Source organism: Eretmochelys imbricata, chromosome 20 (assembly GCF_965152235.1).
Source record: "Eretmochelys imbricata isolate rEreImb1 chromosome 20, rEreImb1.hap1, whole genome shotgun sequence".
NCBI lineage: Eukaryota > Metazoa > Chordata > Testudines > Cheloniidae > Eretmochelys > Eretmochelys imbricata.
The window spans coordinates 3,965,262-4,068,400 of record NC_135591.1 but is presented as its reverse complement, the minus strand read 5'-3'; the positions used below and the strand labels follow the sequence as shown (position 1 = coordinate 4,068,400).

Sequence of the window (103,139 nt, the reverse complement as noted above, 5' to 3'; positions counted from 1 at the left end):
GTTTGCGGCCAAATCCATCACCTCTCTCCTGTCCGCCACGAAGACCCCTTAATCACCTGCAGAGGTGGGGGGATCCCCTGGCAGCAGCAGCAGCTAATGAGAGATGCCGTGAAGAAATGCACAAACCTCGTTTGCCTGGGGAGAGCGAAGCCTTTTGCCTTCCCGAAGCCTGCTCCTGAAATCGATGGCAAAACTCCAGGGGAGCAGGACCAGCCCTTTAAACAGCCATGCGCCCCCGGGATGGCCTTGGATCCATCTCATCATTAGCAGCTCGACTAGCCCTTCCTGCGATGAGAGCAGGGATCCAGAACCACTTTACAGGCCTAGAACTCTCCCGTCGCCACCACCGGCAGCTCGTCAAGCTGCTGTTCTGATGGGCGCTGTCGTGAAGGCAGCTGCTGTTCTGATGGGCGCTGTCTGCCCAGTGAACACGCCGCCCCTCTCCCCCGACCCAGGAGAGCCGCTGGCCCAGACGGGTCAGGCAGTGGGGAACCGCCGTGGGGAAATGGAGGACAAATTCAGCAGGGCTGCAAACAGATCAGAGGCCGGGGATGTGTGCGGCTTGTGATGTCAAGGACTGGGTTGGGAGGGCCGTTCCTGTTCAAACAGAGGGTCCCCTCTGTTTCCAGGGGGCCTGACTGAAATGTCCTGACGGGGCCTGCTTTCCAGAGGGAGGGGGCTCAGAACATTCTAAGAACCAGGCCCCTTTGAGGTTTGCCCCCCACCCCCACCGAAACCAGAGGCTTCCCAAATCACTTCTTCTGTCTGGGCTCCAACGCCTTCTCTCTTTCCCCGCCTTGGGGTGCCAAGCTGCTGTGCTGTGTGTGATTTCCCTGGCAGCGCCTCTGATTCTGCAGGCAACAGAAAGACCCCTGCAAAGCGTGAAGCTGCTGGGGATTTATGGCCGAATCTTCATGGCTCCCAGTCACTGGTGGCTGGTGAATGGGGAGGTCGTGGCTTGGCTTAGCAGGCCGCGAACTGACACCGTTTTCTCACTGCCAGCGGCGTCTTCACTGGCCATTTTAGGCCTTGTAATTCCCCCTGGCAATAGCAGATGTGCAGTGTAGCCGGGGTGCGGGCGTTAATATCGTCGCCCCTCTGCCAAGCGGGAGCCGATTTTGAGGCCTCCCCCTGGGAGGAGAAGTGAGTGCCGTGGACTCTGGGTCTTTTCTTAGTGTCACTTGTAAGCACTGAACTAGTTAAAACTGAAGGCAGAGAGCAAACTCGCCCGCGGCCTGCAGCCGCTGCCCCCGGACGAACGCGCATCACAAAACGAACAACAATGCAGCGTTGCTTCAAAGACTGAACTCCGCTTTCAGGCGACGCAAACGGCTGCAGCAGCTCCATTGGGCGTCTCCTGCTCTAAGAGCGTCCACAGGGCCGGACCTGAGTCCTGGCAGAGTCAGGAGCCCAGAGGATCAGAGTCCGAGATGGGCCAGAGGGCAGCCGGAGAGGCGGGTGGCAGGAGGCAGGCCGGGTCGGATACCAGGAGATCAGAGATTGTAATGCCATAACAAAGCCCGCCCAAATCCACCGTCAATAACGCTCTTCAAACCATGCCCCGAACGGCAAAGCGCACGTAATGAGAACCAGGGTGGGTGAGAGGGGCCACCAGGTGGCGCTCTAAGGCGCCAGATTTGCAAAAGTTCTCAGCCCCCAGCAGCTCCCATAAGGTGGGAGAGGGAGGTGGTGATGGGGGGAGAACGCCATTGTTCCCAGTGGGGAAGGGGATCCTCCACTGCTCTGGGAGGGAGCTGCTGGGTGCCAAATGCTTTTGAAAAGCCGTCTGCTTCCGTTCGATGCCCAGACGGGAGCTGAGTAATACTGAAAACCCAGGCCCGCTTAGCAAGCTGCTGTGTTGATTGAAACGTCATCTCGTCAAGAGGAAGCCAGCGGAGGTAGGAGGCTGGCACTTCCTACCTCTCTGTGGTGTACTCTGACGACGGCCTGCACCTTTCCCCGGCCAGGGCTTGTGCAACTGACAAAAAAAACCCATGGGGGAAAGGGCCGAGGGGGGCTTTCCCGGAACGTGGATTTCTGGGAAGGGAGAGACACGCATTCAGCATTTCCTGCCCTACACTTGAGAGCGCTGTGTTCCCCTGTGTTCACCAACATCCAACCAACTCATGAGGATACGATCATATCCACCGCCTGTAAGCATGGCGGGCAGACAGCCTTCCTCCCATTCACTGGGACCGGCCCCGCATTGCTGATGGGGACGGCACATTGACACTCGACGTCCCAGTGCTGTTCAAAACACAAATGCTGCAAAGACACTCACTGCTCTGGAGACGCTCGCTGCTTCCTATAAAGGGAGGTGAAATGCAAGCTCAGCCCAGAGCTAGATCTAGAACCCTGGCGTCCAGACTCCCGGATCCCCACCAAAGTCAGGGCCCCTTTCCCCTTACGGCTCTGAATAAAACCTTCTGAACACGGAAGTCTGCAGACAGCCTGAGATGACAGCCCAGAGAGAGGTGTAAAGGGTTGTTGTTCACCTCAGTGGGTGTTTACTCTGAAACCTAACAATGACAGTAATTTTAGCAGAAACATCCAGCTCACATGATTCTCCCATAATGCTCCCCCTCCACCCCATACTAAAAACTCCAGCCCTGGATCCCTTACAACAGGGCCAGATGCACCCTGACAGCCAAGCCACTGGCTCTAACCACTAGACCCCACTTCTGCCTTGAGAATTTAAGATGCAAGGATCACCGTGGATAAACATCTCAGGATAAGCGTCCAGTGTGATGCCGTGGCAGAAACGGCTAATGCTGGATAAATGGGAGTGTGACGCAGTAGGGAGGGGGGAGTGTTGACCTGGGAATGTGGCAGGGGACTTTCATTGGGGATGGGATACCTGAGAGCCTGTAACCTGAGCCAGGAGGTAACACCTCTGCCCGGGAATCTGGACAAAGGCTGCAGGAGAGAGCCTGCTGGGGGGTGGGTGTTTGTTTCAGTTTGGTGCTGGGTGGTGGAACGCAGGGAACCTTAGGGCTGGGGTCTAAGCTCCCTGCCCCCACAGAAGGACTTGACTGAGGGGTCCTGGTTGTACCGATAAGCTCTGTTTTAGACTGTGTTCCTATTGTCCAATAAACCTTCCACTTTACTGGCTGGCTGAGAGTCATGGTGAATCCCAGGAAGAGGGGTGCAGGGCCCGGACTCCCCCAAACTCTGTGACATGGGGATAGATAGGTAGATAGAGGGGGTGCATGGGGAGAGAGAGAGAGAGAGAGGTCGGGGAGGGGGTGTATGGGGATAGATACATAGGTGGGGCGATATGTTAGATTAGATTAGATGATATGGATCTGAGTGGATGAGATATATGTGTATGGCTGGGGATGTACAATGTTTGTGCACACAGGCGGATGCATGTGTGTGTGTGTGCATTGATGGGTGTGTACGGGAGACCATGGGTGGGTGCAGGGTTACATTAGGATGCCTGTGTACATGTGGGGGGGTTAGGGATCGCTAGCTAGGCGGGTGTGGGTGAATGTGGGGGCGTGGATGACTGTATGTATTTGTGCATGGATGGCTGGATACCTGTGCGCAAGGACAGGTGGGTGTGGGCAGGCATGCATGTGCACGCGGAGGGAATGCATGCAGGGTGCATGGAAGGCATGCTTGTGTGGGTGCATGGCACGTGCATGCGTGGAGGGCACGTTTGGGTGGATGGATGTGCACGCAGGTGCGTGTTCACGGGCCGTGGAGGCGCCCGGACGGCTTGTATGTCGGGATGAACGGGGCTTGGGGTGCATGCATGGGCGGGGGGGCGCGTGCACCTGTGTGCACGGTAAGGCATGTGCACGGACGGGTGTGAGGGTGCGAGTGGCACGTTTGGATGGATGCATGTGGGGTCGGTGGGTGCATGCACATGGGTGTGTGCGAGGGGGGGGGGCGTGCAGGGATAGGCGTGTTCGGCTGGGTGTGTCCTGGCGTAGCCGATGGGACAGCTGTTGATCTGGGTGCCGCCGAGATGAATGAAATAATTACACGTTGCGGGCAGCCAATGTTCCAAACACCTGGCAACGAAGCAGCCCGACAAGCTGCTCCACCCGCTGTGGGAGTTCCCTGCCCTGCCTGGGAACCTGCGGGGTGTTTCGCAGGCCCCGGTCCTGCTGTCGGCGGGCCCTCGCCGAGCGACACCCTGTGCGTGCTGTCAGAATCAGCTCGGGCGGCAGAGGCTGCTGGTTTGGGTGACGCGCCACTCAGGAAGTGCCGCTGAGACAGAGCTAGACAGAGCCACAGACCCAGCCGGATGGGCCGGGGCCCCTTTCATTTTTAAGGAGGATCTGGGTAGTTTTGGTCGCAGGGCGGGGGCTGAGCCATGGGCAGAAGACCCAGACGTAGCCCTGCCAGGAGTTAGCAGCCGGGGCGAGGGGCCAGGGACCATGAACGTGCAGAAGCAGTTGATGTCTGCAGCCATCCGCGCAGAGGCAAAGAGGCACGAGGGGGTCAAACTGCATCTGAACAAAGTTTTCCGCCTGGTGGAACATGTGAGCGACCAGCCGCTGAAGAACAACATCAAGGCCTCGCTGAGCATCGTCCGAGGTAAGCCGCAGGGGCGTGGCTGGGCTGGGCTCCTCTGCCCCACAGAGGGGCCTGGCGCGCGGGTGACCACGGGAGACTCTGCTCTCCAGGGCAACGGCACGCGGCGGCTGGATTGCTGAGTCTGGGGAGGAGCCGGCGGGAAGCCGTCGAGAGGGCTCATCCCGGCCCGGTGCTGAAATGCACCACGCCAGGTGGCTCGCAGAGAGCGGGGGTGCGGGGGATGGCGCGCAGCGTGCCCCTTGTTGCTCTTCCCCCCGATGTCCCTCGGCCACTGTCACGCCACTGCCGGGCTCCTGCGTTCTCAGGGCAAGTCCCGCCAGCTCCCCTGAGGAGGTGGCATCTCAGCTTGGGTGGCAGGGGACGGAGGGGGGGTCCGGGCAGGCGAGGGCTGTGCAGGGGGGAAATCGGAGCAGGCCCAGCCAGTGGCTGGGAGGTGTCTGGTCCCCTGGACGGGCGTTAGGCTGGCACTGGAGGAGACAGTGAGTGATTCGCTCTGTGCCGTGTAAGGTCCACGCTGTCGGGACCAGGCTGGCCCTGGCAGGGGCACACTGGGTTTGCCTCCTCACTTCCGCGGCTCTGGCTGTTGTGCAAAGAGGGAGGCGATCCCGCAAACGGCCGGGGAGGTGGGCGGGGAGGGGAGAGAGCCCCGTGGTGGCGTAGAGACTTGTCAGTTAGGCTGCTTTCCTGTGGGTTTCTGGAGCCTCCTGCGATCGGTGGGGGAGGGCAGCCGGGGTAGGCATCCGTCACGCAGGTCCCCTCTGCCCCAAATAACCTGCACCAGGCTGGTGTCCCAGGCACGCGGGGCCGTCTCTCGAAGGGGACGGTGAGGGACGAGTGAGGTTCTCATGCTCCTTCCTGTGGATGCCGGAGGGCTGGCCAGGGCAGGGCTCCCTCCAGAGGGGACTCTGGCACCCTGCCCCCCACGGCAGCAGGCATCAAACCCCAGTCCCTTCTGGCAATGCTCTAGGATACTGGGCTGGCAGCGGCAGCAGCTAGGCCCCGGATCTCCCCCTGTGGCAAGAATTGCGCTAGGCCCTGGGGCTGGCGTTGGGAGCGTGTCCAGGGCCAGGAGCCTGCTGCCCCCCTGTTCTCGGTGGGTAAAGTGCAGCAGCCCCGGGGCACTGCCCGCCAGCGGAACGGGGGAGGAAGAGAGGGAACGCCAGCCATCCCAGGGACATCCCACTCCCTGCGTCCCGGAGCCACCAAGCGAACGGCGCGTCCCTTCCCGATGCCACCTGGGAATCCCCGGCGGGCGACACTGGTCGTCTGACCCTCAGCAGCTTGCCAGCTCTCTCCTAGGCAGCCGCCGCAGCAGCTGGCTGACACACTCAGCCCCTTCCCAGGGCGTCAGCTCTGTCCCACTTGGCCATCCAGGGACGTTCCTTTCCCGTCGGAAACAGCTGGTCCTCACAGCTGGAAAGTTCCCTCCGCCCGGGCCTCTGCACCGAGCCGCAGGGAGTGGCTCCTCCCCTCGGCACACGCGTGTGCACACCCCCGTGCTTGTGTGCGGTCACACCTGCACACGCTCACACCCGCGTGCCTGCGCACCCCCCTGCTCGTGTGCGGTCACACCTGCACACGCTCACACCCGCGTGCCTGCGCACCCCCCCTGCTTGTGTGCGGTCACACCTGCACACGCTCACACCCGCGTGCCTGCGCACCCCCCCTGCTTGTGTGCGGTCACACCTGCACACGCTCACACCCGCGTGCCTGCGCACCCCCCTGCTCGTGTGCGGTCACACCCGCACACGCTCACACCCGCGTGCCTGCGCACCCCCCCTGCTTGTGTGCGGTCACACCTGCACACGCTCGCACCCGCGTGCCTGCGCACCCCCCTGCTTGTGTGCGGTCACACCTGCACACGCTCACACCCGCGTGCCTGCGCACCCCCCTGCTCGTGTGCGGTCACACCTGCACACGCTCACACCCGCGTGCCTGCGCACCCCCCTGCTCGTGTGCGGTCACACCCGCACACGCTCACACCCGCGTGCCTGCGCACCCCCCCTGCTTGTGTGCGGTCACACCCGCACACGCTCGCACCCGCGTGCCTGCGCACCCCCCTGTTTGTGTGCGGTCACACCCGCACACGCTCGCACCCGTGTGCCTGCGCACCCCCCTGCTCGTGTGAGGTCACACCCGCACACGCTCACACCCGCGTGCCTGCGCACCCCCCTGCTCGTGTGCGGTCACACCCGCACACGCTCACACCCGCGTGCCTGCGCACCCCCCTGCTCGTGTGCGGTCACACCTGCACACGCTCACACCCGCGTGCTTGCACACCCCCCTGCTTGTGTGCGGTCACACCTGCACACGCTCACACCCGCGTGCCTGCGCACCCCCCCTGCTTGTGTGCGGTCACACCTGCACACGCTCACACCCGCGTGCCTGCGCACCCCCCCTGCTTGTGTGCGGTCACACCTGCACACGCTCACACCCGCGTGCCTGCGCACCCCCCTGCTCGTGTGCGGTCACACCCGCACACGCTCACACCCGCGTGCCTGCGCACCCCCCCTGCTTGTGTGCGGTCACACCTGCACACGCTCGCACCCGCGTGCCTGCGCACCCCCCTGCTTGTGTGCGGTCACACCTGCACGCGCTCACACCCGCGTGCCTGCACACCTCCCTGCTCGTGTGCGGTCACACCTGCACACGCTCACACCCGCGTGCCTGCACACCCCCCTGTTTGTGTGCGGTCACACCCGCACACGCTCACACCCGCGTGCCTGCACACCCCCCTGCTTGTGTGCGGTCACACCCGCACACGCTCACACCCGCGTGCCTGCGCACCCCCCTGCTTGTGTGCGGTCACACCTGCACACGCTCACACCCGCGTGCCTGCGCACCTCCCTGCTCGTGTGCGGTCACACCTGCACACGCTCACACCCGCGTGCCTGCGCACCCCCCTGCTCGTGTGCGGTCACACCTGCACACGCTCACACCCACGTGCCTGCGCACCCCCCTGTTTGTGTGCGGTCACACCCGCGTGCCTGCACACCCCTGCTTGTGTGCGGTCACACCTGCACACGCTCACACCCGCGTGCCTGCACACCCCCCTGCTCGTGTGCGGTCACACCTGCACACGCTCGCACCCGCGTGCCTGAGCACCCCCCTGCTCGTGTGCGGTCACACCTGCACACGCTCACACCCGCGTGCCTGCGCACCCCCCTGCTTGTGTGCGGTCACACCTGCACACGCTCACACCCGCGTGCCTGCGCACCCCCCTGCTCGTGTGCGGTCACACCTGCACACGCTCACACCCGCGTGCTTGCACACCCCCCTGCTTGTGTGCGGTCACACCTGCACACGCTCACACCCGCGTGCCTGCGCACCCCCCTGCTCGTGTGCGGTCACACCCGCACACGCTCGCACCCGCGTGCCTGTGCCCCCCCCTGCTTGTGTGCGGTCACACCTGCACACGCTCACACCCGCGTGCCTGCGCACCCCCCTGCTCGTGTGCGGTCACACCTGCACACGCTCGCACCCGCGTGCCTGCTCACCCCCCTGCTTGTGTGCGGTCACACCCGCACACGCTCACACCCGCGTGCCTGCGCACCCCCCTGCTTGTGTGCGGTCACACCCGCACACGCTCACACCCGCGTGCCTGCGCACCCCCCTGCTCGTGTGCGGTCACACCTGCACACGCTCACACCCGCGTGCCTGCGCACCCCCCTGCTCGTGTGCGGTCACACCCGCACACGCTCACACCCGCGTGCCTGCACACCCCTGCTCGTGTGCGGTCACACCCGCACACGCTCACACCCGCGTGCCTGCACACCCCTGCTCGTGTGCGGTCACACCTTAGCACAGGCCGGCACACGCGCCTACTGGTGTGCACACAACACACACCTTTGCACGCTCCCACCCCCACGCACGCACACGCTCCTACTGGTGTGCAGCCACCCGGGGGTTAACGCAGACAGGCCCACGACACTTGGCACACGCTGGTGTTCAACCACACCTGCGTTCACACACACACGCACACACACACACACACAAAGCTGCCCCCTCGGATTAAACACCCACACGCATCCACACATATTTGCATGCGGCCACCCACGTATCAACAGGCCCGCCTGTGTGCACACACATATGCATGCCGGCTTGCACACCCGTGTGTACACGCGCCCCTCCCCCCCACCCCCCCCCCGCCCCCAGCCATGCCAGGGGCTGGCCACTCTGGGGATCGGAAGCCCAGCCTCCATGTGGCCAGCTGCCCTCCCGCCCCACTAGCCGGGCTGCCCTGCCTGCACCTTGCTGCCCCATTGAGCCATTAGCCGGTGGTGACAGCCCCGCTCTCCAAGCAGCAGGGAGGTTCCTGTGGTTACAGGCCCCTGTGCACCTTCCGGCTGGAGTTTGCCTCCACGTGTCCTGGGGCACCTGCTCCCCGCTTGTATGGGACTGGGAGGGGGAGCTGAGGCTGTAGCAGAGGGGGCTGCCCCATGCCGGGGGTGGGGAGAGCTGCCTCATGTATCAGGGGAGCCGCACCATGCTGGGGCGGGGGGGGGGGGAGGCTGGGCTGATGCTGTAGCAGAGGGAGTGCACCATGCTGCGGGGGAGGGGAGCTGCACCATGTTGGGGGGCAGGGGCTAGGCGGAGGGGTGCGCCATGCTGGGGGCGAGGGAAGTTTCACTGTGCTGGAGGGTGGAGTTGCACCGGGTGGCGGGGAGGGGAGCTGCACCAGGTAGGGGGCGTGACTGGGCTGATTCTGTAGCAAAAGGGGGTGCACCATTCTGGGGGGAGGGGAGCTGCACTGGGCTGGGGGGAGGGGCATTGGACCGTGCTAGTGGGGAGGGGAGGTGCACTGGGCTGGGGGGAGGGGCATTGGACCGTCCTGGTGGGGAGGGGAGCTGCACTGGGCTGGGGGGAGGGGCACTGGACCGTGCTGGTGGGGAGGGGCATTGGACCGTGCTGGGGGGGGAGCTGCACTGGGCTGGGGGGAGGGGCATTGGACCGTGCTGGTGGGGAGGGGAGCTGCACTGGGCTGGGGGGAGGGGCATTGGACCGTGCTGGTGGGGAGGGGAGCTGCACTGGGCTGTGGGGAGGGGCACTGGACCGTGCTGGTGGGGAGGGGAGCTGCACTGGGCTGGGGGGAGGGGCATTGGACCGTGCTGGTGGGGAGGGGCATTGGACCATGCTGGGGGGGAGGGGAGCTGCACTGGGCTGGGGGGAGGGGCATTGGACCGTGCTGGTGGGGAGGGGAGCTGCACTGGGCTGGGGGGAGGGGCATTGGACCGTGCTGGTGGGGAGGGGAGCTGCACTGGGCTGCGGGGGGGAGCTGGGCTGTTGCTGATCCCGTGGCCACGTCCCGGCTGGGCGGGATGGTGCCCGGGCTGGGGGCAAGTGCCGGGGACAACAGATGGGGCCCGTCCCAGCTGGGCATCTGAGAATGACGGAGCCCAGCGCTCGCCTTGGCTGTCGGGGCCCGAGCCCCCCACGGGCACCAGGCGCCCGGGCACCATCGCTCCCGGCCTCGTGCGGAGGGGCAGTCCGGGCTCACCGGCAGCGGCCGCCCGGGGCTCAGGACGGGGTGGCCCCACGCCAGGCCCTTTCCGGCCCCGGCACTGGTGTTCAGCGCTGCGGTTCCCCTGTGCAACGGGGCACCTGACTCCTGTGGTTGGTGACACCGCCTCGCTCGCCGCCTCCGCCCGCTGGGGGACCTGGACGGGGCTGCCTCTCGCCGGTGCCAGGTTCGATGCCAGCGCCCGGCTCTTCGGGTGGCTTCTGTGTGCCGGGCTCTGGCGCAGAGGTGGATCCCGGGTGCCAGAGCGGGGGCCGTGGCGAGGAAGGAGACGTGGGCGTTGGTGCCGTGTGGCACACGCAGCGTGGGGCCTTTACAGGGACCAAGGGGAGGGGGCGTTTGTGAAGGGCTGGGACCCACCCCTGTCCACGACCGGTCGCATCAGGGGCATCTGTGTGCCTGGGGCTGGCTGGGGTCGGGGGAAGGGGGCTATGGGATGAGCAGGGCCAGGCTGGGGGCCAGTGGTGTCCTGGTTGTGGGGTGAGCAGGGGGCTAGCTATGGGGTGCGGGGGGAAGTGGAGCAATATAGGGGCTGGGCCTCATCTCCCTGCCCTACGTCCTGCTGCTCCAGCGGGGTTATGGGCCGGGATGCTGGGGCTGGGCCATGGGGGCTGGGAGAGGGCCGGGCGGGAAAGCGGGGGAGGTCTCCCCCTTCGTGGTTCAGGGGTCGTTTGCTCCAGTTCGTTCCCTGCAGCGGGGTCGCCTCACCTGGGACGAGATCTCTGTCCCGCCCCGGTGCCAGGCCAGTGCCTGGGGTGGGGAGGAGGGAGAAGCCCCCAGAAGCGCAGATCTGTCCAAGGCTGCCCCCGCTGGATCCTTCACCCCCTGGCCCCCGCCACCGGTTCCGACCCTCCCCCAGGAGGCAGGGGCCCTGTCGCCCAAACCTTGCAGTGCGCGGTGCCCCTTGCCACTGGCATCTCGAAGGCACCGCCCCCGGCTGGTGGCTGACACACAGGCTGGCATTTCCACCCGAGCCAAGAGCTCGCCGGGCCGCTCTCGCCAGGTGGCATCTGGGGCCTGGGTGCGGTGCCAGCCGAGCCCCCGTCGGCTTTGCCCGTCCTGCCTGGGCACCGCCCGCTGCTCTTGTGCCTCCCCGCCCCCTCGACCTGGCCTCTCCCGCCCCCCCCCGTTCCTTTCGACGGTGGCTGCCGGATCCCACATAGCAACCCGCTATGTTGCTGTCATGACAACGGGGAGGCGGTCCGGTTGCCACGGGGCAGCTGGGCACCTCTGGAAAGGCAGGTGGCTGTGCCCTGGGCACAGGGTATCGAGCCGGGGAGCGCGTCGCACGCCGAACACTTCGCTCTCGGCGCTGCCCTGGTTGCCCTCGGGCGCTGGCGGCGGTGCTGACTCAGGCCAGCTGTGGGCAGGGGGTGAATTCCAGCAGCCGGGCGCCACCCTAGCAGGTAACTAAGGGAGAGAGACAACACGGCTTCTTTGGTTTCCCTCCCCGCAGCCTGCCAGGTCCGGGAGGTTTCCCAGGCATTACAGCCGGGAAATGCCATGCGCTCAGCCCTTGGCTTTCTCTGCTGAGCCAGCAGCTCCGGCCCCGCCGTCTAGCCGCCCCGATCCTGTGCGGGGGGGAGGCGGAGTGGGGAGAGATTAGACACCTAAGCCCCACTGGGACGTGCCACTCACCACCCTGGCTGGGCAGGGAGGCCCGTGATGGGGACACAGTCCGGATGCCCACGGTTTGCGGGCAGGGGCTGCGGAGGGGAGCGTGTGCCCGAGGCCGCCCCCTCGAGGTGACGCGGGATGGGGGTGCGGAGAGGAACCGGCCTCCGTTGGGGCTCCGAGCGCAAGCGAGCAGCAGGCTCCTCTGGGGGTATCTTCCTGTCGCAGTCACGTGCGCTGGGCTGGCCAGATGGAGCAGCAGTACCGGCTGCCTGGCTGCGTCCCGGGCCCCGCTGTGTGGGCTGCAGCGATTCGTCTTCTGCTTCCCTGAGACGTGCCAAACGGGGAAGCAAAGCCCCCGCGCCAGCCAGCAGCGAGAAAAACCTGCAGCAAGGGCTATTAGCCAAGCTGGTCAGGGATGCAACCCTGGGCGTCCCCAGTCTCTGACGGCCAGGAGCTGGGACTGGATGACAGGGGATGGATCACTACGTTGTCCTGTTCTCTCCGAAGCACCCGGCGTTGGTCACTGTCAGCAGCCAGATACGGGGCTAGATGGACCATCGCACTGACCCTGGATGGCTGTTCTTATGCTGGTTCCATGGAGCAGCCAGAACCTGGGGGGCGGGTGTCGGGACCAGCAGGCGACCTCTCAATGATCCATCCTGTCTCTTTGGCATTCACCGTCGGGCCCATCTATGACGGAGATCCCTCCAGCTGTGTATTACCCTAGGGCCTAGTGAGAACAGATACAGCCCCTGCCTCAAGGAGCGTGTAGCTTACACAGACGACGAGTAGGAGGGGCAGTGACTTGACCAAGGGCACCCAGGGAGTCAGTGGCAGGGCTGGGATTAGACCCCCAGGGCTCATGAGTGCCACTGGGCCGCGCTGAGTCCTCGCTCCCACTCCCTTTACCCAGAGGCCTGCCTGACCTCGAGGGCTCCCCTTCCACTCTCCTCTGTGGCTGAGTCCTCGTAACCCCAACAAGTCTGGGCCCAGATTCCTGGGGGACTCGACCCCCAACCTTGTAGTGGTCACTCAGGGCAGGGGCTACGGAGTCCCCACGCCGGGGGGTTCTCGCCGCTCTGGACGCTTCACTGACCCACTGATCATCACACACAGTTCAAAGCAAATACAATTTATTAAACAGCAATCGATTTAAAAAATAAGGGAAAAACAGGAAAGGTGAAAGGAAAACGCGTCACCCCGCTCTGTGGCATGGGGACGTCACACCCAGCATCTCTGGAACATCAGGGCAGTTCAGTCTGATCCTCACACGTCCCAGCCCCTGCCCAGGCCCAGCTGTGCTGCAGGGATGCTGCGGGCCAGATACCTGCCCTGGCGGTGGCCACACGCCCTCAGGCTCTAGGTGGCAGAACCCTTCTTCCCAGCGTCGCCCCTGTCGGGGTTACGATCCCCCTGGCCTGCAGAGCCTCTTGGCTGGGGCATCTCTCTGCGCTGGGCCCACTGCCCAGGGTCCCCCTCGCTCTCCCCAGCTCACCGCACCCAGCTCCGGACTGCTCCAGCCCCAGCTCCAGCTCCACTCTGCCCCAGCACGGCTACTGCTGGGCTGCTTCTCCGGCCCCCCTGGCTCTGGGGCTACAGCTCGGCTCCCAGCACAGGTCTGCTCCCTGGGCTGCTTCTCTGGCCCCTCTGGCTGGCCCGGCTCTGCTCCCAGCTTAGCTCGGGCCCCTGCTGTCTCCTTAGCTTGGCCCCACCCTGTCTGATCCAGGCAACTCCGGCTCATATGAAGGAGGGGACCCCCCCGCCCCAGCCCCCTGACTCCCTCATTACCCTGCCCGCTCTGTCAATCAGGCTGACCTGGAGCGTTGACCTCTCCCCATTGCCCCTGGGGACAATCTCAGGGGCCTGATTTCCCATCGTTCCTTCCCCTTTCTTTTGGGACTGGGAGCTAGCCAACCGAAACCCCCCCACTGAGTGTTAGTAAGGGGACAACAGTCCCCTGACATCGAGATGGGCCCGAACCCCCTTGCCCGGACCCTAAACGTAACCACCTGGCCAGGCGGGTCCAGAGGCAGCCGACGGCAGGGAGAGGTCTGAGCTCCAGACCGGTCCATCCCCCAGACTCTCTTCCGCCCCCATCCTGCCGACCGTGGGACCGCGCCTTCCGAAAGCCTGGCATGCGCTGGGTGACATCACAGCTGGCTGCCGCGACAACGGCTGTGATGTCACAAGCAGCGGGGCATCTGACATCATGCGGGGAACTCGGCCGTCGCTGAGCCGGCCAAGCCCTTCGTGGCAAGTTCTGCCCACCCCCCTCCCCCCGCCTCCTTTCCTGCCCCTCTCCCTGCACGCCCCGCCGACGTGTCCCAGATCTCCGGCCCACGCCATGGCCCCTGGCTGGGCTGAACTTTCAGGAGGGGCAGCAAGGCCGCAGCCCAAAGGATCCTGCCGGGGGTCTGGATGGGACCGTGCCGCCGTGTGCATTGCTCAGAGCACCCCGGCCACAGCGTGTCCTGGGAGGGGCTGGGGGTGCCAAGGCCCCGCTGCGTAAGCAGAACCTGGCTGGGGCCCTCCCGGGCGAGATCTGGGGGGACCTAGCATCCCTCAGCTAGGTCCCAGCCCGCCCCAGCAGGAGGCATCTCAGCAGACTGGCTCCTGCAGCCGGCAGCCCTTTGGGGGACTTGACCCCAGGCTCGGGGCGGGCTCTCAGGCTGGAGGCAGCTGGCCCGCTGGTGCCTCTGGTGCCCGCGGTTTCGGGGAGGCTGCGCAGGGCTCTTGGGAACCAACCCCCGAAGGGGAGCCGCATGCCAGGCACACGGAGCCTGTCTCCCGCGGTGGGGCTCTTGCCAAGTGCCCGCTGTGCCGGGCCCAGGCCCGCCCCTCTCTGCTGAGCCAAGCCCCAGGGACGGGCACCCTGGTGAGCCCCGGCCGGCCCCGCCAGCTGCTCCGCCCATGGCCGGGTCCCCTGTAGCTCGGCCATGGGCTGGAGCGGGGAGAGGGCGCTCCTTGCCTCTGGCGCTGGGGTGCTCCGACAGATGCCCGGTGCCACGTGGAGGGGGGCATCTCTATGGGCAGCCCGGCCCCGGGATGCCCGAGTCACGGTCCCGGCTGCCCTGGGGCATGCTGGAGACAGGGGGTGAACTCGCCCCCACCCCCCAGCGCAGGCTGCGGTTTGGGGGGGGGTACAGGGGGAACGAGCGGGGATTCAGCAGCAGCACAGGCCGTGGGTGGATCTCCATGGTGATGCACGCAGCTCTGTCACGAGCTGGGGTGGGGGGGCTGCTCCTGGCTCCCCAGAGTCTCCGGGGGCGGGGGGCACCCTGCGCTTTACCACACATGGCCGGCTGCTGCTGCAAGGCAGGGCACTGGCCCAGCCCCCACCCCCAAAGGCAGAGCCTGGGCTGTAGCATGCTGGCACAGTGGGGCCACAGTGAGCAGCTTTGGGGGGGGCATACCCCAGTTTGCATGGCGGGGGGGGGGGCACCGTGCATTTCAGCTGCAGTGCTAAGTGGAAAGGAGCTGCCCCCTGCAGCCACAGGGGAGGGGTCCGCGACCCACTTTCCCCCCGATTTGGGAAGGGTCGGGAGGGATCGGGGGGAGGAAGGGCAATCGTGGGGGGGGGAATCATACCCAATTCTACCCCAGGACGTGGATGCAGCAGGGAAGGGCGGGAGTTCAGAGTGGGGGTAGTCGCCACCCCTCAAGCCAGGACTTAGTGCAGTGTGGGGGTTGTGGAATCAGGGTGGGGGGTCATGCCCCACTCTTCCCCAGACCTTGGATGCAGTGGGGAGGGGGTGGGGTTTGGCGGGATCTGGGGGCACCATGCCCCATTCTCCCCCAACACTTGGGGTGCAGCGGGGAGGAGGGGGCCCCCTCCTCTCTGGGGACGAGCGCAGCGGGGAGCGGATGGACCCGGGAGAGTCCCCTTTGCTGCAAACACCCTGCCGGGAAGCCAACATCTTATCTCTGCTTCCCCTGGTTAACTGCGGCCCTGCCTCCCCGAAAGCCGCCTACGGACGAGTTTATTATAGCCCTGCCGGGGCATAGGGGGACTACTACTGCTGCCTGGCTGGGTTTGCGGAGTACAAGGCATGGGGGGCTGGGGGCTGGCAAACCGAATGGGGGGCAGGTGGGTGGGTGGGGCTAGCGGTGGGGGTGTTGGTGGGGGAGCAGTGGGGGTGTGGAGGCTGGGGGGGCTGAAGGAGGAAGTGGGGTGTTGGCGGGGCTGGTGGGGGAGCACTGGGGGTGTGGAGGCTGGGGGGGCTGAAGGAGGAAGTGGGGTGTTGGCGGGGCTGGTGGGGGTGGCAGTGGGACAGTGGATGAAGCCGCCCCCCGACTTTGCCGTCTGTTCACTCCCCACGACCCATTGGGGTGGAGAATCCCGGGTGATCTCACGCCAGCGCGAGCTGAGCTTGTGCCCACCCGGCACCACCCCGGGGCGGGCGCTGGGCTCCCATAGTCACAGCTGGGTGAACCCCGTGAGAGCCGGCACCGCACGCCGCTGGCTGAGATCAGAGGCTCCGGGCTCCCCCCCCAGAAACCCCCCGCAGGGTCCTGCCTGCTGCCTTAGCAGCTGGGAAGGGGCTTCGGGCCCAGCCCTGCCCAGACAGCAGCTGTGGGGGAACGACTGACCCAGCTCCTGCCACCCATCAGCCCCTGCACGCCCGTTCTGGAGCCTCCGCTGTGCTCGGCTCCATGGTCAAGTTGAGTCACCATTGCCAGGCAGGCCGGGGCTGCGTCAGGGACGGCTGGGAAGAGGCGGGCATGGGGGAAGGGGACCCCCACAGGGCCCGCTATCCTCCAACCCCTCCCCTGCATGCCCGGCACCCCTGGCTGGCAACGGGCAGACCCCTGCGCAGTCGTAACAGCTCCTCGCCAGTGTTTGCGGCTCAGGCAGGAGATGCCAGGCGGCTGCCGGTGCCAGGCTGGCACCGCTCCCTGGGGGCCCCTGGCTGCTCCCGGCACTGGGTGTGAGAGGCAGAGATGTGGTCCCAGGTCCCGGGAAGTGGCTCACACCGTGGCAGTCACCGCATGAACCCGTTGCGGGCGTGACTGGGGCTTTGTGCTATAATTCAGTAAATGGGGTCGTGTCTAGCGTGTATCGGGGAGAGCTGCGGCATGAGCCCAGCCCGGCGGGAGTGGGAGGTGGGCAAATTTGTTCCCCATGCTGCTCTGCTGATGCCCCTCAATCCCGACCCACAGCCCCTGCCTGTCCCAGGCATGGCTCCCCGATCCCCCCCCAGCTCTGCCAATGCCCCTCAATCCCGACCCACATCCCCTGGCTGTCCCAGGCATAGCTTCCTGCCCCCAGCTCTACCAATGCCCCCCAATCCCAACCCAGCTGTCTCAGGCATGGCTCTCTGATCCCCCCCCAGTTCTGCCAATGCCCCTCAATCCCGACCCACAGCCCCCAGCTGTCCCAGGCATGGCTCCCTGCCCGCCCCCAGCTCTGCCAATGCCCCTCAATCCCGATCCACAGCCCCCGGCTGTCCCAGGCATGGCTTCCTCCCCCCCACCCCAGCTCTACCAATGCCCCCCAATCCCAACCCACAGCCTCCGGCTGTCCCAGCCCTGAGCTCCGCACCTCCAGCCAGGAGCACCCCCCCTCTACAGCTATCGCTGGCCTAGGCCTGTCTACGGTGAATTGCCGGGCTGCAGCTCTGCCGAGGCCCCACTTTCTCCATGTGGTGGGTTTAAAGAACAAGCAGCTCCCGGCGCTGTCCGCGGCTGGGCTCTCTCTCTGCCAAGGGCCCGCTCCGGGCTGGCAGTTTGGTGAGTCGACTCCAGTGGATCCGCTGAGACTCATTCAGATCCTGGGGCGACTCTTGCCCAGAGCTGTTCCCAGACCCGGGTGTGTTGTCGGGTGCGGGGCTGGGCTCTCCCGCCGGCCTGCTGGCACCAGAACCATGGCCCTTTAAGGGGAGCCGGTGTCCTGCAGGGTTTCGCGGGGTTGCGATGCCTCCCCGATCCATTGTGTTCGCTCCCTGCAAGGCCTGCTGTGCCAGCCGGGCACGGGAGGCTGCTGCTATAAATAGCTCCCCAAGGAGGAACAAACTGGCTCGTTAGGAGCAGGGATCAGAGCAGGGTCAAAGGCAGAGCTGGGCCCTTCCCTGTGACAGGGACCCGGGTCGTTCTTGTCTCCCGGGTTAAAGAGAGGGAACCACCGTGTGGAGGGACCCCAGGGCTGGGCGGGCAGGGGGCTGTGGGTCAGGAGTAAGGGGCACCGGCAGAGCTGGGGGGGAGCCCAGGGCTGGGCTGGCAGGGGGCTGTGGGTCGGGAGCGAGGGGCACCGGCAGAGCTGGGGGGGAGCCCAGGGCTGGGCTGGCAGGGGGCTGTGGGTCAGGAGTGAGGGGCACTGGCAGAGCTGGGGGAGGGGGCCCAGCTGCTCATGGGACAGGCACCCACAGCTCCGCGGCTGGCCCTGACTGGAGCCTTGTCAGCCGCCTTAGTGGAGGGGGCAGGGGGGGCATGTTTTGTGGGGCTGAGCTTCTCGGGCCCCAGCCTGGGTGGGGTGGAAGAATGCTGCTGGGGGAATGGGGGCAGCTCGCTGTGCACCTCCCGGGGCTGGGCCTGCTCTGGAGTTTCACAGCGGCCGCAGCTCACGGGGCCGGGATGCCATCCCCGTCCCCCCGGGCTGAATTCACAGGCAGTGTTTTGCAAAGGGGAAATAAACCCTTCTCTGCCCCGCAGCAAACGGCACTGAGTTCGAGGATCAGCCGCTCTCTGCAGGAAAGGAACCGCGCCTGGGGTGGAGGCAGCTCCCCACCATGCTGGCAAATTCAGCCCTGGCCCGAGGGACCCGGATCCCCCGGAGCAGCTGGCTCCGGGCCTCTCCTGGGGGGGGGGGTCAAGGGGTGGGCGAACCGAGGGAGATGTGCCACTGTCACGTGATGTGCTTCTGATCCACCTGGGCCTGTGAGAGCCCCCCCCGCCGAGCTGGCTGTTCCCGGCTAGAGCCCGGGCATCTGCCAAGATGGCGGTCATGGCCCTGGGCAGCCAGCAGCCATATTGCCCAGCCTGCAGGACCAGGGGGGGCTGGGTTAGTGACACACCCATGCTCCCCGGCTCGACCCTCGGCACTAGGGTTGCCAACCTTCCCGGTGTCGCCGGGAGTCTCCCGGAATCAGGCCCTATCTCCTGGAGGCTACTGAAGCCAAACCGGGAGATTTGATGTCGCTAAAAGTCTGGCAGCGCAGCGGGGCTAAGGCAGGCTCCCTGCCTGCCCTGGCCCTGCGCCGCTCCCAGAAATGGCTGCCATGTCCCTGCGGCCCCTGGAGAGGGGGCCAGGCGACTCTGCACGCTACCTCCGCCTCCCGCGCTGACTCCAGCCAATGGGAGCTGTGGGTGTGGCACTTGTAGGCGTGGTCTGTGCACGGACCCCCCTGACCCCCCAGGGGCCTCACGGACGTGCTGGCTGCTTCTGGGATTGGCGCGGGGCCAGGGGATTTAGCCCCGCTGTGCCGTCACCTGGAAGCCGCGTGCGGTAAGCGCCTTCAGGCCGGAGCCTGCATCCCGCACCCTCTCCTGCACCCCGAGCCCCCTGCCCCAGTCCGGTGAAAGTGAATGACGGTGCGGGAGAGCGAGCGACAGAAGGAGTGGGGATGGAGTGAACAGGGGTGGGGCCTTGGAGAAAGGGCAGGGCATGGGGCGTGGCCTCGGGGCAGGGGGCGGGGCAAAGGTGTTTGGTTTTGTGTGATTAGACAGTTGGGAACCCTACTCAGCACAGGGGCGAGTGCTCCCCCCGGCTCACGGCAAGGCACAGGGGAGCCGGTTTCCCGCAATGGCGCCCCGAGGAGGGCGGGGGCCTAAGGGGGGTTTAAGCGCTAACGTGGCAGAGAGGTACCACGCAGGGCGGCTCGGAGAGGCTGCTGCTGAGAATAACTCCGGCTTGGAGTGGGGAGCGGCTGTTTGCGTCTGGAGCAGAGCAGAGCGGGGGGCGGGGCGGGGATAGAGATTTAGATTTCCTGAAATAACCTGGGGGTTACTCAGCCCGAAAGGCCAGCGGAGAGTGTCCCAGGGCGTCTGCTGGGGACCTCATCGTGGTGCTTCCCACAGCGACCGATTGTGATGTCACAGACAGGACCTCAGACGGGGTGGGAGGGGCAGGTGGGATGGGGCTTTAGGCCCTCTTGGCACGCCCCATGTTTCAGTGGCAATTACAGCCACCCCGAGGCTGCTCTGCGTTACCCGCTGCTCCCCGCGGGCTCCAGAAGGCGCGCGGCGCCCTCTGGGGAGGGCAGAAGGGGGGCGCAGGGTCTCCCAGGAAAAGCTGCGTGTGGAGGGGGCTGTGCAGGGTCAGAGCTCAGGGGGCTGGCAACAGAGCTCGTGTCCTAGGGGTCCTCTGCTTGATCCTGCCTGGGCCACTGCCCTGATCAGCTGTTTGCCCCTTAACATCTCCCCAGGGAAAGCGGGGGGGGAGACCCCCTCTGAGAACTCACCCTGCCCCCCCAGCAGGAGCCCTGTTCTCACAGGAGGGGATGGGGGGCACCCTTCATTTCAGCTCCATGCATTTTTTCCAGTCCACTTCCAGCAGTGGCCCCATGCCCTGAGCTCCCACTGGCCTGTTGCCCCTGACCGGGAGGGGCGTGGGGGGGCACGGCACCCTGTGTCTCCAGCTGATGCCAACTGTCCCGCCTGCGAGAGCGCAGCAGAGAGGGTCGGGCCGGGGTCCTTCTGCAGCCCATCTGGCCTGGTGGAGGAAATGCCATGAGGGGGCCTGGCAGGGCAAAGGAAGGAGGCTGGGGCAGGTGGAGGGGGTAGACAGAGCATACCCCCGTACCCTGCCAGACCGGGTGCCAGGCAGGGGCCACGCTGCGGTCTGGAGGGAGCTGACAGCAGGGGTGTGAGTGGCAATGCTGCAGTTAAAGCAACGAATGCAGGGAGTGACTCTTTGGCTTGTGTTTGTACAGCGCCTAGCGCCAGGCGGGCCGGCTCCACGCCCAACACCATGGCCCCGCGGCGGGTGCCGATCGACGCCAGGATCCGCCCCCTCCCCGGGGCAGAAAGCTGGGCCAAGCGCAAGCGAAGGTCTAGAGAGAGGGACGTTGGGTCGTCCAGCATTTCAGGCCCTGGCTTTGTGGGGCGGGGGGGGCAGTGTGGCTACCGGGACCCATCTGGGTGCAGCCAATGGAGGCTGCGTCCCCGATCCAGCCTTTCTACGCCGCCTGGTTTTGCCTTTGCCTCCTGCTCCCCCCTCTCTCCGCCGCACCCACTCGCTCGTTTCTCGGCCCCCCCCACCCCGAGATGTCTTTCCTGAGGGGCTTTTTAACCGTTCCCCTGAACGCTGATTTCCCCCCACTTAGCTTAATTACGCCTGCTGGTTTTGCTGCATTTTCAGGGCTTCCGTTGCCATAACAACCAAATGTGGATTTTTTGGATACATATATTTCTTTTAAATCTCGGAAATTTTTGTTGTCAGCTCTTCTGACTCAGAGCGGCAGCCGGATTGGATCGGATCCTTTTACAGATCTATTCCTGTCGGCTCCGGAGGGGGGGGAGGGAGGAAGCATCCAGAATCAAGCAGCAGTGGATGGGGGTTGTTATTTTCTAGCGAAAACTGGGCTTGTCGCTAAGAATCGGGGTCTGTGGTCGGCAGCTTTCTCTCCAGCCGTCTGGTCTCTCCCTCCTGATCCGGCTGGGCAATGGAGCCACGGATTACACTCTGCGGCGGGGACCGAGCTCGCGGTTGGTCTGTGCTGGCAGAATCGGGGTGGCTCTTCGCCGGCCCATTTGTCTCATCCACCTGCTAGGCCTTGGCTTTTGGGCCCCGCTCCTGCTTAACCCAGGGCTACTCACGGAGTGGGAGAGGAAGCCCGTAGGAACACAGAGATTGCCAGAGTGGGTTGGACCCACAGTCCCTCTAGTCCGATGTCCAGCACTAGATGCATCAGAGGAAGAGGATGTCAGCATGGGTGGGATAAACTCCCCTCCCCCAGCATTAGATCTCCCCCGATCTCTAATCGTTAGAGTGGCTTAAAGCATGACACCTGAGGATTAATATCCCTTCCAAACAGTAAGTCAGAGAGGAAGGACGGTCCAGTGGTTAGGGCACCAGGGCTAGGACTTGGGAGACGGGCACTTAGCCTCTCTGTGCCTCAGTTCCCCCTTTGGCGAACTGCGGGTAATGAATATCCCTACCTCACAGGGGGAGTTGTGAGGAGAAATACAGGAAAGATGGATGATTTAGTTGGTGTTGGTCCTGCTTTGAGCAGGGGGTTGGACTAGATGACCTCCTGAGGTCCCTTCCAACCCTGATAGTCCATGATTCCATGGTGCAACGCTTTGCAATCCTTGTGCCACAAGGCAAGGAGAATGGAAGCGCCTGATCTCCCTTCTCTGGACTACTCGATATTTTATAGGTTTCTATCATACCCCCGCTTATGCCTCTCCCAAGGGAAACAACCCTGATCTTTTCAATCTCTCTCCACGGGAGAGTTTTTCCAGGCCCTGGACACAAGCTTCGTGCTTGGGACAACCCTAAATCTCTGACTGCCGGAAGCCAGGAGGGGAAGATGGGTGGATTTCTCAGTACGTGCAAAATAATGAAGATGGCCTCCCGAATCTTTAAAGATACAAACAGGGGTAACAGTCTCTCATTTCCTTCCTGACCTGCAGGAGATAGCATTTGTTAAGCGCAATGGATTCTATTGTTTGGCGGGGGTGTGCGTGGGAGCTCGCTCTGCGTGAAGATCATACGGGAAGGGAGCTGGGGTTTTGTATTTAGCTGTGATCGTGCCAAGGCCTGAGGTTCCTTATCTCTTGTGGCAGCGAGTTCCCCAGGTCCAGCTCCTCAGACAGCTCTGTTTCTCACTTGGACTCCTCCCCCCGCTGTTGGCTGACAGTTTCAGCATCCAGATGATATGGGAGCATGGTCATAATTAAAAATAATAATTAACTTGTCGCCAGTAGCTCTCCAAGCGCTGTGCAAAGGAAGCCAGGATCCACAGACCCATTTGGCAGATGGGGAAACTGAGGCATGAGGCATGAAAATGACTTGCCCAAAGTCATCCAGCAGGCCAGTGGCAGAGCCCAGATCTCTTCAGTCCTGGTCTGGATCTCTGGCCACTAGCCAGACTTCACAGTCACGAGGGGGCTCAGCTGGCTCAGTGGAGAGCTAGTGCTTAGATCCAGGCACTGGGGTGGCATGTTGCCAGCGAGCCATGTTCTGACCCAGCTAGGTCACACAGTGAGGTGCGCTGGGCACACAGGGAAAGGGGCCACTGTGGCCAGGACTGTGTCCAACGGGGCTTGGGGCGGGGGGGGGGGGGGGCAGTCTTCCAGCCAGCCGGAGGTCGGCGTGGGTGCCTCTGCTCCTGCAGGACCCCAGGGCGGGAGAGTGAGTTGGCAGGTGGCAGCATTGGTCCAGGGGGATACCAGGGGGTCTGTGAGCTCCCGCTTCCTACTGACCAGTCTGGGCTCAGCGGCTCTGATCCCTGGGGTGTGCGGCAGCTGACACTGGGGGCCGAGAAGGTGCGAGTGGGGTGTCGCCCTCAGCCCCTGCTGTCTCACCTGCCCTCCCGGTGGTTCCCTTTGGCCATGCTGCAATGGGAATCAGGCCATGTGACGAAGTGGGACTGTTCTTAATGTTTTCTCTGAATATTGTAGGGGTGCCTCAGTTTCCCCTAGGTATTTCTTAAGTCTCTAGGTAAGTGAGAATCATAGCCCTAGTAAGAACAGTTCCACTTCGTCACAGGCCACACGTGTGCCTAAGCAGCTGGCTGCTTTTGAGGCCTCTAACTAAGAATTTAAGGGGGCTGATTTTTAGCACTGCCCCCCACCCCCCACAAGATTTGCAGATATTGCCTTTGAGTTCCCTGCCTCGGTTTCTCTATCGGTACATTGGGATGACCATACTGGCCCGCTGTGCCTTTATGAAACACCCTCTGAGCCTTGCCTGGGGCTGTGGCCATTGCAGTGAACCCTGGGCTAATCACCTCCCTGCTCTGTGCCTCGGTTTCCCCATCTGTAACACAGGGCTAACGATCGCTGGGTGGTGTTATTCTGTGACTGCAGAATGCGTTGTTATTACCGGGAATACAAAAGGCTTCATTCAGTCCCTGGATCCACTAATAACAGGGCATCAGCGATTGCTAGGCCCTGCACGGGTGCTTCCCCCAGTGACTGGGGCGCGGGGGGAACACTGGTACCGCTCATGTAAGGGCAGGGCAGGGTTAGATCTACTCCCACCCCACCCCTTCAAGGATTGACAGTCACAGGGGGGTGACTCGGAGTGGGGGCGAGGCTGCCCATTGGCAGGAGACAGTGCTGGAAAGGAAGCAGGGTGGGGGGGGAGGTGGCTCATGGAGCATGCGGGGTCTGAATGTGAATCATTTGTAACAGCCCCCGTCAGTGGGGATATTCAGGAGCAATTAGCATTAATTAGCCCCTGTCACCGGCAGCCTCGGTGGAGAAGGCTGGGTGGGCCGTGGGGACTGAAAAGCGTGCGTGGGTGTGTGTGGGGGGGTGCTTTTACCTCCTCCTGTTCTGTGCCTGTGCTCAGAATAGAGAGAGCCCCCCCCTCCTGTGCTGTCAATCACCCCCCACCCCTTAGGCCGCTGAACCGTGGGGAGAGGTTTCCTCTCATTTAAAAATTGCTTAAGTTCCAATTCCTCTGCCCGCCCCCCCAGTCCCGTGGGATCCCAGGCAGGGCTGGCTGGTTCAAGGCCCTATTCCAGCTGATTTGGCGAAGGGATTCGAACCCGCCGCTCCCCCCATCTGGCTGCACAGTCAGAATCTGTCCTGCCCCAGCGGGTCCATTGGGTACAAAGCATTGAATGGCCGCCAGGCCTGAGGCGGGAGACCCAGCCGTACATCCCTGAGCTGGACTGGAAGCCAGATCTCTTGCTGCACATCAGGCAGAGCAGGGGTTTGAACCCGGGTCTCCCTGCTGAAGGCCTCGGCTCCCGGGGGAGGGTTTCGGGTTTCCAAACTTCCTGCCCAGCTCTGAGCTCAGGGTGGGGGGAGTTGCGGAGCTCACTGCTGGGGCATCTGGGGCCGGGGTGGGTAGGCCCTACTCGAGTGGCGTGCCGGAGACGAGGGCCGCGCAGGTGGATGGAGAGAGGGAGGCGTGTTTGGGGACAGACAGATCAGTGAGCACTTTAGAGACTTAAAACACGTCGGTTGTAAGAATTCTTTTGGTTCTGTTTGCACAGCACCTGGCACCATGGGAGCCATTACCGTAATACAGCTAATAGTGTACAGCACCTGGCACCATGGGAGCCATTACCGTAATACAGCTAATAGTGTACAGCACCTGGCACAATAGGATCCATTACCATAATACAGCTAATAGTGTACAGCACCTGGCACAACAGGATCCATTACCATAATACAGCTAATAGTGTACAGCGCCTGGCACCATGGGAGCCATTACCGTAATACAGCTAATAGTGTACAGCGCCTGGCCCCATGGGAGCCATTACCGTAATACAGCTAATAATGTACAGCGCCTGGCACCATGGGAGCCACTACCATAATACAGCTAATAGTGTACAGCACCTGGCACAACAGGATCCATTACCATAATACAGCTAATAGTGTACAGCGCCTGGCACAACAGGATCCATTACCATAATACAGCTAATAGTGTACAGCGCCCGGCACCATGGCAGCCACTACTGTAATACACCTAATAGTGTGCAGCGCCTGGCACCATGGGAGCCACTACCGTAATACACCTAATAGTGTGCAACGCCTGGCCCCATGGGAGCCACTACCATTATACAACTAGTAGTGCACAGCGCCTGGCAGAATGGGGTCCTGGTCTGTGACTGGGGCTCCTGGGAGCTACCGTAATACACCTAATAAATAATGTACAGCCCCTAGCACAGTGGGGTCCTGGTCCATTGGTTACCGTAACGCAAATAAACATTAGTAATAAGAAGAGCAGGCTAACAGGTAGCTGGGTGGGAGGTGCTGGTGGGCTGGACAGACAGAGCCCGAGATGGGTAGGCAGAGGGGTGGGTGGCTGTTCAGCAGGCAGGCTTCCGATCTGCTAGGGCCGCTCCCCTGGGTGCTACGTCCTGCCCCACAGATTTCCCTTCAGCCCCCCCCGCCCCTCCGCCCCGCTCCCCCAGACGCGGTGCCCCCCTCCAGCTGCTCCTCTGAGCTTGGCCCAGCGCTGTCACCCTACTGGGTCACCCCCCTCCCCGGGGGTGCCCTCTTTGCCAGGCTATCACATAGGCGCCCCCACTGTCTCCTCGGGGCGGGCGGGGAAGGGGGCCAGGGATTCCCGAGCCGGGGAATCCAGCCCAGGTTTTCCCCGCGCCTCTGCAGCCGGCAGCCTCACGCCTCGGCTGTTGGATTTTCCAAGGTGCCAACTCTCAGATGCTCCTTCGCTTCCCCCGGGTCCCCATCGGCGGCTGGCGGCTCCCTCGGCGGGGGTGGGGGCTCGAGCCTCCGGACCGACGACCCGCGAGGGCGCGGCCGCCCCGCTCCGCCCGGGGGGCCCCCTCCGCTGGCCCCGCGGTTCTGCGGACACCCCCCCGCCCCCGCGCCCGCCCCCACCCCCGCACCCCGCCCCGCGCCGCCTTCTGCAAGCAGCGGGGGACGCGGCATTGGCTCCGACAGCGCGCCCCGAAAGCGCTCCCGCAGGGGGAGGCGGGGGCTGGGTCCTGGCTTCGGCGCCTGGCCGGCGACATGGCCGATTCCTGACGGGGGGCACCTGCCGCTGCGCGCCGGAGGAGGAGGACGCATGGGGGGGCCCCGGAGCAGCGCCAGAGCCAGGAGCCCCCCGCGGGGTCGGCCGCTCCGAGGCTGCCCGGGCGCCGCTCGGCGGGGGCTGCTCTGAGCCCCGCTGCGCCCCGAGGCGGGCCGGGCCGCGAGTGGCTGCGGCCGGAGGGGGATGCCCGGACTTGCGCGTCTCTCCTGCGCTCGCCGCCTCCCAGCTCGCCGGGCCGCGCGGAGCGGCCGGGCCCGGGAATCGACGCCCCGCTAGGGGCTCTCGGCGCAGCCGGCCCGGTGGCCGCGAAGGCGAGGAGCGCCGGGCGCAGATGCGCTCCCCCGGGCACCCATGAGCAGAGGGGCCAGCCTGCAGCGGAGAACCACCTACCTCATCTCCCTGACCCTGGTCAAGCTCGAGTCCGTGCAGCCGCCGGAGGAGCAGGCCAAGGCGGGGGCGGGAGATGGAGCCCCCCAGCCCGGCTCCAGCCCGGCCGCCCCCGGCCTCTCCGGGGTGACGGCGCGCCGGGAGGGCGAGGGGCCCCGGGCGGAGGAAAGCGCCAAGAGCAAGCGGCAGGAGCGGAGCTTCCACCGGCAGGATGCGCTTTGGATCAGCACCAGCAGCTCCGGCCCCGGGGACTATTTCCTGCAGCTGTCGCCCAGCAGCCCCCGGACCCCGGTTCCCTCGCCCTCCCCTTCCCCGGAGAGCGCTGGCCGGCTGCTTGCCCTCTTGGCCGGCCCGGGGCTGCCCTCGCCCACCGCCCCGGGCCCGGGTGCCCCGGCTGAAGACCCCAGAGCTCCGGATCCCAAAGCGGAGGCTCCTCTGACCCTGACGCCACCGGCGGTGCCCCCCAAGCCGGGCACCAGTCTGCACCCATCAGCCCCAGCTGTGCCCCCCAAGCCGGGCACCAGTCTGCACCCAGCAGCCCCAGCTGTGCCCCCCAAGCCGGGTACCGCTCTGCACGCAACAACCCCAGCTGTGCCCCCCAAGCCGGACACTGCACTGCTCCCAGCGGTGCCCCCTAAGCCGGACACTGCACTGCTCCCAGCGGTGCCCTCTAAGCCGGACACTGCACTGCACCCAGCTGTGCCCCCCAAGCCGGACACTGCACTGCTCCCAGCTGTGCCCTCTAGGCCGGACACTGCACTGCACCCAGCTGTGCCCCCTAAACCGGACGCTGCACTGCATCCAGCTGTGCCCCCTAAGCCAGACACTGCACTGCACCCAGCTGTGCCCCCTAAGCCGGACACTGCACTGCACCCAGCTGTGCCCCCTAAGCTGGACACTGCACTGTACCCAGCTCTGCCCCCTAAGCCGGATGCTGCACTGCACCCAGCTCTGCCCCCTAAGCCGGATGCTGCACTGCTCCCAGCTGCCCCGGTTGTTCCCCCAAAGCCAGAAGCCATTGTGGCCCCAGAGACTCTGGGGGTGAATGAGACCCTGGAGGTGCCAGGCGAGAGGAGCCAGACCTCCCGGGAAGATCTGCCAGCCCTCACCACCAGCTGCTCCTCCAGTGCGGTGGCTCCAGACCGGAGGCTGCTGCTGAGCCATGCCAGCTGGGGCTGCCCCGAAGTGCGGGCGCCCGGAGCACCCGAGGGCAGCGGTGGCGGGCGAGCCGGGGGCTCCTCGTTCTCCTCCCACCTGGGCCCTGGCGCCTCCTCGCCTCACCCAGCGGCCGGGAGCCGGCGCCTCCGGCTGGTCAGCAACAAGCCTTTCAAAACTGTGACCACCAGCGGTGTCAAGATGGGCTCCGAGCCCAAGGCCAGCAAAAGTGCCCACAAGGGGGGCCCAGGCAACCGGCTGTCGTGGCCGGAGAGTGAGGCCAAGGGCCGCATGAAAGGGGCCCCTAAGGGCGGCGGGGAGGCGGCCCCCCGGGCCACCGCCAGGGTGAAGCTGTCCCCGCGCAAAGGCAAGAGCAAGACCCTGGACAACAGCGACCTGCTCCTGGACTCTGAGGGCCCGGCGGCCTCGGGCTTCTGCCCCTCGGAGGCCGGCGTGGGGCTGAAGCGGGGCCGCGAGGGCGGCCGGGCCTCCACCCGGGACCGCAAGATGCTCAAGTTCATCAGCGGCATCTTCACAAAGAGCCCGGCCTCCACCCCCACCCACCCCGGGCCCGGGTTGGGCCTGGGCAGCCGGGAACTGCTGAGCCCCGAGCGAGCTAAGGAGTCCTCGCCCAGTAAGTATGGCTGCAGGCCTGGGGAGGGGGCAGTGGAGGGGAGGGGGTACGGTGAGGAGTTTGGGGGGGATGCCTTGAAAGCCGAGGAGCGGGGAGTGGATCGGGGGGCTGAATTATTTCTGCAGTTGTGGGAGTGGTTGGGATGGGGGTAGGTTTGGAAGCCAGGACTCCTGAGTTCTATTCTGAGCTCTGGGAGAGGAGGTGGGGGGGTCTAGTGGTTAGAGCAGGTGGGGCTGGGAAGCCAGGGTTCTGTCACATTTCCCTAATGAGCGCAGGTGAGTCACATCCCTCCATTGTGCCTCAGTTTCCTTTTTGGTAAAATGGGGGTGACAGTCCCCACTTGGGGAGGTGCCACTGATGAGGGTTCGGCACTCGGAGATCCATGGCGAAGGAGGTTCTTGATGGGCAAAGTAAAACCACAGCTCCGCCGAGAATGACGCAGACCCGTCCCTTAGGCAACGGGGAAGGGGGGCTACCGGAAAATCTGTGTTATGGAACTTTGCGTGTCCAGTCCCAAATGTGAGCCTGGGCACGGACCCCCAGAAGCTCCGCTCTGGGGTGTGATGGAGCCCGGAGCCTTCACTCTGTGTGTGTCAGTCATGGAGATAGGGGGTTCTGGTTAAGGATGCACCCCCTTAGAAAGCCTGGTCCTCCCACAGTTTCTCCAGGGGAATCTGCCTAGAAGAGGAGGACGCTTTGACCGGTATCATGCAGGCGGGTTTCTGAGACCGTGGAAATCCAAGAGCCACCACATTAGGTGTCTCAGGGGGTCACCAAGCGGGGATGTGAACTCAGAAACTGCCGCTTACGGGGGCCTTTGGTGTCAAGGCACTGCTGCTAAAGGATTAATAAAGGCCAATGGGGGGCGAGTCTTGCAGCTGCGAGACCAGGGCCCCGCTGTGCAGGGCGCTGCACAAACACATGCCAACGAGCTGGTCCCTACATGGTTAGCATGAGCAGCGCGGGTTAGGGGTGGTGAGACACCCAGCAGGGCGGATTCTAGGTGGGCCTTTGACCCGGTGGACTCTACGACAATGGATTAGCCATTTATTGAAACATCTGCTCGGCATTTATTAACCCTTGATTAATGCAACTGTCCCAGACAGTGGGACCTGCTGCTTTTTGACGAATATGTGACCCCCCCCCAGGGTTTTAGCCTGTGGCTGTGTTGTCCCCCCGGAGACTCTGGTGCAAGGATTTCGGGGTATGGAACGGCTTCCGTATGAGGAGAAATGAATAGAACTGGGACTTTTCAGCTTGGAAAAGAGGTGACTAAGGGGGGATGTGATAGAGGTCTGTAAAATCATGACTGGTGTGGAGAAAGTGAAGAAGGAAGTGTTATTTACTCCCTCTCATAACACGAGAACAAGGGGCCACCAAATGAAATAAATAGGCAACAGGTTTACAACAAACACAAGAAAGTATTTTTTCACGCAACGCACTGTCAACCTCTGGAACGCCTTGCCAGAGGGTGTTGCGAAGGCCAAGACTATCACGGAGTTCAAAAGGGAGCTAGATAAATTCATGGAGGATTGGTCCATCAATGGCTATGAGCCAGGATGGGCAGGGATGGTGTCCCTAGCCTCTGTTTGCCAGCAGCTGGGATTGGGTGACAGGGCATGGATCACTTGATGATAACCTGTCTGTCCATTCCCTTTGGGGCACCTGCCATTGGCCACTGTCAGAGGACAGGATACTGGGCTTGATGGACCTTTGGTCTGACCCAGTATGGCCGTTCTTATGATTTTGCGGCTTTGATTGCTCGGAGATGCTTCTCAAAACCAGGAGCGTTCTCCCCCCATCCTCCACCCCCCCCCCACCCCCGTCCGTGTTTGCCACTGAAAATTTCCACGGTGAAGTGGCGAGGGATCACCTAGGAAACGCTCCGTTGGCAGGGAGGTGGGTACCGAGCATCCGTTCCCCTTGCCGAGCGTCTCCCGTGGGAAAGGGACGCAGAATCAGCTCCCAGGAGCAAGGTGGGAATTGCAAGGGCTGGAAGGGGCAGCCTGGATTGACCCTCTGAACGTCTGTGATGGGAGCCAAGCGGGGTCCTAGCCCGGCCTGTATGACATGGGATACGGCCGGAGGCAGAGGGCAGGGAAAGGACTTTCCAGCGGCGAGGCGGGGCTGCGCTTGTAATGATCCTTTTTGCAACATGAAGGATGAATCCGGCCGGGAAGCTGATTGGCGGGTGCGTTTTAGCAACCGGGAATCGCGGGCCGCTCTGCCGGGTGAGCCCAAGGCCACTCCTGCCGCATCAGGGTTAGCGTGCTACAGAGCCGCAGGGCCTTGGGGTAGCACAAAGGGTTAACCAGCACGCAACCGTTTCTCTGTCGTGGAGGTGCAAAGGGTTAATATACACACACACACCCCCACACACACACACCCTGTTGTGGAGGAGCAAAGGGTTAATACACACACACACACACACACCCTGTTGTGGAGGAGCAAAGGGTTAATACACACACCCCCACACACACACCCCCTCCCCTGTTGTGGAGGTGCAAAGGGTTAATACACACACACACACACACACACCCCCTGTTGTGCAGGAGCAAAGGGTTAATACACACACCCCCACACACACACCCCCTCCCCTGTTGTGGAGGTGCAAAGGGTTAATACACACACACACACACACACACAACCGTCCCCTGTTGTGGAGGAACAAAGGGTTAATACACACACACCCACACCCTGTTGTGGAGGAGCAAAGGGTTAATACACACACACACACACACACACACACCCCGTTCCCCTGTTGTGGAGGAGCAAAGGGTTAATACACACACACCCACACCCTGTTGTGGAGGAGCAAAGGGTTAATACACACACACACACACCCACACACACCCCCTTCCCCTGTTGTGGAGGAACAAAAGGTTAATACACACACCCACACACACACCCTTCCCCTGTTGTGGAGGAGCAAAGGCTGAATACACACACCCCCCCTTCCCCTGTTGTGCAGGTGCAAAGGTTTAATACACACACGTGCACACACACACACACACACACACACACACTCATCCTCCAGGCAACAACCCAGCTGGCCGCAGGTAGCTCCAGCAGCTCAGGGATGCGGCATGTCCGCGTGGGCCTCCTTGCCAGACTTTAATTCCACAACCCAGCCCTACATCCGTAAAGGAGAAGCCCCAGCGCAGGGCAGCACTGGTCCAGAGCTTGTCTTGTACTTAGTTCCTTTCCTCTGATGATGCAGCCCCCCCGGCTCCTGGATCTCTGACCGCTAGGCCCCACTCCTCTCCCAGAACTGGGGACAGAACCCAGGCGTCCTGATTCCCTGTCCCTTGGACAGCCTGCCTGAAACACTGAAAAAAACCCTATAAAACAGCTTTATAAAACGTGTATTTGCAAATTTTGTTTTTCAAATATTTCAGGAGCCTTTATCTGTGGGGTAGAGAGATGGGCTTGGCTGGGAAGAACCGCAGCGTGGAAGAGGAACAGAAAAGCCTGTTTTCCAGGACAGCAAGCTGGGATATAGAAAGGGGGAGGAAAAGCTAAACAGAGATGTCATTTCATTAAAATATTCCCTATGTCTGTGGTTCTGGTGGGATAAAGGAGGCCCCTTGTCAGACTCAGAGGCCAGGGTGATGGGCATGGGCTGGCATATGGACCGAATAGAATGATTTTCTATTATTATGAGCTTCTGAAGTGGAGCCCTTACTCCAGATTAAAGCCACTGTCGAGGGTTCACACGGGGAGTTATGCCGGCAGAGTTGGAGCAGCCCATGGCTCCTTGTAGACAAGCCCTGAGTCTTTCTGGCTCAGATCCCGATAGGTCGGAGAACTCCATGCCTTAGAAACACGTGAGAGATCTAGAACAGATCCCCAGTCTCTGGTGTGTAACAGACAGGAGCTCAGGTAGGAAATGACCGAGCTGCTGGTGCCCGGGAGAAGGAATTGCATGAACGGACGCTGGCAGGAGCGGGTCCCAGACATCTCCATTTTCCCTCCGGCTGCAATGGCTGAATCAGCCCGACTCTGCTGGAGCCAGATCCCTCCTCTGGGGAGCTGTCTTGAAGACTTGTTCATCCTCTGGAATTGCAAAGCCGTTCCCGGAGGATTGTACCCACCCCCCGCCCCTGCCCTGGCAGTGAGCTGGAAAAGCCCAGCGGCCTGGGGCTGCCCAGAGCGGGGAATGCCCTCCCCTCCGAGGACTGGAGGGGCTGTGGTTCTCAGCCAAATGCCAAGTGCCATGTCAAGGCTCATGCATCCCGCCTCCGCCCCGCCGTCGAGCAGGCCGGGAGGTGAGCCAGGTTGGGACGTGGGCCTGATCTAGCCCTGCCGGAGAGCATGTTCTCCGCCACGGATCAGGGGTGTGTGTGTGTGGGGGGGGGGTCACCGAAGGCAGCATCAGGCACAGCGGTAGGTAGCTGCAAAGCTGTCTTGGCTGGCAGCCAGGCTCTGAGCAAATGTGAGATGCTCATGTAATGCTGGTTTCTGCGAACACGCACCCCTGGCTGTAACGGGGGTTCTGCACCTTCTCACTCCCTTTGTTCCCCGTTTTCCTGGATCCCCCAACGTGGCCCCCTCCCTCGCTGCGTTCTCTGGGCGATTAGCAGAAGTGGGAGGTGGGCACGGGGCCAGCGGAGCCGTCTCACAATTTGCTGAGCTCCTCGCGTGCAAACACAGTAGTCTCAGACCAGGGTTCGAGTCCCGGGAGGGCAGCCGGACTGCTCCCTGGAGAGCATCCCGAGGGAGCAGGGAAATACCTAACACTGAAATGGGCAGAAGCCGAGATAGCTTCTTCCTCCTCCCAAGGTGACACTGTGGAGTGGCGGCCGCCATCTGGGAGGTGGGTTGGGAATTTTCCAACGGAATGTCTTTCCAGCGGAAAATACCTTTATAGATTCCCAGATTCCAAGGCCTCCTGGATGCCACAGGCCATGGCCTATCCCTAGAAGAATTCCTAGAGCCAATATTATACTTGGTTCCTGTCCACCGATAATGCAGCCCCCCTACCTCTGGATCTCTGACCACTAGGCCCCACTCTCCTCCCAGAGCTGGGGACAGAACCCAGGCGTCCTGACTCCCTGTCCCTTGGACAGTCTTCCCGAAACACTGAAAAAAACCTCCACAAAACAGTTTTATAAAAAGCATATTTGTAAATTTGCAAAGACATCCCGCCTTGGTTTTAAAATCGCCGCTCACGGCAAATCCACCAGGAGCGAGCCCTGGTGAATTGTTCCAACAGCTATTTGCCCTCCCTCTTCGAAAGGGATGGGGTCCCTCCCACCTGAGTTTGGCTCCTGACAGCTTCCGAGCAGAACGGTCGGTGATGAAACGTTGCACAGAAACGTGTCGATTTCCTTGGCGGGGGAGGAAAGGGCAAACCTGCCGTTTGACGAGATCGGAACATTTTGTTTCGACGTTTTTCGGATGGGCGGGTTGGAATTTTCCCTTCCAAATGGCTCGGTGCTGTGGAGAGATTTCTTTTGCCTTGTAAACATTTGAGCAGGAAGCTTTCCCGTGATGATGTCGAAATGAAACATTTTGATTCGAGTGGGATGTTTTGCTCGGCCCAAAACACAGGGTTTGGGGGGTTGGTGTTTTGGGATTGTCTTACAGAAGGAATTTCTGAATGGTTTTGCTTTCCCGGAGTGGAATTTCCCCCCCCCCAAAGCCGTGGAATTTAATTCAACCCCCTGGCTATTTCTCCGTGACCCCTGGGCTGGCGTCCCAAGGCGGCTTAGTGCCCACCTCTCTGGAGTGTCGAAGACAGCTGTTTGCAGCAACAGGAGCTGTGGATGGCTGTAGCCCCCTCAGCCCTCGCAGTTGTGGGGACCCCCTTAGCGGGGAGCCGTCGCTGGGTAAGGAGCTGGGTTGTCAGACCAGAGACCAGGCTCCTTGGTTGGATGGGGTTAAATTGGGGAAGCTTTGGTGGAAGCCGGGAGAGCCATGGCCGGCCTCAATCCAGCATCTCTGACAGCTGCCTTGCCCGAGCGCCAGCCGAAGCAGGGGAACCTGCTGCTGAGCCGCATCTCTAACGTGTGAAGCGCCCCGGGGGCATTTTCCATGGGCGTCGCGGGCTCTCGAGGAGGTTGGGCTTGAGGAGGAAGCCGCTTGGCAGCTCACGGGAGCTGAGCCAAGCTCTTGGCATGAAATCTGACACCAGACAGAACCGAGCACCCTTTGTGGGTGGCGCACCTCAACTGCAGGGGGAACCAGGGGCAGCGTGCCCCAATGGCAGGGGAGGGCCCAGGGTGGCACACCACTATTGCAGGGGGAACCTGGGCAACGTGCCCTGATTGCAGGGGTGGGGGGGAGGACACAAGTTGTGACATGCCCCGATTTTCAGGGGGCACCTGGGGTTGGACCCTCCCCCATTTGCAGGGGGTGGGATCTGGTCCACTGACCTCAGTGGGGTGATGTCAGTTTACACCAGCCGGGATCTGGCCCGTAGAAGCCAGGTCTGGGAAGTACCATGTAGTTTCCATTGACGCCCTCTCCTGGGGCCCGCACTGGATTGCCCCTGCAGGGCGTTCCCCGGGGCTTTGGCCTGGCTTGGGTCGCTGCCCCTTCCCTGGCCTTTACCTCCCAGCCGGAGATGGCTTGCTGCTAGGAAACTTCACCTGAAATTCAGTTTCCCCTCTCGCTGGCTGCCCCTCAGTATCTGTCCGTGATGCCCAGCAGGGCTGGAGCAGCCTTGGGGCGGGGGGCAGTTGAGGGGCGGGCGCGGGCAGCAGCTGAGCAGGGCGGGTGGAGGGGCAGGACTAGGGGTGGGAACTCTGCTAGGGGAGTAAAGTTCCCAGGCAGTGAAATGACCCATGATTAACCTTGATCTCCCCGGCCGTGCGTTCTGCGTCGGCCTCTTCTGTGGGGCCGCAGGGACAGGCGGTGGGATGGGGGAGCCAAGGGAGGTGAAGGGAAGCACCTTGATGTTCCCGAGCCCGATGGTTTGGTCTCAGATCCGTTGCTCTGTGTGGTTATTCTGCGGTAACGCCAAGCAGCCTCAAGTGAGCTCAGGGCCTTGTTGCGCCAGGCACTGCACATATCTAGTGAGAGATAGTCCATGTCCCAGAGAGATCACAGTTTAAATAGACAAAGGGTGGGAGGGGAAACTGAGGTGCTCAGCGGTGATGGGACTTAGAACTGCCCCAGCCTCTGCAGTGAAATAACAGCAAGGCCTGGGTTCTGGTCCTGGGCATGTCCTCCCCACACACCCCTTGCCTCAGTTTCCCCTCCCACCCCTTTGTGGCTGCTTTGCTTGTCGTGAGCAGCAGGCCAGACCTCCCCCAGTGGCAGGGATGCCTGCTCCTGTTCCCAGAGCTGTCATGGGCGTCCTCGGGCTCCGTTTCGATTTGTTCCTTCACAATTTGGGTTTTGAGTCTAATTTGACGTGATGCTGGTTGTTTTTTTTCCCCCGTCAGAAAGTATAATGGCTTGTGAAAGGCTCCATGCCTGGCTAGGGGGTGCTTCTGTCCTACCCGCTGCGCCAGGGCATGCTGGCACCCCGCTGGTGACACAGTGTGGGGGGGGAGGTGAAGCAGGAAGGGTGTGGAGAAAGCAGGGTGGGCCATGATCTGGGTGTGAGTCAGTGAGGACCCAAGGACGGGGGATAGAGGACCCAAGGATGCTGGAGGACGATGGCTTTCCTTAGCGCTCCAAAGATCCAGCCACGTGATGAGAACGAGGAGGCGGGGGGGTAGATGCCACGGTGAAGGGCAGCATGGAAGTGTGGCACAAGCAGGCCGGACGAGGAAGAGGAGTGGGCCCTGCAGCTCATCTGCAGCCAAGCGAGGGCCCAGAGAGGCCATGAAAGCAGGGCAGGAGTTTCGATCTGCTTTGGCCTGTGCCGGGGTCCCCATGGTCCGTCACGCTCGGGCCCTTGCCAGCTGCTCACCCGCCGTCTCACCACTAGCCAGGAATCTGGCTCAGCCCCTGCGAGGGGCGTCCATGCAGCAGGCTTGGCTTGAGTTGGCAGGGTCTGGTCTCCGAGACCCCCCCTGATGGGAACCTTGATGCTGGAGCCAGTCAGATAAACTCAGGGGCTGGGGAGAGGGAGTGGATTTGTGCCCCTTGGGGAGGGGCGTTGCTTCCTTGGTTAGGTTCACAGTCACTCTGGTAACGAGGCCGTAATTAGCGACGCCAGCCTTGGGTACTGATGCAGTCATTCCCGCCCACCCCCCGACCTGGGGCCTTGCTGTGGGCTCAGATAACCCACGTGCCTCCTGATGAGAGAGACAGTCCCAGCCCTAAAACGCTCCCAGTCTGAATAGAGAAGGTGTGGGAGGGGAAACTGAGGCATGGGGCGGGGAAGCAGGGGGCTCTGGGTCAGAATAGAGGGTCATGAGCCCAGATGTGTATATGTGGGCAGCCCAGGGCTGGGATAGCAGGGGGCTGGGGGTTGGGATTGAGGGGTACCAGCGGAGCTGGGGGTGTGGGGAGCCCAGGGCCTGGCTGCAGAACAGGAGTGATGCCCCTTGGCAGAGGGGGGGTGGGAAGCTTGCATGTCACCTGCCTATGCCAGCCCTGCTCTCAGCCTTCCCGCTCCTGAGACCTTTCTGCAGAGGCCCTGAGCCGCCCGGGTCCTGTGCTGACTGTGCTGCTACCTGGTGCATTACGGTAGCACCTAGAGGCCCCAAACCAAGATTCGGGGCCCCATTGATCAAGGCTGCACAGACATAGGGCGAGAGGCAGCCCCTCCCCTGCAGAGCTCACAATCTAAATAGATGAAGGGCGGGAGGGGAAACTGAGGCACGGAGCCAGGAAGGGACTTGCCCCAGGTCACCCAGGAAGGGCAAACTGGGACTTACAGAACCCAGGAGTCCTGAGGCCTTGCTGCTTTTCCAGGTGCCTTTCTCCACAGCGTTTATCGGAGTCCAAGCACCAGGTTACGGGGCGTCTCCTTTCCAGATGAGTTCCTGGCGCCTGGGGCCGGGAGACAATGCTGGGAAACTGCCTCCAACCTCAGTGGGCAATCGGGCGTGTTTGTGGTCTCGCCGCTTGGCAGATCCCGGCGTCTTCATGAGCTGCCTGACGGGTGATTCAGCGTGGGAAGCCCATTATTATTTCTCATCTCTGAAACGAGCCATCATCACCTGGCTTTGTGTCTCGGAAGTGCCTTTCTCCACCCAGACACAGGCAGCTTCTGGGGCCAGTTCACAAACACCCCCCCACCCCCCTGAGCTGGATGTTGAAACCTCACCCCCTCAATCCCATTGAGAAGTTGGGGGGCCGGGGAGCCAGACTTTTACCCCATTTGCTCCTATGGAGCAGGGCTTTAGCCCACAAGCTGGCCCACTGAAATCAGTGAGGCTCCCAAATGCTGATCTCTCTGGGCACAGGGATCAGAGTCCAGCTCCGCCCTGCACCCCTGCCTCGCATTTAGCGTGCGTAGTACGGTAGCACCCGAAGGTCCCACCCGAGAGCAGGGCCCCGCTCGTGACAGTCCGAGCCCTGAAGGGCTCACAGTCTGAATAGACAAGGCGTGAGAGGGGAAACTGAGACAGAGAACCGACTTGCCGCAGGTCACCCAGCAGGGGCGTGGCAGGGCCAGGAACGGACCCAGCCACTTGCTGTTGTGTTAGGTTGCAGGTTGTGAGGTTTCACTGCCAAAAACCCAAGACACCTCGTTTCTGCTGTGGCCCAAGGCTCCTCTCGTCCCTGGCGTGGCACCGATGCCCCCAGCTGGTGGGGAGGTGGGGGGGGCGAGCTGAGCACCCTCCAAACTCAGCTCAGGTGTGGGGCCGAGTCTTGGCCTGGCTGAGCTAACAGGACTCTTCCCTCTCCAGCCCCATCTGCAGGGAGGCTGGTCCCTGAGCCCCGATCGGACCAACTCATTAGCAATCACGGAGAACTCTTGGTGTTTATTAAACACCTTCCTATCAGCCCTCTGGCCATCCTGGGCGGCGCGGTCCCTGAATTCCTGGCCAAGGGGGTTATTGTCGGTAGCTTTCCGCAGTCCATTCTCCATTGCAGCAGCCTCCGTGGGGCGGACTGCAAGGGGCTGTAGAGGCAGTACAGGCTAGTGGCTAGAGCAGCAGACTGGGAGTCGGGGGCTCTGTCCCTCGTGAGAGCTGGGATGAGGCAATTGGGCTCACCTGTGAAGCAGGACCAGCAGCGTTAGCCCTTTGGCCTGAGCCGTGCAGCCAATTGCTGGGCCTGGCCGATGCTCCGAATCAGGACAGAGTCCCCTGTCCCTGAACGCAGCGGGACAAACCACAGCAAGCCGTTTCCTTGCTCAGAAATCTCCAGGTCTGCTCTCCAGCAGGCTCTGTGCCCAAGGAGAGCTGTCTCTCTGCGACTTGCTCACAACTCCTGCTCCTGGCTTCCTTTACCTCCTTGCCCCACGGAGACCCCTCAGCCCACACGGCTCTGCTATGACCTGCCCCGGGGCTACTGCCTTGGCTGGAATTGCTCCTTCTCATGGCCACCCGTCAGCTTTAATGGCTTTGGATCTGAGGTGACTCAGCTGAGGGCAGCTTCTAAGCACCTCCCAGCACCACGGTGATAAACAGGGAGCACCTGGGCTGGAAGGAACCAAGGCCTTGTTTAGGGCTAAAGAAGGCCACCCTCCCTTCCCGTGATGAGCAAATGCAGGAAAAGTCCAGGGCAGCTCAGCTGGGCTTTTTGGTGAAAACGCCTGAGCATGGAAGTGCTCCTCTAGCGTTATTTAGATGTGTTACGGTAACAGCTAGTGGAGGGGGGGAGCATTGTGCTAGGTGCTGTACAAACACAGACTGAGAGATATTCCCTGATCCCAAGAGCTCATGGCTTAGATGGCTAAGTGTGGGAGGGGAAACTGAGGCACGGGGCAGGTTTTTTTTTCACTTTACAAAAGAGCTAAATATCATTACCCCCATTAGTACAGGCAGGTAAACTGAGGCACAGAGCAGCGTCGTGACCTGCCCAAAGGCAGTGGAAAGGCTGGGAACAGAACCCAAGTGTCCTTAGTCCCCGGGGAGAGCCTCTACCCACTAGACCTCACTGCCCCTTGGTTCCCTGCAGCGCCGGGTTAATAAGATGTACAGTGCCCCTTCCAGCCCAAACGGGTCGTATCAGTAGCCGCCCGCCCGGCCCCGGGGAGCTGTTCCTGAGGCTGAGGAACGAGAGGGAATCAGAAGCACAGAAGCATGAGGCGGGCGACCCGGCTGGGTGAACAAGGGGGCAGAGCAGAGCCAGGTCTTGGTCTCCGGAAGGCTTTCTGCGGCACAACCTACCTGCTGGCAGAGGGGGACACTGGCCTGTCCTGAAGGCAGGGAGCCAGGGGGTTCGTGCCATGTCCCGGCAGGCACACAGCATGCGGCAACAGGGACCTGGCCATCCCTGCCTGGCAGATCCAGCATATAGACATGAACGCCCAGGCATCCCTGCGCCGGTCCCTTTGATGCCCTGCGTCGGCTCCCCCTCCACGCAGCGGGGGTGCTAATCAGGGACGGCATCCCCGCGGCACGCCGGTTCTGTAACAGCCAGGCTTGCCTTTGATCTCCGCTGACTGGCATTTCAAACGCCGCAGCCTGGGAGAAGCGACCGGCAGGAGGCCTAGACAGACAGAGCGCGCGGCGGGGAAGGGATTGCGGAGGGGGATTAAAAAGGTGTTTTGTCTGGGCACCGTGGCACCGAGGGAGCTGTTGGCTTCCATCAGCCACAGAGCCACACACACATCGCATGGCGGTGCCCCTCCTCCTCCCGGCGCAGGGGAGCTCAGCTCCAGCATTTGGGGTGTAATGGGGCGCTGGCTGCCTGCCCGTGGGGGCACAGCGGGGAGACACACAACAGGTCTGGGGCTGTCAGGTGCTCATTCCCTTGTTTCGCCCGCCTCAGCACCGTGCGTCTGCTGGAACGAGGGCTCTGGGAGGAGCTAGGTAGGGCTGGGATTTTGGAAATCTCTGGGTGTTGGAGCCAAGGGGTGTCAGCGGGTGCCCGACCTGCTTTTGGAGAATCTCAGCCTCGGTGGGAACATGTTCTAGCTCACCCACCAGATATGGGCTGGACGTAGGAATCCCAGGGGAAGAGCCTCTGGCAGGTCAGCCTAGATGCCCACACTGGTTCCTTCTGGTCTCAACTCAATGCCAGCCTGGCCACCTTGGAGGGCCAAAGCCCAGATCCTCATTAGGCACCTCAATACCTTGTTAGGATCTGGGCCCAAGCCCCCACTATGGGACACCCCGGGCAGCGCCAGTGTAAGTTACCCAAACCGCCCACCGCCGATATCCCTCAGCCCTGGGGAACCCTCTCCGGGCTCCAGAGGGGAGCTCTCTCTGTGCTCCCTGCTGAAGCAGCCGACAAGCCCAATGCCCAGCGTGGCGATGGGTTTTGTGAGGTGGGCACTGTACCACAGCCAACAGTCATTATCTCTCTGAACTGTGGTTGTGCCAGCAGACCCTAGTCGGGGATTGGGGCCGTTACCCTGGGTGCAGTATGGTTCTTTCCCCAAAGAGACAGCAGGCAGGCCCGACAGAAGGAGAGAGCCCAAGCTGGTACCGTTGGCACGGATCATCCTCCAGCCATGGCGGCGTCTCCCCAGCCCTGCCCGTGGCTGGTGGTTCCGTGCCCTTGTGCCAAGCCCCTGCCCTCCATCCCAAGGGGCGTAGATTGCGAGTGGCTAGGACGGCCTTCTTTCCCGGCTATCCCAGAGCAATAGAGATGAAGGCCTAGATCCTCAATGGTATGTAAGTGCCTAACTCCCATTGGTTTCAGTGGGAGTTAGGTGCCTAAATTCCATGGCCGTATCTCAGGCTTTAGCATCCTCCGGAGAGCAAGAGCCCTGCTTTGCCCTCAGCCTCGGCTCCCGCCTGTGACCACTGCTCTGAATCCCTCCTTAGGACTGTCACAGGGTGAGCTGGCCCTTTAAGGGGAGGCGGGCTCAGCCACACCTGGGCCAGGTGTCGCCTGATCCCTGCAGGCCCTCTGGCCCTAAAGGGACTGACCTGAGCCCCTCCCCTCACTTGGGAAGGGGAATAAATCCCTGCTCCCCTTAAAGGGCCAGCTCGCCCTGTGATGAGGACCTGGAGCTGGGGGCGGGGGCTTTCAAAGCCAGCTGGCTAATTCCTTTCCCGCTAATCAGATTTGTCTTGCAGCCCTGGCAGCCGGGGCTGGGGCAGTCAGCTCTCACGTTCCAGGGCCTACGCTGATCTCTCGGCCCCGGGGGTCAGGAAGGAATCCCAGCCCCCGCCCCACGTGCAGCAGTGCCCCGCTGGCCAGGTGCATGCTGGGCTTTTCTTCCCACCACGCAGCAGATATTGGCGGCTGCTGGGAGCAAGATGCCGAACCTGCCGGGCCAATCGCGGCGGCTGAGTTTGCCCCAGTCGCGGGAGCTGATTTGCTGCTTGAGCGGTTCCGCACCAATCAGGCTGGGGGAGGGGTGATGTCATAGCCGGGAAGGGTTGTTACTAGTGCCGAGGCAGGATTTGCCCAGCAATACGGTGGCTGAGCATTGCACCAATAGCTTACGAAAGGCCTGCCGGGTCGGGGAGGGGGGGGCGGGAGGGGGGGTCAGCAGCCCCGTTGCTCCCTGTCGCGGATAAAGGTGCACACGCATCTTTGCACGACTTTGAAGTGCTGCACGGACACTTTGCACGCGCGCTGCCCAGCCTGGTACGTGCACGCCCGGCTTCCAGGGCGGGGCCCCGATCGAGCATCCTTCAGGGCAAAGGGAGACCGAATCCACCAAGCAGCGATTTGCCCCGACCGGGTGCAAGGCCCCGGGCAAAGGAGAATTCGGTCCCGTCTGGCTGCCACGGGTCCAGGTGGTGGCATGCCGCTGAGCCAAAGGGCATCAGGGAAAGTCCTGGCTGGTGGGACCCATCCGGCTGTGACGTAGTTCTCCAGCACTTCATCTGGGGCCAGGCTTTCAAAAGAGCTCAGGTCCTTTCGAGGCACCTGAATAGCCCGGGGTGACCCCCCCCTCCCACGGCTGGATTATCAGAAGAGCCCAGCGAACTGCATAAAGGGGGAGCTGTGCTCTAGTGCAAATGTTGGGTGCTTCTCTCTGGGGGGGCTGTCGAGACAAGGGAGCAAGCAGATGGTGGCTGAAGTGGTGCAAAAGGAAGCGGGGGGTTTGTAGCTCTCCAACCCCAAGTGATGTACAACCCCGGGATCAACCCCAGGCAGCCTGCCCTGCACTGGTTTCCTCCGACCCCCGGCAAAGCTGCATGGCAGAAACCTCGAAGGACATTCACTGTGCTGTTGCCCATGGTCCTGCTCTAATTGGTGCTGGGATTCTCCTTCATTAACACTAAGGGTGGGGGGCGGGTTGTGTCAGGGGAAAGCTCAGTGACACTTGTCAGGCGCCCAGCCAAGCGCGACCGATCCAGTGGCTGCCTGCAGGTGCCAGACTGTGGCTTCTCCCAGCCCGCTTGATGCTGTCACCCAAGGGCCATGTGCCAGGGAGGAGGGGGAGGGGAGCTGCCTGCCCTCACTCCACCTCCCCCCCCCACCTGCAAGCTTGGCATTGTGTTTGCCATCTGGGCACGGCCGGGGGGGCAGCGTCTGAGGCTCAGTCCCGAGCTCCCTGCTCCGCCGCAGGCGGTCCCTGCTGCTGCCCCGGCCCAGTCCTTATCGCAGGCCGCAATCCCTCACATGTGACTGTGTCCCCAGCAGGGGGCAGCGTCTCCCGTGAGGCCTGGGCAAGGGGGCAGGGTGCAGAGCTGGTGACACGTGCCCGTAGGGAGCAGCGTGGGTCTGAGTGGGGGGCATCAGGAGCTACCCAAGAGCACGATTTCTTTGAGGATTGGCCTGGCCGCTTCCCAGGATCCAGGCTCCCCGTCCAGCCCCTAACTGAGAGGTCGGGGCATCTGCCTCGTTCAGGGCTGGTGGTTCCTGAATACTCGGAGCCCAGGGGTTCCCCGCCTCTGCTCTGAACCCCAGTAGCTTCCCAGCTTCGGGGCAGGCCACGAGCAATCCAGATTTTGCATCCTCGCCAGCGTGGGGCATCCAAGGAGGCCCACGCTGGTTGTGTCTGCTCAGTTTTGGGCTAGAGTCCCGTCATCGGTGTGTTCGGGGGACCATGGCAAGCGACCTCCTTTGGTGACTGTTCGAGCTGCACTTACATAACAACCCGAGATGATGGCACCAGTCCGGGGCAGAGAGAGCCAAGCCTGTCGCTGTGACTCACGGCACCAGGCAATCACCGAGTCAAGGCAGCCGCGGGGGGAGAGGAGGGCGGATGGCAGAGACAGCCTCGCTGGATTCTTCGGCTAACCCAGACCTTTGCCCCTGCTTTCTGGTGTCTCCCTGATACGATGGATGGGGGGCAGTTTACTGGTCTCCTGCCCGCCCTCCCCATCTGTCCCTGTGTCCCTGCAGCACTGGGATAGTCAGAGGTTTCTAAGGAAGTTAGGCACACAACTGGCTTTCACTGGGGCTTGGGCTGCTCTTCCTCCTGAGTGCCTTTGAAAAAGTCCTCCCTGGAGAAGAGGGCCGGCCCAGTGGTGAGGGCGCTTCGGAGAGCCGGATTTGATGCCCTTTGCTCTACCACCTCGGGCAAGTCACTTAGCTATTCTGTGCCTCAGTTTCCCCATCTTAAAAACAGGGATAACACTCCCCATACCTCACGGGGGGGGGGGGGAATGGGACGGGATGGAGGGTTTGAAGAGCGTGAGGTGTTCAGATAAGGTGGTGCTGGGAACCATATGGGAACCCGACAAGATAGCCACGGACGTGCCTGACCAGGAGGTTAGGAGGGTCGGGTAGCATCCTCCATCAGGGGCCAGGGCATGAGTGAGAGACGCCCCTAGGTGGGGGTGGCGGGGCTCTCAGCTGGTTGGAGTGGGGTGGCACCAGCTGGAAGCCGTCCAACGTGGGGCCAGCGGCCAGCGTGGCTGCACCCACGGGAATCTGGCTGTCAGGCAACACCCTCAGCTCCAGGAATCCAGAGCCAGCGGGCCTGTAGCCTTGGCCCTTGTCTCTCCGGGTCGCTCGGCAACGCGCTGGGCACTGTTGCTTAGCAACAGTTCCATGGTAACAGAGAGACGGAGCGAGTTCCGCCGTGCGGTGCCGTGGAGCCCGGCTGGGCGCAGCCCGTGGCAGGGCCTGTCCCACCGGCGGCCGCCTGGGCCCAGAGTCGCCCCAGAGTCACCTGCCCTGGAGCCCAGACCCTGGGCCGGGGCAAACCGGCAGAGAAAGGACATTAACACCCCCCCCTGCCCCCCAGCTGTCTGCTTCGCAGGCAAGACCCCGTCACTGGGAGTCAAATCCAGCCAGACACAGCACCGGGTGGATGCCGCCCTCGCTTTCCACAGGGGCGGCATCCATGCTGGTCTATATGGGGAGGGGTGCCGTATATATGGGGCTAGTATATATAGTGAAACTGGGTCCTGGATCCATGCTGGGCTATACGGGGCAGTGGGGTATATATGGGGCTGGTATCTGTCGTGTTTGTGATGCACAGCAGAGTGTATATGGGGCAGTATGTACAGTGTAGCCCAGGACCACGTCCACGCTGTTGCGTCCGGAGCCGGGGGGGTCGGTGGGGTGGTGCCGTGGTGGCAGATCCCGGGGCCGTGGGGACCCCCCATGTAAATGTCGCGATGGAGTTTTGCTCCGGTCGCTTTCCCGCGCCGCTCTCCAGCCGCTGATCCGTGCCTCTGTCATCCAGGGCTCAATAACCCAGTGTCTCCCCGAGCGGCCAGGCCTGTGTGTAAATAGCCTCTCTGTGCCGCGGCTCTGCGTCCGGGCGCCCCGTGGCTCCATTCAGCTTCCAATGTAAAGACCCAGGCTCCAGGCCCTGCCGTCCCCAGGCTGGCACAGCCCTCTCCCCTGCCTCCGTTCCCCCCTCCCCAGCGGTGGGGGGTAATACTGACCGCAGCACGGGGGAACTGCTCCCGAAGCAGAGCGGCGTGCCCCGTTGGCCAGGGCAGCACTGGATGACGGCAGCTGGGTACGCACCGAGGGGGCCTGATCCGGACCCCCGGCGCCTGCCTCAAGGCCCCTTTGCACCAGTCTGGCTGGTGTAAAGACGCCAGAGTGCAGTGTTGGGCCCAAGGTTAGAGGCAGGGGAGGATCGGGCCCCGGGTGCCAACAACGCTCAGATCCTCGATGTAAATGCCCCTGCTCCCGTCCCTGTCTCTCTCCGTGTCACTCCAGCCCCGAGTGAACCCGAAGCCCCGTCCTGGCCTGCTCGGGGAGGCGCTGCTGTTCAGGTCGGCAGGGTGGTCTTGAGTGGCTGCTCATGCATCCGTCCCTGGCCCCCCCTTCCCCCCCCCGCCCCCGCAGACCTGGCACCCACCAGCTGCCCAAGGCGCCGTGAAACATCAAGCGGAGCCAGCCTCCCCCAGGCGCAGCGCAATGCATCAGCAGCAGGGGAAGCGGGGCCCGTCGGTCTGTCAGCGGCACAGAGCCAACCGCGAGCCACGGCCTGCGTCCGCGGCCCAGCCGGCCGGGGAGCGGGACTGGGCGGGAAGGAGCCAGCGGTTCCGTCTCGGGGCAGCTCTGCGGGAAACGGGGCTCAGGCCACAGTAATAAGCATTAATGGAACGATCAGCCCGGCAGAGCAAGGGCATTCGGGAGCCGTGCAGCATGGAAAGGGTTAAACACCCCCACCCCCACCCCCCCCATTCCTCCACTCCTCCATCTATCTATCCCCATACACCCCATCTGTCTCTCTCTCAGACGTGCCCATCACTCCGGGCTCAAGGCCTTTGCACTAGGAATGCACGATGCCCGCCTGGCTCCGTGGAAGAACTGGCACCTGGCTGGGACCCACGCACTCGCCCAGGCCTGCCGTTGGCTCATGCCAGCCCTTTGTGCTCCCACCATCACCTCCTCTTCCGTCCCCTTGCAACGCTCGCTCCCTCAGGCCCCGTCCTTCTCCTCCGGGGTGGCGTTGCCCCCGCGCGGCTCCTGCCAGGGCCGGTTGGCAGCTGCCCGCCCTACCGCAAGGGCGCACAGAGCTGCCTTTTGTTCTGGTGCGCGTGGCTGGGAGACTGGCCCTGATGACCGTCGCCTCTCTGCCCGGGGGACCCGGTGCCATGGCGGGATCCGAGCCCTCTGCCCCAAACTCCCTGGTGGTTCAGAGCCGGGTCCGTCCCTTCATCACAGCGGGCTGGGGCTCTGTAGCCGGGGGGAGCGGGAGCCAGCACTGAGCTGCCTGGCCCACCGGGCATCTCCGTGGGTCTCATGCCCCCTTTCTTTCTCTCCTCAGAGGCCATAGCAAACAGCCAGGAATGGACCCTCAGCCGCTCCATCCCGGAGCTCAGACTGGTAGGTGTCTCGTTGCCCCCCCCAGCCACCGAGCGGCAGGACGTACGGAAACATGGGATTTATGGCAGTGAGACCTGACCCCGAGGCCTGGGTCCCCCCCACACCACCGTTCTGCTGGTGCCCCTCAATCCCGACCCCCAGCCCTGGCTCCCTCCCCCCCCCGCCCACTGGGTGCCCCTCAATCACGACCCACAGCCCTGGCTCCCTCCCCGCCCCGCCCACCGGGTGCCCCTCAATCCCGACCCCCAGCCCTGGCTCCCTCCCCCACATCTGTCCACCATTCTGTCAGTGCCCCTCAATCCCATCCCCCAGCGCTGGCTTCCTCCCCCCCCGCCCACTGGGTGCCCCTCAGTCCTGACCTGCAGCCCTGACCTGCAGTCCCCCCCACAGCTCTGCTGGTGCCCCTCAATCACAACCTGCAGCCCCCTGCTAGCCCAGCCCTTTGCTCCCCCTCCCAGCTCTGCGGTGCCCCTTGATCCTGACCCGCAGCCCCCAGTCCTGGGCTCCCCCCCAGCTCTGCGGTGCCCCTCGATCCCGACCCGCAGCCCCCAGTCCTGGGTTCCCCCCCAGCTCTGCCGGTGCCCCTCAATCCCGACCCGCAGCCTCCAGTCCTGGGCTCCTCCCCTCAGCTCTGCCGGTGCCCCTCAATCCCTACCCATAGCCCCCAGTCTTGGGATCCTGCCCCCCCAGCTCTGCTGGTGTCCCTCAGTCCCCACCCGCAGCCCCCTGCTAGCCCATTTCACCGTTAATGCCTCATGGCACCGAGCCTGGCAGCTCACATTTGGCCTTGGTTCAGGTGCCCGAGCTCAGAGGCCCCGTGACTTGTGCTGTGGGTTGCGCCCGGGTGGGCTGTGGAGTCGGATGCCGCCCCAGACCTGCTCCAGGACACGTGGCGCTCCCAGCCCAGCCACAGGGGGCAGCAGAGAGCCCTGGGCCCCCCCCCCAATGGGGGCTGGGGGAGGGATTGGGGGTGCATGGGGCCCCCGGACACAGGGGAGCTCCTTCCCCCTAGGGGGGCGGGCTGGGCACTGGCTCAACACCTTGGCCAGTGACCCCTGGGGACTGTGCTTGGGGGGGAGTGGGCGTGACTGGAGTGGGAGGGCCGGGGGGGGACGGGGGGCACTGTCTAGCACACGACCGAGCATGGCCTGCCATGACCTCTGCCCTTTGGCCTCCCAGGGCGTCCTGGGCAGCATGAAGAGCGGGAAGTCGGCCCTCGTCCATCGCTTCCTCACCGGCTCCTACCTGGGCCTGGAGCCAGCCGAGAGTGAGTACCAGGGCGGAGAGGGGGGCCCACCCTGGTCTGGCCCTGCCTCGGGCTGCTCCGCTCCTTTAGGGCCCTGCAGAGACCATCAGGGGCATGTCGGGGGCGGTAAATCCAACTCTTCCCTCGGGCCTGGGCATCCAGCCAGCAGAGCGGAGAACGTGCCGGTTCCGTGGCCAGGTCCTGGCGGTTCCGTGGCCAGATCTTGGTGCTTCCATGGCCAAACTGTGCCGGTTCCATGGCCAGGTCCTGGCGGTTCCGTGGCCAGATCTTGGTGCTTCCATGGCCAAACTGTGCCGGTTCCGTGGCCAGGCCCTGGCGGTTCCATGTCCAAACTGTGCCGGTTCCATGGCCAGATCCTGCCAGTTCCATGGCCAGATTGTGCTGGTTCCGTGGCCAGGTCCTGCCACTATGACCAGACCGTGCCCATTCCAGAGTCTGAATGTGCCCGTCAGCCTAATTTTTGCCATACCTGGATTTTCTCCTAACTGGGCATGTCCCAGCTGGGCACCCTGACCTCTCCCCTCCTCCCCCGCTAGCCCCAGGTGAGAGGGCCCCATCAGGTACATTGTGGGAAGCACCCAGCCTTGGCTCTGTCCCACCTGGGCCCCCCTGGCTGGCTCGGTGGATCCCCATCTCCCACCCCTCCGTTCTCCCAATGGGAAGCTGCTGCCAGCCCCCCAGGCCCGGGGGTGGGGTGGGGGCAGGGCACTGGGCCAGCTGCTGGCACTGAGGGAGCTGCAGACAATGGCCCCGATTGAATCCCGGACAGCTGACAGGCTGGGCACGAAGAGCTGGTGGCAGCTTCCCCCCGGCCATTGCCCAGAGCCCGAATGGGCCCAGATTAGACACAGAGGCTAAGTCACCAGGGCCAGCAACTGGGCAGTTGCAGCCATGAGCCCCCGACTTGTCCACACACGGGGCCTGGGTCCAGGAGGCTTCAGCCTCCAATGTCCTCTTTGCTTCCGTAGTCCACAGGCCCAACCCTGCTGGGGGGTGCATGGCACTGGCAGCTCTGCCGGCGCCCCTCACTCCCGACCCACAGCCCCCTGCTACCCAGCCCTGGGCTCCCCCCAGCTCTGCCGGTGCCCCTCACTCCCGACCCGCAGCCCCCTGCTAGGACTTCTGAGCAGAGGCCAGTGACTTGAGCTTTGTGTCACCTCGGGGGCTGATTTTGTGACCCAAACAAACGCCTCCCCCGAGCACTGGGATGAGGCTGCCTGTGCTCGGGAGGGAGCTAAGCCTGGTGTCACGAAGTCCCCGGGCGATGCTCTGGGACTGCTCCCTACGAAGCCAGTCAGGACTCTGGGGAAGTCTCCTCTCTGGGAGCAGCCTGTCTGCAGGACGCACAGCTCACCCGGCTCCACCTTCCTGGGGCTGACCCCAGAGCCTCCAGCCTCCCCTGCCCCTCCCTGTGCTTCCGACAGCGAGTCTGCCCAGGCGGACTCCGCAGTCAGACGTGACTCTCAGCCAGCCAATAAAACATAAGGTTTATTAGACGACAGGAACATGGTCTAACACAGAGCTTGTAGGTGCAGAGAACGGGACCCCTCAGCTGGGTCCATCTTCGGGGGCAGTGAGCCAGACAACCCGTCTGCCCTTCACTCCATGTCCCCAGCCAGCCCCAAACTGAAACTCTCTCCAGCCCCCCTCCTCTGGGCTTTGTCCCTTTCCCGGGCCAGGAGGTCACCGGATTCCTTTGTTCTCCAACCCTTTAGCTCTCACCTTGCAGGGGGGAAGGGCCAGGCCATCAGTTGCCAGGAAACAGGGTGTCGGCCATTCTCTATGTCCAGACCCCTGCACACACCTGCCCTATAGGGCTCTGCAATGATCATACCCCCTTACCCCACTCCCTAGATACTTAAGAACTGCATAGGGGAAACTGAGGCACCCCCACACTATTCGGAAGAAACATTAAGAACGGTCCCACTTCATCACACCTGGTGCGGGCAGGCAGGGGCCGTCGGGCACAGGGGCCGTGCTCAGCGCCTGCTCTCTCCCCCTCTCTCTGGATCCAGGCGGACAGTTCAAGAAGGAACTGGTGGTGGACGGGCAGAGTCACCTGTTACTGATCCGAGAGGAAGGGGGTGCCCCGGACGCCAAGGTAACCACTGGGGGAGGACCGGGGGGGGGATCAGCCACAGCCGGGGGGGGTGGGGTAACGCAGGGCACTGGATGCTCCCGCGGCTGATCCCTGGCTCCCGGTGTCTCCACTCCCGAGACGCCCCCGCGGGTCTGGCATCAAGGCGAGGGCGGGGGGGTTCCCTGGTTCTGTGTTGGGGATCCCTGCCCCCGGCACAGAGAGCCAACCCCCCTTCCCGCTCTCTCTCCCCCCCACACACACAGTTTGCCAGCTGGGTGGATGCCGTGGTCTTTGTGTTCAGCCTGGAGAACGAAGCCAGCTTCCAGGAGGTCTCGCAGTACTACAGCCTCCTGACTGGCTACCGCAGCCCCTCGGAGGTGGCCGTGGCCCTGGTGGGCACACAGGGTGAGTGGGGTGTGGGCAGGGCTGGGGACCCGGGGAGGGGCAGGGAAGGGGACATGCCCAGAGTGGGTGCTTGCTGCAGGCCATCACGAGGTAGGTGGTGGATATCTGAGCCAATCCCAGGGGCTGCAATGAGGAAGGGGGCTCAGCAGGGGGCGCTGCGCTGCAGGGAGCGGGGCGGCGGTCACTAGGGGGCTCTGTACAGAGGGAGCAGGGTGGGGGTCACTAGGGGGCGCTGCGCTGCGGGGAGCAGGGTGGGGGTCACTAGGGGGCTCTGTACACAGGGAGCAGGGCAGGGGGTCACTAGGGGGCGCTGTGCTGTGGGGAGCAGGGTGGGGGTCACTAGGGGGCTCTGTACACAGGGAGCGGGGCGGGGGTCACTAGGGGGCCCTGCACTGTGGGGAGCGGGGCGGGGGGTCACTAGGGGGCCCTGCGCTGCGGGGAGAGGGGCGGGGGTCACTAGGGGGCTCTGTACACAGGGAGCGGGGCGGGGGGTCACTAGGGGGCCCTGCGCTGCGGGGAGCGGGGCGGGGTCACTAGGGGGCCCTGCGCTGCGGGGAGAGGGGCGGGGATCACTAGGGGGCTCTGTACACACGGAGCAGGGCAGGGGGTCACTAGGGGGCGCTGTACACAGGGAGCGGGGCGGGGGGTCACTAGGGGACGCTGTGCTGTGGGGAGCAGGGTGGGGGTCACTAGGGGGCTCTGTACACAGGGAGCGGGGCGGGGTCACTAGGGGGCTCTGTACACAGGGAGCAGGGCGGGGGTCACTAGGGGGCTCTGTACACAGGGAGCGGGGCGGGGGTCACTAGAGGGCGCTGTGCTGTGGGGAGCAGGGTGGGGGTCACTAGGGGGCTCTGTACACAGGGAGCGGGGCGGGGTCACTAGGGGGCTCTGTACACACGGAGCAGGGCAGGGGGTCACTAGGGGGCGCTGTGCTGTGGGGAGCAGGGGCGGGGTCACTAGGGGGCTCTGTACACAGGGAGCGGGGTGGGGGTCACTAGGGGGCGCTGTGCTGTGGGGAGCAGGGGCGGGGTCACTAGGGGGCTCTGTACACAGGGAGCGGGGCGGGGTCACTAGGGGGCGCTGTGCTGTGGGGAGCAGGGTGGGGGTCACTAGGGGGCTCTGTACACAGGGAGCGGGGTGGGGGTCACTAGGGGGCCCTGTGCTGCGGGGAGCGGGGCGGGGTCACTAGGGGGCTCTGTACACACGGAGCAGGGCAGGGGGTCACTAGGGGGCGCTGTGCTGTGGGGAGCAGGGTGGGGGTCACTAGGGGGCTCTGTACACAGGGAGCGGGGCGGGGGTCACTAGGGGGCCCTGCGCTGCGGGGAGAGGGGCGGGGGTCACTAGGGGGCTCTGTACACAGGGAGCGGGGTGGGGGTCACTAGGGGGCCCTGCGCTGCGGGGAGCGGGGCGGGGTCACTAGGGGGCCCTGCGCTGCGGGGAGAGGGGCGGGGGTCACTAGGGGGCTCTGTACACACGGAGCAGGGCAGGGGGTCACTAGGGGGCGCTGTGCTGTGGGGAGCAGGGTGGGGGTCACTAGGGGGCTCTGTACACAGGGAGCGGGGCGGGGGTCACTAGGGGGCCCTGCGCTGCGGGGAGCGGGGCGGGGTCACTAGGGGGCCCTGCGCTGCGGGGAGCGGGGCGGGGTCACTAGGGGGCTCTGTACACACGGAGCAGGGCAGGGGGTCACTAGGGGGCGCTGTGCTGTGGGGAGCAGGGTGGGGGTCACTAGGGGGCCCTGCGCTGCGGGGAGCGGGGCGGGGTCACTAGGGGGCTCTGTACACACGGAGCAGGGCAGGGGGTCACTAGGGGGCCCTGCGCTGCGGGGAGCGGGGCGGGGTCACTAGGGGGCCCTGCGCTGCGGGGAGCGGGGCGGGGGTCACTAGGGGGCCCTGCGCTGCGGGGAGCGGGGCGGGGTCACTAGGGGGCTCTGTACACACGGAGCAGGGCGGGGGTCACTAGGGGGCCCTGCGCTGCGGGGAGCGGGGCGGGGGGTCACTAGGGGGCCCTGCGCTGTGGGGAGCGGGGCGGGGGGTCACTAGGGGGCCCTGCGCTGTGGGGAGCGGGGCGGGGTCACTAGGGGGCTCTGTACACACGGAGCAGGGCAGGGGGTCACTAGGGGGCGCTGTGCTGTGGGGAGCAGGGTGGGGGTCACTAGGGGGCTCTGTACACAGGGAGCGGGGTGGGGGTCACTAGGGGGCCCTGCGCTGCGGGGAGCGGGGCGGGGTCACTAGGGGGCCCTGCGCTGCGGGGAGAGGGGCGGGGGTCACTAGGGGGCCCTGTGCTGCGGGGAGCGGGGCGGGGTCACTAGGGGGCCCTGCGCTGCGGGGAGCGGGGCGGGGTCACTAGGGGGCGCTGTGCTGTGGGGAGCAGGGTGGGGGTCACTAGGGGGCTCTGTACACACGGAGCAGGGCAGGGGGTCACTAGGGGGCGCTGTGCTGTGGGGAGCGGGGCGGGGGTCACTAGGGGGCTCTGTACACAGGGAGCGGGGTGGGGGTCACTAGGGGGCCCTGCGCTGCGGGGAGCGGGGCGGGGTCACTAGGGGGCTCTGTACACAGGGAGCAGGGCAGGGGGTCACTAGGGGGCCCTGCGCTGCGGGGAGCGGGGCGGGGTCACTAGGGGGCTCTGTACACAGGGAGCGGGGCGGGGGTCACTAGGGGGCCCTGCGCTGCGGGGAGCGGGGCGGGGTCACTAGGGGGCCCTGCGCTGCGGGGAGAGGGGCGGGGGTCACTAGGGGGCTCTGTACACACGGAGCAGGGCAGGGGGTCACTAGGGGGCGCTGTGCTGTGGGGAGCGGGGCGGGGTCACTAGGGGGCTCTGTACACAGGGAGCGGGGTGGGGGTCACTAGGGGGCGCTGTGCTGTGGGGAGCAGGGTGGGGGTCACTAGGGGGCCCTGCACTGCGGGGAGCGGGGCGGGGTCACTAGGGGGCCCTGCGCTGCGGGGAGAGGGGCGGGGGTCACTAGGGGGCTCTGTACACACGGAGCAGGGCAGGGGGTCACTAGGGGGCACTGTGCTGTGGGGAGCAGGGTGGGGGTCACTAGGGGGCTCTGTACACAGGGAGCGGGGCGGGGGTCACTAGGGGGCCCTGCACTGCGGGGAGCGGGGCGGGGGGTCACTAGGGGGCCCTGCGCTGCGGGGAGAGGGGCGGGGGTCACTAGGGGGCTCTGTACACAGGGAGCGGGGCGGGGGTCACTAGGGGGCCCTGCGCTGCGGGGAGCGGGGCGGGGTCACTAGGGGGCCCTGCGCTGCGGGGAGAGGGGCGGGGGTCACTAGGGGGCTCTGTACACACGGAGCAGGGCAGGGGGTCACTAGGGGGCACTGTGCTGTGGGGAGCAGGGTGGGGGTCACTAGGGGGCTCTGTACACAGGGAGCGGGGCGGGGGTCACTAGGGGGCCCTGCACTGCGGGGAGCGGGGCGGGGGGTCACTAGGGGGCCCTGCGCTGTGGGGAGCGGGGCGGGGTCACTAGGGGGCTCTGTACACACGGAGCAGGGCAGGGGGTCACTAGGGGGCGCTGTGCTGTGGGGAGCAGGGTGGGGGTCACTAGGGGGCTCTGTACACAGGGAGCGGGGCGGGGGTCACTAGGGGGCCCTGCGCTGCGGGGAGCGGGGCGGGGGGTCACTAGGGGGCTCTGTACACACGGAGCAGGGCAGGGGGTCACTAGGGGGCGCTGTGCTGTGGGGAGCAGGGTGGGGGTCACTAGGGGGCTCTGTACACAGGGAGCGGGGCGGGGGTCACTAGGGGGCCCTGCGCTGCGGGGAGCGGGGCGGGGGGTCACTAGGGGGCCCTGCGCTGCGGGGAGAGGGGCGGGGGTCACTAGGGGGCTCTGTACACAGGGAGCGGGGCGGGGGGTCACTAGGGGGCCCTGCGCTGCGGGGAGAGGGGCGGGGGTCACTAGGGGGCTCTGTACACAAGGAGCGGGGCGGGGGTCACTAGGGGGCCCTGCGCTGCGGGGAGCGGGGCGGGGTCACTAGGGGGCTCTGTACACAGGGAGCGGGGCGGGGGGTCACTAGGGGGCGCTGTGCTGCGGGGAGCGGGGCGGAGTCACTAGGGGGCTCTGTACACACGGAGCAGGGCAGGGGGTCACTAGGGGGCGCTGTGCTGTGGGGAGCAGGGTGGGGGTCACTAGGGGGCTCTGTACACAGGGAGCGGGGCGGGGGTCACTAGGGGGCCCTGCGCTGCGGGGAGCGGGGCGGGGTCACTAGGGGGCTCTGTACACACGGAGCAGGGCAGGGGGTCACTAGGGGGCGCTGTGCTGTGGGGAGCAGGGTGGGGGTCACTAGGGGGCTCTGTACACACGGAGCAGGGCAGGGGGTCACTAGGGGGCCCTGCGCTGCGGGGAGCAGGGTGGGGGTCACTAGGGGGCTCTGTACACACGGAGCAGGGCAGGGGGTCACTAGGGGGCGCTGTGCTGTGGGGAGCGGGGCGGGGGTCACTAGGGGGCTCTGTACACAGGGAGCGGGGTGGGGGTCACTAGGGGGCCCTGCGCTGCGGGGAGCGGGGCGGGGTCACTAGGGGGCTCTGTACACAGGGAGCAGGGCAGGGGGTCACTAGGGGGCGCTGTGCTGTGGGGAGCAGGGTGGGGGTCACTAGGGGGCTCTGTACACAGGGAGCAGGGCGGGGGTCACTAGGGGGCCCTGCGCTGCGGGGAGCGGGGCGGGGTCACTAGGGGGCTCTGTACACACGGAGCAGGGCAGGGGGTCACTAGGGGGCGCTGTGCTGTGGGGAGCAGGGTGGGGGTCACTAGGGGGCTCTGTACACAGGGAGCAGGGCGGGGGTCACTAGGGGGCCCTGCGCTGCGGGGAGCGGGGCGGGGTCACTAGGGGGCTCTGTACACAGGGAGCGGGGCGGGGGTCACTAGGGGGCGCTGTGCTGTGGGGAGCGGGGCGGGGTCACTAGGGGGCTCTGTACACAGGGAGCGGGGTGGGGGTCACTAGGGGGCCCTGCGCTGCGGGGAGCGGGGCGGGGTCACTAGGGGGCCCTGCGCTGCGGGGAGAGGGGCGGGGGTCACTAGGGGGCTCTGTACACAGGGAGCGGGGGTGGGGGTCACTAGGGGGCCCTGCGCTGCGGGGAGCGGGGCGGGGTCACTAGGGGGCCCTGCGCTGCGGGGAGAGGGGCGGGGTCACTAGGGGGCCCTGCGCTGCGGGGAGCGGGGCGGGGTCACTAGGGGGCTCTGTACACACGGAGCGGGGCGGGGGTCACTAGGGGGCCCTGCGCTGCGGGGAGCGGGGCGGGGTCACTAGGGGGCCCTGCGCTGCGGGGAGCGGGGCGGGGTCACTAGGGGGCTCTGTACACACGGAGCAGGGCAGGGGGTCACTAGGGGGCGCTGTGCTGTGGGGAGCAGGGTGGGGGTCACTAGGGGGCTCTGTACACAGGGAGCGGGGCGGGGGTCACTAGGGGGCCCTGCGCTGCGGGGAGAGGGGCGGGGTCACTAGGGGGCCCTGCGCTGCGGGGAGAGGGGCGGGGTCACTAGGGGGCGCTCTCCCCTCGCAGCCAGCGCTGGCTCCGGTGGCCCCCCGGATCCAGACCCGAGAGCTGTGTCTGGTGCGTGGGGCGTTAACCCTCCACGCGCCGCGCGTCTTTCCCCCTCCCTGACTTGATCCCAGCCCCGAGGCCCCTCGCGGGGGGTGGCGCCCGGCCGCCAGAGGGGGGCGGTGGTGCGGAGCTGGGTGGTGCCTGTCCACCCCGGCGTCCCTCGGTCCGTCCGTCCGGGTGAGAAGGGGCCGTTCTTTCTCCCGCCCCCCCAGACAAGATCAGCTCCACCAACCCCCGGGTGATCGAGGACCCACAGGCCCGGGCGCTCTGCAGCGACATGAGACGCTGTCTCTACTACGAGACCTGCGCCACCTATGGCCTCAACGTCGACCGGGTCTTCAGTGAGGGTAACCGCCGGCCAGGGGGGTCCGCCCCACGGGGCCCCCGCTGCTCCGTCCCTTTCACCCAAGGGCTGGGCCGGGACCCGAGGCGGGGTCTAGGTGGCCGGGGCTGGGGTGGTTTGTTCCCCCATGGATCCCTGTGGCCGTGGCTGGGGTGGGCTCTCCCCCTGGTGGGTCCCCCTGGCTTTAGCTGGGATGGGAGGGGGGTGGTCGCTGTGGCTGGGATGGTCTGTCTCCCTGGGGGTCCCCCTGGCAGTGGCTGGGGCTGTGTGTCCCCTGGGGGTCCCTCTAACCGTGGCTGGGGCGGGCTCTCCCTCGGGGGGGTCCCTGTGGCCGAGGCTGGGATGGTCTGTCTCCCTGGGGGTCCCCCTGGCAGTGGCTGGGGCTGTGTGTCCCCTGGGGGTCCCTCTAACCGTGGCTGGGGCGGGCTCTCCCTCAGGGGGGTCCCTGTGGCCATGGCTGGGATGGTCTGTCTCCCTGGGGGTCCCCCTGGCAGTGGCTGGGGCTGTGTGTCCCCTGGGGGGTCCCTCTAACCGTGGCTGGGGCGGGCTCTCCCTCGGGGGGGTCCCTGTGGCCGTGGTTGGGATGGTCTGTCTCCCTGGGGGTCCCCCTGGCAGTGGCTGGGGCTGTGTGTCCCCTGGGGGGTCCCTCTAACCATGGCTGGGGCAGGCTCTCCCTCGGGGGGGTCCCTGTGGCCGTGGCTGGGATGGTCTGTCTCCCTGGGGGTCCCCCTGGCAGTGGCTGGGGCTGTGTGTCCCCTGGGGGGTCCCTCTAACCGTGGCTGGGGCGGGCTCTCCCTCGGGGGGGGTCCCTGTGGCCGTGGCTGGGATGGTCTGTCTCCCTGGGGGTCCCCCTGGCAGTGGCTGGGGCTGTGTGTCCCCTGGGGGGTCCCTCTAACCGTGGCTGGGGCGGGCTCTCCCTCGGGGGGGTCCCTGTGGCCGTGGCTGGGATGGTCTGTCTCCCTGGGGGTCCCCATGGCCATGGCTGGGGCCGTGTGTCCCCTGGGGGATCCCTCTAACATTGGCTGGGGGGGCTCTCCCTCGGGGGGCGGGGTCCGCGTGGCTCCCTGTCTCTCACGGGACTTTCCTTCCCCTCCCAGTGGCCCAAAAGGTCGTCACTCTGAAGAAGCAGCAGCAGCTCCTGGCCTCCTGCAAGTCCCTGCCCAGCACCCCCAGCCACTCGGCAGCCTCCACGCCCGTGGGCGGGATCCACCCTGGGCAGGTACGGCCAGCGGCAGCAGCCAGTGCCTCCCTTAGCCAGCGGGGGGCACCGCAGCACCAGGGGCGCCCCCTCCCCAGGCTCAGCCGCCTCCAGGCCTGCAGCCCCTTTCATGGAGCCGGCGGCTGGGCCAGTTCCAGCCCCAAGGGCACCACAGTGCCCAGCTGAGCCCCATCTCCCCGCTGAACCAGGGCAACTGGGACAAGCATGCCGTGGGGGATGGGGGGGGCATAGGAAGAGCTATCGCTGCCCTGGCCCTGGGGGACTGTGTGTGTGTGTGTGTGGGGGGGGTTATAGGCAGAGAATAAAACCCAGGAGTCCTAACTCCCAGGCCCTACTGCTTTAACCACTAGACCCTACTCCCCTCCCAGAGCTGGGGACAGAACCCAGGAGTCCCGCCCCCGCCCCTCTAACCCCTAAACCCCCACATACTCACTGCGCTCCCTGGCCCCCAGCCCGTCGGGGAGAAGGAGCCGTCAGAGGGGGGCATTTCCGTGGCCCAGGGGAAAAGGGGCCCATGGACAGCAGGTGGCTCCGGGCCGGGGGACGCTGACGCCAGGTGCCCGGGGCTCTTTTCCAGGCCAGTAATGGAGGCCACACGAGCGATTACTCCTCCTCCTTGCCGTCTACGCCCAACATCAGCCACCGCGAGCTGCGGAGCGAAGGCTCGGTCGGGATCGGCACCCCCAGCTCCCTGCACCGCGGGGCCAAGCGCCGCACCAGCCTCTTCACGGTGAGCCCCGCCCCATCTCCGGAGCTCCCGCCCGGGCGCGTCTGACGGTGCCGTTCCCCTGAGCCCCGTGCCGCTCTGGCCACACACCGCTGTGGGCTACAACCATGCACCACAGCCGCCCGGGGTTGGGAACCCATGGGAAGGTGGGGCACGGGCATGTGGGTTTGGCTCCCAGCCAGCTCAGTGGCGCCCCCTGGGGCTGGGACAGGACAGCGGCGTGTCCTGGGGCCGGCTCAGTGGTGCCCCCTGGGGGCGGGACAGCGACGTGCCCTGGGACCAGCTCAGTGGTGCCCCCTGGGGACGGCTCAGTGGTGCCCCCGGGGGCGGGACAGCGACAAGCCCTGGGGCAGGCTCAGTGGAGCCCCCGGGGGTGGGACAGCGACGTGCCCTGGGGCCGGCTCAGTGGTGCCCCCTGGGGGCGGGACAGCAACTTGCCCTGGGGCCGGCTCAGTGGAGCCCCTGGGGGTGGGACAGCGACGTGCCCTGGGGCCGGCTCAGTGGTGCCCCCTGGGGACGGCTCAGTGGTGCCCCCCGTGGACGGGACAACGACGCGCCCTGGGGACGGTTCAGTGGTGCCCCCTGGGGGCGGGACAGCGACGCGCCCTGGGGCCAGCTCAGTGGTACCCCCTGGGGGCGGGACAGCGACATGCCCTGGGGCCGGCTCAGTGGTGCCCCCTGGGGACGGCTCAGTGGTGCCCCCTGGGGGTGGGACAGCGATGTGCCCTGGGGCCGGCTCAGTGGTGCCCCCTGGGGACGGCTCAGTGGTGCCCCCCGTGGACGGGACAACGACACACCCTGGGGACGGTTCAGTGGTGCCCCCTGGGGGCGGGACAGCGACACGCCCTGGGGACGGTTCAGTGGTGCCCCTGGGGGCGGGACAGCGACACGCCCTGGGGACGGTTCAGTGGTGCCCCCTGGGGGCGGGACAGCGACATGCCCTAGGGACGGCTCAGTGGTGCCCCCCGTGGACGGGACAACGACACGCCCTGGGGACGGTTCAGTGGTGCCCCCTGGGGGCGGGACAGCGACGCGCCCTAGGGACGGTTCAGTGGTACCCCTGGGGGCCACATTCCTTTAGCTGAGGGCTCCTTGCCACGTTGCAGAACCGCCGGGGGAGCGATTCGGAGAAGAGGAGCCTGGAGAGCAGAGGGGACAGCACAGGCAGCGGCCGCGCCATCCCAATCAAACAGGTGAGAGCCGCGGGCACAGCCGGGCCCCCTCGCCACCTGGCAGCTGGCATCCCCCCAGTGCCCGAGAGGTGCACCCAGGATTTTCCTTCGCAACAGCGACACCCTCAAGCACACCCACCCAGCAAACACACACACACACAGAGCAAACACACCCAGCAAACACACACACACACAGAGCAAACACACCCAGCAAACGCACACACACACAGAGAGCAAACGCACACACACACACAACCCCAACAAACACACACCCAGCCAACACACACGTACAGAGCAAACACACCCCCAGCAAACACACACACACACAGAGCAAACACACACAGCAAACACACACACACACAGCCAACACACACACCCCCCCAACCCCAACAAACACACCCCCAGCAAACACACACACACACAGCCAACACACACCCAGCCAACACACAAACACACCCCCAGCAAACACACACACACAGCCAACACACACACAGCCAACACCCCCCCAGCAAACACACACGTACAGAGCAAACACACCCCCAGCAAACACACACACACACAGAGCAAACACACACACACACAGCCAACACACACACACACACAACCCCAACAAACACCCCCCCAGCAAACACACACACACCCAGCCAACACACACCCAGCCAACACACAAACACACCCCCAGCAAACACACACACACCCAGCCAACACACACACAGCCAACACCCCCCCAGCAAACACACAAACACACCCATAGCAAACACACGCACGCACACACAGAGCAAACACACCCCCAGCAAACACACACGCACACAAAGCAACACACACCCAGCAAACACACAGAGCAAACGCACACACAGAACCCCAGCAAACACACGCCCAGCCAACACACACATACAGAGCAAACACACTCCCAGAAAACACACACACACCCAGCAAACACACAGAGCAAACAGCCCCCCAGCAGACACACCCCACAAATGCACACACACACAACCCCAGAAAACACACACCCAGCCAACAACCCCCCAGCAAACACACAAACACACACCGAGCAAACACACCCAGCAAACACACACCCGCACACACACACACCCCCAGCAAACACACCCCCAACAAACACACACACACAGAGCAAACACACACACCCTGCGTGCACACCCCCCCCCCCGGCACACGCGTGCCCACCCAGGAACACAACACCTGGGGATGCACACAGATCTCATGGCTTCAGCTCAGCCTCCCTGGCATTTGTGCACCCAGCCAGCCCACTGCACACATGGGCAAATGCTGTCTCCACCTCCCTGGCCCTCCCGGAGCGGGATACCGGCCGCGGGGGTCCCTGGGAAAAGGTGGTGGCCTAGTGAACAGAGCACTGGACCGGGACCCAGGCGACCTGGGTTTTATTCCCAGCTCAGCCACCGGCTGGCTGGGTGACCCGGCATAGCCTCGGTCTGTGCCTCAGTTTCCCCTTCTGTAAAATGGGGGGGGGCTCTCCTTGGCACGGATAACAGACTCTGCGAGCCGCCGGCAGGCAGCCCTGGGAAGGGCACAGGGTCCCTGCCGAGGCCAGCGGGAGGAGGTGCCTCAGGGCTGGACGGGCTCCATAAATGACCGGCAGTCCCCCACCTCCCGGCTTTGGCTAACCTGCCTCACTCCCCCCAGAGCTTCCTGCTGAAACGCAGCGGCAATTCCCTCAACAAGGAGTGGAAGAAGAAATACGTGACCCTGTCCAGCAACGGCCTCCTCTTCTACCACCCCAGCATCAACGTAAGTGCCTGGCCGCGCCCCCCGCGCCAGGGCCCTGCCCAGCTGAGCCGACTGCCATGAGCAGGGGGCCGGGGGCGGGGGGTGCTGCTTCCTGGCTCCGAGATCAGCAGCCCCCCGGCCAGAGGTTGCTCACTCAGCGGCTCTCCTGGTTCCCCCATCTCCCCCGGGCCCGCTGAGCGCCAGCACTCGGGACCAGGGGCCAATCTGCGCCGTCCCGCCAGGGGAGAGGGGATACCACCCCGCCGTAGTGGGCTGGGGCCAGGCCAGGCGCCGTGGGGATGGGCACACAGGGCGGAGAGCCGGGTGGAGTTAGATCCGCGGCTGCCCTGGGGGCTTTGTGGTGACTCCCTGTCTCCCCCCAGGATTACATTCACAGCACTCACGGGAAGGGGATGGACCTCCTGCGCACCACCGTCAAGGTGCCCGGCAAGCGCCCCCCCAGGGCCATCTCCGCCTGCAGCCCCTCCTCCAGCATCAACGGCCTGCTGCGGGACGTGAGCGGGGGACCGACGCCCGAGGGTGGCGGTAAGTGACCGCAGGGCCCAGCTCTGTGCGGGGACCCAGCCCATGCCACCTCCCAGCCGGGGCATCAGTGCCTGGACCGTGGGTGGAGGGTGGCCTGGGCGTCTCCCTGCTGCCGAGCCCACAGGGAAGTGAGGGAGGCGAGGGGGGGGGCGGCCTGATGCTCGTGTGTGTAGGGAAGGCTGGCACAACGGGGGGGGGGCAGCTGGGAGGGGGGCTGGCTCTTGCTGGGGCACTTGGGGCTTTTGCGACAGAGAGGGAGGCTGGGCTGGGTGCCCCAGGAGGGTCTGGCATTCTGGGGTGACTCCAGGCCCCCCCAGCCCGAGCCCTATGCCCAGCCATCGAACACAGCTCAACGGTGACACCTAGTGGCCCAGTGGGTTGCTTCTTACCTGTGCTCACTGGTGCACGGTGGGTCCATATGTCATCATACGAGCCCAGCACGCTGTCTCGGCTGGATCCAGGGTCCTCCGCTTTGGGGAGACCCCTCAGCTCCCCTTCTCTCCCCACAGCTAGCCTCTCCCCGGCGGCGCTGACCATCCCGACAGAACGAGCAGCCAAGGCCTCAGGGAAGACGGACCGGCCACTCCAGCGTTGCGCTTCGGCAGCCAGCACCAAGACCTCCGGCGGGGGTAGGTTCGGCGCTGCCCCCTGAAGCGCCCGGCATCCCTCGCCAACGGCCGGCGAGCGGCAAGGGGGCAGGGAAGGCCACTGGGGGGTACGTGGCGGCTGTGGGGCACTCTGGGCTCCCAGCAGGACCTCTGGTGATGGAGGTGCTAATGTTTCAGGCAAACCCCGGCTGTTTGCTGCCCAAGGACCCCAGAAATTGGCTGATACCTAGAACCTGGAGCCCCGATTGCGCCCAGGGGCCCGCAGAAATCCCTCTCCAGAGCCTGAGGGGGTGGCTGGCTCCCAGTCCCTGAGAATGCCAGTGGGGTTCTCCAGGCACCGGGGGGTGGGGTGGGGCGGGGAGGGTCGGAAGATGGGAGAGACGTGGGGTGACTTCTCCCGCCCGTGTCTCTCTGCAGAGGGGTCCCTGGCCGGAGAAGGGGTGTCCAGCTCCAGCCCCAGTGGCAAAGACCCGCCTCCTTCACCCATGATTGACAGGAAGAAGCACCGCCGGAAGAAGCTGATGACCCCCTCAAAAACCGAGGGGTCGACGGGACAGGCGGAAGGTGAGGGAGGCTGTCAGCGCGGTAACGCAGGGAGCCGCCCCTTGGCAGCCTTGTGAGCAGCACCCCTGGCTCGGGGGCCCTAGAGCATCCTGGGAACGGCCTCGGAGAAAGTGCCCGGAGCTGAGCAGGGGGGGCAAGGGGGAGTCCGGGGGCCCTCGAGGGACAGGACAAAGAGAGTCATCCCGTGGGATTCTTGGACACCTTTGGCGGGCTCCCAGGGCATGTACACTGCAAAGCAACAGGGTCCCGGCTTGACTCTGGTTTGGACCCTCCGCCCCTGGGGGGTCCGGAGCCGGGGTCCAAGCCCTGGGCTAGCACGATTTGTGTGTAGACAGGAGTGGGTTCGGCTTGAGCCCAAGTTCGAACCCTGCAGCGTAGGCATACCCATGGAGACCCGCCCTGGCGGGGAAGGACTGCCACGGAGACTGGGGGGCAGGGCGACTCTGACCCAGAGCAGCGTGGCATGGGGCACGCCCAGCCCAGGGTGGCACGCTCAGCACAACTCCTCCTGGCCCGGTCCAGGCGATACCGGTCCATTCTGACAGCCAGACCCTGCACCGGGCAACACGCTGGCCCCTCCACCGGATGCTAGAAAGCGTTTCATTCCCGCTCTGCGAATGGCTTCCCAGCACGCGCGCCCCCCTCCCATCCAGCTCTCCCCACCTCTCCGGGGGGTGGGGGTGGCTGACACTGCTCACAGCTTCCTCCCTCCCCTGCCAGCGCTTTGTCCCCCTCCGGGTGGGATCCCCGTCTTCTGGCTTTTTCTCTTGACTGTCTCCCTTTATTCTCTCCTGCCTCCCGCTGCCCCCCCTCCCCGGACGCTCCGCAGCCAAGCGCAAAATGTGGAAATTAAAAACCTTTGGTAGTTTAAGAAATATTTATAAAACAGGTAACGGGCAGCGGCCGTCACGCGGTGCTGGTGTCACTCATGCATGTCGATGTGCTTCCATCGTGTGGTGCCGACGGCCGCCCGGGGCGGGGAGGAGCCCGGCCGTGCCTAGGGCAAGGGGCAGGGCAGACAGCCGGGTGCTGAGCTCCATGCCAATCCCGCAAGTGCTGGCTGGCACCGGATGAAGGCGGGGCACTGCTCTGACGACTTGCCAGTGGCCCCTGCCCCGCACAGCTAGCTACGTGCCCGCATGCTCCCAGTACGCTCCTCCCAGCCGGGTTCCCCCGCGTCGCAGCCACCCTCTGGCCAGCAGGGGGCGGTAAGTGCCTCTTCGCTGGCACTCCCGCCCCGGGGACCGAGCTGCCAGCTTCCTCCTGACACTACCCAGCTGGCCCCAGCTCCTTTAAAGGGGTATTTTGTGTCCTCCCTACAAATAAACCTGTAAGCAAGGGGGGTGTTCGGCCAGCCTTACCGCCCCCTGTCCAGCAGACAGACCTCCCCCAGCCTGACCGTGCAGAGCCATTGGGTCGCTCTGGTGGGGTGCCCAGGTGGTGACGCTCCCTCCCCACCCCTCCTTTCCCTTCTGCAGAGGAGGAGAACTTCGAGTTCATCATCGTGTCGAGCACGGGCCAGACGTGGCACTTCGAGGCCAGCAGCTTCGAGGAGAGGGACGCCTGGGTCCAGGCGATCGAGAGCCAGATCCTTGCCAGCTTGCAGTGCTGTGAGAGCAGCAAAAACAAGGTATGGCGGCCCCAGCTGCTCCCCAGGGCCAGTCGCCTCCTGGGGCATTTCCCCAGAGTCCTCTCTCTGCCGTCCGGCTGCGGAGCCGCCAGGACAGCATGGGAACTCCCTGCAGAGCCCTGCCCTGCCCTGCCACCTGGGCGGGGCCCTGCCTGCCCTGAGTCAGTCCCTTCAGAGAGGGAAATGCAGCCACTTCTGGGGGACAGCAGCCAAAGTGTACAGCTCCCGGCATAATCATGTATTGGGGGTGGAACAGGGTCAAACCCCTTTCTCTGGGGTCTAAGCGATTCACCCCTGAGCAGAGGGGGAGCCCAAGGTGGGTGCCACTTATGTCCCACAAGGCAGAGGAGAGACTGCCAGGACTAGAACTGGGGGCGTTTCAGCTCGGATGTGGCTCACCTTGAGCCCCACGGCCAGAGCTGGGGTACACCTCAGGGCGCGGGTCTATGTCCTGGCTCCGGGATCTCCTGGAGCACCTGTGCCCAGCTCCCCGGCTGCGTGGCCAACTGCCCCCCCTTTGCTCCCTGCAGGCCCGGATGGACAGCCAGAGCGAGGCGGTGGCCATCCAGGCCATCCGCAATGCCAGAGGCAATTCCCTGTGTGTGGACTGCGAGGCACCAAGTGAGTCTCACTCCTGGGGGGCGGGCGGCACCGAGGTTCGCACCGGGGGTCTCTTCCTGGGTGGCTGGTTCCCAGGCCGTGGTGCTGATGGGGACCTGTCCTCCCCCCCTTCCTCCAGACCCCACCTGGGCCAGCCTGAACCTGGGGGCGCTGATCTGCATCGAGTGCTCGGGCATCCACCGGAACCTGGGCACCCACCTGTCGCGGGTGCGCTCGCTGGACCTCGACGACTGGCCCCTGGAGCTCACCCTGGTGCTGACGTCCATTGGCAACGAGACTGCCAACAGCATCTGGGAGAAGAACACCCAGGGACGCCGGAAGCCCACCTGCGAGTCGTCCCGGTGAGCCCCTGCCCCAGGCAGCTGCCCCATGCCCAGCCCCCGGGGGCTGGGCGGGAGCTGCTGGGGAAAGAGGCAGAGAAGGAAGAATGCAGCCTCCCTGTGGGGTTTGCCACTCAGCTGGCCGGTGTTTCTTGGGGGCAATAGCTAATGGCTCAGGAAGGGGCGGGGGGGGGCGATGCTGAAAGGCCCCTGGAAATAACAGTCCTCTCTCACCTAGCTGGACCCTGTGGGCACCAGGCTGTGGGCATTGCCAGACTTCTGCAGGGTGGAGGTTGCAGGCGTCATGAGCTGGGCACTGCCAGGCTCCTGGGGAGGTACCCAGCTCTGGGCACTGCAGGTCCCTGGGGGTACCTGGCTCTGGACTTTGTCGTGGGGGGGGGGGTACCCAACTCCGGGCACTGCAGTTTCCCGGGGGTGCCTGGCTCTGGACACTGCAGGCCCCTGAGGGTACCTGTTTCCAGACTTTGCCCAGGTCCCTGCAGGATACCTGGCTTCAAGCACTGCATGATCCTGGGGGGTACCTGGCTCCAGGCACTGCAGGCCCCTGGGGGTCCCCAGCTCTGAGCTCTGCGTCTCTGCCCAGTCTGTCTGCATCGCCGGGCACTCATCTCCGCCCGGGTGCATCTCTCGCTGCAGGGAGGAGCGGGAGTCGTGGATCCGGGCGAAGTACGAGCAGCGGGTGTTCCTGGCCCCGTTCCCGAGCCCCGAGATCCCGCTGGGGCAGCAGCTGTTCCGGGCCGTGCAGGAGAAGGACCTGGGCACCCTGCTTCTGTTGCTGGCACACAGCACCAAGGAGCTGATCAACACCTGCTCCGGGGACAAGGACCGGCGCACGGCCCTGCACTTGGCCTGCGACCTGCCCCATGTGGTCATCACCCAGCTGTTGGTCTGGGTACGTCCGGCTGCCTGGGACACCGCGGGGCATGGGGAGTTGGGGGATCCGTTCCCTCCCCCCCGGCACAGGGGAGGCTGCTGCCCTCGCTCATAGCGAGCGGGGGACAGATGGGGAAGGGGGAGCCACAGAGCCTTTGCCTGGGGCTCCCCCTGAGCTTGGCAGGGCCCATGGGGTGCCAGCTGCAGGGCGAAGGAGGGCGTTCCGGCAGCGAGTTTATGGCAGAGCTCCGCCCAGGCCTGCGGTGAATGTCATAAACCTGGGCATTGTGACATCACCGCCTGTTGCTCCGGAAATGTCTGTGACATCACCAGTTGTACGGGTACCTGGAGACCTATACGTGGCGGCCAATCAGAGCCAGCGAGGGCTCCTGCCCTGCCAGGTAGAGCCCAGTGCACCCCCCGGAGCTGGACAGATGGGATCCTCCTTACCCCGCACTGGGGGTGACGAGCCCAGATCGCCCAGCCTGGGGATCCCCCGAACCAGTGGCACACCCCGGTGCCCCTGGCTGCTTGTTTCACCTGCCGGAGGGGCGATCCTCCTGGCTCCGGGACCCCCCGGGGCGGGTTGGTGCCCAGTTCGGGGGCAGGCTCGCTCTGGTCCGGAGCCGCACCCCCTCATCCCCTCATGCCTCTCTGTCCGCAGTACGGCATCGAAGTGAAGGCCCGCGACGCGCTGGGCCACACGGCCCTTTTCTACGCCAGGCGAGCCGGGAGCCAGGAGTGCGCCGAGATCCTCCTGCAGCACGGCTGCCCCGGCGAGGGCCACTGCACCATCGCCACGCCCAGCCTGCGCCGGAAAAGCAGCACCGCCAGCATGGGACGGTGTGACACTCGGACCGCCCTGGTATAGCCAGCCCAGCCCCGCCGGACTGCCCCGTGCAGGGCCTCGGGGCTCAGCCCAGAGCCGGGGGGAGACTGTCAATGTCTGGGCCCCCTGCAGAGCCCTCCCCAGCAGGCTCCGGGCCTGCCTCCGGCCACCTGGACCGGGTGCGATGGAGCCTGAGCCCGACGCAGGGCTGGAGGGGAAGGACGCGGGGGGTGGTCAGGGGACAACTTCATCCCATGCGGGCCGCGCCTGCCGGACGCCGAAGGGACGTTCGGCCCAACGGACCCAGCTTTTCCAGGCACGGCTGGCGAGGCGGGTGCCCAGGTGACGCCGCCTCTGGGTGCTGGCTGGGCAGGACGCTGGGCGTCCCCATCCTCCAGGATGGTCAGTGTCGGACAATTTGTATTTTTGATGCTCTATTTATTACTCAGCCCCTGCTGGTGCGGCTCGTTATGTCCCTGTCTCCCCCGATGGGAACATGCAGGACAAAGAGAGACAGTTTTGTCAGAGCACAGGGCCGGGAGCCAGGACTCCTGGGTCCTGTTCCTGGCTCTGGGAGGGAAATGGAGGTCTAGTGGTCAGAGCACAGGGGTGAGAGACAGGACTCCAGGGTCCTGTTCCTGGCTTTGGGAGGGAAGTAGGGGTCTAGCGGTCAGAGCACAGGGTCGAGAGCCAGGACTCCTGGGTTCTGTTCCTGGCTCTGGAAAGAGAGTGGGGGTCTAGTGGTCAGAGCACAGGGCCGAGAGCCAGGACTCCTGGGTACTGTTCCTGGCTCTGGGAAGGGAGTGGGATTTAGTGGTCAGAGTACAGGGCTGAGAGCCAGGACTCCTGGGTTCTGTTCTCAGCTCTGGCACTGACTTGCCCTGTGATCCCCGCCGGCCGCACCCTCACGTCCTTCCCGTGGGGTTTAAGGACACGGCCGGGGTGGGGAGGGGGGTCGTTCGTTCCTGTCCGTAATGAGCTTTGACGGTGAAACATGTTCAGTGTCGTTCCAAGGTGTTTGGGTTCCCGGCCTGCAGCCTCTGCGCCCCCCCGCCCCCCCCCGGGACAGACAGGGACCCGCAGCACGGGGAGAGGGCTGACTTACCGGGGGTGGGGGTGATGGGCCAAGTGGGGCCTGCAGCTGCCTCTGAGCTGGTGAAACCCCCCCCCCATCCATCTGATCCAGCTGCCATAGCCCTGAACCTCCAATCCCTGCGCCCCCCCATTAGTGCCCCTCCCATTCCATGAAGGCGGGGGAAGGGAAGCAGCTTGCCCTGTTCCCCTGCTCTCCGTCTCCACCATGGAAACCATTGGCGGGCGGGGGGAGGGAACAGCTGTGCCCCCACCCCATGCGGCTGGGGGCTCCCAACTGGGTGCACTGGCCCTGCGCAGACACCAGAGGGTGACAGTCTCCTTGCTACTATTTGTGAGGTGACAGCAGTCCATGTCTCAGCCAGCCCCTTAGCGCCGGACTCCTGGGTTCCACTGGGGTTTCTGGGAGGAGAGTGGGGGCTTATGGGTTAAAGCGTGGGGGGGGGCTGGGAGTCAGGATCCCTGGGTTGTATCATGGCTCTGGGAGGGGAGTGAGGTCCAATGAGTAGAGTGGGGGTGGGGTGTGGGGAGAGGGCTGGGAGCCAGGACTCCTGGGTTCTATCAGGCGTGGCGTCTGGTGGGATAGAGCCAGGCGGGGGCTGGGAGTCAGGATGCCTGGGTTCTCGCTGCTGTAGAAAAGGTGGTTCCCTGGATGGCTCAGGCAGAGAGGCGGGGAGGGGGGGAGCAGGTATCTCCTCGCTGCTTACCAGCAGGGTCACCTCCCCCTCCCCACCCCAGGCGCCAACCCCCCCCCCTTGCCAGCCTACGCCCACTGAGCCAGGCTCCCAACCCAGCCAGAGGCGCTGGGCTGCCCCTTGGCCACCCCTCCAGTCAGCACCTCTCTGAAAAGCAGCACCCCCTTCCCAGGCCTGGGCGAGGGGGCCGCCTGGCATGGGGCATTGTGGGCATTGACACCCCCTTGGCTCACACCTGCAGAAGCTGGCACAGCGCCTCCTTAGAGCCAGATCCAGCTTTCAACCCGTTTCTGTTGTGCAAAGCCCCCTGCCCCGTCCCTTTCCCCACTGACTGGCCTTTCCAGCCTCCTCTCGGGACCCTGTTTTAATTTATTTGCTTCGCCGAGCATTGAGGCTCGTGCCAGAAATCGCCCTCCCGCTGTCTCTTCCCAGAGGCTGGGTTGGCAGCTCCCCCCGGCACAATGTTTACAGGGCACGTGTGACCCTTTGGTGTTTTGTGGCCCCCGGCCGAGGCCTCCGAAAGTGGCTGTTGTGAGTGACGTGGTTTCAGGCTTTAGCTCGATACGCGATCAGGGTAATACTGACCCACCCCGCACACCAATCGCCCATCCCTGCAGCTGCCTGGGGCGCTGGCTGGCACATTACCCCCCCCAATGCTGAGTTGAAAGCCACTCCCGCCGGTCCTTGCTTTAAGTCCAGGCCTGGGCAGGGGTTGATCCGGGGGGTCCAGGCCGAGTGGCTGGGCCCGACCTTGAGCTTAGTGGCCCGAGAGCTCCATGGCTCTCTGTGGGGCCCGCAGCCAGTCCCCAGCTCCCCCCCGAGCCCCGGCCCCGTTCTTCCAAACCAGCTGGGTGGCTCAGTTCATGAATGTATCGGCTACCGTGTTGCACAAAGAAAGCCTTGCCCTCCCTCTCTGTGGCGGCCCCAGGACGCCAGAAGCAGGCCAGAGCCAGGCCTAGGGGGCAGGGACGCTGCCCCGTCCCTCCAACCGCCAGCGCTGCCGTGGGCTCCAGAGGACGGGGCCACCGGTCTGAACCGGGGGGGGGGGGGCACATAACGGACCAGCAGCGGGTGTCGGCAGCGAAGGGGGGTCTGGGAGGCTGGGGGAGGAAGCAGCCTTCTGCAGGGGCCACGCTGGCCCCAGGCGTGGCTGGATCGTAGCGGGGGGGGCGTGTGTATGTGTGTGGGGGGGTGCGGGCATGGCCAGCCAGCACTGAGACCCGTGGCTGTGTACAGTGTTTTAATCTCTTGGATTGTAACTGTAAGTACGTAACAATGTCAGATTTAGAGCTGTATCGTGTACCTGGTTCCTTCTGCTGGGAGCGACCCGTCCTGCAGAGCAAGCTGGGGCTGGGGCTGGGGCTGGGGCTGGGGCTGGGGGGGATCAGACAGGGGAGATGGGGGGGAACAGGACACCTGTAGCTCACTCTGCTTCCGCAGTTTTGGTGCCCACAGGAAAGTGGCCCAGCGAAGCCGGGGTGGGGGATGAGGGAGGGGAGGGGGGCGTCAGGCAGCGAAGGCCAGACTGGCAGGAACAGGATGGGGGCTGACGGGAAATGGAGCCTTCCCATTACCAGCACCTGCTCCCTTGGGGACTGGGTCAGCAGAGACCCCATGGCCCGAACGGGCCCCACAGCCTGGCACCCCCTAAGGGAGGCCTGAGGATACACAGGGGATTTGTCCGCCAGCTGGCCTGCTCCCCCAACGCCGAGAGGCCACGGGTGCCCAGTGCCCACACCCGCCTCCAGTGATTAGTGCAGTGGGCTCCCCCACGGACAAACCCTCCTTTCACCCGGAGGTAGCTAAAGAGAAAGGAGGTTTGCAATGACGATAGGACACCTTATACATAGACAAGATCTGCCCCCCCTTAGCTGGGGGCCCCCCAAACTCCCTCAGGGGTTGTGCCCAAGAATACCCCCCAAACCCACTGGGGTGCCCTGCCTGAGAGCCCCCTCCCCGAACCACATCTCTGCTCTGAGCTCGCGCTCCGCACCCATAGAGGCTAACCCGGCACGTGATGTCCGGTCCTGGCATCTTCCAGACAAGGGGCTAATCAGGCTCTGCTCCGTCCCACTGTGACCACACCCCCGTCCTACACGCAGCCCTCCAGCGTCAAATGCCCCCTCCCTCCCCTCGGTCGCTTTTATACAGCCCCTGGCACCGTGGGTCCAGCCTCACGCCTCACACTGGTTCTGAAGCCCCATTGGGGTAACCCCGGCCCTTGGGATTTCGCGCCCTTCGCCGGTGTCCCGCCGCGGAGCCCCCGACAGTCACCCCTCCCTGGGCTCTGTGCGGTTCCAGGTCCTCGGCGCCGGCTGGTAGCGGGCCCGGTATCCGTACGGGCGCAGGTGTTGGCTCAAGTATTCCAACATGTACATCTCCTCCGGGCTGACGTAGTGGAAGGAGATGGATAAATCCGAGCAGCTCTGGGCACCCTGTGGGGACAAGAGCCAGCTGAGCTCAGGGGCCTGCAGCCCACCCCAGCCTGAGCTGCCTTGGACCCAACACAGCTATACCCCGAGGGCAGCAATTGACGCCACCCTGCCCCAAGCCGCTGCCAGTCACAGTTCCACCCCCCACCACCACCTTCGTGCCCCGATGCGCAGCCGTCGGCCCCAGGATTCCGGCACCGTGCGGGGAGAGGCCGGCTGTGGGGCACATGGGGAAAAGGGGGGGGTCTTTACAGGTGAACCCCCCCACACACACCCATGTCACTTGGAAGCCCAGCACAGAGTCTGGTGCCTGGGGATGGATCACGTGATGAGTCCCTGCTCTGTTCATTCCCTCTGGGGCACCTGGCCTTGGCCACGGGCGGAAGACAGGACACTGGGCTAGATGAGCCATTGATCTGACCCAGTCTGGCCGCTCTTATGTTTAATACGCTCGCAGCCCGGTCTGGAGAGAGCCCAGCATGGCAGAAAACTTTTACCCCAGCGAGCCGGTGACTAAGAGGCACCATTACTCACGCTAATGGCTCCTACGGCCTTTTAAGGGTCTGGCTATCAAGGGGTCAGTTATGTTGGAACCAGGTTGCTGCCGGGCATCACGGGTGGTTAGAAGCTCACCAGCAGACAGGGCCTTGAAGCGTCACGAGACGCGTGTTGGTGGCGTTAAAACTGGCCTAGCGACTTATTCAAAGCCCTGCTCAGCGCAGCCCAGGCAAGGCCCTGATGGCGAGACGGCGGCTCGGCCCTGCTGGAGACCAGGACTACGTGAATTCAGCCCACCGTGCTAGGAAAGAAACCTGCCCCGTGGGGGTCGGAGCTCCTATAACTGCCTCCTGGGGGCGGGTTTCATGGGGGACACAGCTGATCTGGACCACAGGAAGAGACAGAATCCTGCCCCAAATGGCCTGCGTGACTGAGCCGGGCAAGCAGGCAGCTCAGCCACGTGCAAAGGGGGGCCCACCTGAACCCCTGGACGACGTTCACCGGCCTGGGTTAGACAGAGGGTCAGCACGTGGCTCGTGAGGGTCCCCGCTGGCCTTGAAACGGACCAAGAGCCGACTGGCTGGGTCATGGGGATCGAACCCAGGACCACTGGATCTAAGCGCATGAGCCAGCAGACGCAGATCTGTTGGCCCAGGCTGTAGCAGGCTCATGTGGCCCAGCTCATGTGGCGGGAGTCGGGGGGACAGAGCAGCACATCGAGCCCCACGGCATCAGCACCATCTGTAGTGAGTGGGCGGAGCTGGGAGGGTGGGCGGAGCCTGTTTTGTGGGCAGAACTGGGTTGATGGGCAGAGCCAAGATCAGTGCCAGGAATCACGGGACCATGATGGTCTGGTCTTAAGAGATACGAGGCCCAGTATTCCTCGGCCTGGGGCACCCACCTCCTAGCTGCCCCGAGCCGGGACTCCCTTACACTCACCACCAGGACGGGGTAGAAGGAGTAGCTGGGATAAAAGCGATCAATCCGGAGATTCTCCATCAAGTGCTTCTCTGGGGGGAAGGGGTGGAAAGTCTCCCGCCCCTCGGTGTCCCGGGAGTCCCCCGCCTGCACCCCCACCTTCTCCATGCACTGGCCCAGCGCCAGGTCCTCCACCGAGGTGGTGTGGCTGCACACCTGGGTCCTGAAGCCCTCCACGAAGCGCCTCAGGGCCTCCTTGCTGAGGACGTAGCCGGCCCCGCCGCTCATGTAGCCCTGCTTGGTGAAGGGCTTGAAGCGCTTCCCGAAGTAGACGGGCGCCTCGGGCGTGTGGTTGGCCAGCAGCCAGCGCAGGTTGTCCAGCACCACGAAGGTGTCGTCGTCCGCCTTGAGGAACCAGTCGGCCTGCTCCAGGTGGTGCTGGTGGACGTACTGGAAGGCCCGGATGGTTTTCCAGTACAGCTGGTCCCGGCCTTCCTTGGTGTCCAGCCCCACGGCGGGGAAGCCGTCGTCCCGCACCGAGCTCATGAAGAGCACCACGTTGCAGTGCCGCGCCCACGTGGCCTGGACGTGCCGGGCCTTGGTCTCCAGGTTGCTGGGGCCCGTCATGACCCAGCACAGGATCCGCACCTTGCTATACAGCTCGGCCGCGATCGCGTTGTCCTCCTCTGGGAACAGAAGGGCAACGCCTTATTTCAAGGGCCCTACCAAATTCACGGTCAATTTCACAGTCATGGGATTTTAAAATTGTTAAGTTCATTTTTTCAGCTATTTAAATCGGAAATTTCCTGGTGTTCTAACTGTAGGGGTTGTGTTGGGGGCGCAGCGAGCGGGGTGAAATACACACCTGCTGTGTGTGTTGGACTGAGCAAGATTTGCACTTCACACACTGGTGTAAAGATTTTTCCATGAGCCTTTAAGTGGGGTGGCTAAGGAGAGTCAGGAGTTGGCTACCGGTTTGTTATTTTCCGGTTGCTTATTTCGGGAAAGGGACGAAGGGACAGAAAAGCCGGAAAATGAGTGAAAGCGGTAAAGCCATTGCGAAGTTGGAGCTTTTCAGACTGCAGGTTGCAGAAAAAGAGAGAGTGCACCAGAGACTATTACAACTGAAAGAACTGGAGATAAAGGAGAAGGAAAAAGAAAGAGAGTGAAAACACCAACCAGAACCCACCGACCCCAGCGATTCCCGTCACTCCAAAAATCCACAACTGGGACCACTTATGTCCTGCATACAATGAGGGAGACGAGATTGCTGAATATCTGCGCACTGTTGAAAGGCTGTGTGCAGTGCCTGAAATCCCGGATGATCAGTGAGTTCCTACCCTGATTGCGAAATTAACTGGTGAAGTGCTGAATGTATTCAATGAAATGCAAATCCAAAACCACTGTTTTGCAAAGGTTTCCGATTCCCCCTGAAACGTATCGAGTTAAATTTAGGAATCTTAAGAGGGATATTGGTATGAGTAATGGGGAGCATGAGAACAAAATGAAAGACTTGATGGGAAAGTGGGTGAGGGGCAAAGGTGTTGCAAGCTTTGAGGGGATGTTTGCTCTCGTTACTCAAGAGCATTTCCTAGGCATGTGTCAGGCAGATGTAAAGCAGAGTCTCTGGGACAAAGAAGTAAAGTCTGCGGAGGAAACGGCATCTCCTGCTGATGTCTTTGAACAGACCCAGGTGTCTACTGGAAGCAAACCACCAAAAGAGGGGTTTAAACCCGGTGGGAAGGGAAGATCCTGTTTTATCTCTAGCAAGAAGGAGAGTGGCTGGGAGGCTGGGCCCTCACCTCCCCAAAACCATTCCTCTAACCCTCCTCCCAAAGCTCCTGTAAAAACAGAAGAGCCCAAAAGGTGTGAGCCGTGACATTCCTCTGAGGAATAGATGCCCTGTGCTAGGAGGAAGCAGGCAACCAATAGTGAACGTTAGCTCTGCTCACAGGTGCCTGTCAAAGTCAGATTCAGGACTCACATAATTTGTCAGACCACTCTGTTTATTAGCAAAGCGCTTTGCCAATGCACCCAGATATGTGAGCCCCATGCAAAAGCTCAAGCTAACTTATTTATACAGATAAGCCAAAGCCAATTTAACATAAGAGACAAAAGGAAGAGAAACTGACAAATATACATACATATCTTATTTGCATACTAACGTTTACCAATCTCCTAGCTCAATAGGACCTCTAAGTTAATTAGTTTGAGGACCCATTGTCTCACACTCCTTAATGTTTCTCTTCCTGACAACTATATTTCAACAAATCTTTCAAGCAGCATTTCTTTAATTCATTCTATTAATTCATATAATTCATTCTACTTTCACACGCTGACTTTCCAAAGTGCCCAGGAGTGCTCAGCCCCCCAGGCCCCGCCTCCACTCCACCCCTCACCCCAAGGCTCCATCCCCACCCCACTTCTTCCTGCCCAGTTCGGCCCCCTCCCCCCAAGCACTCTGCATCCTCGCTCTTCCCCCCAGATCCTCCTGCCCGCATGCCGCGAAACAGCTGATCATGGCGGGTGGCAGGCACTGGGGGAGGGGTGAGGCACTGATCTGCGGGGCCCGCCAGCAGGCGAGAGGTGCTGGGGGGGAGGGGCTGATAGGGGGGCTGCCAGTGGGTGCTCAGTGCCCCCCAGTTTTTCTCCGTGGGTGCTCCAGCCCCGGAGCACCCTCAGAGTTGGCGCCTATGGTTCTGCTGTCCTCAACCCAGAAAACCCCCATGGGATGGTGTGACGATGTGACTCAGCAGGGAGGGGGGAGTGTTGACCTGGGAATGTGCCCTGGGGATGGGAGACCTGAGAGCCTGTCACCTGAGCCAGGAGGGGGAGGGGGACGGGGAGGGGGAGGTAACACCTCTGTCCAGGAATGTGAAGACAGGCTGCAGAAGGGAACCTGCTGGGGGGGGTTAGTTTCAGTTTGGGGCTGGGTGGAGGAACACAGGGAACCCCAGGGCTAGGGTCTAAGCTCCCTGCTCCCCCAGAAGGACTTGACTGAGGGGTCCTGGGTGTACCCACAAGCTCTGTTTTGGACTGTGTTCCTGTTGTCCAATAAACCTTCTGTTTTACTGGCTGGCTGAGAGTCTCAGTGAATCCCAGGAAGAGGGGTGCAGGGCCTGGACTCCCCCACACTCTGTGACAGATGGAAACCTAACGTATTGGTTTTGTGAGCTTAGCCTCTGCAGAACCAGAAACGGAGCATGTAAAGGTTGTCAGCATTAACATCAGGGAGTACTTGGGGCAGAGGGATGCAGGGGCCCAGAGCCCTCTGGTTAAGCAGAGTGTGGTCCCAAAGGCTAGTGTATTACCTCACCAAATGGCAGAGATTGTGGGGGTGGGCGAAAGCAGATTCCTCGTACCACTAGCTAAAATCCATGTGGTGTGGGAAGGTTTGGAAAGTGTTTTGACCATGGGGGTAATGGAACATCTCCTTGTCGACCTGCTGCTTGGTAAGGATTTTTTCCGTGTCGCTCAGGTTAAAGTATTTGCCCGCAGCAAGGAGGAGTTTTATGCTGGGACCCCCGAGGGAAAGGGTAAGGTCTCAGGAACCACTGAGAGAATGGGAGAGAGTCTCCTTGATTCCTCTGCAGCAGGGGGAAGCCACATGCTTCCAGGTGGGAGGGTGGATGAGACCAAATCCTACACTGCAGTTAGAGGCAGCACCACCTCAGGAAGGGAGGAGGGTGTAATGCCTGCCAGGGAGAGAACTGTCCAGGTTATTAGCTGCCAGCAGGTTGCAGATGAACCAGAGGCAGACCCCGCTCCAGGGAGCAGAGAGCAATGTGGCCCAGAGGAGAGCCCAGAGAAGGCGCAGGGGATCTCAGAAACCACATTGAAGTGGGTGAGGATTCCTGTGACCCTGTAACACAGGGAAGCAGGGTGCTTCCAAGTATGGAAGGGGCTGAAACTAGCTCCTTTCCAGCAGAAGGCAAAATGCCCCAGGATCGGGGGGCAGGAGAGGGGTTATCAGTGACCAAGGAAACTGCGCCAGTTGTTAGCTGGCAGAGTTTTGCAGGTGAGCAAGTGATAGATCCCTTCCTAAGGAGCACAGAGAGATGTGTCTTAGAAGGGGTCCCAGAGGAGGGAACTGGGGAAGGCATAGTGGGGTACAGGAATGTCTCCACAGTGATCACTTGGGAGAGGATGCCCAGGACTGAATGGCTGGGTCAACATCCGTGCACCCAGGCACTCACAGCTTGTGCCCCAGGTTTTAAGAGGGAACTGTGTAACCGACGTCCTGGAGGGGAGCCGTCACACAGCTGACTTCTCAGGGACAGAGAAAGGGGTGGCGGAGGACACCCCAATCCAGGGCCCAGTTTGTCAGGATGCTATTTCTGGTACGTTTTTGGAAAGTAACTGGGTCCCTTTACATCAAGATGCAGCTCCAATGCCTGGGACAGCAGAGGAGTTGGAACCAGGAAATTGCCAAGTGGTCACTGTCAAAAAGTGACGGGGAGTCACGGCCCTGCACCCCCCACTTCCTGCGATTCACCGTGATTCTCAGCCAGCCAGTAACACAGAAGGTTTATTAGATGACAAGAACCCAGTCCAAAACAGAGCTTGTAGGTACAGAAAACAGGACCCCTCAGTCAGGTCCATCTTGGGGGGTAGGGAGCCAGACCCCGGTTCTGGGCCTCCCTCCGTTTCCCCAGCCAGCTCCAAAACTGAAACCCCCTCCAGCTGTCTCCCCCAGCCACACTCCCGGCTCCTCCTCCAGCCTTTGTCCAGTTTCCAGGGCAGAAGGTGTCACCTGGCCCCCAACCCCTTCCTGGGCTCAGGTTACATGCCTCATCCCTCAAGTGAAGTCACCCCCTGATATCCCACCACCATCCAGCACCAATGCAGACCGTACCAGTAAAACTCCCAGGTCAAAACTCCCCACTCCCTACTCCATCACAATAGTTTGCCAGAATACAAATGACCCAACTGACAGAGAGGGGGATGTTTTCCCCCAGGCTGGTGAGAGACAGGGAAAAGTTATGGGACAGCTGCTGGAAAAAAGTAAATCTGATGAAAGGGTAAACACACCTAGCCCAGAGAGCACAAATAAAAGCCCTCTTGGGAAAGGGGGCAGGGAAGGACCCAGTGCTGGGAGGGAGGAAAAACAGGTTAACCTCAAAAAGGAAGCTGAATATTTTTGCATATGTACAGTCCTGGGGTTGGAAGACAGCACCCCAAAGGGCCAGTCAATGTGCAGGATCCCTGTCTTGCCAGACCCTGAGATCCCAAAATCCCAGAAACATGATTAAAATAAGAACCCAGGCAGACGGGAACACTGGAGGGAGGGAAAGAAAAGCCAATGACTGATTGATTACATTGGAGGGAGGCAAAGGACACCATGGGTAATAAACAAACCAACCTCAAACCAGACTGTCTGAACAGAGGGCATGGGATCATAAAGATACTTCTAAACGCCCAGCTGTGACAAAAATTTTGATATTAATGTTAAGTCTTGGGATAAGAATTTTGATACCAATGTTAAACCTTGTGATAAGATACATTATGCACAATTTTTGGGACGAGCCTTGGGACACAGTAGAAATGGTAATTGAAGACACCTGTCATATTAAGAAAGCTTCTGATAACACTGCTTCTCAGTTAATACCTGTAAACAGATTTAAAGCTCACCACAGCAGAGAAACCATAACAAATCTGGTTTGCTGTGTGAAGGGGGAAACCGAGGCACGCCACCTCATGGCCTTGATGGCTGGATGCCAAAAGAACCATAACACAAACTGCCTTCGGGCTAGTCAGTGACTAACCCTCTTGCAATAAACAAAGCAGGGTGGTGTGACATTCTATACCTCGGGGGAGCACCCTGTAGCCCTCATATTCCTCAAGTATAGCTAATTGTGATATTCCATATAAGGCATGTCATGTGAGGTTTTGGGAGAAAGGTTATGATCTGCTGAAAGCCACTGTTCTCTCTAAACAGCTGTATCATTAGTGCATATGCAGTTATCGGATTGTGTTACATGCGATTGTGTTACATGGCTGTCAGTAAAATGTGCTGTAAATTGGGGAATCAGCCAGATTTTAGCTCTCCAGAGACAACAGCCAGGAAAGTCACCAACGCCCGGGCAGGTGTCAACCAACCATCAACAGCCATTGACTTGCAAGTGAGCTACAATTCAATGACTCGCCTCCATAAGGCCATAGGGGATTTCCCTGACCCAGGTCTGGGGGCAGGGGTCAGCTCTGGCATTAGAAAGACTATGTCCATCCCTCACCTGGGCGACGATAGTAGTGGGTTCTTTGCACCAACGCAGACATGCTCTGTTCTGTCCTGAAGGCGTAGATGAAGGTAAATCCCATGGCAAGCCCCACAGCCATGCCGAGGCAAAGCCACAGCTCTTGTCTCCTGGGGAGCAGCTTCATGGCGAGGCAGCACGTCCGATCTGTATGAGGTGACCCAGAATAAGCTGCCTGCCCATGATGCAGGAGCAAGGGGCGCATGCAGAGCTGGCTCCAACCCCCACAGAGCTCTCTGCACAGCCAAGGGAATACTTATTGTAGATGACATGTGGTTGGACTGTGGAACTCCTTGCCACATGACTGTCTGAGGCCAAGCATTCAAAGCAGGATTGGACATTGCAATCGGTAACAAGTATTAGGCTAGTTAATGCTGGAAAATTCTGGAAGAGACATGAAACCACCTGCTTTAATCTCTATTAGACAAGAGAGAGAGAGACAGATTTTGGGGTGGGGGCTGGTTTATCCCATATCTGCTGACTGGGGGGGTTCTCGCAAATTCCTCGGAAGTGTCTGGTGGAGGCACTGTCAGACAGGCCCCTGGGTTCAATGGACCTCAGTTCTGAGCCAGTCTGGCCATTGCTTTGTTCCTGTGGGTCGGTATCCGCCTGGTTCATAGAGAAGTGGGCTGCTGGGGGCCGGCGGGGAACTGGGGGGGCAACAGAACAGGTAAGTTTGGAGCTGGGCAGGAATTTTTGCCGATTCGACAAAACTGAAACATTTCGCGGAACCACCTTGGGTTCAATGAATTTTCAGCCAGTCACAGGCAGGGCTTTGATGGCACCTGCCTGGTTTCTGGAAGGGCTGTGGGGGGTCCCCGGTTTTCCAGGGTCTGTGGTTGCATCCAGGGCTTTCAGGGTCCCTGTCACAGAACTGGAGCCCCAAGAGAACCCCAGTCCAAGCCAGGGCTTCTGGGTTCATTGCTCCTGGCCCTCTGGCTTCCCCGGCCTGCCCAAGTCCTGAGCCTGGGGAGTATGCATGGAAGGGCTGTCCTAAAGCCAGAGGGCTTTGGGAGCCCTGGATTGCAGATATGAAACTGACAAGGATCCCGTCAGTTTCAGGCTGCCCAGTCCAGGGGAACACCATTCCCCTTAAATTGGTCTGGGTCCAAATCGGAACCAAACAAAACATAGAAACTCCCCTCGATCCGGGACCCTGCGTTTTATCCACTTCTCGGGGGGGTAGAGGGGACACTTGGGACACATGCTGGGTCAAGTTGCTGCCTGGATACTGAGTCCCCCACAGCTGCTCCTGTGCTCAGCCCCGATCCCCTCCCTAGGGTGACCAGATGTCCCGATAAAATCGGGACTGTCCCGATTTTTAGGTCTTTGTCCTGCATCCCGACATTGCGGCTTTGGCCGCTCCAGCATTTTGTTTTTTGCTTCAACTTCCCCCATGTGTCCCGGTATTTTCTCCGTTAAATCTGGTCACCCTACCCCTCCCACATCTCATCTGAGCACCCAGTTCCCCCCCCTCAGCCCAGCCCCGCTTTGTCTCTATCACCTGACAGCTTTTGCCTTGGGCCTGGCCTATGCTATGAAGTTTTGCCGGTTAATTTTGCCTGCATTGGCATTGATCCCCTGTAGCAGCACACACAGACCTCCTGCAACAATCCCACAATGCCCCAACTTCATCTGAGAGCGGGCTGGGTCTCTAAGTCACGCACTGTGGGGAGGGGTAGCTCAGGGGTTTAAGCATTGGCCTGCTAACCCCAGGGTTGTGAGTTCAATTCTTGAGGGGGCCATATAGGGATCGGGGGCAAAAATTGGGGTTTGGTCCTGCTTTGAGCAGGGGGGTTGGACTAGATGACCTCCTGAGGTCTCTTTCAACCCTGATATTCTATGATTCTATGTTGCAGCCCAGGGGAGAAATCCCACCCTGCCTGACCCCTCTTGAGACCGGTGGACAACCCAGAGCCTGATCAGGCATCCGCAAGGAGAGATTCATCAGAGACTTCCTCCCGCCGGGCACAGCTCACAGAGAGCGACTCGGCCCCCACAGGGACTAGGTGCCAAGGTCCTAGAATACACGCTGCTTCCTGCCCAGAACCCACCAACCATGTCTGGTGGCCACCCATGGCATGAAACCTGCACCCTCCACCAGGCTGTAGCCCGGCAGGTGAGAGGGGTCCATCTTCTAGGGACCGCTGATCTCACTCCCTTCCTCCTCTGTGGGGAGCCACTGTCCCCTCCCCAGCCCCAGAGCCAGGTCAGGAGAACTGGGGTCCTGGGGTGCTGCTTGGCTCTGTGATCCCTGTTGGAGGGGAGGGAATACTGGCTACCTTCATTAACCCCTGGTGCTGCCATATCATCGGGGCCTGGGTCAATGCGAAGGCAGCCAAGTGTGTCTGTCCCTGTCACCTCCTGCACGGGGCAGACTTTTGCTCACCTTTATCCTCCTGCACATCAGCCCAAGGGATCGGCTCCCCCTGCTCAGGCTGCGGCTCAAGCTCCTGCTCTCATTCCTGCTGAGGGCTAGGCCGGCTTGCCCCAAGCCAGCCACCACTCCCTGAGCTCCAAGGATCCAGCTCTCGCCGGAGGCTGCAGCTTCGCCTCCCCGGGGAGCAGCAAAGAGACTGTCCTGGCCCCGGAAATGTGCACACAGAAGAGCAGCATGTCACAGTGACTACCCAAGCCCCACCCCAGAGTCTCTCCCATGTACTGCGGCACCCCAGTTGGGGCCTGACACCAAGCACCTGCCCTGGACAGATCCTGCTTTAATGCACCTCCACGTCATGGGAACCCAAGAGCAGAGGGACAAGGCCAGGGGCTCCCGGGGCTTTCTCCAGGGGTGAACGCGGTTCCACTAGGATCTTCGCTCTCAGCTGGATGTTGGTCCATTGGTCCAGCTGGCCTGGTCTCCCACCGTGACCAACTCACGATGCCTCATGGGCCAGCAAGGCCCCCATGCAGCCCAGGGGAGAAATCCCACCCTGCCTGACCCCTCTAGAGACCGGTGGGCAACCCAGAGCCTGAGTCCTGGATGCCTGATGCAAAGCTCAGTGCCGCCCTGAGCCAGGGCTCCTGACGGGCGACCCGCAGAGCTCTGGCGGGGGGACAGTGGGAGGCGGGGGAGGGGGCATGGCTGGGCACATGGCACCAGATCCTTTGCAGCCTTTCCAGCTGCTAAAAGTACTTTGAACCGTTTCCTTATTTCCCTTCCCCACGTCAGCAAGCGCTGGACGTGAGGGGCCAGGCTGGGGCCTGAGAAGTGCCGGGGTGGGGGGGAAGGTGGGGCCAGGTGATGTGGGAAGAAGAGTGCAAAGGGCGGAGGTGGTGTGGCAGGGGTTTGGGGAGGAAGAGGAGGCCGGGTGGAGGGATAGCTCAGTGGTTTGAGTATTGGCCTGCTAAACCCAGGGTTGTGAGTTCAATCCTTGAGGGGGCTGTCACGGAGTCCCCAGGCGATGCTCTGGAACTGCTCCCCACGAAGACAGGCAGGACTCTGGGGAAGTCTCCTCTCTGAGCAGTCTGTCCCCAGGGCAAGAAGCTCACCTGGCTTCCACCTTCCTGGGTCTGACCTCGGAGCATTCAGCATCCTCTGAATCCCCTCTAAAAGAAAAGGAGTACTTGTGGCACCTTAGAGACTAACCAATTTATTTGAGCATGAGCTTTCGTGAGCTACAGCTCACTTCATCACTTCCCACAGCGAGTCCGCCCAAGCTGGGTGCTGGGGAAGCCAGAGGGTCCTGCCCCCCAACTTTGCAGCCAGATGGGACTCTCAGCCAGCCAGTAAAACAGAAGGTTTATTAGACGACAGGAACATGGTCTAAAGCAGACCTTGTAGGTGCAGAGAACAGGACCCCTCAGCTGGGTCCATTTTGGGGGGCAGGGAGCCAGACAACCACGTCTGCACTTCACTCCTCATCCCCAGCCAGCCCCAAACTGAAACTCCCTCCAGCCCCCACTCCTCTGGGCTTTGTTCCTTTCCCGGGCCAGGAGGGCACCTGATTCCTTTGTTCTCCCACCCTTCAGCTCTCACCTTGCAGGGGGGAAGGGCCAGGTCATCAGTGGCCAGGAAACAGGGTGTCGGCCATTCCCTGTGTCCAGACCCCTGCACACACCTGCCCTCAGGGACTCTGCAACGATCACACCCCCTTATCCCACCCCCTAGAGACTTAAGAAATGCAGGAATGGGGGGGGTGAAGAACGGAGCAAAGTGCCAGCAGCTCCCTCCCACGGACGCACGTGTCCTTACCCAGCCGTGTCCTTACCCAGCCGTTCCCGCACTGAACCTTCCAGCCGGCATAGCCATAGTTAACTGTGAACCACCAACTCTTCCCCTCCGGCTGGCAGCACAGATCTCACCCCCTGGCGTCCCTTCACCTCCCAGCCCTGCCGTGCAGCCGCCGCCCTCCACCCCAGAGCCAGCTGCATTTGGGCCATGACGTCTTTCCCACATTGCAAAGCGTAGGCGGACTCAACTCCGGGGGGGAAGGGGTTAATGTCTCCACACCTCCAGGGCTAAGGCTGCCCTGCTCGGGTTGGGACCCAGGCCCAGGCCCAGGACTCTGGACAAGAAGCGTCCAGCTCAGGCCCTGTTGCGCAAACACCTCAGCTGGGGGTGTGTGTGGGGGGGGTGGGAGTCAGAGGAAGCACCCGGAGCCCCAGCCTGGAGTCTGACCCCAGCCACAAAGTGGGTGCAGGGAACCTGTCCCGCATGGCGCTGATCAGCCTCAGGGCCCCAGCTGGCTGGTCCCCTGCACCCACCCTGCCAGCCAAGTTCCCCTGCCCTGTCTGCAGCCCCAACCCCACCCCCAGCAAGATGCCAGCAGCTGCCTGCTCTGATCCTGCCAGGCCAAGGAGTCACCCCTGGCTGGCGCGTGCAGGTACCTCCGGGCTGGGCTCAACCCACCCATTGAGGCTGGGCGTAGCTGGGCCCTGGGGGCACCGCGGTCAGCACCCGCTCAGCCCTGGGTGCTGCCATAGACAGAGCCCAGACACAGCGGCGGGAGCCAGGGAGGGGAAGCTAAAACCAGGTCACGGCTCTTCTCTTTAAAAAAACCAAAGCAGTGTTTATTCACCCCACAGCCCACTCAGCCCCTCGCTTCTGCCCATCAGGACAGTGAGGAGATTCCCCCTGCTCCAGTCCACCACGTGGCGGTGGGGGGCTGTCACGGGCATTTCACAAAACAAAGAGAAGCCACAAGTGAGGCTGTGAAGTGGTGCATCTGCTGCGGGGTTCCTGCTCACCCCGCAGTGGGTCAATCCACTGCCGAGTTCCTGCTTGCCGTGCAGTGGTATGATCCGTGGCAGGGCTCCAGCTCAGCCTGTGGCCCCCTCAACCTGCCATGGTCTGATCCGTGGCCAGCACTCCAGCTTAGTCGGCAGTGGTATCACCCAGAGCCCCCTTACCACGCAGTGGCATGATCCGTGGCCTGCTCACCCGTACTGGTATGATCTCTGGCAGGGCTCCAGCTCACGCCGCAGTGGTATTGCCCGTGGCCCCCTCACCATGCAGTAGACTGATCCGTGGCAGGGCTCCAGCCAAATCTGGAGGCGGCGGTATCACCCGTGGCCTCCTCACCATGTAGTGGTATTGCCCGTGGCTTGCCACGGGGTCTCTCTCTGCCCACAATTTGCGATTGGTCGGGCCCGGGCACCTCTGCGTCGGGGACCTCCAGCCAAGGGCAGCGCTTCTGCCTCTCGCATGCCTGCCCGCCTCGGCGTCCCCACTGCCAAGGGCCTCTCTCCCTGGTGCCCTCTCCAGCCCATCTAGACCCTGCTCCCAGAACTCCTTGCCACCCCCATCACATGCCACCACCCCATGTGCCCCCATCATGGCATCCCAGCTCCTCCTCCTCCCCCCCACAAGGGGGAAATGTGCCCTCCTCAGACCTCACACCCTCCAGGCCCCTCTGCGGGGTAAGGGGGGAGAGATGGCTACTCCCCGCTCCCTCACTCCTTGGGACAGTGCCTACCACCTCCCCATTATAAAGCCCCCAGGGCCCATGGACTGAGCCAGACTTGCCCCTTCCTGGAAGGGCCCATCAGACAGAGCCCCAAAGGCCCCTCAGTGGTTGGGCTACCTGCCTCATCTCCCCTGTGCCTTGTAACCCTGCCCTATTGACTGTGGTGGGCGGGGAGGGGAGGCTGAGAGGACCCTCCCTCCCCACCAAATGTAGCTCCAGCCTCCCCTTCCCCAACTCACCACCTGTCGGGCTCCCGTTATCTCTGAGGGCTTGGAGGGATCTGGTCTGTCAGAGGGGGCCAGGGTGGCACCCTCAGAAACCAGAGACACAGCCCAGGAGGCTGAACCCCCCCACCCCAGGCCTCCCCCTGCCCTGGAGGGGACCCTCTATGTGGGATCCCTCCGCCCCTCTACCAGCAAGGGGGTCAGTCAGTGCCAACTGGGACGGGAGCTAGACCGAGACACCCCGCGCCCTCATCCAGTCCAGGTGCTGCCACGTGGCTCCCGGCCACGGCTCGCCCAGGGCGCCCACCTCACCTCAGGCACAAAGCCTCTGGACGCTCGACCCCAGACTGACCGCCACCTCCCAGCCCCCCTACAGTCCCTTGGTGCCCTGCACCAGCAGCGTAGCCTTGGCCACCTTCGGCCGCCCCCGGGGCCGCAGCAGGCGGGCGGCGTTCTCCGGCAGGGGCGGCTGGTAGCGGTAACGGTAGCCGTAGGCCCGCAGATGGTAGGTCAGGAACTCCAGGGTGTACATCAGCTCGGGGCTCACGTAGTGGAAGGAGACGGCCAGGTCGGAGCAGCACTGGGGGCCCTGCAGAGCGCGGGAGGGCAAGGGTTCATGGGAGAGGCCCCGAGCCAGGCAAAGGGGTGTGAATAGGGCAGGAAGAGCAGCCCCAATAGAGATCCCCCCCTTCCCACCCACCCCCCTGGTGCAAGCCACGGGACCGTCCTGCTAGGAGCCTCCAATGAGCAGCAAACAGGCAGCGTGCTGGACCTCCCCCCAACTCCCTGCCCCCAATCCCATCCCTGCTCCCTTGGGGGCAGAACGGGCGTTGGCTCTGGACCAGGATCTGGCCCCCCTCGGGGCAGCACCGCTGGCTGGCTACTGCTATTAACTCTGCCCGCTTATCCACTGGGTTCCACGGGGCACCGCGATCCCCCGCAGCTTCGGGAGCTGCCCATCTGCAGGAGCGCCGGCATGCAAAAGTACCAGAGGCCCCAGGGACCAAGCCAACGTGAGGCTGAGACCCACCCCTTCCACGAGAGGCCACCGGTGGGACCCAGGCAGCTACGTGGGGTCCACGTGCTGCTGGGGGGTCTTAGAGGCCCACGGGCTGGGTACCTGGCACCCCGGCCTGGACCACGGAACCACCTCCCCTGGCCACGGAGAAGCCGGAACAGCAGGGCCTGCGCTCAGTTCGGCCTGGGCACCCGCGCCCGAAGGATGCCACGAGGGGATAAAAGCAGCCCAGGCCCCCAGGCCCAGGGGAGAGGAAGGGAAGGCAGCCGGGGCACCCACGCCCAGAGGGTACCACGGGAGGGAGGCACGCAGGTGGCCACATACCTCCACAATGGGATAGTAGCAGTAGTTCCAGTACCAGAAGCTCTTGGAGAACTTCCCGGTGAGGTGGGATTCGGGCCCAAAGGGGTGGAAAGTCTCCCGCCCAGCGGCGTCCCGGGAGTCCCCCGCCCGCACCCCCATCTTCTCCATGCACTGGCCCAGCGCCAGGTCCTCCACCGAGGTGGTGTGGCTGCACACCTGGGTCCTGAAGCCCTCCACGAAGCGCCTCAGGGCCTCCTTGCTGAGGACGTAGCCGGCCCCGCCGCTCATGTAGCCCTGCTTGGCGAAGGGCTTGAAGCGCTTCCCGAAGTAGACGGGCGCCTCGGGCGTGTGGTTGGCCAGCAGCCAGCGCAGGTTGTCCAGCACCACGAAGGTGTCGTCGTCCGCCTTGAGGAACCAGTCGGCCTGCTCCAGGTGGTGCTGGTGGACGTACTGGAAGGCCCGGATGGTTTTCCAGTACAGCTGGTCCCGGCCTTCCTTGGTGTCCAGCCCCACGGCGGGGAAGCCGTCGTCCCGCACCGAGCTCATGAAGAGCACCACGTTGCAGTGCCGCGCCCACGTAGCCTGGACGTGCCGGGCCTTGGTCTCCAGGTTGCTGGGGCCCGTCATGACCCAGCACAGGATCCGCACCTTTCTGTACAGCTCGGCCGCGGTGACGCTGACCTCCCCTGGGCACGGAGAGAGCATTAGGCGCACGGGGGCGGCCGGGGGAGACACCCCCACCTCCCCAATTGCCCCAAGACTGAGCCGGCCCCTGGCATTGCAGGTAGGCGCGGGCGCCGGTGCCAGGGCCTCCCGGAGCCCATCGAACCTGGTGTACACGCTGAACCGGGCAAGGACAATGGGAGGTGTGGTGGGGCAGGCTTCTCTCATTTACTGAAAGTGCAATAAATCTAGGCCAGGGTGAAACTGCCCAGGAGGGACCATTCTCCAGTTCCCCCTGCCACCCACCTCCGGGGGGCAATTCCTGCCAATTCCAGTGCACGCGCTGGCCAGCCGCACAGCTGCATCAGGGGTTCCCTGCCCCGGCGCCAGGATCCCCTCCGTCTCCGCCAAGCAGCCTCCCGAAGGGGGCAGGAGAGTGGGGGTGTGAAGGCTGCAGGGGGCTGGTGATTTTCCGGGGGTCTCCTGCCAGCTGGCACAGGAGGGGAGCTGCAGCCAAGTGGAGGATGGCGCCCGATCCCCCTAGTGCGGCTGCCAGGATCAATCTGAGGGGATCCCCCAGGGGCAAGCGAGCCCTGGCCCACCTGTGTCCACCCCACCCCACAGCCCCTGATCCCAGCTTGGCTGCCCCGCTCCCTCTCCCAGCCTCTGCACGATCAATCCACAGCCCCCCACCCCCTCTCCCGTACGGCCACCGCGCCCCACGGCCCTTGCAGGATCCCTCCATCCCCCCAGTGCCCCCCACCATTGGCATCGCCCACCTGAGAGGTGCGGGTGGCCAGTGCTGAGGAGCGCCAGGTGCTGGACGACCCAGAAGGGGTCGACATCAGGGTGGGGTGTCTGGCTCTCGGGGCCTGGGGGCTGCGGCCAGAGCAGGCCGTTGAGCAGGTAGAAAGTGCTGAGGAAGCCGATCACGATGCCCACATGGAAGGCCAGCCAGGGGCCCTTGAAACCCCCCAGCACCATGCTGCCCAGGGAGGGCTTCACACGGCCTAGGAGGAGAGAGCGGGTCAGGATGCTGGCGTGGGGGGCGCTGAGTGAAGCCACCAGAAGGGGCAACTCTTCCCCGCACCTTACAGCTTAATCATTAATTAACAGCCAGGCTCAGCTGGGACAGGAGCAGAGACCAAAGCTAAACCCATAAAGGGGCAGAGACAGTGGAAACGCCGCCCCCCCCACCCCCCTGGCACCGGTGCCCGCACCCTGCCAGGGTCCAGGATCTGACCACTTTGTCCCAGCTGTTCCCCCACCTGGCTGGGATTTCTGCCCCTTCAGAGCACTATCCCCCCTCCCCAGTTCCTTCTGCAACACTCGTAGCCCTGAGCGAGCTGGGACAGGGATCGATCCCCAGTCCCCCACCCCCTACAGCCCCCAGGGTCGTGGCAGAGATGGGGCACTAGGAAGAGGGAAGCCAGCCAGAGGCACATTTGCCAGGAATGTCCTGCCCCAGCAAACATGCCAGGAGGATGATGGGGGGCTCATCCCCAGGGCCTGCCCTGCTGGGCGGTGAGGCAGGAAAGGTGTGGGGGGGCATCAGTCTTCAGAGGGGACCCTAACCTGAGCTCCCACCCCAGGGGGATGCTAGCGACTCCAGGGGGACCCAGCCCACGGGTCTGCCTGGGCGATTGCTACCACAGGCAGGATGTTGGCAGAGGCTATTCCACCCCTTCCACCCCTCACGGGCCCGCGTCCCCCCCCACGGGACGGGTCCTGCCCTTCTGCTCCGGGGACCTCGGCCCTCTTCCGGGCTCACAGCTGGCTCAGAAATGAGGTGGAAATAACCCCAAACCCACAGAGCGGTGGAGTGTGTGGGGGGGGAAGCAGAGGCAGACAACCAGAGAGCAACAGTCAGGTCTAAACTAGGTCAATCCATCCCAATGGGTGACGCCAGGACCTTCAGGGAGTCTATCGGGCTGGGCAGCCACGCGTGGGGGAACCAGACCTCCCTCCACCAGCTCAAGCCTCCCCACCCCATGATGGGAAGTGTCTCCCCTTCCCAGCCCCTTTGCCATCCCTGCCCCCAAGCATCTGGGGGGAGCTGCCCCCCATCACTCACCAGGAGAGCGTAGCCCCTAGGCAGCCAACAGCGCCCCAGAGACTCCAACAGGCGGTTGGGATCCAATGAGCACCCAACCCCTGTCCCCCCCAGGCTGCTGGGAAGGGCTGGTGGCCACAGCAAACAGGAGCTGGCTGATGAGCACCGAGGAGGGGTTTCTATAGCAACCGGGGGGGGGAGCTCTCTGTCCAGCCAGACCCCGCTGGAGGGAGGGGATGGATGGACAGAGGGACAGACCCGGCCGGCGCACTTCACATGGCCCCCCTGGATCTCCTCCCCACCTAGGCCTCCACCCACCCAGTGCCCCCCCACCCTCCTCATGGCACCCCCATGCAGTGCCCTCCATCCCTGCCCCCAGTGCAGCCAGTATCCTTGCCCTCAAGGGATCCTCCATATGCCCCAGGTTCCCACCCCAGCATCCAAGGGGACCCTCAGCCAGCACCCCCCATCTCCTGCCCCCCTCCACCCAGAACATCCTCTGCTTCAAGTGATCCAGACAGCCCCCGAGCCCCACCCTGCAACCTCCATCTCCCCGCTCCAGGGGCGCCCCCCACACACACACACACTGACACCTGGCACCCACGCCGAGCCGCCCCCCACCTTCCGTTCAGAGCTGGGCTCTTTACTCGCCAGCCCCTGGAGGGCTCAGAGCCAGGCTGGTCTCCTCTCCCTAAGTGGGACCGGCCCCAGAATTAAATTAACCCCCTAGCACCCACAGTCCAGGTTCTTCTGTTTGCAGTAGGGGTCACCTTCCCATCCGAGCGGAGCGCAGGGGCCAGGGGAATTAAGGGACAGGAGCAGAGCAAGACAAAGGGCACCAGGGTACACCCCTCCAGAGGGAGCGATCCTAGGACCCAAGCAGACGGGGCAGCCCCACGGCAGGGGAGAGAGCGGGGTGGGCAGAGAGAGATGCCCTCTCTGTGGGCAGAAGGAGGAGAACAGAGAAACCCTGGGGGTGGGGACGGTCAGAGGGAAGAGGGAGGTCAGAGGGGCAGTGCCAGGGAAGGGAAGGAGCATCCAGGGGCAGAGGATGGGGGGCACTGAGGGGGGGGGGAGTCCGGAGGACATGGGAGGGAGAGGGAAGGGAGCACCCAAAGGGAGACGGAGTGGCAGGGGGATGGGGCAGACGGGGGGACCCCGGGGGAGACGGGGTGGGGAGGGGAGGGGGAGACACCGGGTGGGAGTGGGGCAGAGGTGTGGGGAGAGATAGGGGGTGGGGCCGCTTTGATCTAAAGCCCCCCAAGTCTGGGGGGGTGTCAAGGGACCCGTGGCACCGTTACCTTCCCAGGGCCGCGGGAGCAGAGCAGAGCGGGGCGCGGCCGGACCCCCAGCAAAGCCCCCACCCCAGGCGCCCCACAGCCGCCACCTGCCAGCGGAGTCTCCGCAGCGGAAGCACCCAGCGCTACATTGTATCCAGCTCGGCCATAAGGCCCCGCCCCGCCCTGCGCCCATTGGCCGCCGGGCTGCCAGCCCCACCCCAACCGGCTCCTCATTGGCTCAAGAACCCCCCACCCCCATACAGGGGGCCCTGGGGCAGGTTTCTTCCCCGTATGGGGGGAAACCTGGGGGGCAGACTCCCTGCCCCCCCCCCCCCGCGGATTGGGGGGGGGCAAAGAAGGGGGAGGGGTAGTCACAAGGGGAGAGGACCCAGTCCCGGCCGCTCCCCCTCTTCAGCAAAGAAATGGGGGCCTGGGGAGGAGGAGGAGGAATGGGGGGAAGCAGGCTGGGGAGGTCCTTGCCCCATATCCGGGTGTGGTCCCACCCTACCCCAGCACCTGTCCCCCTGCCCCATAGCTGGGTGTGGGGAACATATGTTCCATATGTCCTGTAGCCGGGTGTGTCCCATGCCCTCTGCCCTGTTGGGGGGAGGTGTCCTCGCCTTGACACCTCCTGTCTCCCTGCTGCTCACCTGGCTAGGTTGGTGGTTTTACTGGTTTGGCAGGAAATCCGTTTCCTGCCCTTCCCTGTGAAGCCAGATTGTACCTACATGAGCAGGATGGAGCCCAGCCATTGTGCAGAGCGGTGCGGGTGGGGGCATGTTCATTGGGGGTTGAACCCTCCTACCCCTGCTGACACCCCACATGCCCCAGGGCAGGATTTGGTCCGCGCTGGGCTGGGGCCTATTCTCTGCAGGATAAATGTTTGTTCTCCTTACCTGGATGAGTAGAAACAAAGAGCAGGATCTAAACGACCCCTTCATCTGATCCAGTGAGCTAACCGCACACAGCAGCTGTTCCTGGGGCAGGCACAAAATGCCCTGTGACCGGGGGGCTGTTAGCAACCCAGGATGGAGCCCTATTCCCATTGCCCCAGGACACCTGTGCACACCTGCATGGAGCGGCTGTGGGACAGCCCAAAGCATGCCCCACCCCTACCCAAGGAAGGGGATTCCTGAACTGGGCCGAAGGCACAGGCCTGGATTTGCCAGCCTCAGATGGAGGCATTAGGACAGGAGGCTGGGGGCGGGTGGGAGGACGGGTCCAATGGGCAACAATAAGACTCCTGCAGGCCCTGTCTGATCGCCCCCCCCCCCCCCCGAGCCCTCTATTTGCACACACAGTGGCCCACTTTGTCCACAGAGCTGAAGTAATTGTGCATGAGTAAATCCGCTCCGCAGAGTGGCAAAAAGTCAACAGCCCCTTCCCGAGCCTGACTGCAGCCAGCCCCCCGGATCAATTGCACAAGCGGACCTGCTGCGAAGGCTAGAAAAACAGAAATCCGGGACCCAGCAGGACCCAGATGTGGCCTGGCTGGCTAGATACCCGCAGGGGCCAGAGGGCTGATGCCAAGGATGGCCTGCAACAGCTTGACAATACCCTGGTGTAACAAAGTGGGACCGTTCTTAATGTTTCTTCTGAATAGTGTGGGGGTGCCTCAGTTTCCCCTAGGCAGTTCTTAAGTATCTAGGTGGTGGGGTAAGGGTGTATGATCATTGCAGAGCCCTAGAGGGCAGGTGTGTGCAGGGGTCTGGACACAGAGAATGGCCGACACCCTGTTTCCTGGCAACTGATGGCCTGGCCCTTCCCCCCTGCAAGGTGAGAGCTGAAGGGTTGGAGAACAAAGGAATCAGGTGACCTCCTGGCCTGGGAAAAGGACAAAGCCCAGAGGAGGGGGCGCTGGAGGGAGTTTCAGTTTGGGGCTGGCTGGGACATGGAGTGAAGGGCAGACGTGGTTGTCTGGCTCACTGCCCCCCAAAATGGACCCAGCTGAGGGGTCCTGTTCTCTGTACCTACAAGCTCTGTTTTAGACCATGTTCCTGTCGTTTAATAAACCTTCTGTTTTACTGGCTGGCTGAGAGTCCCGTCTGACTACGAAGTTGGGGTGCAGGACCCTCTGGCCCCCCCAGGATCCCACCTGGGCAGACTCGCTGTAGGAAGCACAGGGAGGGGCAGAGGATGCTGAATGCTCTGAGGTCAAACCCAGGAAGGTGGAAGCCGGGTGAGCTGTGTATCCTGCAGGCAGTCTGCTCCCAGAGAGGAGACTTCCCCAGAGTCCTGCCTGGCTTCATGGGGAGCAGTTCCAGAGCATCACCCAGAGACTCCGTGACAACTGGTGGCAGAGGTGGGATCTACTGCACCCCATGATGCAGTAAGTGACTGGGGAGCAGTAAAACGAAGGGGGATTGACGGGGACCAGGCATGCTGCTGAAGATTCAGAGAGAGACGGTTTCACCCAGCGGTTAAACCCTGAGAGTGTGTGACCAGAAAGAAGGACTTTTGCGGTAACAGGTTCCCCCGGGGGATTGCAGCGAGCGGTCCCAGGGGCCCCAGGGGCGGAGGAGTCTGCAGCTCGACCCTGGCAAAGAGGTGGTGTCCTCGAGAAGGGCTGGCACACTAGGGCTTCTCCCTGGAAACCGTGGGGAGCTGAGAACACACAGGCCTGTGAGTCCATAACAACTTGGGAGGAGCGGAGTGGTGGCCTGTCCCCATCTCCTGAAGAAGGACATTGTAACCCTGTGCAGAAAGAGAGGGTTGAGCATTGGAAAATTCACCAAAGCACAGTTCATCGTGCAGCTGGAGGAGGATGACCGCTCTAAGGAACAGATTCCTGACCCCAAATGGGGCTAGAGCAGGATCTGGGAGCAGCTGGAGTGGGAGCCAGGCATCCCCAAGACTCCTGTCCCCGACCAGACGAGGGTCTTCACGATCGGGTTCCCCATCGTGGGATCCGAGACAGGCGGGATTGGAGCTGAGTCCGAGAGAGTGAGAGGACTGGGAGAGACAGCGAGAGCCCGAGAAAGAGCTGCAGAAGCAGCAGCAGCATGAGCTGGCGGTGGTGGAGCGGAGAGGCCTAGGGGACCTCCCAGGGGTGAGTGGGGATAGACCCCGGGGGGCCAGTTCCGCAGGGAACCTCAAGACTAAATTGCTGCCCCTGGTTAAGGTGGGGGGGATGTGGATGCCACCTCACTGCCTCTGAGCAGGCTGGCGATTTGAACCAGGGGGACCCTGCGGAAAAGCCCCGGTGTCTTGCTCCCTTGCTGGGTCCCAAGGCCGTAGACTCCATCAGCCAGATGGGTGGGGAGGTGGACAGGCTCCCACTCCTGACCCCAACCTATGTGTCTGTGTGGAGTTTCCTGGGGTCAGGCCCCTCGGGCCTCCAGTGGGAGCAGAAGGTGACGGTCAATGGGGAGACATTCCTGGGGTGGTGAGATCCTGGGACAGAGAGAACTGATGTCAGGCCCTGGGTGGTGCAGTCTCAGATGCTGAGGGGCTGTGTGAGCTGGGTGAGGGTCCCAGGGATGAAGCCCCTCACCCTGCCTATGGCCCAGATCCCTGTGCAGACCCAGGAGGGGTGGGGCTGGCTGGTCGTTGGGGTTCTCCAGGACACCAGCTGCGAGACCCTGTTATGGGGTGACTGTGTCTCTTTGGGACAGGATCCAGGCCTTGCTCCTGTAACTGCCAAGGGTTTGAATTTGAATCCAGGGAACCAATCGGTGGAGAGGGAAATGGTCAGTGAAAATGCAGATGACCTGGCTGGCAGCGGGGAGGAGCGGCTAGGCTCAGGCTACCTGCCTGCCTGTAAGCAGACCCCTGGGGCTGGGTGGGACAGAGAGATGCTCCCCGCCCCCTTGCACACCGGAGGCGGGGCTCAGGCTGGCTCTGATGCAGTGAGGAAAGCAGTGGCCTGCCCCACTGGGACAGCAAGGGCAGCACTGAGCACAGTGGGAGCTGAGACCCCAGCTGAGTGGGGAGAGACACAGGCAGGGCAGGGGATCTGTGGGGAGTGGCAAGGTGCTTGGTAAGGAAAGTTTGGATGAGCCTAGGCAGCCTTGTGAGCTGACGGCTGTGTCTAGTCAGCAGGGTGGGAAGGCGAGGAGGGTGGAAGATGAGTGTCCCTGGACCTCACCTGTTAGCTGGGTGGAGAATTGGGACAGTGAAGGAAACGTGCCTGTGTCTGTCAGGGGTATTGACTTGCCTGTGGAGGGAGCTACCCTGGTCTCCAAGCAGTTGTCTGTGACCAGCCTTGTGTGCTGGGACAAGGGGAATGAGATCCCAAGCTGGGTGTCTGGGAAAGGAGAAAGTGTGTCCGGCTCTTCTTTGTCTGTGGAGCAGACAGAAGGGGCCTTTCAGCCTGTGATGGATGAGGGTCGTGCAGTTGTCTCAGAGTTGGTTCTGGATTCAGCTAAAGCCCAGGAAGGGAAGGGTCCTAAGTTTGTGTCTGCTCGGGAGAATGGCCCTGTAACTAGGTCGCATCCAGTTAGTGTCTATGTAAAATCCCAGAGACCAGACAATTCTGGTGTTTGTATTTTGCCTGTTGCTAGTGTGTGGCAAAGGGAAGGAGAATGCTTCTGACCTTTTATCTAGGAAGTCTGTAAGTTTGCCTGAAAGGGGATTGTGTAGGAATCCGCTGGATGAGCCAGAGGTGATTCTGGATGTAAGGGAGACCCAGAAAGAGTCTGTTGTTGCTCAGGAAAGTGTTCCTCTAGAGCAAGCCCTAGGTAAAGAGGGTAAAGGCAGAATTTCTGTGAGGGGTGAATTGTTGCATAGAAAAGCCCTAGGGAAAGGAATCCTCATGGAGTCTTTGCAAGCAGTTTACTGCCACTGAAGGGTGTGAAAGTGATTTAATCAAGAAAGTCTCCGTTCCTGACAGCCAGAAATTTTCTGTTGTGAATGGATCCACTGACTTTCCTGTTGAAAGATCCAGTGTGGATAGCTTTGAGAAGGTCTCAGATGGAGTGAAAGCTGTTAAGAAAGGTAAACCGTCCTCTAACCAAGTGGTTGTGTTTGGCCAGCTTATTGGGGAGACAAGGTTGTGGAGAAAGGGATGTCTCCATGCTAGTTCTGTCAGTGAACAGTATGTGGCCCAGGTCAAGATGGGGGCCTTTAACCAAGAGAGCCCGAATTGCAGCCCTCCAGACTGGAGCTCTGGGGGAAGACCCAGTCCCAGTTTGACCCCCTGGGGTTTTGGGGGTGGCCAAAGGGCATGGGCTGCATAAACCTTCCCACATGCGGCCTGCGAGTGCTATCGACCACCCCCGACCTAAGGGAGGGCGTGAAACTGGAAGGGCCTGTTGTAACTCCCACCAAGGAATGGGAGAGATGCTGGGGCATCCATGGGAACGTTGGTGGCTTCGAACTTCCCCAGGTCACCGCCTAAAGTGACCCCGCTCAGTTTGATCTTGAAGGGGGGAGAGATGTGACGAAGTGGGACTGTTCTTAATGTTTCTTCTGAATAGTGTAGGGGTGCCTCAGTTTCCCCTATGCAGTTCTTAAGTCTTTAGGGGGTGGGATAAGGGTGTTTGATCATTGCAGAGCCCTAGAGGGCAGGTGTGTGCAGGGGTCTGGACACAGAGAATGGCCGACACCCTGTTTTCTGGCAACTGCTGGCCTGGCCCTTCCCCCCTGCAGGGTGAGAGCTAAAGGGTTGGAGAACAAAGGAATCTGGTGACCTCCTGGCCCGGGAAAGGAACAAAGCCCAGAGGAGGGGGCACTGGAGGGAGTTTCAGTTTGGGGCTGGCTGGGACATGGACAGTGAAGGGCAGACGTGGTTGTCTGGCTCACTGCCCACCAAAATGGACCCAGCTGAGGGATCCTGTTCTCTGCACCTACAAGTTCTGTTCTAGACCGTGTTCCTGTCATCCAATAAACCTTCTGTTTTACTGGCTGGCTGAGAGTCCCATCTGACTGCGGAGTTGGGGGGCAGGACCCTCTGGCTTCCCCAGGACCCCACCTGAGCGGACTCGCTGTGGGAAGCGCACAGAGGGGCAGAGGATGCTGAATGGTCCGAGGTCAGACCCAGGAAGGTGGAGCCGGGTGAGCTGTGTGTCCTGCAGAGAGGTTGCTCCCAGAGAGGAGACTTCCCCAGAGTCCTGCCTGGCTTCATGGGGAGCAGTCCCAAAGCATTGCCCGGGGACTCCATGGCACCTGGTCAGACCCCTGGAAGGGCTGGGCCTGCCAAGTAGGGTTGCCAACCCTCCAGGCTTGGCCTGGCGTCTCCAGGAATTAAAGCTGAATCTTTAATTAAAGGTGATGTCATGTGATTAAATCTCCAGTAATACGTCCAACCAAAATTGGCAACCCCACTACTGAGACCCCATAAGAGCGTGTGCTTGTTCTGAGCTGAAGTGGGGGTGAACTTGAAACCCCTTGGGGGTTTCCCCCAGAGCCCAGGCTCGGGTGATCTCCGGTCAGCTTGTTAGCGTGTGCATGGGTGTTTTTAATATTGTCTCTCGAGAGCTTTTCCTTTAAGGAGAAAAGCAGCTGGCTGGTATAGGATGGCAGTCATGTCGGCTGGCACAGAAGGGAGAGCAAGCAAGGCCCCTAACCCAGGGGGGCAGGGAACCGTTCAGCCTGGAGATACACCGCTCAGAAGGGAGCAAGGTGTGTTTCCACCTGAGACAGGTGACAGCCGGGAAGCCGGGAACCTGAGGGTGGGGGCCTTTGCTGGAGGCGACACACAGGTGCAGTTGCCCTGAGCTGCACCCATCTCCCAGCGCCACTGGCCTAGCTCCAAACAAGCCATGGAGGATTCTCGCTCGCTAGCCTGTAAGGGCAGAGATTAGGGCTGGGGATGGCCAGCACCACCAGGCCCTGATCTGAGATGGTGTCCTGTCTCCCCCCCCACCTCACCCCCACACATGCTCCTGGGAAACCAGCTGCTGGGAGGAGTGGGGGGAAGGGGCAAAGCAGAGGTGCTGACAGATAAAGCAAACACTGAGCCCTTCCTTGTTGGAGCAGTAACTGGGTAACGCCACCGTCACTTCTGCTGTACAAACACCAGCTGGGTTTGAGCGGCAGCAGGGGGCAGGTCCATCCTCTTCCCAGGAGCTGGTGCCCACTGGCATTGCCCCCTGCAGGGGGCACATGCAGCCAGCCACATGACGGGTGCTGACTGGAGCACTGGGCTGAGCAGAGGTGCCAAGGGAAGAGAGGTTCAGAGAGGCACTGGGGGGGGGGGTGGCGTGCAGGGACCGAGGTCGATTTTGCAGGTGTTGGGACGAGGCTGCCCCGCCCGGCCATGAGCACCGGCTGGCGCGCTCACAGCTGGCACCATTTATGCCCAAACCCTAGAGGAGCAAAGCTTTGTCTGGCAGCATGTTGGGTGCAGAGGACCCATGCCAGCCTCTCCGCATCCCGCTCCCACATTGAGGAGTGAGGCCCTCACACCCCCACTGCCCATCCCCTCCCAACCCAGGGGAGGTTAATCATTCACCGAACAGGTGGCCAGGCCTCTGCGCACAGGAGGTGCCTTGGAGGGGCCCTGCCTGCTGGCTAAACAAGTGTGCAGAGCGAACGTGGAAAGGATTTTCAGGGAACAGTTCAGTTCAGGGTGAGCGCGAGACCTGCCCAGGCCTGGAACTTTCTCATCAGCTGGGACATTGTTTTCCTGCTCTTACCCATCCCCGTTTTCCTGCTCTTACCCATCCCCGCCTGCGTCAGCCTGGCTGCTGGTAAGTGCTGGGTGAGGCATCCGGGCTGGAGAAAAGGTGACACGACTGGCCTTCCTACCCATCCCACTGGGGCACGTGCCTGGGAGAAGGGCAACAGCTGGCCAGCACCAGGGGCACAAAGTGAGACAGAGAGCGAGGGGTCCTGCTTCCAGCTCCATCCGAGGGAGCAGTGGGGGGAGGCGGTAGGATGGGGGGGCTGCACGGTTGCCATCAGCTGCCTTTGACCTCCACATCCGAGTGGCCAAGGCAGCAGGCAGATCCGCCGCAGAGGGCAGCGCTGGCAAGCAGGGAGGTTGGAGAAGTGGCTGGGTCCTACCCCGCGTGGCCTCCCATGAGCTAGGGCAGGAGGGTAGGTGCCACCCCAGCACCACCCCCTGCTTGCAAAGCAGCAGGGCTGAGACTGGCAGGCGAGGGGAAGGATGATTTGCTCACTCCCTCCCCGCCCCATCATTGCCCTCTGTGGGGTAGGTGGGTTCTGGCCTAGCTCCCCCCCAGCCCCAGCCGCTTGCAACACCTCCCTGGAGCAGAGACCTGGCTTTGCAAATGATTCCCACCCCCCCCTCAGGCATCGCCCTGTAAAGGTCACGCTGCCCCAACTCAGACAGGTGCTGCCCCCTGCTGCCAGACCACAGCATTGCATGCACACCTGGCTTGGTGACTTCTTCGCCTGGAGCCCTCAGGTCACTGGTAGCTCCAGCCCCTGGTGCCCGTGCGAAGGGAAACGCCAGGGCACAGACCCCAGACCAGACCAGGCCAGTCAGGGAGCAAGAGGGTGTCAGCGAGGAACATGAGGGCGTCCCGTTTTCTGAGCCGGCCTGTGGGAATTTCAGCCATGAAACGGAGCTGCATCCCAGCCAGCCTTAGATGAATGAGCTGCAAGTGGGGGCTTGGGGGCCTCCTGGTGTAACTGACCCCTGGTAAGGTCCAAAGGGGTGGGGACCAACCCAGGGTTGCTCGCAAGGGGCCCACACGATGCAGCGGGAAACGCTTGTTTCCAGATGGCGCGAGGCCTGACAGCCCGGCAGGAACACAAGCCGCTCCGGGGGGCAGCTCGCGGCCCCACCGCAGTAAATTAGACACAGGAAGCGGACTAGTCCAGCCTGGTTTATTGATACAAATTGGATCATGGATGGTTTTCCCCCCTTTCCCTGGGGAAGTAGGGTCCCCCCACCCCGTCCAAGAGGGGGCAGGTGCTGGGGAGACCTTTACCTCACAAGCGGAGGGAAGTAAAGTGAATTGTCTCGTTAGGAGAGAGGGTGGATGGGCTCCAACGCTGCCACAGGCAGACAGAGAACCAGAGTGAGGTTTTGTTAACCCTCTGCTCCCCTGGCTCCTGCGCACGGCCACACTCCCACCCCAGCAGGGAAGAGCTGCCCCAGGCCAGAGGGGGCTCACGTCCCCCCGAACGACCCGGCCGGGGAGTTCCAGGAAACAACATGGGCTCCTGGCAATGATGGCCCCAGCTGTGCCCTGAGCCCAGCAGGGCAAGGAGAGCATGCTGGTGAACGACTGATGCAAACGAACTGAGCCACCACCCCTGGCCCTGGGGAGGCGGCAGGCCATGCTGCCCAGCTGCATCACAACCCCTGCCAGGTTTAGCAGTGGAGTGGGAGGAGCTAACCAGGCCCCGCCCCCAGCTCCAGGGCAAAACCTGCCAGCAGCTGCAGGTATTTCTCCATGTGCAGGGCCCTCGAATGCCAGGGGCTCCAGCTCCACCCTCCCTTTGCCCAGGCACCGCGGACACGTGGGGGAGACCCCCTGCCCGCCCAGCCCAGCCTGCCCGCGGCACCCAGCAGCCTGCCCCTGCCACCTGGCCTCTCCGCCGGGCACAGCTCCCCCAGGAGTCCAGCTCTATGAAATGTGCAGGCCCCAGAGCCCCTGCAGTTTGGGGCCCTGCTCCTGAGGGAGTGGACGGCCGGCAGAGTGCCCACAGGTGGGGACTCACCATTATTCTCATGGGGCGATGGGGTGGTAAATGGACCCCGCCAGCATGTGCTAGACGCTTCACATGGGTGCAGATGCAGCCCACGCCCACCCTTCCTTGAAGGGATCAAAGAGGATGCTCCTGCCAGCCGTTACCATGGAAATCAGTCAGTCCCTCTCCATCCTCCTAGCAGGAGCCATCCCAGACAGAGCCCCCCCGCCGGCCTGTGGGGACAGGAGGGATCAGTGCCCCCCACCCCTGAGTGCTGACGGGGGCCAGGCCCCGCTGGGCGTCCTCCGGAGAGGAGCCGTGGTGCCTTGGTTACTAGTCGATAGGGTGACCAGATGTCCCTATTTTAAAGGGACAATCCCAATATTTGGGGCTGTCTTACGTAGGCCTCTCTTACCCTGCCAACCCCCATCCCTATTTTTCACCCTTGCTGTCTGGTCCCCTGACCAGTCAAGCCAATGGGACATTCGGGGGGCAGGGGGAGGGGGTGCTGCAGGCAATCGTCTGGCGCCCGCTCAGAAATCCAGCTCCTCCGAGTCGGAGCCGCCGGCTGCCGGCGCCTCCTCCGGCCGCTGCCCCCACACAAAGCGGTAGTTGTCCTCCAGCTCCTGCTGCCGCCTCCGCTCCTTGTGAGCTTCTTCCGTGCCCTGGATCTGGAGAGGCAAAGAGCAGAGGCCCATGGAGGCACTGGGTGGAGATCGACCCTCCCACCAGCAGCGGGGAGCTCTGCTCCAGGCCCCCCGTCACCTCCCGCCCTAGCCCAGGGGAGGAGGGCACTGCCCCGTAAGGCTGGGCTCCACGAAGAGAGCCACCGATGCTGGCGAGATCACCAGCAGGGAGGGTAAAGCTGGGATCATTGGCTGCTGGGGGGACAGGAGTATCTGGGGTCAGGCTCCCTGATGGCACCAGCTGGAACCTGGAGCAGGGAGACCCCCAGAGTAGATTGGCCAGTGTCTGGGGGTCGAGACTTTGGGGGCAGAGGGGACCTGCCTGCTCTGTGTGGTCTAGGTCTACTTGATCCTGCCTCAGTGTGCGGGGCTGGACTAGCGGACCTCTCAAGGTCCCTTCTACCCCTAAGTTTCTATGATTCTGTAATACTGAAAATGTCTCATTTTACTTTCTAGTCATGAAAACATTTGCTCTGTCCAGCTCTGCTCGGGCCCTAGCTCCCACTCACTTCCCCTGATACAGCCGTGTAGCTGGCTCATGCCCTCCTCCCCAGAGGTGGCTGCACCTCTGGGGCATCTAGCTGTTGTGAAGCAAGGAGACTGTGTAGGTGAACGAACAGCAACGTCAGGACTCCTGGCTTCCATCCCCAGCTCTGCCACCCACTCACTGGATGGCCTGAGGAAAAGTCACTTCCCTTCTGTGACTCAGTTTTCCCCATGGGACCTGCCTTGCACGGGGATTAATCCATTAGTGGCTGCAGAACGCTTGGATGCAAGAGGCAAAGGCCCCGCCCACAAGCCACAAAGGCCCCGCCCCCTATAGCATGAGACTTGCTTTCACCAGGATATTGAAGAAAATGTCTTTGAGGTTCTTGGTGTCCTCGTCCGACAGCCAGTGGGTATCGTCCTCATCCCCAAAGCCCCCCGTCGTCACGATTTTGATCTCGATTTTACCTGTTGATCAGCGCCGTAAGCGTTAGCCCTGGTCTAGGCTCAAAGTTTGAATCAACAGCTCCAGCGCTCAGGGGTGTGAAAACTTCACACCCCTGAGCGCCGCGGCTATGCCAGCCTAGCCCCCAGTGGAGACACGGCGGGGCCGATGGGAGAATGCTTCTGTCCACCCAGCTGCTGCCGTGCGAGGAGGGGAAATTTCTCCAGCGACGGGAAACCCCCTTAGTGGTGCTGCTGCAGCCCCCCCGTAGGACAGACGGGCCCTTAGCGGGTCGCCAGCGCAGGGAGAGTTGCCGAGGCCTTGGCAAAGGGCAGACCCAGGTGGCACCGGTCAGAAAACTGGTCAATGCTAACGACACCAATTCAATTAGGGTGCATCGTTAACACTGCCCGCCCCCCCGCCCCCAACTTGGTAAGGCAACTCCCATCTTTTCACGTGCTGTATATTTATACCTGCTTACTGTATTTTTCACTCCATGTATCTGATGAACTGGATTTTAGCCCAGAAAAGCTAATGCCCAAATACATTTGTTAGTCTTTAAGGTGCCACAAGGACTCCTTGGTTTTTTTCCTGATACAGAGTAATCTGGGCTACCGCTCTGAAACCTGTCAGAAGACAGGCTACCGAGCTAGACGGACCTTTGTTCTGACCCAGTCTGGCCGTTCTGACAGTCCCAGAAGACAGTCTCATAAGCAAACTAGGAAAATCGGGTCTAGATGAAATTACTAGAAAGTAAAAAGACTGTACACAAAGAGCAGTTCTCAATGGTTCACTAACTCAGCGGGCAGATCTAGTGGGGTCCTGTGGGGTCAGTCCCATTCAATATTTTCATGAATGACTTGGCTGGAGAGCGTGCTTATAAAATGCGCAGACGTCACCACGCTGGGAGGGGTCGCTCGCACTTGGGAGGGAAGGATTCGAATACAAAACGCCGCCGTCAAATTGAAGAAGGACTGCTCTGAATCCAACAAGCTGAAACTCAGCACGGATAAGTGCAAAGAACTTCACACAGGAAGTGCGGGCGGGGTGGGGGGAATGGAACGCACAGCTACAAAATGGGGATTAAGTGGCTAGGCTGAAAAGGATCTGGGGGTTAGAGCGGATCACAAGCGCAGCTTGAGTCACCAGCGTGACGCAGCTGTAAAAAGGGTTAAAATTCTGGGGTGCATTAACAGACGCATCAGATGCGATGCACCGGGGGGGTTGTCCGGCTCTATGCGGCTCTACGAGCTGGAGTACTGCATACAGTTCGGGGTGTCACACTTTAGGGGGCACAAATTGGAGAGAGTCGAGAGAAGAGCAACAAAAACGAACAGGTTTAGAAAACCTGACCTGTGAGGACAGGCTAAAAACCGGGCACATTTAATCTTGAATTAAAAAGAGCCGAGAGAGGACTGGATGACAGCCCCTCGTGTATCTGGGGACTTAGAGAGGACCCATCGATCCTTCTCCAAATCCACGGAAGGTAGGAC

General features: G+C 62.9%; 4 protein-coding genes across 5 annotated transcripts in view; 1 reads left to right on the top strand and 3 right to left on the bottom strand.

Moving 5' to 3' along the window:
* The first annotated feature begins 4,388 nt into the window (after window positions 1-4,388).
* AGAP2 (ArfGAP with GTPase domain, ankyrin repeat and PH domain 2) lies at window positions 4,389-67,188 on the top strand. Its single transcript, XM_077838186.1, has 18 exons — window positions 4,389-4,548; window positions 46,583-46,641; window positions 47,821-47,908; window positions 49,924-50,009; window positions 50,252-50,393; window positions 56,138-56,272; window positions 57,366-57,487; window positions 58,065-58,217; window positions 59,321-59,407; window positions 61,049-61,153; window positions 61,516-61,678; window positions 62,188-62,307; window positions 62,704-62,850; window positions 64,329-64,480; window positions 65,011-65,101; window positions 65,220-65,442; window positions 66,079-66,334; window positions 66,980-67,188. Exons 1-18 carry the CDS (start codon window positions 4,389-4,391, stop codon window positions 67,184-67,186), a joined length of 2,496 nt encoding a protein of 831 aa, XP_077694312.1. The 3' UTR covers window positions 67,187-67,188.
* A 4,013-nt stretch (window positions 67,189-71,201) lies between these two features.
* Window positions 71,202-79,115, bottom strand: LOC144277856 (glycoprotein-N-acetylgalactosamine 3-beta-galactosyltransferase 1-B-like). Its single transcript, XM_077838890.1, has 3 exons — window positions 79,013-79,115; window positions 72,801-73,465; window positions 71,202-71,366 (listed from the first exon to the last, which is right to left on the bottom strand). Exons 1-3 carry the CDS (start codon window positions 79,113-79,115, stop codon window positions 71,202-71,204), a joined length of 933 nt encoding a protein of 310 aa, XP_077695016.1.
* Window positions 79,116-84,820: 5,705 nt separating this feature from the next.
* Window positions 84,821-90,624, bottom strand: LOC144277658 (glycoprotein-N-acetylgalactosamine 3-beta-galactosyltransferase 1-B-like). Its single transcript, XM_077838591.1, has 4 exons — window positions 90,591-90,624; window positions 87,930-88,160; window positions 86,509-87,173; window positions 84,821-85,755 (listed from the first exon to the last, which is right to left on the bottom strand). Exons 2-4 carry the CDS (start codon window positions 88,132-88,134, stop codon window positions 85,537-85,539), a joined length of 1,089 nt encoding a protein of 362 aa, XP_077694717.1. The 5' UTR covers window positions 88,135-88,160; window positions 90,591-90,624; the 3' UTR covers window positions 84,821-85,536.
* An 8,581-nt stretch (window positions 90,625-99,205) lies between these two features.
* The window catches only part of OS9 (OS9 endoplasmic reticulum lectin), an 18,256-nt gene continuing 14,322 nt past the window's right edge, over window positions 99,206-103,139 (bottom strand). The window contains exons 14-15 of one of the 2 annotated variants that reach the window (XM_077838486.1): window positions 101,551-101,669; window positions 99,206-100,700 (exon numbers count right to left, since the gene is read on the bottom strand). In XM_077838486.1, the coding sequence (XP_077694612.1) occupies window positions 100,563-100,700; window positions 101,551-101,669 (257 nt within the window). In that variant the 3' untranslated portion in view covers window positions 99,206-100,562. The remainder of the gene's footprint in view (window positions 100,701-101,550; window positions 101,670-103,139) is intronic. The other variant, XM_077838487.1, reaches the window with a different exon arrangement.

Excerpts from the sequence above, each read along its gene's own strand:
- AGAP2 (XM_077838186.1), top strand. The coding sequence starts at position 4,389 with ATGAACGTGCAGAAGCAGTTGATGTCTGCAGCCATCCGCGCAGAGGCA. Across the intron at positions 46,642-47,820 it reads CCATCCCGGAGCTCAGACTG|GGCGTCCTGGGCAGCATGAA; the intron begins GTAGGTGTCTCG and ends TTGGCCTCCCAG. Across the intron at positions 56,273-57,365 it reads CGACCGGGTCTTCAGTGAGG|TGGCCCAAAAGGTCGTCACT; the intron begins GTAACCGCCGGC and ends TTCCCCTCCCAG.
- LOC144277856 (XM_077838890.1), bottom strand. The coding sequence starts at position 79,115 with ATGGCTGTGGGGCTTGCCATGGGATTTACCTTCATCTACGCCTTCAGG. Across the intron at positions 73,466-79,012 it reads CCACTACTATCGTCGCCCAG|AGGAGGACAACGCGATCGCG; the intron begins GTGAGGGATGGA and ends TTCTGTTCCCAG. Across the intron at positions 71,367-72,800 it reads CCTTCTACCCCGTCCTGGTG|GGTGCCCAGAGCTGCTCGGA; the intron begins GTGAGTGTAAGG and ends TTGTCCCCACAG.
- LOC144277658 (XM_077838591.1), bottom strand. The coding sequence starts at position 88,134 with ATGGTGCTGGGGGGTTTCAAGGGCCCCTGGCTGGCCTTCCATGTGGGC. Across the intron at positions 87,174-87,929 it reads TGGCCACCCGCACCTCTCAG|GGGAGGTCAGCGTCACCGCG; the intron begins GTGGGCGATGCC and ends CTCCGTGCCCAG. Across the intron at positions 85,756-86,508 it reads GCTACTATCCCATTGTGGAG|GGCCCCCAGTGCTGCTCCGA; the intron begins GTATGTGGCCAC and ends CGCGCTCTGCAG.